Source organism: Amblyraja radiata, chromosome 8, assembly GCF_010909765.2.
Source record: "Amblyraja radiata isolate CabotCenter1 chromosome 8, sAmbRad1.1.pri, whole genome shotgun sequence".
Lineage (NCBI taxonomy): Eukaryota > Metazoa > Chordata > Chondrichthyes > Rajiformes > Rajidae > Amblyraja > Amblyraja radiata.
Window position 1 is genome coordinate 40,831,181 of NC_045963.1, and position 114,647 is coordinate 40,945,827.

The following is a 114,647-nucleotide window of genomic DNA, read 5'->3' on the forward strand; positions in this document are numbered from 1 at the left end:
TCTGAGGCAAAGAATTCCACAAATTCACGACTCTCTGTGTGAAAAAGGTTTTCCTCATCTCAGTTCTAAATGGCCCGCCCCTTATTCTTCTGGACTCCTCCAACATCGGGAACATGTTTCCTGCATCTAGCGTGTCCAATCCCTTAATAATTTTATATGTTTCAATAAGATACCCTATCATCCTTTTAAATTCCACTGAATACAAGCCCAGTCGCTCCATTCTTTCATCATATAACAGTCCCGCCATCCCGGGAATTAACCTTGTGAACCTACGCTGCACTCCCTCACTAGCAAGAATGTCCTTCCTCAAATTAGGAGACCAAAACTGCACACAATATTCCAGGTGTTGTCTCACCAGGGCTCTGTACAACTGCAAAAGGATCTCTTTGCTCCTATACTCCTCTCGTTATGAAGGCCAACATGCCATTAGCTTTCTTCACTGCCTGTTGTATCTGCATGCTTACTTTCAGTGACTATTGTACAAGGACACCCAGGTCTCGATGTATTTCCCCTTTTCCTAACCTGACACCATTCAGTAATAATCTGCCTTCCCGTTCTTGCCACCAAAGTGGATAACCTCACATTTATCCACATTATACTGCATCTGCCGTGCATCTGCCCACTCACCCAACCTGTCCAAATCACCCTGCATTCTGATAGCATCCTCCTCACAGTTCACACTGCCACCCAGCTTTGTGTCATCTGCAAATTTGCTAATGTTACTTTGAATCCCTTCATCTAAATCATTAATGTATATTGTACATATCTGCGGTTCCAGCACCGAGCCTTGCGCCATCCCCACTGCCTGCCATTCTGAAAGGGACCCGTTAATCCCTACTCTTTGTTTCCTGTCTCCCAACCAATTTTCTATCCATGTCAATACCCTACCCCCCAATACCATGTGCACTAATTTTGCCCACTAATCTCCTGTGTGGGACCTTATCAAAAGCTTTCTGAAAGTCCAGATAGACTACATACACTGGCTCCCCCTTGTCCATTTTACTTGTTACATCCTCAAAAAATCCAGAAGATTAGTCAAGCATGATTTCCCCTTCATAAATCCATGCTGACTTGGACCGATCCTGTTACTGCTATCCAAATGCGCCGCTATTACATCTTTGATAATCGACTCAAGCAACTTCCCCACCATCGATGACAGGCTAACTGGTCTATAATTCCCTGCTTTCTCTCTCCCTCCTTTCTTGAAAAGTGGGATATAAAGCCACCCTCCAATCCACGGGAACTAATCCAGAATCTATAGAACATTGGAAAATGATCACCAACATTTCAAATGATAGACATAGGGAACGGCTTTAAATCTCCTCGCACTGGAACCAGGGTCGATGAGCTTGGGGAGGGGGTGGGGGTAGAAGGGGTTTGGTTGGTGGGGGGGGGGGGGGGGGGGGGGGTGGTTGTGTGGGGGGGGGGGGGGGGGGGGGGGGGGATAGAGGGGTCATAAGTTCACAAGTTCTAGGAGAAGATTTAGGTCATTCGGCCCATCGTCTATTCCGCCATTCAATCCTGGCTGATCTATCTATCCCTCTCAACCCCATTCTGCCGCCTTCTCCCATAACTCCTGACACCCACACAAATCAAGAATCTGTCGATCTCTACCTTAAAAATATCCAATTGACTTGGCCTCCACAGCCATCCGTGGCAATGAATTCCACAGATTCACCACCTTTGACTAAGGAAAATCCTCCTCATCTCCTTTCTAAATGTACGTCCTTTTATTCTGAGGCTATCTCTGGTCCTAGACTCTCCCACTAGTGGAAACATCGTCTCCACATTCACACTATTCAAACCTTTCACTATTCAGTAAGTTTCAATGAGGTCCCCCCCTTCTAAACTCCAGCAAGTACAAACCCAGTGCCTTCAAATGCTCATCAAATGTTCTCACTCATCCCTGGGATCATTCTTGGCTCATGTGGAGGTAGTTGGTCGATGGAAGTGCTTGGGGTGGAGGGGGATGTTAGGGGAGGGGGTTGGGGAGGTAGGGTGGGAGGGGTTGGGGAGGAGGTGGGAAGAGTCAGGTTGGTGATGGGCAGATGTAAAATGGTTTGGGGTCAGGAGAGGGGATCGCTGTAGTCGTTCATTCGGGATTCCTTGAGATTCATCCTGCTGCAAGAACAGGGAGGTTGCACGGCAGTCGAGGTCACGACTCAAACGCAACGCCTTCTGGAGTACAAGCGGTGAACGTCAGGTAAGCACTTACTATGACTGCCAGTGCAGCGGGCCCGTCTTCTGTCCCAGCATCCGGACTCCATGCTGACTGGTTCCACACTCGCGGACCGCGGGCCGTCTGTCCCCCCGTGTGGGGATCGGGGGGGGGGGGGTGAATCATCCCGTGTGGTGGTGGGGGGGGGGGGGGGGGGTGTAGGGGGGTATAGGGGGGTAGGGTAGGTGAATCATCCCGTGTCATGTGTGGACAGCGCTGACCCCAGGGGGAGAGTGGGGGCTGTCCCGAGGGATGCGCTCCTTCGGCCGCTTGCACCTTGGTGCTCGGGTTCAGAGCGCTCAGTCACCCTCCAGCCCTGGGCTCTCGTGGGCCGGGACTTGCCCTCAATCCGCCGGCATGCTGCTCTTTTCACAAGTCAGTGAGCAGCAGTGATTTTGGCGGTTTTCTCTCATGGTCACCCCTATTTCCACAATTTGTTACAGCACAAAATTTAACAATTTTGGCGTTTTTTAACAGGTAAGAACGTACGTGTTTCGAGTGTTACTAGTGTATGCTGGAAGCTGACTTGTACTCCAGAAGGATTGAGCTACTCCGTGTGTCACGCCCTTTGACTTTACGTGCAACCCCCCTATATCCAACGTTGTTCCTTAGTGTACAAATTTGGGGAATACTTATATTCTCTCACAGAACAAGGTGAGAGGGGAAATTTTTAATAGGAACCAGTGGGTGTATGGAACAAGCTGCCATTCGATGCTGCTGCACCCGCTGAGTTTCTCCAGCATTTTTGTGTACCTTCGATGTTCCAGCATCTGCAGTTCCTTCTTAAACAAGCTGCCAGAGGAGGTAGTTGAGGCAGGTACTGTAACACCATTTAAAAGACATTTGGACAGGTACATGGATAGGATAGGGGGAAATGGGCCAAACGCAGGCAGGTGGGACCAACGTAGACAATGCAACCTGGTCGGCATGGGCAAGTCGGAACGAAGGGCCTGTTTCCATGCAATATCGCTCTATACAATGAGAATGAACCATGGGCTCCATCTGAAGGGTTCCGACCAGAAACGTGACCCGTTCCTTTTCTTCAGAGATGCTGCCTGACCCGCTGAGTTGCTGCAGCACTTTGTGTCTATCATGGGCCCCAGTAATTATTCCCTCGCCCTGTCTCCTTGCAACCAGCAGAATCCCATGAGGATGCGTGCACAGTTATTCCCAAACACCTTCTCCAGGGATAGTGCTGCTGGGAACAGTGCGGCTAGTTTTGGGATTGGTTTATCATTGGAAGATTCCAGCGTCTGGAGTTCCTTCTGTCTCTAGATCTTTGCATGAGTACAAAGATCCTATAGCGGATCCTATAAGATCCTTTGCATGAGTACATGTACATTCACTTACAGAGTGCACACGTCAGGACCCGGCGTCTCTCCGCAGCGCGCGTCGCTCTCTGTGACGTCACGCCAGGCGCCACTATATAAAGCGGGGAGGACGAGCGGCGCGCTCTTTTCGGGATGTCGGCGGGAGGAGCAGCGGATCCTCTCTGGCAGCAGGGGGAGCGGAGCGGAGCCCGGGGCCTCGCTGGCAGCAGGGGGGAGCGGAGCCCAGGGCCTCGCTGGCAGCAGGGGGGAGCGGAGCGGAGCCCGGGGCCTCGCTGGCAGCAGGGGGGAGCGGAGCCCAGGGCCTCGCCGGCAGCAGGGGGGGGCGGAGCCGAGCCCGGGGCCTCGCCGGCCGGAGGTGGGAGCGGAGCCTGGGGGCTCGACCTGTTGCACTCGCCCAGCTCCGGTAAGTGCATCAGCCGCCGGCCCCGTGGGTTTTGTGCGCCTGGGAACAGCGGCGTCGGGCCGAGGGTGGGCAGTGGTGGCCGGTTTAATGATGTTTTTATTGTCACATGGTGCAAAGTGCAAACGCACAGTTCATGAGTTGTAGGAGCAGAATCAGGCCATTCGGCCCATCAAGTTTTCAATCATGGCCGATCTATTTTTCCCGCTCAACCCCATTCTCCTGGCACGCACCCGTACTAATTAAGAATCTGTCAATCTCCGCCTTAATAATGCCCAAGGACTTGACCTCCACAGTCGTCTGGCAAAGAATTCCGCAGATTCACCACCGTCTGACTAGAGTTCCATCTCCTCTCCTTTCTGAAGGTACGCCTCTGGTCCTAGACTCTCCCGCTAGTGGAAACATCCTCTCCCCATCCATTCTATCTAGACCTATCTATTAATTGTTCATTCAATCCTAAAAGAGACGAGTTTCTAATTTGCATTCATCGTTATTTGTAGAGGTAATTGCTTGGTGTTCACTGCAGCACAGTTAATTATTTTACTTATAAACAGTCGAATAGAGTATTTCCATTCCATTCCAACCCCGATTAACAAAGTGTACAAAAATGTACAGTCACCGAGCCCGCATGCATGAGGCATCATGTTTTGGCGCAATTTTTAAAGTCCAGTCTGCGCTAGTTCTTAAGAGTTCCAGATCCAGGAGAGCCCCAGGCTACTTCGGCTTCCAGCTGTCGTCTATTCCCTGGGGCACCTCCTGCAGGACCTGCAGGATGTGGTAGGCCAGATCTAACACCTTTACTCCTTGTTAATTGTGTGCTTCTCACTTGGCGCCATATGAATGTTCATGCAACCTTGCTTTCGTTAATTGAAGAGTAGTGACCTGTGTCTGCCTAAATTGGAAGACCACAGATCAATCCCATATCTAATACTTTTCTGATAGCTCGTTCAGTGCCAGAGAACTGGTTCGATCCTGACCTCGGGTGTATGTTCTCCCTATGATCGTGTGGGATTCCTCTGGGTGTTTCCTCCCGAAGACGTGTGGGTTTGTAGGTTAGCCTCTGTAAATTGCCCTGTGTGTCGGGAATGGGACACTGGGATAACACAAAACTAGTGTAATGCATGGTCGGCGTGGACTCAATAGGCTGAAGGGCCTGTTTTTCTGCTGTATTTCTAAACTAAACTAAAAGATCTCAAAATAATTCAGCACTCGGGAAATGCCGGTAGCTTTGAACAACTAGTTAAGGAGGTTGAGGTATGCCCGTTATTTGTTATCTTCGGATGGTATGCTTGCATTGATGCTGGCTTGTTTGATTTTCACTGGATTTCTTGGTCTTATCAATGACGACAAATATCCCGAACCTGAAGGTCTGATGAAAAAAACACACAGGTCTGACTGCTGCGATTTGACCAGGTGTCTCATGTGTTTTCTCATTGTTGTGAAATTATCTAACAGCTTTCTGCTTCTCTTAGGCACCGGTGAACCTGATTCCAAACGTAGGTGACTCGGATGTCTGTTTTTTTTTTAAAATAATGGGTGCAGGTAACTATATTACATCTCTATAATATTAAAAGTCTTTGTCTTATTTATGTCTGTGTGTTTGTGTGTCAATCTGGTTAATTCCTATTTTCTTCCAAACGCTAGGCCACTGCCTTCCTATTTTCATACATCCTACACACATTTTTACCGTGGAGGCGATAAACATCTTCCCGTCGCATTTCCACCTATATGGTTCCCAAGTTCTTAATTGTTTAAAGTCTTAATAGCTTAAAACTCGCCCATTTCGGGGGGAAAACCCGAGTGACGTCACAATGCACTTGCAAGGCAGGACAGGACACTCCGGGAGGGAGGGGCACTCCAGCGCTCACGGTGAACGAAGATTGGCAGCGGCTGCCGTAATCTGGTGAGGAGGATGGAGTTGGAGTGAGGGCCAAGCCCGGGGCTTGGGGAGAAGATCCAACGGGTCTGGACTTGCTCTAGTAGAATATAAAATGCTGGAAATATAGCAGCAGAAATAGGCCATTCGTCCCATCTTGTCTACTCTGCCATTCAATCAATACTGATCTATCCCTCTCAACTGCATTCTGTCTTCTCCCCATAAACTTTGACACCCTTACTAACCAAGAACCTGTCAATCTCTGCTTTAAAAATACCCAATGATCTGTCTGGCAATGAATTCCACAGATTCACTACCCTTCTTTAGGAACAAAATAAATTCCTCCTTCGCTCCTTTATAAAGGTACGTCCTTTTATTCTGGGGCTATACCCAAATTCTTCCCCAGTTTGCAGTAAATTCTTGCCCATGTCACATCCCTTTCTGAAGAAGGGTCATGACCTGAAATGTGTAGGAAGGAACTGCAGATTCTGGTTCAAACCAAAGGTAGGCACAAAATACTGGAGTAACTCAACGGGACAGGCAACATCTCTGGAGAGAAGGAGTGGCTGACGTTTCGGGTTGAGACCCTTCCTCAGACTGGACTTCTTCAGTCTGAAGAATATCTTGACTGGAAACATCACCCATTCCTTCTGTCCAGAGATGCTGCCTGTCCCACTGAGTTACTTGAGCATTTTGTGTTTTATCTTCATGACCTGAAACATTGCCTGCGTCCTCCATACATGGTGCCTGACCTGCTGAAATACTCCAACACTGTTTTAATCATGTTTCCAGTGTCTACGTCTCCTGTGTCCACCTCCTTTTCCTAGTTTAGCTCTTCTGCGATGAAGTTGGAGCCCTTGAGTGCCAGAGAAATGTGTGTTGTTTGGGATAATGCAGTGTGGAGGTTGTAATGAGTTTGTTGGTTGTCGTTGGAGTGTGTGCTTGTATCAATTGCTCTTCTCTCTGTTCTTGGTCTTATCAATGACGACAAATATTCCGAACCTGACTGTTTGATGAAAAACCACACGGATCTGACTACTGAGATTTGACCAAGTGCCTGATGTAGTGTGGTCTGGCCTTAAACTGATCTAACAACACTCTGCTTCTCCTAGGTGTCGGTGAACCTGATTTCCCCGTCCTCTGCGATGGATAGCTGTGAAATTTGGTGATTTTTAATGTGTGCAGGTAATTGTTTTACACAAACTAGAAAATGTCTGTATTACTCGGCAAGGGTTTTACAATGTCTGACAGGAGAGGAATGGTTGACGTTTCAATTGGTGATGATTTGTTTGAGCTAGGAATAATTAGGAATCAAACGTTTTGAACTGTGAAGGGACATTGTTGCAGTGATTCCGCAGGTCAGACAGAATTCCTGGCGGAGGCAGCATCTGTGGAGGGCATGGATAGGTGACATTTCTTCAGTTATTTCCCCCCCTACTACAATCAGTCTGCAGAAGGGACCCAACCCAAAATATCATCTCAGCAGATGTGAATGTCACCTATCCATGTCCTCTACAGATGCTGCCTGACCTGCCGAGTTACTCTGGCACTTTGTCTTTTATTATAATTCAGCATCTGCAGTTCCGTTGTAGCAATGTTTTAAACTGGATCGCTGGAAGAAAAAAAAGATCAATGGGATTGGGATTTTTGGACTCTTGTTAATCACAACTAAACTATCTGGAAGTGTAAATCTGAAGTGAGAAAAACAAGAGAAAGCGATGCTAGAACTGCCTTTCTGGAGTAAAATGCTGGGGAAGACCAGACCAGACCAGGACTGGAGGAAATAAAACCTGACCTTTTCATTAGGTGGCATTTTGGGCCAGAACTCTTTAGTCTGATTGTAGTAGGAGGGAGCTTACCTATCCTTGTTCTCCAGAGGTGCTGCTTGACCCGCCCTTTTGTAAACCAACATCTGCCGTTTTTGTTTCCAGGTTTCTTTTATTAAACTGGCCATTTCAGCAAGCTCTGAAGGTTGAATTTACAAGTCCAGTGTCAGGAGATGAGATGGGATCTGTTGTGCTGGGATTTGTTGAAACATTAAATGTCTCTGCTTGGGATGGTGAATTATTCTGAAGGTGGCTGAAAGCATGGAGGTGTTTTCCTAATATGGGAACTCTTCCAACGTAGTGGCCACATCATGAGTTCCAATGAAATGTGTTAAATTAGAAGACCATAGATCAATCTATACCTGCTGCTTTTCCAATAGAAACCCAGGGGCACATCTCTGCTCCAAACAAACGTAGGTATCTTTGATGTGAGGAGGTTGGAGTGAACTCTTTAGTGAACGAAGGATGTGCTTGTATGGACGCTGGCTTGTGTGCTCTGTTCTTGGTCTTATCAATGATGACAAATATTCCGAACCTGACTGTCTGATGAAAAACCACACGGATCTGACTACTGAGATTTGACCAAGTGCCTGATGTAGTGTGGTCTGGCCTTGAACTGATCTAACAACACTCTGCTTCTCCTAGGTGTCGGTGAACCTGATTTCCCTGTCCTCTGCGATGGATAGCTGTGAAATTTGGTGATTTTTAATGTGTGCAGGTAATTGTTTTACACAAACTAGAAAATGTCTGAATTACTCGGCAAGGGTTTTACAATGTCTGACGGGAGTGGAATGGTTGACGTTTCAATTGGTGATGATTTGTTTGAGCAAGGAATAATTAGGAATCAAACGTTTTGAACTGTGAAGGGACATTGTTGCAGTGATTCCGCAGGTCAGACAGCATTCCTGGCGGAGGCAGCATCTGTGGAGGGCATGGATAGGTGACATTTCTTCAGTTAGTTCCCCCCCTACTACAATCAGTCTGCAGAAGGGACCCAACCCAAAATATCATCTCAGCAGATTTGAATGTCACCTATCCATGTCCTCTACAGATGCTGCCTGACCTGCCGAGTTACTCTGGCACTTTGTCTTTTATTATAATCCAGCATCTGCAGTTCCGTTGTAGCAATGTTTTAAACTGGATCGCTGGGGAAAAAAAGATCAATGGGATTGGAATTGTTGGACTCTTGTTAATCACAACTAAACTATCTGGAAGTGTAAATCTGAAGTGAGAAAAACAAGAGAAGGCGATGCTAGAACTGCCTTTCTGGAGTAAAATGCTGGGGAAGACCAGACCAGACCAGGACTGGAGGAAATAAAACCTGACCTTTTCATTAGGTGGCATTTTGGGCCAGGACTCTTCAGTCTGGTTGTAGTAGGAGGGAGCTTACCTATCCCTGTTCTCCAGAGGTGGTGCTTGACTCGCCCTTTTGCAAACCAACATCTGCCGTTTATTGTGTAAAGATTTTTTTAATTAAACTGCCCATTTCAGCAAGCTCTGAAGGTTGAATTTACGAGTTCTGTGTCAGGAGATGAGATGGGATCTGTTGTGCTGGGTTTTGTTGAAACATTAAATGTCTGCTTGGGATGGTGAATTATTCTGAAGGTGGCTGGAAGCTGATACTCATGGAGGTGTTTTCCCAATATGGGACCTCTTCCAACGTAGTGGCCACATCATGAGCTCCAATGAAATGTGTTAAATTAGAAGACCATAGATCAATCCATACCTGCTGCTTTTCCAATAGAAACCAAGGAGCACATCTCTGCTCCAAGCAAACGTAGGTATCTTTGATGTGAGGAGGTTGGTGTGAGCTCATAGTTAACGGAAGATGTGCTTGTATGAACGCTGGCTTGTGTGCTCTGTTCTTGGTCTTATCAATGATGACAAATATTCCGAACCTGACAGTCTGATGAAAACCCACACGGATCTGACTTCTGAGATTTGACCAGGTGCCTGATGTAATGTGGTCTCGCTGTGAACTGATCTAACAACACTCTGCTTCTCCTAGGTGTTGGTGACCTTTTGTCACCGTGTGTGTTGGAGATGTGAGGGACTGGAGGGAATAGTCCTTTCAGAATGCCTGTGGGTGTTGCCAGTTCTTGGAAGGTGGCATGGATTGTTGAATCATCAGTTGAATACAGAGACATGCAGGCAGATGGGAGTGACTTCTGGGTGGGGGGGGGGGGGGGTTGGGTGTAGAGATAGAGACGTCCAGTATGTAATGAAAGATAGATCTACTTCTGGGACCAGCGCGCAAAGGGTCGCCTAGCTTTGCCGCCATCTAGTTGGCGGAAAAAGTGTAGGGTTCACTTCTGCAAGGTGCTGCAACTACTGCACTAATTTAGGCCATTTTTTGTTGTTGCAATTTTACAATTTTGTGTGCTAGCGAGGGTCATGATTTAATTTAAGACAGTTCATTTATTGGACTGGTTACTTGGGTGACCATTCCGAATTCCATCTGCATGCTTAAATGACTGACCCTGTTTCATAATCTATTCTTAAATTGTGTCCTAACTTTTTCAGGCCATTGCAAGGTTGAAGCTCTTACCAGAAGCTAGAATGTTGGTGTCCCTACTGGGGTGAGATAGCTGAGGTCGTCAGCGAGATGCCCGTCCTCCAGAAGTGATTACTTCCCCAACACGACGCACTGTCAGCCGCACCTGAAGGTAAGAAGAAATAAATATTAAAACCTGGCCTCCAGTTGATGCGCAGTGTGTGAAGTTGCTTGTGCTTAATTGCTTATAGCTACTTATCATTACCTCTAAAATTACTTGTTTTTTGGCTTTCAGCAGTGTAGCTGGATTGAATGGACGACTTCTGCTACAGCCACGAATAAGTCCGAAGAAGGGTGCTGACATCATCTATCCACGTTCTCCAGAGCTGCTGCCTGACCCGCTGAGTTACTCCAGCACTTTGTGTCTTTTGATACTGTTTTACTAGACAGGTGGAGGAAATAATATCCCGATGTGGCCACTGCATCAGTGACATTACCTCAAATCTTGTGAAGACTGCAGATCTAAATCGATCTTTGTCTTGCTGGTTAGGCTTATTTTCACTCTAGGCCCCTGTCCATTGGGGTGGATTAAGGCTGCACTGTATTGGAGAGGGTGTTGATTCCCACCCTAGATGGCTTTTACCTGATCCAGTTACCTGTAATCCAAAGCGCATTCATGCTACCATGGTAGAAGCCAGCCTTGCAGTGTCAAGAGCCATGGAAATGGGTCCTTAGACCCAATCTGCCCATACCGACCAAGATGTCCCATCTAAGCTACTCATAAATGTATTTTTAAATGTTATAGTACTTTCCTCAACTACCTCCCCTGAGAGCTTGTTCCATATACCCGCCATCCGCTGTGGAAAAGTTACCCCTTGGATTCCTATTAAATCTTTCCCCACTCAACTTAAACTTATGCCCTATAGTTCTTGACTCTGGGTAAAAGACTGCGCATCTACTCTGTCCTGTCTTATCTGCGGGTGCTGATACAAATTCCAGTGGCTTGGTGCAAATTATGTGTAATAGCAAAGGCAGGTTGGCAACTGGGCTGTGGGAGCACTGGGTCTGTGCATGGCAGCTGACATTACCAATTGGTAGGCTAAATTGATGCTACTTTAAACTGATGCAAGTTGGCATACGCCAGCTATTCAAGGCTGTGCAACTTGAATTGTACCAAAGCTGTGCCTTTGTGCTTTCTTTTTCAGATGTGACAATAAAATATGAAATTACAGACATGTTGCTTTCTATGATCTGAAGAGGTTTAAATAAACTGTAAATGATGATAAATATTAAATTACAATTAAAATAGCTGAAATAAAGCTGTTTGTGGTCTTTAAGTTGTCTTAAGAGCAAGATTAAATGGGATACATGAACCTTGTTTTCATTATTTGAAAATGGACCATGGGAATACTTTTAATATGAAGGGTCCTTTATTTCTTGGAGTGCTGGAGGGTGAGGGCTGATCGTATACATACAACCAAGCCTAGTTCAAATACATTAAGTATAGTGACGGGAAATATATAGAATCTGAAGATAGAGTCGGGTTTGAAGAAGATTCATGATCTGAAATGGCAGTGCTGTTTTTAACTATCCGATATTTTCTTGGGATCACAAGCTCTGCTCAGTCAGCTAGGTTGGCACAGTGTGCAGTGGGAAGAGCTGCTGCCTCGCAGGTCCAGCGACCCAGATTCAATTCCGACCTCTGGACCTGTTTTAGGGTTCAGAGTATTGCGTGGTTAACTCTGGTGATGATCTGACCGTGATTAGTTTTTGTTTAGAGATACAACGTGAAACAGGCCCTTTGGCCCACCGAGTCTACGCTGACCTATGGTCATCTGTAAACCTATATTAGACACAGTTTTACATCCTACACACTAGAAGTAATTTACAGAAGCTCAATTAATGTACAGAAGCCTGAGATAAACAAAATGCTGGAGTAACTCAGACTGAAGAAGGGTCTTGACCTGAAACGTCACCCATTCCTTCTATCCAGATACGCTGCCTGTTCCGCTGAGTTACTTCAGCATTTTATATCTATCTTTGGTTTAAACCAGCATCTGCAGTTCCTTCCTGCAACATAATCCACAAACCTGGATGTTTTTGAAATATGGGAGTAAACCGGAGAAAACTCATGCCATCACAGATAGAAAAGTACAGTCGCCACCCGTAGTCAGGATTGAACCCCGGACTCTGGCACTGTGAGGCAACAACTATTGTGCAGACTTTTTTCAGTACCTACAGGAAGCCAACCAGAGGCAAAAGCCCAAGATGAGTGAATGACATTAAGTTTGAAAGAGTGCAGTGTTCATTATAATAATAATAATAATAATAATGTCTTTATTTATATAGCACATTTTTAGTCAACTTGAATTGACCCCAAAGTGCTTCACACAATTACTTCCATACAGACAGGCAAAGGTGGGTGAAGTGTCTTGCCCAAGGACACACACAGGCAAAGGTGGGTGAAGTGTCTTGCCCAAGGACACAACGACAGTATGCACTCCAAGCGGGATTCGAACCAGCTACCTTCCGGTTGCCAGCCGAACACTTAGCCTATTGTGCCATCTGTCGTTCATTGGAGCGCCTGATGCTAAATGGGTCCTGTTACAAAAGATTCAGTGGAGATCTTAGAAGATGTGGAAGGTAGACAAAAATGCTGGAGAAACTCAGCGGGTGAGGCAGCATCTATGGAGTAAGAATAGGTGACGTTTCGGGTCGAGACCCTCTGATGTGGGGGCGCGGGAAGAAGAAGGGAAGAGGGAGACAGGCTGTGGGAGAGCTGGGAAGGAGGGAGAGAAAGCAAGGACTGCCTGAAATTGGAGAAGTCAATGTTCATACTGCTGGGGTGTAAACTACCCAAGCGAAATATGAGGTGCTCCTCCAATTTGCGGTGGGACTCACTCTGGCCATGGAGGCCCAGGACAGAAAGGTCGGATTCGGAATGGGAGGGGGAGTTGAAGTGCTGAGCCACAGGGAGATCATGGTTAATGCGAACTGTGCGGAGATGTTAGGCAAAGCGATCGCCAAGCCTGCGCTTGGTCTCACTGATGTACAGCAGTTGACACCAAGAGCAGCGGATGCAATAGATAAGGTTGGAGGAGGTGCAGGTGAACCTCTGCCTCACCTGGAAAGACTGCTTGGGTCCTTGCATGGAGTCGAGGGGGGAGGTAAAGCAACAAGTATAGCATTTCCTGCGGTTGCAAGGGAAAGTACCGGGGAGGGGGTGTTTTGGGTGGAAAGGAAAGAATTGACCAGGTAGTTACGGAGGGAGCGGTCTCTGCGGAAAGCCGTTGGAGGTGGCGAGGGAGGACCTGCAAATGCTAGACAGACACAAAGGCAGCTGTAGTAATATGGCGGGTCAGGCAGCATCTTTGGAAAAAACGAGATATATGAAATGTAAAATAAATATGTGAAGATCATGAGGGGAATAGAGAGGGTAATTGCAGTCTTTTACCGATAGTAGGGGACTACAGGTTGCTGTTAACGTTGCTGTTGCCCATGTCCCGGGAGGATGCAGATGTGCGACTGGCTGAGGTGGGACAGTTTACAGCTGGTAGGAAGCTCCTGTCAATCATCGCCCGCAATCGGCGTGGGCGGGAACAGAGTAGAGCCCGGAGAGCTGGAGATGATTGGCATGAGGCCCGAGCCTCCACCAATCACCTCACGCAGAGCAGTGTGGGAGCGGGACCACTCGGGGGCGGGGCAGTATCTGATTCAGCCAATCAGCTCACGCAGAGTAGGATGGGGCGTGACCACGCATGCGGCGTAGCCAATCGGATCGTTGGGATGAGGATGGGTCAGGAGCAGGCTGCTGTCGCTGACCAATGGCGAGGCGGGATGATGTCCGTGCGGGCCAGTCCTGGAGACCCCGCGAGGCGAGGCGGGGCGAAGGAGCGCGTGCGGGGCTAAGGCGGAGCGCTGGGGCTGCGGGAGCCGCGTACTGCAGCCGCCATTTTGTGGAGCTCAGCGCCAGCGGAGGGGGGCCGAGTGGGCAGCGCGGCCGCAAGCCCGGAGCCAGGTCAGCGTCTCTACCGGCGTCCCGCTCATGCCCGGAGCCGCGGCGCCGCGGGCCGGGCTGAGAGAGGAAGAAGAGGGGAGGAATGGCTTAGGGGTTGGGTTAGGTTGCGTGGGGGGGGGGGGGGGGGTAACAGCGCGAAACTCGAGGCATGTCAGGGCGCAGTGCTAGGCCGCGGGCCCGGCCTGCAGCCCCGGGCCACTGTCCGGATGATTGCAGCGTGGTCCGGCCTCTAGGCCAGGCGAGTCCCGGCGCTGGAGGAGGGGTCGGGCTGCGCCTGGACCCGGAGCCCTGGCCGGTATCCTGTCACCTGGTCGGACCTGGCGTGGGCCCGGGGCCGCAGCACCATGTAACGTAGGGCGGGAAGGTCCGGCTTCCTTCCCGGCCGGGTCAAGGGGCTGCGGACAGGGCCGGCCGGTTGGGGTTAGGGGGGGGGGGACCTCGGGGCGGGGTGTTGCGGGCCAGGGTGGGCCGGGCTGGAGGGAGGGGTAGGGGATGTTGGTGGGAGGCCGGTGAGCGCCGTCAGACCGGTATGGTGTAGCTGGCAGCCCGCTGCGGCGCCCCCACGTGTTCTGACTCGCCTCTTCTATGTCTGTGTGTGTACACGTGTACAGATGACTACTGAAGCAATGGCTACCGAGCAAATGAATGGCAATGGAATAGAGGAATCCATAGAAACGTCCACTGCCCTCGTTCGGTCTGAACACTACCAGACACTACTCACCGCCGGCTTACCGCGAAAGGTAGCGGATAAACTAGATGACATTTATTTAGCAGGTATGGATTGCAGACTATCAAAGGTATTTCATGTATTACCAGGTAACGTGTCCTCTTGATGATTACCTCTGCTCTCAGTGTTTTACCATTGAGCTGAGGGTGATTTGCAATTGCACTCTGTTCTTCATTAATTTTAATACTGTCCTCAATCTTAGTGTAGTTGGAACATCTCACACAAGAAATTTTAAAAATCATGTCCATATTGCTGCTTTTTCATCAGGAGTAAGGAAAGTCATGCCCCCAACATGAGAAATATGTGTCTAGTTATAGACAGATCTGTATTAAATACTAATCTGAGCCAGATAAATTGTTCTAGTATGTCCAGTCTTGTACGCACCTGGTCTACGCCTGAAGCACAAACGGTTTAGTTAGATGAAAAGTTGAAAATTCACCACGTGGCCTGATAATGCAGCTTTTAAATTACAGTGCAAAGCAATGTAAACCATATTTTGGTTCCTCATTTTGTCAGCTGAATAGTCAGGGCCAGGGATATAGCTGAGTCATGATCACAATCCTCAGTTGGGGAAAAAAGGCAGGGGGGGATGATCATGTCTGCTGTGATCCCTGTCTGTGTTCTGTGCCTGCTGTTAAAAGCTTAATCTCACAACGTGATCACTGGCCAGAATTGCGGCAAAAATAATTGTGAATGTCATTCCAGTAGAAAGAAAAGCTGAGCATTAATTTTATATTAACTGGTAGCTATTTTTTGCAATGCCACTCCTATTTGAGTAATTTTTAGTGCTCTTACGCTCAGTGCCAAAAAGTCACCAATATATTCAGTGCCACAGATTGATGTGGAGGCCAAGTCATTGGTGACGGGTTATGGGGAGAAGGCAGGAAAATGGGGTTGAGTGGGAAAGATAGATTGGCCATGATTGAATGACAGAGTAGATTCGGTTGGCTGAATGGTTTAATTCTGCCTGCATGGCTTATGAACATATCACCCAGAGAACTCCTTACTGCTACTGGTGATCTGAGCTTTTAAATCTTTACTTTTCCGGCACATCTTAAGTTTTTAAATGTCAGAATCGACAAGAGTATTTAAGTAATACAAGGTTTAAAAGATCCAAAACACAGCGTTAGTGATTTTCTGTGGGGGTGGAGTGCTGATTGTTCTTGCAACACCATATAATGCTCACATATGTCCTGCCTCAGATTCCTGTCAGTATTCTGTGACCACTTGAAAAAGATTAATTTCACAAAATGAGTGTTGGCTGATGAGACAGCAATCCCTAACAGCAGTCTTAATTCAAGTGATTTTTCTCAAAGTTGACCTATCCCTATCCTCATCTGCCTCACCTGAAGCCCACCGAACTAGAGCCCATACAAAAACCATTTGAAGCAATTTTGTCCTTTGGTCAAATAGGGCTACAGTCTCCTGATTCTCATTAAAGATAGACACAAAACGCTGAAGTTACTCAGCAGGTCAGCTGAGCATCTCTGGAGAAAAGGAATAGGTGACGTTTAGGGTTGAGACCATCTTCAGATGATTCTCATGTTTTGCGTTTCCAACTTCATGTCTCAGTAAGTTCGTTAGACTCCTCCCATTCTGGGGTTTTGGAAACGCCTTGCTACTTATTTTTCTGCATTTAAGATTATTGTTCTGACTTCCATGACAAAATTGGTTGTGCATGAATAGTGCCTTGTGTTGCTCTTTGTCTAATTATGCTTGGTGTAATGATATGCAGCACATTGGAGCACAAGGTTTGTTTCTACTGCAATATTTGCATTCTTGTGCCTTGGCCCGTGTAAATATCTTGCTTTGGGCTGCGATTCAGAATCAGGCCTTTAGTACATTTGATCCAGTTGCTACGGTCACTCGGTGCAAGCAACTGGATTTGTTAATGGAGCAAACATTTAAGCTAGGTGAATTCCGGTGGCAGAGAGAGCTCAGTAGCTTTTTGACTGTTACTAGGGATGTTGGATTTGGGAGCTTACTATGTCTTTTATTCCAACACGATTAGCATTGTTTTACTGTGGGTAGTATCTGTGAAGAAAGGCTAAATACCGTCACAGCAAATGATCAGTAAATGTCAGTTTTCATTTGAAACTGGAATATAGCAGGGCTAGGTCATTCGGCCCTTAAATAATACTTTGCCAATCTGTATAATCAAGGATGATCCTGTATTTCAATACCATATTCCCACTATTCTTAAATACTTAGTCTTCATAGCTTTCAGTGGAAGAGAATTCCAGAGCTTACTATGAAGTAATTTCTCCTAAACGTAGAGTTGAAGGTGTCATTTTGCATACCGAGATTGCCACCCCTCCACCCAGAGGAATCAAGTTGGATACTAGCCTGTCCAGTCGTCAGACTTTTTAATGTTTTGTCAAGATTTTCTCATTCTGAAGCCTGAGTGAATACAGGCCTATTTCACCCAATCACTCAACGGCAATTGTCATCCCAGGAATCAGTTTGATGACATTTTACACTACCCCAAGTACATAATTTATATGTTTGGAGACCCACATTGGACATAGTAATAATAATAATGGATGGGATTTGTATAACGCCTTTCTAATACTCAAGGCGCTTTACATCGCATTATTCATTCACTCCTCAGTCACACTCGGTGGTGGTAAACTACTACTGTAGCCACAGCTGCCCTGGGGCAGATTGACGGAAGCGTGGCTGCCAATCTGCGCCTACGGCCCCTCCGACCACCACCAATCACTCACACACATTCACACACAGGCAAAGGTGGGTGAAGTGTCTTGCCCAAGGACACAACGACAGTATGCACTCCAAGCGGGATTCGAACCGGCTACCTTCCGGTTGCCAGCCGAGCACTTAGCCCATTGTGCCATCAAAGTGGTCCTATATAATTGTAACAAGGCATTCTTGCTCCTGTAGTTATATCCTCCTGCAATGATGGTCAGTGTATCCTTTGCCTTACAATACACCACAAGAAACTGATCAGTGTATTCTTCATTATAGGTCTTGTGGCGATAAAAATATTTTTAGCGAGTATATATTTCAAACACAGCTGACAATCTCAGAATATGCAGCAATATCTACTTAAGGTGAACAAAGTTGAACTGTGATTATAAGAGGATATTACTAAACTACATCTCTTTTCTGTAGGCTTAGTGTCTCATAGTGATTTAGATGAAAGAGCACTTGATGCTTTGAGGGAGTTCAATGAAGACGGTGCATTGTCGGTGCTACAGCAATTTAAGGAAAGTGATCTTTCGCACGTTCAGGTAATTTAATCGCCAACAAATCTGGATGATGGTGAAATTAAAATTGTATAGATGTTAATGCAATTGTACATTTTCTAGGGAGGTTTTTGGAGATGCAATATGGAAACAGCCACCAAGACCACGCTGACCATTGATTATGTGTTCAAACTAGTTCTATATTATCCAACTTTTGCACCCACTCCCTACACACTAGGAACAATTTACAGAGACCAATTAACCTACCAACACGCACGTCTTTGGAATGTAGGAGGGAGCCCACGTGGTCACAGGGAGAATGTGCAGACACCACACGGTCAGAATTGAACTTGGGTCTCTGGCATTATGATGCAACAGCTCTACCACCATGCTGCCCTGTTGTGTAAAATAATCTGATCTTTTTAGGGGGTAAAACAGTATTGCATTCAACTTTGTTTATCTCGGATGATGGCTCACATTTTCAGAGGCAATAATGCTTTGTAGCCACAAAACTGTTTCTCAAAAGTAATTTATTCATTTTTGAAACGATAGTTTTTTTTTGTTCAATGTAAAAAAAATGGCAGCCAATATTATCAAAGACCCACATCACGGCCATGACTTTATTTCGCACCTACCATTGGGAAGGTACAGGAGCATGAAAACTAACTTCCAGGTTCAGGAATAGAAATGTAGAAAATAGCTGCAGGAGTAGGCCATTCGACCCCTCGAGCCAGTCAATATGATCATGGCTGATCATCCAAAATCAGTACCCCATTCCTGCTTTTTCTCCCCCATATCCCTTGATTCCGTTAGCCCTAAGAGATAAATCTAACTTTTGAAAACATCCAGTGAATTGGCCTCCACTGCCTTCTGTGGCAGAGAATTCCACAGATTCACAACTCTCTGGGTGAAAATGTTATTCCTCATCTCAGTCCTAAATGGCCTACCCCTTATTCCTAAAGTGTGACCCCTGGTTCTGGACTCTCCCAACATGGAGAACATTTTTCCTGCATCTTGCCTGTCCAATCCCTTAAGATTCCCTCATAGAATATGTTTCTATAAGATTCCATCTCATCCTCCTAAATTCCAGTGAATTCAAGCAGTCTTTCATCATATGTCCATAACCTATGCTGCACTACGATAATAGCAAGAATGTACTTCCTCAATATTAGGAGACCAAAACTGCACACAATACTGTGGGTGTGGTCTCACCAGAGCCCTGTACACTGCAGTAGGACATCCTTGCTCCTAAACTCAAACTCCCTCGCAGTGATGGCCAACATTAGCTTTCTTCACTGCCTGCTGTACCTGCATGCTTACTTTCAGTGACTGATGTGCAAGGAATAGCTTCTTAGCAACCATCAGTCTTTTGAACTCCATGTAACACTAACCTCAACTTCTTTGGACTGTACTTGGTTATACGACGAGCCTCTTTTTGTAGCGTTATGGTTATAATTTATTGAATAAAATTATATATATATATAATCTATTTGCGCTCATGGGGCCCGTTCATGTGAGTAAGAATTTATTGTACTGTTGCCAGTACATATGACGATTAAACACTTTTGATCTGGTTGTTCGGCATTATTTCAGTTTCACAGCAAGATCGTAGATTGTTTCAATATTATTTATTACTAGTCATTGAGTGCCAGCAACTCTTTATTGACCAAAAATAACATTTCTGAGAGGACATCTGGATGATCCTTTATTGTTAGTTGTTGATGTATTATAATGAATAATTTCAAATTCCATGAGTTGAAAAATGACTGTTTTTAGTTTTTGGAAGGTAAATCTTGCATGCGAGTTTGAGAAAAAATATCTTAAGGGCTTTGGTTTAATTTATTGATTTTTTTTCCCCCCTGAAGAATAAAAGTGCCTTTCTATGTGGTGTAATGAAGACCTACAGACAGAGAGAAAAGCAAGGATCTAAGGTGACAGATGCTAATAAAGGACCTGACGAGACAAAAATAAAGGTAAGGATCCAACATTAACAATGGGCATAGTATTTGTTCGCTCAATTATTTTTAATATTTTTGCATTTCCCTGTTTAGAAAGTGCTGCTTTTAGCGCTATTATGGTTTTGGGGGGGGAGACAGCCATCTTTGTTTTGGAGACTGCTGATTTTCAGAGGTGCTGAAAATTATCCACTACCTTTGGTGCCTCAGTAGACTCATCTCATTATACAAAGACATTTTGACGTTTGCAAAAAAAGATTGTTGGGAGACAGTGAGGCTAAAAAGATTTTCTTGGCTATGAGCGCTGTCGGGCATTGCTATGGTCAGACTGTTGGATTAAGTTGGCTAATGTAGATCGGGACATTTTAGTGAAAAACATTGCTTGTCTGGTCCTTTCAAATGTAAAGCAGGATGATCAATTGTTAAGAAGCATTTTGACTGCCTTTATTCATGACGATCCAAAGTCTTCGTAAGTAGATAAATGCTGCTAGATACTTGGAGCAAATGGTTTGTCTCAATTGCCCATTCGGGGGATTGTACCAAATTATTCCTTCCAAATCAACAGCCTGTTAAAGATTAGCCTCATTTTTGTTGTCTTTAATGGGGTGTAAAAGGTTTCTGCAACTATCATTAAGTTTCTTAATTGCAATTGATGAGTTACGATGGCTATGCTTGTTTGTGTTTACTTAGGCTCTCTTAGAAAGGACAGGCTATACGCTTGATGTTACCACAGGGCAGCGGAAGTACGGTGGTCCCCCGCCTGATGCTGTGCATTCGGGTCCTCAACCTAACAGTGGTACTGAGGTGAGTTTGTGTTTATTGTTAGTGATAATGTTCCTGTCATAGGAGGAGAAATACACCATTCGGCCCATTGAGTCTACTCCGCCATTCAATCATGACTGATCTATCTTTCCCTCTCAAGCCCATTCTCCTGCCTTCTCCCCATAACTCTTACCAATCTTCTCTGTCAATCTCTGCCTTAAAAATGCCCAATAACTTGGCCTCTATAGCCGTCTGTAGCAATAAATTCCAAAGATTCATCACCCTCTGACTAGAGAAATTCCTCATCTCCTTTCTAACGGTATGTCCTTTTATTCTGAGGCTATATCCTCTGGGTCCCAGACCCTTCCACTAGTGGAAACATCCTCTCCACACCCACTCTATAACGCATGGGGTTTGAAGAAATTAATAATAAATGTAATTTAGGATGAGTTCTTAAATGTGGCTGGTTGGGCGAATTTGAATTGGCCCATTGGTTATTTCAGTCATTAGTAGAAGTTAAAATGCTAATTTTTGTTTTAGAACATCCCACTGATAGTTGATGTAGAGAAACATTTCTACCAATTCCTTGACCATGAAAGTTCATGTCGTTTCATATTTGATTTTTTTTAATCAGTCCAATTTTGTCGTAGATATTTGTAGGAAAAATACCAAGGGATCTTTTTGAAGATGAACTTGTTCCCCTTTTTGAAAAAGCTGGGCCAATTTGGGATTTGCGTCTGATGATGGATCCTTTAACTGGCTTAAATCGAGGGTATGCTTTCGTCACATTTTGCTCCAAGGATTCAGCGCAGGAGGCTGTCAAATTGGTAAGATTTTGCAATTGTTACATATACTATAATCTATTCCTTTAATTGGGATTCATAAACTGACTCAGTTGTCCAATTTTCAGTGCGATAACCATGAAATTCGGCCCGGTAAACACATTGGTGTTTGCATTTCTGTGGCAAACAACAGACTTTTCGTGGGATCCATTCCAAAAAGCAAGACAAAAGAACAAATAATGGAAGAATTTGGAAAAGTTACAGGTAAAATTGCCCTGTCTTCATTCTGTTGGTCTAGTTTACGCATACTGTTAATTATGTACTCGTGTGTGGTAGTGACAATGGTACAGTTTTCACTGTGGTTTGAAGTTGGAAGGAGCAGGTCAACAGGTTGTTGAGTTCATTTGATAGTTCCACTGCAAATAACTTAATTTCCGAAGCTCTTAATTTGCATTTTAGACTGAAGAAGTTTAGTAAGTTCCCATGTCTTCTGCTGTTTTGACAGTTTGTAAAATTTTGGGATTGCAAATGAAGCTACGTTTTATGGAATTACCAGTCGTTTGGGTTGCCTGTTTGTTCCTGTTAACCACTTGTATTCATTCTGTCAAGGAAGATGCAATTCAAGATGTAGCTAGATTTGGGATTGACATAAGTTTTTGAAATATGGTACTATAGATACGCATGCTTAGTATGTCCCATTTTCACTGATAACTATAAGATAAGCTTGCTCATTCTATCCGTTAATAGTGCTAGTCAATTATTGTCTTATCCAGAATTGTAAAATGTTGGCTTTGCTCCCCTCAATCTCCAGCATTCCAGAGAAAACAATCCCAAGTCAGTCCAAACTCTCCCTACATCTAATGCCGCCATCATTCTGGTAAACCTCCTCCCAAAGCCGCCATGTCCTGTAATGCACACGATACTCCAAATGCAGATTTACTAAAGTCCTATGAAGCTACGTCATCACTTCCTGACTCTTCATTGTCCCGACCTATGAGCCTTTGCCGCCTTTACCACTTTATCTACTTGTGTTGCCACTTTCAGGGAGCTGTGGACTTGGATTCCCTCTGTTCATCGATGCTGTTGAGGGTTTTGCTATTAACTATATACTTTCCCATTACATTTAGTCTCCCACAACACCTCACACTTGCTTGGATTGAACTCCATCTGCCGTTTCTCCACCCATACACTTAGCTGATCTACATCCTGCTGTATACTTTGACAGCCATATCTGTATAAATTGTGCGCAATTCCACCAAACTTACTAACCAACTAATCTACATTTACATCCAAGTCATTTATATCTATCTCTCGGGCAAGAGGTCTCAGTACATCCATGAGGAACACCACAGACAAATAGCCAGAAATACTGTCTTCCACCACAACCCATTGTCTTCTGTGGGTCGGCCAGTTCCGGCAACATCCTCATAAATCTTCTCTGTGACCAAAACTACACAATACTCCAAATGTGGCCTCGCATCTGATCTTTCCTTTGTTTCAAAATTATCCAAATAATCTGCTTCCTTACTCTCTTGAGCAAGAGTTCCAAAGGCTCACAAATCGAGAGAGAGGAAAAGAAAAGAATTGCCTCATCTGGTGTGAGTGGCCCCAAGATTCATCTGTACATCAATACCGTTGGTCATGTCATTGATTCACTTAAGTTGTGAAAACTCTTTCACCCAGAGAGCTGTGAATCTGTGGAATTCTCTGCCTCAGAAGGCAGTGGAGGCCAATTCTCTGGATGCTTTCAAGAGAGTTAGATAGAGCTCTTAAAGATAGCGGAGTCAGGGGATATGGCGAGAAGGCTATGATCATATTGAATGGAGGTGCTGGCTCGAAGGGCCGAATGTCCTACTCCTGCACATATTGTCTATTGATTGTATAAGGATGTACATACCCTGGTTAATGTGTAAGAAAGAACTGCAGATGCTGGTTTAAATCGAAGGTGGACACAAATTGCTGGATTAGCCCAGCGGGTCAGGCAGCATCTCTGGAGAGAAGGAATGGGCAACGTTTCGGGTCAAGACCCGTAACATCTGAAGAAGGGTTTTGACTCGAAATGTCGCCCATTCCTTCTCCCCAGAGATGCTGCCTCGCCCGCTGAGTTACTTCAGCATTTTGTGTCTACCCTGGTTTATGCAATTTCCTGGCTGGGCGCTCAAGCTCCAGTCTACATAAGTTGTATGCTTCCTGAACGCTGGTGTCTTCCTTTCACTCTACATAGATCTGCCCTACATCACCTTGGGGCAAACCTTCCACTGACATCTAGATCATCTGTGTGGTCTTTCATTGAGGAGAACAGCTTCCTGCTGATCATAGATCTCTTCCCAGCACGTGACCGGTTGCACTCCCTGAAGTTGAATGTTTTCATAAGTCATAGACATTAGTCATAGGAGCAGAGTTAAGCCATTCGGCTCATCGAATCTACTCTGCCATTCAATCATGGCTCACCTATCTTTCCCTCTCAAACTCATTCTCCTACCTTCTCCCCATAACCCCTGACACACTAATTGACAGGTGCGCAGTGGAGTGGTAACGGTAACAGGAAAGAAGTAACTCAGAACAAAATATTGTTTTCGCAGCACAATGTCACGTTTAGCAATCCCTTCTGTGAACTATTGTCCTGATCAAGTTGTAGGATAATCAGCTTCTTTCTATTGCCTTGAGTCAGGGGAAACTTTGGGAATGTTGCTGTTATTGCACTTTTATTTCATGTATCTCAAAAAATGTTTAAGCTTTACATAACCTCTGAGAGGATCTGCGTTATCATTTAGGTAAATGTAGAGAGAGCAGTGGAATTTTTTTTTTAAATTTGCATTTTATTTTGCCAGAGGGGCTCACAGACGTGATATTGTATCATCAACCCGACGACAAGAAGAAGAATAGGGGTTTCTGCTTCTTGGAGTTTGAGGATCATAAATCTGCAGCCCAGGCAAGACGCAGGCTTATGAGTGGGAAAGTGAAGGTGTGGGGTAACGTTGTAACGGTGGAATGGGCAGACCCCATCGAGGATCCTGATCCAGAGGTCATGTCAAAGGTACTAATCGTTGAGAATTGTTTTAATTGTGACGTAGACTCAGTGGTGTTGTCTAATTTAAAATCCTTGCATTTGTTCACGCTATGAAAGTTGATAATTGTTGTAATCACTTCTGCCTCTAAATGGTGATTATAATAATAAAACTTTATTTCAGACACAGGTCCATATAACACATCATACAGTATAAGGAGATACAAAAAATACATTAAAAATTGCATATTAGCCTATAAGATATACAAGCTATTGCACCAATGCCATCTTAGCCTAGAAGTGAATCTGTAGCAGCTTTTCAGAGGGCTGACTAGGGCTTCAATTATGTGGTTCTCTGACTTGTCCAGGCGACACATAAAACTAAACATCAGCTGTCTTAAGAGTGCCTCACAGGTTGGCACTCTAGTGGACACAAACAATTGACTGGCACTATGCATTGTTCATGATTAATTCTATCAAATGTCTTGGACGCATCAATAAAACATAGGAATACAGATGAATTCAGGCTTGTGTACCTGAACACAATCTCTTTAAGAGCATAGATACACTGGTCAGTTCCACGTTTTCTTTTGAACCCAAACTGATTATCAGTAGTAAGGACATACATTTCTAGCTTTGTTAACAGTATTCTCTCCAGTACTTTAGACAAGATACTGGCTAATGCATTAGGTCGATAATTGTCAATACTGTTGAGCTTACCAGCCTTGTCTTTAAGCACAGGCACTAACATTACAGACATAATAGCATTTGGCAGGACACCATGAACCAGACAACCATTAAAGCACATGGAAAGCAAAGGGCAGAGCTTATAGCTGGCATATTTTAGATGTTCTGCAGTAATGCAGTCCATACCGCAGGCTTTGTTGTTATCCAACATGTTAATGGCATCATAGACATCTGCTGCCCTAACTATCATATCTGCTGAGAGATCAATATGTTCATGATTGATTCTAACTGGGTTACTTTTAACACAATTAAAAAGGTTACGGTAGTGCTCACGCCAAATCTCAGCTATTTTTTCTGGGCTACTAACACCTTCAATGTCAGACGGTAGGGGTGTTTTATTGTTATTCATTACTTTGACCTCTTTCCAGAAGTTAGTACGGTTGTTCTGTAGCTTTCTGGCAAGCGAGTCTGCTCTCATTGTGTTTTCATTTTTCTTAATAAAACGAAGTGCATACTTAACTCTAGCATTTGTGCATATTTTCTTATTGGGAACCCTGAATACACTTTCCTTCCCTTGATCCGGGACATTTTCTCAGACTGAATTCCATCGTGAAATCCCATTTAGATCCATGAGTCTCGGTCTTGTTCCAATTTGCTTTGCACTTGCCATGTATATGTAGTCGCTTCATTCAGTGGTGAGTGGCTCTTCAGTATCTTCAGCCAAGAGTGCCGTTACATAATCTCCTTTGGGTGTAACTTCAACAGTTGAAAAATGTGATGCTTTCAGGATAAAACTACCTATTTAAGTAGCATTCCCCATATTTGCCTAAATAACAAATTATCCCAATTCCCCCTTTATTTTACCAGCTCTCTAGCATGCACCATATAAAGATTGCATTTATGCAACCCTTTTAAAGGTACAAAATAGGTGACGTTTCTGGTCGGAACCCTTCTTCAGACCCCTTTGGTGGTAAACACTGCCCAGTCCATCATCGGCTCTGACCTCCCTACCATCGAGGCGATCTATCGCAGTTGCTGCCTCAAAAAGGCTGGCAGCATCATCATCCTGGCCACACACTCATCTCCCCGCTACCTTCAGGTAGAAGGTACAGGAGTCTGAAGACTGCAACGTCCAGGTTCAGGAATAGCTACTTCCCTACAGCCATCAGGCTATTACACTCAACTCGAACAAAACTCTGAACATTAATAGCCCATTAGCTGTTTATTTGCATTTTATTCATGTGTGTATATATTTATATAATGGTATATGGACACACTGATCTGTTCTGTATTCATGCCTACTATATTGTGTTGTGCTGAAGCAAAGCAAGAATTTCATTGTCCTATCTGGGACATATGACAATTAACTCTTGAATCTTTGGTGAGCCAGAATTATGATTAATTGGTTGAAATATACCGCATGGAAACTGGCCCACTGGGTCCATGCCATCCATCACCTGTTCGCACTAGTTCTGTTATCTCACGCATCCACTCCCCGCACATTCAGGACAATTTAGTCAGGCCAATTAATTTACAAAGCAAATATGCAAACTCCACACAGGCAGCACCCAAGGTCAGCGTTGAGCCTGGGTATCTGGCACTGAGATGCAGCACCTAAAAGATTATAAGTAAATTCACAGATAATGTCTGAAATTGCACGAATCAAGTCCTTGATAATGTTTACTTTTGGGCTGATGAGCTTTCATTTGCACCAATATACCACATATAGCATTTAATTGGCAATGTTCGCCCCAAAGTATCCACTATCAACATGAGGTTTGTCTCTTCCTCAAATGGTCATCACCTCATGCTGATCGGAGACTGGATATTTTGAGAACATTTCCTCTTGACAGCCCAAACCCCACGCAAGAGTGTGATGGACTGCGTGACAGTGTATTCTGACAGTATCCAGGACAAAGTGGCATTACATGGATTGCCTTAAACATGCACACACCATAACAGGGTGGAACTGTGGCACAGCGGTAGAGTTGCTGCCTTACAGCTCTGGAGAACCGGTTTCAATCCTGATCATGGGTGTTGTCTGTACGGGGTCTATACGTTCTCCCTGTGACCTCGTGGGGTTTCCCCGGATGCTACGGTTTGCTCCTACACCAAAGACATACAGGTTTGTAGGTTGATTGGCTTCAGTAAAAATAGTAAATTGTCTCTAGAGTGTAGGATAGCGCTAGTGTAAGGACCTGTTCCCGTTCTATATCTCTAAACTAAACTTTAAGGCGAACAATGTCAACCTGCCTCAGATTCTGAAACAGTGCTTCTGGTCTCAAGTAAGGTGTGCCTATGAATATCATCCTCATGTACTCACCCCATCTTAGATTTGAAACACATTGCCAGCACTTCATAGTTGCTTCAGATTCATGCGCTCTTTGCTGATTAGCACTGTGGGAATACCCACCCTCGCCTTTTGGACAATGGTTCAAGAATTCTGCTCATCTATCCCAAAGGCAACTAGCGATATTGGCCTTCCAAGCAGTGACCACATGATCGGAATAAACTATACAGCAGAAAATAAAAGTTGCATCCTAAAAGTGCCACGACATTTTTTTATGTGCCTCATGACTAACTTCCATCTTAGAGCATGTACTTGGCTACTGCAGTGTTGCTAGTTACTTGTTACTGTGTTTTTTTTACTGTTACTAATGCTGATCAATAGAATATTTTTCTTTGGATATAATTCATCTAAACATCTCATTTGCAGGTGAAGGTGCTGTTTGTTCGTAATTTGGCCAGTACAGTAACGGAAGAATTACTAGAAAAAACCTTCAGTCACTTTGGCAAACTGGAACGGGTGAAGAAACTCAAAGATTATGCTTTTGTTCACTTTGATGAAAGAGACGGCGCTGTAAAGGTAAAGATTCAGTAGAAAGCAGCATCGTGAAAGGTTGGACTGCTATATTCCATGCAGCTGTTTGACTGAGCTTGTTAATCTTTTTTAATTGCTTATTTCTGATAGTATATACATCTGTAAAGCAGTTTCATCCAATTGCACATTGCAGGCAATGAATGAAATGAATGGGAAGGACCTAGAAGGTGAAAATATTGAAATTGTTCTTGCTAAGCCACCGGACAAGAAGAAGAAGGAACGCCAGGCTCAGAGGCAAGCTGCTAGATCTCAGCTGTAAGTACATCTGATGGATCGGCTGTTCAATTGTAGCAGACAGTTTTTTGAAGAATTGTTTCAGTTAAAATGTAGTGGCTGTGGTAATGCCTGTAGTCTGCCTCAGATGGTCCAACGGTAAATCCTGTTGCCAGGTCAGAGGTTGGTTGGTGGTAGATCAGGAGCTGTTTTTAATGATTTACTTGCCAGCTTGTTGCAAGTGTGAATCCTTTCTGCACAAACCTGCACTTCAGCTGCTGGTTTTGCCTTTTGAAAATTGAAACACTAATTTTGCTCAGTCTAGCAAATACTTGTGGCCAGCAAGTGGAAGTACTCTGGTTATGAACTGGTATGATTTTTTAGCTTCAGTACAAAATGAAATTGTTATAAATTTACAGTTGAACTCCTCTGTCCTATTGAAGTTCGGGTGCACAAAAGAACACAAAGCTGAATTATTCTTCTATTGTGCTCTCAGTTAACTGTAGGAAAATGGAACCTTTCGCCTGTTTCATATTTACTGACTTTCCTTGTGCTAGATTTGATGTGCTTTAAATTGGCATTAATTTCAAATTAGGGGGAGGGGGTGTCATTCATACTCTCGAGACTTGTGCCATTTAGTTGGATCCTGGCTGATTCTGCCAATTCATTTGGCCCAGCTTTTCCCATGTGCCTTGCTGCATGGTAAACTGATGTGCAATAGCTAATCCATTAACCTGCCCTGTTGGCTGGAGCTTAGCGAGTAGAGAATCATCCTAAAACTATAATCCGTGGTGATAACACCCCCCCCCCCCCCCCCCCCCCCCCCCCCCAACTCTGCAATTATGGTAAATCTGCTATCAAGGCCCATTGCCATTACTAGAGATGCTGAATCCAAAGCTGAAAGTAGTTTTCACAACTGCAAGGCTATGTTTTATCTGAAGTGTCCCGTTCTCACTTCTATACCCTAACCCTCCTGAAATGATTACGCTTTGAGTTTTTTTTGTAAAGCATCATCGTGCCAAAGATTGATTACTACAGGAGATGTGTGGTTATCAATGTTACGCATTATGGTAGCTCTTGAATCCATGCTGGTAGTACTTGAAGGATAGTGAGAAATACAACTAAGTACATTTTGTCCCAACGGTGCCCTTAACCTTTTTGTCCAAGAAAAATAATTGAACTCCATCTGCCAGTTTCACCTGCTTGTTTAGTGTATCTTGTACATGTGAAACTGCCCTTATAAAGACATTTGATTTTCTTGATAGCAATTTATTATATTTGCGTAGTTAGATTTCCATACCTGCTGCATACCAGCTTAAGTACCATTCACTATCTGTATGAAATTTATGGTTATAATTTAGGAAGATATGAAGTTATGCCCTGTGCTTTTAATTTAAAATTTCTTGCCTTTTAATCATGCTTTCTACAAATCAAGTATCTTTTTAACTCCAGGTATGAGGATTACTATTACTACCCTCCACCCCGTATGCCCCCTCCAACACGAAACAGAAATCGTGGAGCCAGAGGAGGTTACAGTTATCCACTAGATTACTATAGTTATGAAGATTATTATGATTATTATGGCTACGATTACCATGATTATCGTGGAGGATATGAAGATCCATATTATGGTTATGATGATTATCAAACAACTGCTATAGGAAGAAGTGGCAGAAGTGGAAGAGGTGCAACTCCCATTCGAGGTCGTGGAGTTTCCCAACCACGAAGATCTGGATTCTCACAACGTGGTCAAATGGCAGGGAGAGGTGCTCGTGGTGCAAGAGGGGGTTCCCAGGCACAGCAGAGAGCCCGCGGGGTACGTGGTGTGAGGGGTGGCCGCGGTGGAAATTTAGGAGGCAAACGAAAATCTGATGGGTACAACCAGCCAGATTCGAAGCGGCACCAGACCAATAATCAAAACTGGGGCTCACAACCTATTGCTCAGCAACCGCTCCAAGGTGGTGATTATTCTGGTAACTATGGTTACAAATCTGAGAACGACCAGAAGTTTTATCAGGATACTTATGGGCAACAGTGGAAATAGACCACCAGGGTTCAGTAAAATGACTGACAGATTGTCTGTACTGACTTTAAAACACAGATTAGCTTTAAATCTGATTGGCTGCCGCTTGTTAATTGGTAACATCTGGCAAGAGACCCCAATGTGCAGATGCTTGAGAAAGAACTGCAGGTGCCGGAAAAATCGAAGGTAGACAAAAATGCTGGAGGAACTTAGCGGGTAAGGCAGCATCTATGGAGAGAAGGAATAGGCAACGTTTCGGGTCAAGTCCCTTCTTCAGCCCGAAGAAGGGTCTCGACCCAAAACGTTGCCTATTCCTTCTCCCCATTGATGCTGCATCACCTGCTGAGTTCCTTCAGCATTTTTGTCCAATGTGCAGATGTGTATACTTTAATTTTAAAAATCACTTGGACTTGACGGCACAATCTGCAATTGTTGCACTTGTCTGGGAATTTGGCTTTTTAATGCATTCCAGCTAGTTTAGCTGAAGTCAGACATAATTCACCATGATTTTGCCAAAAAAAAATATTTTGAAATCTGGCTTGCTACTGAACATATATTAAGCTTCAGTGTATATAAAACTGGTAGCTCTGGTATATGTGGCTTTAAAGTGCAACATTTTCAAATAGCTTGTTGCTTTTTTCCCCTCTAAATTTCTTGTATTTGAAGTACTGACAAAACTGTATGTTACTAATTTGCATTCCCAGAAGCAGGCAAGGCGACCTAAATATATATTTTTTATGTTGAAGCATTTCAAATTACTACCAGTTCTTGTTTTGGCTATTCCAGAAATGAGTTTGCCAAGTTTATTCTACTATTCTCCATCTACTGTTCATGTGTATGTCAATAAAATTTCAAAATTCTCAAACAACATGAATTTAACTAAATTCCGTTTTGTTCCATAAATTTTCCTTTGACAAATTATTCACTTTTACCAAAATTGATCCAAATTCTCCAATGAATTTCTAATGGAAAACCTTGGACAGGGTGGTATTAGAAGGAAGTACTAGAAATGTGTTGACATTTGCACAGATTATTTCATTATTGATATTGTGTATGTGAATGATATGTAACATTGAGACAAATCTTTAAGGCAGCATGTGATTCATCAATGGCTGTGTCTTGCAAAATAATTTGGGGTAATTAACAAAGACACATATCAATGAATGCATATGGGAATTAAGTTATCTTTGAGTTGCTGCCTTGCTGTTTTGACTTTAATCTGAATCTAACAAGCACTGATCTTTTATGCCACGAAAGTACTCTGCAGATGACACCAAATGGCACCTTAAACGTACTTGTTCTTTGTGGTTTGTTTCTTTTTTTTTGCAATTTTTAAAGATAAAATTAATTATTCCTCAGGATACATTTTTTAACTGTTCTCAAAATATTTCTAGAATACAAATCACAAAAAACAGCTGCTATTAATTTTCAGCACTAAATGCTTAGTGTATTCCTTGCCTAACCTCTAAATATGCTTTTTATATGTGCATTGTGAAATAACTGAAGTTTGTATAACCAATCTCAAATTTGTTCTCAAAATATAAAGTGACATATTTTGATAGAATTCTCTTTGGAAACGGGTGTGTACCATTTCTTACACGTATACTAAGAATAATGTTCTGAAATTTAAATTAACTTCAAACACAATTTATGCACAAATTTACGGAACCTATCCAAACAATTTTGTTTTACACTGGAAACTTAAATTGAATAATGTGTACATTTTTGGTGTGTATGTACATTAATATAAATAAGCATTGAAATTTGTTATTGAGGTTTTAAAATCTTGCAGCATGTATAAATGAAATGGTACGCTCAGTTTTTAAGAAGAACTCACCTGGGCTGTTCCAGTAGCTCAGTTTATTGTCTCTCAGAATTTAATATAAAATGCTGAAATGTTAAATTCTGGATTATTGGACCAGTAACATTAAAACCAGTAATATTTTCTCATCTAATTCAATTTTAGATGTTAATTTAATGGCTTCCTTTTGTTGCCTGGCTAGCAGGAAAACGAGGTCGAGGCCGGTCCTGACCTGTTTTGATGACGACTGACTTGCAGAGGTTACACTGGAAGCTGCTAAAGGAGATGATGGTAAGACTCCAGACCAGGACGCCAAATGGAGACCAGGAACGCCAAGGAAAAGAGCTTCAGATGTCAACATATATGGACTGTAATTTTTAAATTTTGTATAGCAAATTTACCTTTTTTTGTAATATACAGGGGTAGTGGTGGGTGATGACCATTGTTTTGTGTCAGATGGTTTCATAATGCAATATTCATACAATACCAGACTTGCGCAGAAAACTTAAAAACCATGTCCAAGCCATTGCATTCACGTCCAGCTGATTGTGGTTCTCGTGTTATTGCTCATCACTACCTCACTGCAGTTCGATAACTCATTATTCCTGAAGAGGACTGCTTGCAGATGGAAGTGTAATCACCAATATTTCAGGTAGTTGAGCATTCCAGATTGGTTCTTTTCTGAACCTAACTTTAAAAAAAGAGGGTTGTTATACACATCTCACTAACGGAGGAGTGAATTACCCTTTATGTACTGTATATATAGAGAACTGAACAAGAGCAAGGCTTGTTTTCCTATATTTGCCACAAAGAAAATCTGTTATATTTTATTGCTGGCTTAGTTTTTTGTTTTATTCAGCACCCTTATTATTTCTGGCCAAATTAGGGTGTTGGAAAATCATTAGTGGTACCCTATCTTTATTACAAATGACTGTAAACAAACCTTGCTCTTGTCTCTGAAACTGCTATCTTGCTTTTTCAGATACTATAGTTAACCTTAGGCTGTATGATAGTTGAAGGAGTTGTTACTCTAAGTACTGAAATGTTGGAAATTGGAAATTCGATGCGACAAAAAAATGTACAATTTAAAATAAAGTACAATATCCCTTTTGATAGTTTTGTATGGGCTAGTCTTACAATTTATGAAATTGCACATATCTTTGTGTTCTAATGAAGTTGATACAAATCAGGTTCACTAATCCACTTTGTTTGGATTTGATGTGTATACTCGTAAGTGAGCACACTTTTTGTTACAGTGCCCTGCTGACTCAGTGGCAATTTATTTTTGTAAAAGCCTTTCACGAATGTAATCTTTTGACCTAGAGGTTTTTCCAATTTATTTTCTCTGGTTCCTAAAGTCAGATAGTGTAGCCTCACAAATGCCAGTTATAAACAGGATAGGATGCTGATCTACAACTATAGAATGAATATAATTACACTTTTATTCCCCCAGGAAGTTTATCTGGTATAACATTAGAATATGGACTCTTGGTTGGTTAGATACTTTGAATAATGTGGAATAATGCTTTAGAAAAGGCTAAATGGTTTTTGAACATGAGTTAATAGCCAGCTTAAATTGGCGAAGATGCATAATTCATACAAAATTATCTTTGGGTAAATATCCTTGAGTTACTTTGTTTGTACCATCCTTTTGGGATGGGATGCTTGTGCTAACACTGCATTGATGCATTGTGGTTGATGAGTCAGACTTAGAAAAAGTGGCTATGGTTTTCAGCACCTGAGGATTAACCTAGTGCTATGGTGACTTGTTTTTGTTCCGAATTGAACATTGTTTGAGAGGATATTATATTCTAAACCTTAGACCATTTTAAAAACTGAGTATCGTAGTCGTTGAACCATGCAGAAATTTGTGCTTCATCTTTGTGCCATGGTGGTTTCATTTGGGGTTGATTGCAGCTGTGCATCAGGAATGGAAAATCAATAGGGCTCCTCTGGCATTCAAGTTCAAGTTCGGTTTATTGTCACTTAACCAATTAAGGTACAGTGAAATTCCCCTCTGAAATAGTTCTATAGTCAATTTCTGCCTTCACTGAGGTTTGTGAATATTTGTCATGTAGTGTACATGCTAAAGGATATGAGTAACTGTGCCTTGACCAGCAATTCATAGTTTCTGGAGAAATGGGGGAAAAGTTGGTTCGGATATTTAAGAAACATTTTTTTGTAGAAATGACGATATGAATGCTGAGGCATCAGATTTTAAAGTGAAAGATGGCTGTGTTTGCATCAGTGCTATTAAGATCTGCAAGGTTTCATGGTCTTTTGTGCCGATGCATTTTTATCCAGTACTCGTTCTGTGTTGGGATGTGAATGCTGCATTTCTGTCAATTGCTATAATCATGTAACACTGACACAGTAAATAAGAATAGCCTTGTAGTTTATTTTGCATTTGTAAATGTGCAAGGGACATGAGGATGAGTTACTACCTATACAATGGCATGGATGTGTTGTTCCGACCAGGGTTTGTGGAAAATTGTGGATCAGGGCCACGTAGATGAATGGGGCCAAGAAAATGGAACAAAGGTCTAGATTCTAGGTAAAATTCTGAACAGAAGACTAAGATACGTGAGAGGTTTTTTTTTCCTTTATTTTATTACAATTCAGATCTGCCTGTTAAAAAAGGGATATTGTAGTTTAAAGTCTACCCCAAAGTTTGCAAATAGATGATGAAAGGTTAAAATCTGGATGTGAATCAATAACACTCAAGGAGAAAACTACCTGATCAATCATTGCTTTCGTCCGTCTATGGAACTGGAGATGTTACTTGTCCTGAAAGGACCTTGCTGCCAAGTACAGCAAGAATTCATTGGCATTGACCATCATTGTTTCATTCCTGCAGATAAACATTGTTTTATACTGTAAGCTGGAGGTGAGTGTAACTTATTTTTGTAATAAAGATTTTGATTTTTAAATATGTTTTTCCAAATTGAGGTTTTCTTTGGTTGTCCCTGCGGTCATTTTATCTTTTAACAGAACAGGCATACTATTGGGGAAGAAAACTGTGGTCGAGTAACTCAGCGGGTCAGTCAGCATCTCTGGAGAATGTGGATAGGTGACGCTTCAGGTTGTGGCCCTTCAGACTGATTCCGCAGAGTTTGGGGCGGCGCAGTGGTAGAGTTGCTGCCTTAAAGCGCTAGAGACCTGGGTTCAAACCTGACTGGGTGCTGGCTGTGCAGTGTTTGTACATTCTGTTACCTTGTGGGTTTTCTCCGGGTTTTCCGGTTTCGTCCCACACTTCAAAAACGTGCAGGTTTGTAGGTTAACTGGCTTAGGTAACATTGTAAATTGTCCCTAGTGTGTAGGATAGTGCTAGTGTACGGGGTAATCAATGATCGGTGTAGTCTCGGTGAGAAGGGCCTGTTTCTGCGCTGTATCTCGAAGGTCTACTTCAACACTGATCCACCGAGTTACTCTCAACACATTTCTTTTTGTGAACCGCCATCTGCAGTTCCTTGTGTCTCCAAGCTAACAATACTCAGTGGCCTCTATCCATACAGTATCAAGTGGCATTGGTATTCATGGATGGTGTCAGTTTCTTATAGAAAGAAGACTTCTTTCATGGTCAGTGAATACTTTTTTCTTGCCCAAAGGACCTGTTAACCAGAATTCTTACGTGTGGTAATTTTAAAAAAAGGTTGTAAAATTGGTGCCATTGTAATGTTAGATATTTTGCTGACCAGATACCCTGTACATCCTTTCATTAGCAATCTGCTGGAGAGATTTGGTATCTATTTTTTCCCATTTTAAACTTGCACAATATTTCCATCACCCTAAATGTAAAAGTTATTGAATGTGGAAACAGACCCTTTGGCCCAACTTGCCCATGCCGACCTACATGTCCCATCTGCACTAGTCACGCCTGCTTGAGTTTGGCCCATATCCCTCTAAACCTACCCTATCTGTGTACCTGTCTAAACGTTTTTTAAACATTACGATAGTACCTGCCTCATCTACCTCCTCCGGCAGTACCTTCCATACTCCCACAGCCCTTTGTGTCTTAAAAAAAGGTTACCCCTCGGGTTCCCATTAAAACTTCCCTCCTCACCTTAAACGTATCCCCTCTTGTTCTCAATATCCCATACTCTGGGCAAAAGACTGCATTCCTTTCTATTCTTCTCACGATTTTTATACACCTCTATAAGATCACTTCTTATCCAAGGAATAAACTCCTAACGTGCTCAACCTGTCCTTGTGCCCAGGCTCTTGTCCTGGCAACATCTTTGTAGATCTCTGCATCCTTTCCAGCTTGACAACGTCTTTCCTTTAACATGGTGACCAAAAGTGAGCACAATACTTTAAATGTGGCCTCACCAACATCTTGAATAAATGCAACATGACTACCCCAACTTCTATACTATGACTGATGAACTTACCTGGTCTGTGATTCAGCTCATTGGATAATAAATGGGCTGCCAGATTTTATGAAACCTTTGGTAAGTCGACTTGTGATATTCCCAATGCCATTTAACTACACAGTTTGTGTACTGTGATGTTTTCTCTGAATTTCATTGATTCCAATTGTGGATTCTTTGTGAAATGGTAGACTTACTGTTCTAATAATTTAGAAAATTAGTGCCACCCTGCTGCCTGAATTCTCTTGAAGATTCTGGAACCCACTATGGTGGTACCAAAGAGGTTCAATGTGTATGCATTGGATATTTAATCAAGCTTTACTCATAATAATAGTTGACAAAAGCTGATGGTTGCATTGTCCGAATGGAAGGAAGAATGAATCAAAGGAAATAAAAGTGGGAGGAAATGTGGTAAATGGTAATGAGAATCAAAACCTCTAGTTACTTGAGCATTTTATACCTATCTTTGGTATAAACAGCACCTTTTTATTCCATTAGTTTTTACAGCATTGAACCTCTCATTTTTCATATAATCTTAAAGTAAAATCGATTTTTCTATCTACAAACTGGCCTGCTGGAAACACTCAGCAGGCCCGGCAACATATATGGAGAAACACAGTTAACCTTTCGGGTTAATCACAGAACGGTTTCTCATAATCATCTCTGGGTAATCTACAATCCAAATGCAAGAACATTGAGTTTGAGTTTAGTTTATCGTCACATGTACCGAGGTACAGTGAAAAGCTTTTGTGTGCTAACCATCAGCAGAAAGACTATACATGGCTACAATCGAGCTATCCAGTTTACAAATACATGATAAAGGAAATAACATGAAACCGAAGACCTCGATGAAAATCATCGTGGTCACGGTGAGAGCGTGTAAACTCTGACAGCCCTGCTCGATTGATGCAGTGGACTGCGGCCTGGAAGGAGGAGGCCACCAAGTCAGAAGTACCGGTGAAGACAATGGAAGCAATGGGCGAGGAGTAAGGACAGTAGGAGAGGGAACCCGTATCTGGCCTTTATGTTCAGCTGCGGGAGGCGGCCCTGGGATACAAAGTCGGATGAGAGAGGAAAGGCGACGGCTGGAGTCCCGCAACAGCATGGGCTTGTTTTGATCAGGCACCGCTCAAGAATTGGAGCGGGGGACTGGACTTGGCAAATGGTGCATCTTGCATGCGGGCTCAGTATACTAATTTCTGTATAGGGGGGTTGCACATAAGGTCACCGGGTCATAGGGCTTGACGCACGGAGCCGCAGACTCCATCTGGAGGACATCGCAGCTTCCGGTATATGTTAATACACAAAATGCGTACTTTCTACCTGTTAAAAACCGCCAAAATGGTGATTTTTTGCACTGTAAAAAATTGTGGAGCTCAGGGTAAACGTGAGAGACATGTACCCAACTTCAGAATTCCAAAAGTGAAGCTAAATGAAGGTAAAGAGAAGCGAGAGCTGAAGGGACAACAACAGCTAAAGCAAAGATCCTATAGCAAGAAAGTGCTTGGCAGACATTGGCCTTGCAGATATCGAAATAGAAAATATTGGGAATTATTGCGTTTGCTCACTGCATTTCATCAACAGCAAGGCATTACTTGTATTTTTTCTTGATTCCTTTGGTATCTAAAAAATCTGGCTGTAAAAGTTTTAAATCGCCCATGGTTCAGAAGTGGGTTTTTACATGCAAAAAGAAAACGCTTCTGAAGCTAAATTTATCATTTAAAAATATCTCCAGACTTATGAGTGGTGCGTGGAAAAGTAAGTCTTCTATCATTATGCTATTGAGATGTATATTTTGGCAAATAATAAAATGTCCTGACAGCTTAAATACCCACTCCCTTTCAATAGGATATTGTCAATTTGCTGAGGTTGATTATGTCCAATTAACAGCTATCAATTATGCCATTCATTGGCTTGCATCTGAGTTAATTGTAATTCAAAACCCACATATGGTTTGCGATTTTTTTTTTTAATGATAAATTTTGCTTCAGGGGCGTTTTCCTTTTGTATGTAAAAACCCACTTGAGAACCATGGGCAATTTAAAAATTTTACAGACAGATTTATCACTACTGAAACTCTTTAGATGCCAAAGGAATCAAGAAAAAACACAAATAATGCCTTACTGTTGATGAAATGCAGTGAGCACACGGCCAATGTTCACCAAGCACTTTGGCTCTTGTCCCTTCAGCTCTCGCTTCTATCTATCGTCATTTCTCCTCATTTTTGGAATTCTGAAGTAAGATAAATGTCTCATGCTTATCCCGATTTTCATAATTATTTACAGCGCAAAAAATGACAATTTTGGCGGGTTTTAATGGGCCCGCTATGCTGGAAACAATGGTCAGTGCTTACCTGCAGTTCATCGCGTGTACTCCTGTTGGCGTAGCTTAGCAACAGTACGTAGATATGTTACAAAACTTACCTTCAGCGGCGCTGCAGTTCTGTCACTGCCCGTGTGCGCGACGTTGGCGTCTTTGAGAGGGGGACGGGTTTAAAATGCCGTTTTATCCAGCCTGTTCAAATCGATCTTTGTCAGGCTGTTTAGTTGCTGAAGAAAAATTGCTCCGACATATGTTCTCTGAAGTTTTTTTAAAACTACGCTGGATAATTTAATAGCAGGAGTAAATTAAAAAGCGTCTTCTAAAGCCGTCAACGCTGACAACGGGACGGATTTCACGTACGGGACAAAGCAATGTACGCCGTTTATTTTTACATATAAACGTGCTTCTTAGGATGTCTTTAATCAAAATTTCACGTTGCGAAAAGGTGACGGGCCCCATACGAACCGGCAGTATTCCTGCCAATATGGGGTTTAAATTCACCGAAAACGCAACGTTCCACAGAATACCACTTGCAAGATGATTTAAATGGCCATTAATTTGCGGGAATTAAACACTAAATTCCTTCCATTTGGCCTATAAATTCATGACAATGAGATTTAAAAATCATGTTATATTGTGAATTCTTGTGTGAATGTTATTTGGACACATAGGCTATTTAAAAATGTTAACATTTTCTTAAGAAATGGATAGATGTTTAGATCTAGTAATTGAGTTTTGTAATTAGCTACAATTAGGTAACTAACTAATTATGTTTTAATTCCAGGTCATCCAAGTAAGATTGTTTCATATTTGTTTCAGAATGCTTCAATCTATAACAACTGAAACATTTATTCAATTCTCTTAATTTTTAAGAAAGTTATGGGCTTTTGACTGTCCTCGATCGCAGCTTTTGTGTTAAATCAATGGAAAAGCAATAGGGAACAATATGCTAATTTCAGAGTATGAAAATGGCCATAACTTTTTTAATACTGAAGATATGAAAGTGAATTAGGTGTCAAATTAAACTTATTTTTGTGCTTTATCTGATGGGATAAATTGCAGACTTGATTTTTTAAATCTAAAATTTTTGTAACCCGACTGCCGTGCAACCTCCCTATAGTTGCTTATCGGGTGTGTGGCAATACTCTACAGGACTGTAAGATGAAAAAATCACTGTGTGTTAGCACTTTGCACATGTGACCATAAAAGCACCTTTATTTCAATTGCAGTGCGATTTTAATGAACCTAGATCTGCTCTAAGATCTTTGACCAGGACTGGACGCTCGTTGGTTCCGTTTCCGCCTGGGCCGGGCGGCGGAAGTGACGGTGGGCGGAGGTGGGCCGCGGCACCGACATGGCGGCCGTGCGCCGGGCGCTGCGGCAGCTGGGTCTCAGGCTGCGGCTTCACCTGCTCCGCGACGTCGGTCGCCAGTACCCGGTCTTCTGCTGCATCCTCTTGCTGCTCGCCTCCTGCACCCTGCTGTTCAACCGGTGAGAGGACCAGGGCCTTGGTCACCGAGATCAGTTCTCCCCACCTCCTCTCGCTTCCTTCCTCCCCCCTCCAGTCCACTCTCTCCCCCCCCCCCCCCCCCCCCCCCCCCACCTCCTCCCCTTCAGGGAGTGACAGGGGACTGTGGTGGGGTAGTGGGTGAGAATGTGCAAACGTTCTCCAAATGAGTTTGGATTGAACCTGGGCCATTGGCGTGATGAGGCTGTACAAGCTGCGCCACTTTGTCACCTGCAAAGTTACCGTGTAGATTTCAGCACTTGGTGTAATGCTGCAATATACCTGGGAGAAAACGAGGTTGCTGTTGAAGGGTTTCGGCCCGAAACGTCGCATATTTCCTTCGCTCCATAGATGCTGCTGCACCCGCTGAGTTTCCCCAGCAATTTTGTGTACCTTTGCTGTTTTTTAAGGTAGTGTTATATTAGTGCCGATAGGTTAGGGAGAGATGAAGGTTTGATTTATCCCATCAGGCAAGAGGTACAGAAGTGTGAAAACACACCTCCAGATTCAGGGACAGTTCCTTCCCAGCTGTTATCAGGCAACTGAACCATCCTACCAACAACTGGAGAGCGGTACTAATCTACCATCTACCTCATTGGAGACATTTGGACTATCTTTAATTGGACTCAACTGGACTTTATCTTGCACTGAACATTATTTCCTTTAAAAAATGGCAGAGTAGTTTAATAACGTTTTGCATCAGTCTTCACAGTGGAAGACACCAGCAACGTTCCTGAAATTCAAGAGAGGGGTTGGAAGTTAGTGGAATGGCTATTATTATGGAGAAGGTGCTTGGAAAGCTAAAGGGCTGATGTGGATAAGTCACCTGGACAGGATGGGCCGCACCCTAAGTTTCTGAAAGAGGTGGCTTTAGAGATTGTGGAGGCATTGGCAGTGCTATTTCAAGAATCACTAGAGGCAGGAGAGGTCCTAGATGATTGGAAATTTGCCAATATTACACCGCTGCACAAGGTCGGTTAGTCTGACTTTAGAGGTATGATTTTAGAGTGCATTATAAAGGATGAGGTTACAGAGTACTTAGATGTTCACGATAAAATAGGCAGGTCAGCGTGCCTTTGTGAAGAGGAGGTTTGCTTGACAAATTTGCCGGAATTAATGATTTGGATGCGGGAATTGAAGGCTTTGAGGCCAAGTTTGGGGTTGATACGAAAATAAGTGGAAGGACAGGTATATTTTTTAAATTGAGAGATAATCCAGAAATTGGAGGCGCAAAGAGAATTGGCAGTGCTGGTGCAGGATTCCCAAAAGTTAATCTGCATGTCAAATTAGTGGTAAAGAAAGCAAACTCAATTTCAAGAGGGCTTTTATACAAAAACAGGGATGTAATGCTGAGGCTCTATAAGGCGCTGGTTAGACTGCATTTGGAATATTGTGAGCAATTTTGGGCACCATACCTAAGGAAGGATGTGCTGGCTCTGGAGAGGGTCCAGAGGAGGTTTACAAGAATGATCCCAGGAATGAGTAGATTAACCTATGATGAGTGTCGGCACTGGGCCTGTACTCGCTGGAGTTTAGAAGAATGAGGGGGGACCTTATTGAAACATACAGAATAGTGAAAGGATTGGATAGAGTGGATGTGGAGAGGATGTTTCCTCTAGTGGGAGAACCTAGGAGTAGAGGTCATAGTCTCATAATTAAAGGACTTAGGAAGGAGATGAGAAATTTCTTTAGTCAGAGGGTGGTGAATCTGTGGAATTCTTTGCCACAGTAGGCTGTAGAAGCCAAGTCAGTGGATATTTTTACGGCAGAGATAGATAGATTCTTGATTAGTACAGGTGTCACAGGTTATGGGGAGAAGGCAGGAGAATGGGGTTAGGAGGGAGAGATAGATCCGCCATGCCCAAATTGTACTATCACTTCTGACTTATGATCCTGTATCTGTAAACTGTGGACGGCTCGATTGTAATCATGTATAGTCTTTCCGCTGACTGGTTAACATGCAACAAAAGCTTTTCACTGTACCTTATGATAATAAACTAAACCCAACTAAATTCAGGTGCTAGGTAACTGGATGATCACTGAGCCTCCTGTGAATTGATCACAATCACACAGCAAAACAATCGGCTAAGATGCATTTGGCTTCTCCTGCATTGGGAAGATACATTGTGAACATCAGGTGCAGTAATCTAGGTTCGAAGAAATGCAGGCGTATCACTGCTTCACCTGGATGGAGAGATTAGTAGCATTTAAGAGGCTTTTGGATTTGCTGAAAATGGAGGGATATGGATCAAGTGCAGGCAAATGAGATTAGTTTAACTGGGCATCACATCTGCCACAGGAAATTTGAGCTGAAGGGCCTGTTCCTGTGCTGTACTGTTCTATGCTCTGGCATATGTCACAAGCCGAAAGACTGAAAGGACAGAAGGTGCTGGAGTAACACCGCGTCTGGCAGCATCTCTGGAGAAAAGAATAAGTGACACTTCGGGTTGGAACCCTTCTTCAGACTGGGGAAAAAGGTTATGACTGTCTACCCTGTCTGTGCCTCTTGTGTGTTGAAAACTAAATTGCAGTTTGAGTAAAAAACAGTGATTCCTATAATAACTGTTTTCGGTCTATAGGTACTTGCATATTCTTATGATCTTCTGGTCATTCCTTGCTGGAGTTGTCACCTTCTACTGCTCACTCGGACCAGCATCACTCCTGCCCAATATTCTCTTCACTGTTGAGCGAAAGCCAAAGGTAAATACAATTTTTAACATTTTTATTTTTTGGCATGTTCCGTGATTTGAGCTTTGCTGGCAAGGTCAGCCATCTTATTGAAAAGCTCCTGTCTTGGTGTCCCGTGGCGAAGATCTTCCCGAGATACCGTGGCCGCGGAACCACGGAACCTGCCTGTGTAAATATGCAAAACGAATTTCACTGCAGTTGCACATGGGACAAATAAAGCGCCATTGACCTTCCACAATTTAAGGACTTAGCCAGAGACAGTGAGGAACTGGTGATGGATAGTGCATGGTGTGGGTTGATTCGGCGGTGCCTCAGCAAACTTGGGGTTTATGCGGGAAGACACTATCCTGAAGAATTATTGCAGTGATGTTCAGGGACTGGGACATGCACCCCATGGCTCCTCTGAACCAGTCTGAATTTGTGTGCCATTGATCCTTCAAATTACCTATAACCTCATGGGCTGGAATGTTTCAAGAAACTGTTCATTGCATGTGCCATTAGAAATCACGATCTCAATACAATCACAATAATATTTTATTAGCCAAGTATGTTTTGCAACATACGAGGAATTTCACATTTTAACATAATCATCCACCACAGTGACTCCTCTACATTCCTCACTGTGATGGAAGGCGAAAAAAAGTTCAAATCTCTTCCTTTCTTTGTTCTCCCGCGGTCGGGGGCCTCGAGCCCTCCGTTGACTGAACGATCTTGACTCCCGTAGCCTGCATGTTTGGGCCCTCCGCTTTGGGGTGATCAGCTCCTGCATCGGGGGGGGGGGGGGGGGGGGGGGGGGGGGGGATGTCAGCTTCCCCCGCGCCGGGCGATCGAATCCCCCGTCGAACCTTTGCGTCATTGGAGCTTCTTGACTCGGCCTCACGATGGTAAAGTCCACAGACCGCAGCCTCCAGCTCCTTCGATGTTAGGCCGCAGAGCGACTGGAGATGCGACCCGGAAAATAATCGCATCTCCGGCAAGGTGAGGAACTGAAGTATTCAGACTAGAGTATTTTGTAAACACCATAAAAGTGCAAAGACAACGCCAATGCACCCCAGTCTATGTGGTTCTGAGGTTATTTGGAGGTTGTAGTGTTTAATGGCCTGATGGTTGTAGGGAAGAAGTTGCTCCTGAACGTGAATATTACGGTTTTCAGGCTGCTATACGTTCTTCCTGATAACAGGAGTGAAATGAGTGTGGTGCAGGTCTCTTGACGATGTTGGTTGCCTTTTTGAGTTTTGACTATCCAAGTACATTGGATGTTATGTTTTAAGCTTCTGCTAATTGTTCTTTATTCACAACAGGTGGAACAGCAAGAACTCTTTCCTCAAGGCCATAGCTGTGCTGTCTGTGGAAAAGTCAAATGTAAACGACACAAGTAAGTTCATTGGTACCGAAAGAACGTTTAACCCCCTTAAAGGGAAATGTGAATCTGTACAGGCCAGTGAGTGCAGAGGAGAAAGCCACTATTTAAAGGCTAAAGGGTCAATTGCGTAAACTCTCTGTATTCCCTTTTTTTGCAGAAACTGCAAAGTCTAATAGTTATGTTAGGAAGATCCAAATGGATATAAATCATTGCAGTGGAAACAACTGCAGGTGCTGATTTACAACAAAAGACACAAAGTGCTGGACTAGCTCAGTGGGTCAGGCAGCAGCTCTGGAGAACATGGATAGATTATGTTTTGGGTCAGGGCCCTTCTTCAGTAGTTCTTTCAATGGCTTTTACTGGGTCCTGCCTTCTATAAAGTTCATCCAGTTGGTGTGCATGAATGAAAATTGTAAGATTGCTCTGCTCTTTTTTATACCAAACTGTCCTCTGCTAAGACTGAACACAGTGAGGCAGACAGATGGCGGCTAGGGTAACTTGGCAATAAAAGAAAATGCTTCAGTAGGTGTGGTTTTTTTCTATGCTCTCCGAATTTTGTCACCACGTGAATGAAGGGAAGATGTGCGGCACAGTGGCGCAACTGGTAAAGCCTCTGCCTCACAGCACCAGAGACCCGGGATGATTTGACCTCGGGTGCTGTCTGTACGGAGTTAGACAAAAATGCTGGACAAACTCAGCGGGTGAGGCAGCATCTATGGAGCGAAGGAATAGGTGACGTTTCGGGTCAAGACCCTTCTTCAGACTGATGTGGGGGGGCGGCGGGAAGAAGAAAGGAAGATGCGGAGACAGTAGGCTGTGGGAGAGCTGGGAATGGGAGGGGAAGGAGGGAGAAAGCAAAGACTACCTGAAATTGGAAAAGTCAATGTTCATACCGCTGGGGTGTAAACTACCCAAACGAAATATGAGGTGCTACTCCTCCAATTTGCGGTGGGACTCACTCTGGCCATGGAGGAGGCCACGGAGGATTATCTGTTATATGTGACGGCTGGTAGGGTGGAAGGTGAGGACAAGTGGGACTCTGTCCTTGTTACGAGTGGGGGGTATGGGGAGTGAGAACGGAGCTACGGGATATAGAGGAGACCCTGATGAGAGCCTCAGCTATAGTCGAAGAGGGGAACCCACGTTCCCAAAAGAATGAGGACCCAGGATCTCATCCTGGGTGCAGATGCGGCGTAGACGGAGGAATTGGGAGTAGGGGATGGAGTCCTTACAGGAAGCAGGGTGGGAAGAAGTGTAGTCAAGATAGCCATGGTTTGTAGTAGATGTCGGTCAGTAGTATGTTAACTGCGAGCGTGATAGTGAAGTCTTGAAACGGTAGGGAGATGTCGGAAAGTTCCCCTTATGACCACGTTAGTTTCCTCCTGATGCTCCGGGTTTTCTCCGGATGCTCCTGCTTCCTCCCACATTCTAAAGATGTTCAGGTTTATAGAATCATTGGCTTTAGACTTGAGAGATACAACGCGGAAGCAGGCCCTTCGGCCCACAGTCCACGTCGACCAGCGATCACCCTGTATTGTACACTAGCACTATCCTACACACAAGGGACAATTTACAATTTTACCTGCAAACTGTACGTCTTTGGTGTGTGGGAGGAAACTAGAGCACCTGGAGAAAACCCACAAGGATCGAACACAGGTTTCTGGCACTGCAAGGAAACAACTCTACCTCTGTGCCGCCCAAGCCTCGGGCTTCTGTAAATTGCCTTCAGTGTGTTGGATGCGAAGGTGGGAAACAGAAGTAGTGTGAACGGGTGATTGATGGTTAGCGTAGACTTGGTGGGCCAAAGGGCCTGTTTCCATGCTGCATCTCTAAACTAAAGTGCCCAGATCTGCAGTTTAATTATCAAGCTTAATTCATAATGCTGAAAATGATTCTTCTTGACACCAAAATTGTCTTAGATGGAGCAATAAGTAGGGGCTATTCAGTTTTACATTCCGCATTCCCTGCATACCTTCTGCATACACGAAATGTTAAAAAGAATTGTGGTTAAAATAATTTTTCCTAACATGTATTTTATCTGTTGTCAGGGCTACATTGTTGCTGGAAAACTACCAACCTTGGCTGGGTTTGACAATTAGTTCAAAGGTGGATGCATCTTTGTCCGAAGTAAGTTGTTCCATCTTTGCTTATGTTCCTTAGAAATGGTCTGGGCTTCTTCCGTAACTTTTTTCTCAGACTCGACCTCAGACTTGGAGATTAGCACGGAAACAGGCCCTTCAGCCAACTGAGTCTGCGTTTAACCAGCAATCACCCCATACACTAGCACTATCCTACACGCAAGGTACAATTTACAATTTTACAGAAGCCAATTTTCTGACAAACAGCTCTTCTGTGCCACAAATGATGCCAAATTAAATAAATCTCACCTGCCTGCACATGATCTATATCCCTCCATTCTCAGCATATCCATGTCCCTATCTGAAACAGCACTATCGTACTTGCTTCCCTGGCAATGCAATCCAGGCATCCTCAGTGTAGAAAAAACCTTGCGCAAAGAGTTGTGGACGCAGCCCAGACCATCATGCGAACAAACCTCCCTTCCGTTGACTTAATCTGCACTTTACCCTGCCTCTGGCAAGGCCACCAACATAATTAAGGACGAGTCTCACCCATCAGGCAAGAGGTACAGAAGTGTGAAAACGCACATCTCCAGATTTATGGGGAGTTTTTTTTTACAGCTGTTATCAGGCAACTGAACCAACCTGTCAACAACAATCTACCTCAATGGAGATCCTCGGATTATCTTTAATTGGACTGTACTGAACCTTATCTTGCACAAAACGTCATTCCCCTTATCCTGTATCTGTACACTGTGGATAGCTTGATTATAATCTGTCCACGGACTGGATATCACGCAACAAAAAAGCTTTTAACTGTACCTTTGTATACGTGACAATAAACTAAACTAAACTGTGCCCCTCTTATCTTAAAGCTATGCCATCTAGTCTTTGACATTTCCACTCTGTGGGGAAAAATGTTCTGACTGTCTACCTTATATCTATGCCTCTCATTTTATATACTTGTATCGGGTCTCCCCTCAACCTCAGGTGCTCCAGAGAAAACAATTCCAAGTCTGCCGAACCTCTCCTTAAGTCCTCCCTGGGCTTATAACTATCCTCAGGAGCACAGCCAGACTTTGCTCTTTTCCTGGGTTTTCTCAGCAAAAACAAGCACGCAGGGGATGTTTTCATCCAGGGCTCTTTTTATGCACATCTGATTGTAGTTGAAGGAAGGATCTGATTGTAGTTGAAGGAAGGACAACATTGATTATCCTGTGTTACCGAGCCCTGGGTGTACATCAGATGTGAAATTAATCAACGTGTAAGAAAAGGCACAGCCTCAAACTGTTTTTCCATTCCTTTTGCAGTATGAAATTGCAGTTGAATCATTTTGTAGTTTCCACTAAATATTGTTTGATAACCCCACTCATGTACTACTATCTACACGTTTGTATGTTTGTTAGCATGTAGGTAGCTTATTACGGAATATGAGGTTAGTTATATGTAGACGCAAGATGCTGTAGTAACTCTGTGGGACAGGCAGCATCTCTGGAGTGAAGGAATGGTGATGTTTCGGTTTGAGACCCTTCTTCAGACTATGGTCCTTTAGCATAAGTGTGTATAGGTAGTTTAGATACTCTTTGGCATTGTGCTTGGTTTTCTTGGTTGAGCACTTATCCTGGTGTCGTAGCACAAGTACTTTGTGTTTTTAACAGTAAATGTTGTGTATGTATAGAAACATAGAAAATAGGTGCAGGAGTAGGCCATTCGGCCCTTCGAGCCTGCACCGCCATTCAATATGATCATGGCTGATCATCCAACTCAGTATCCTGTACCTGCCTTCTCTCCATACCCCCTGATCCCTTTAGCCACAAGGGCCACATCTAACTCCCTCTTAAATATAGCCAATGAACTGGCCTCAACTACCTCTGTGGCAGAGAGTTCCAGAGATTCACCACTCTCTGTGTGAAAAATGTTTTTCTCATCTCAGTCCTAAAGGATTTCCCCTTGATCCTTAAACTGTGACCCCTTGTTCTGGACTTCCCCAACATCGAGAACAATCTTCCTGCATCTAGCCTGTCCAACCCCTTAAGAATTTTGTAAGTTTCCGTAAGATCCCCCCTCAATCTTCTAAATTCTAGCGAGTACAAGCCGAGTCTATCCAGTCTTTCTTCATAGGAAAGCCCTGACATCCAAGGAATCAGTCTGGTGAACCTTCTCTGTACTCCCTCTATGGCAAGAATGTCTTTCCTCAGATTTGGAGACCAAAACTGTACACAATACTCCAGGTGTGGTCTCACCAAGACCCTGTACAACTGCAGTAGAATCTCCCTGCTCCTATACTCAAATCCTTTTGCTAGGAATGCTAACATACCATTCGCTTTCTTCACTGCCTGCTGCACCTGCATGCCTACTTTCAATGACTGGTGTACCATGACACCCAGGTCTCGTTGCATCTCCCCTTTTCCTAATCGGCCACCATTTAGATAATAGTCTACTTTCCTGTTTTTGCCACCAAAGTGGATAACCTCACATTTATCCACATTATACTGCATCTGTCATGCATTTGCCCACTCACCCAGCCTATCCAAGTCACCTTGCAGCCTCCTAGCATCCTCCACACAGCTAACACTGCCCACCCTACTTTGTGTCATCCGCAAACTCGTATAAATGTATGCAATTAAATGTAAAGCATTGAACAGTGAATAGTAGTTCAGTTATTATTTTAATAAAGTGGGCGTCATCTGTTTTGTACTTACCAAAGAATATTTCCTTTTGCAGATCCTGGAGTTAGTGATTGAAAACTTTGTGCACCCTTGGTACAGGTGAGATATGGGCTCACTTTCAATATCTAAATGTGAAATATTGCAAGTGACGGAAATTGATATAAAAGTGGAAAATGCCAGAAATATTTGGCAAGTCAGGCTGCATCTGCATTGTATTGATTTTTATTTTACTAGATTTTTGAGAATGAAACTGTTCTGATGATTTCAGAATACCATTTTATATTCTATAAACCATATTATTTAAACTTTCATGACCCTAATACACACACACACACGCACGCACGCACACACACACACACACGCACATACATACAAATTAACACATCTGTAGTATATGTACTGTTAGACGTTAACTTTGTAGGAGCTTGATATATGCTAGGACTATTTTGGTGATGGCCAAGAATTGAAGTCTGATTGTTGCAGAAAAGGGAATGGAATAATTGGCTGAGGTACATGTAGTGGCTTGCATTTCTGCTACAGATTGTTCTAAATGCGAGGAGGGAGAAGTACATGCTATTGCCATCTGAAAGTTGAATGTGTTGTTTGAGTAAGAAAATTCAGCATGTACAATATACATACTGTGTTTTTCGGCACAGTGGTAGAGCTGCTGCCTTACAGTGCCAGAGACCCAGGTTCGATCCTGATTTCGGGTGTTGTCTGTTCCGAGTTTGTATGTTCTCCCTGTGACTGCGTGCGTTCTCTCCGAGTGCTCCAGTTTCCTCCCACACTCCAAAGACGTGCAGGTTTGTAGGTTAATTGGCTTTGGTAAGTTGTAAGTTGTAAAATTGTCCCTGGTATGTGTAGGTCCGCGATTGCTGATCAGCACAGACTCGATAGGCCAAAGAGCCTGTTTCTGCACTGTATCTCTGAAGTCTAAAGGCTGTCCCCTCCCTCATTACCCCTTTTGTGCACTTGGTCTCTTGTGAACATCAACTCACTGCACCGACCAACAATCACCCTATACGCTAGTTCTATCCTACACACTTGGTATAATTTACAGAAGTCAATTAACTTACAAGTCAGTACGTCTTTGGAGTGTGGGAGGAAACTGAAACACCAGGAGGAAACCCACTCGGTCACAGGAGGAATGTGCACACACTGTACAGATAGTTAGGATTGAACCCAGGTCTCTGGCGCTGTGAGGCAGCGACTCTACCGCTGCACCACTGTATGGCCGTGCAGATCGTCTCCTCTAAATGAGCAGAATTGTATCCAGATCACCGGCCTTCCATGCATCCAACAAGCATTCGCTCTTCTGATCAATGTTTAATTTAAACCTTCCATTGCATTTGAATATTTGTGTTGAGTGCATGCTTTATTGATTTTTCCAGGGACATAACTGATGACGAAGCCTTCGTTGATGAACTCAGAGCGACTTTACACTTTTTTGCAGCTGTTTTAGTCCGGAGAGCTCAGAAGGTAAGAAGGAAAAAGTCATAGCCTCACACAGAAACATGCCCAACTTATCCATGCTGACCAAGATGCTTACCTGTCACACCTACCTGTGCTTGGCCCTCGGGCGTCTCTGGCAATAAATTCCACAGATTCATCACCCTTTGACTAACAAAATTCCTTCATCTTCTTTCTAAAGGTACTTCCTTTTATTCTGAGGCTGTGACCTCTGGTTCTGGACTCTCCCACGTGGAAACATCCTCTCCACATTCTATCCAGGCCTTTCACTGTTTGCTACCTCCTGTTTTTCACTGTACGCCGCCCTCAATGGCAGTTTGTATTTTCATGTTTGCGCTGATCACGTCCAGTCTGCCATCATCCCTATCTCCGTTACTGCTGCCCATTTGTTAGGCCCCTTCCCTGACCCGCAGAACTCGACGAGCATGCATTTCATTCCTGTGTACGCCAGGAACACCAATGGCACTTTCTGTGATAGTTGTCGCAAACTCGCTGTTCGACACACAAAGTGCAAGAGGAACTCTGTGGGTCAGGCAGCATCTGTGGAAGGAATTGGACAGGCAATGTTTCGCGCCGGGACCTTTCTTCATACTGATGTGTCTGAATCTTTAGTAAGAAGCAAACTGCCAGAGGAGTTCAGCAGGGCAGGCAGCATCTACTGAAGGAATGGACAGACAAGGCAAGGTGAGTTGCTGCCTCAAACCGCCAGGGTTGCGATTTTGATCCTGACTACGGGTGCTGTCTGTACGGAATTTGTACGTTCTCCCCATGCCCTGCGTGGGTTTTATCCGGGATATCCAGTTTACTCCCACGCCCAAGGCCTACAGGTTGGCTAATTAGTGATCGGGAATCGCTGTTGGGCGTGGAGTTGGTGGGCCAAAGGGCCCATTTCCATGCAGTATCTCTATACTAAACTAAATATTATTAAGCTTTTAACATGCACGGTCCAGTTTGGATGTTCCTGCAGCAACCAGCTGGGCTTTTACAGCTGCCTGTCATCTGACAACATCATTCAGTTTGTAAAATGATTAATGATTGGGTGAACCTAACTGGTTCCATCAGTCTGAAGAAGATATAACGGGTTGATGCACAGACACTTTTTCTGGAGGAACTCAACGCGTCAGGCGGCATTTCAGATACATCAGTCGGAAGAAGTGTCCCAAACCAAATGTAGGTTAGTTAGTTTACAGCTCGGAAATAGGCCCTTCGACCCACCGAGTCCGCACCGACCAGTGATTCCCGCACACCAACGCTATCCTACACACACTAGGTACAATTTACAATTATACCAAGCCAATTAACCTACAAACCTGTATGTCTTTGGAGCGTGGGAGGAAATCCCGGAGAAAACCCACGCAGGTCACGGGGAAACATGTGCAGACTCCGTATAGACAGGTACTCGTAGGTAGACACAAAATGCTGGAGTAACTCAACGGGACAGGCAGCATCTCTGGAGATAAGGAATGGTTGACGTTACGGGTCGAGACCCTTCTTCAGACTGATGTCAGGGGAGTGGGTGGTACAGAGATAGAATGCAGTCGAAGACAGTAAGACTGGTGGGAGAACTGCGAAGGGGGAGGGGATGGAGAGAGTGGGAAAGCAAGTTAAATAAGTCAATGTTCATACCGCTGGGGTGTAAGCTACCCAAGCAAAATATGTGATGCTGTTCCTCCAATGTGCGCTGGGCCTCACTCTGACAATGGGGAGGCCCACGGCAGGAAGGTCAGATTGGGAATGGGAGGGGGAGTTGAAGTGCTGGGCAACCGGGAGATCAGGTAGGTTAAGGCGGATTGAGCGGAGGTGTTCAGCGAAACTCAGCACCTTCCTGTCCTGGGCCTCCTCCATTGTCAGAGTGAGGCCCAGCACAAATTGGAGGAACAGTACCTCATATTTCGCTTAGGTAGCGAACACCCCAACATTGACTTCTCTAACTTCAAGTAGCCCTTGCTTTCCCTCTATCTCCATCCCCTTCCCAGTTCTGCCACCAGTCTTACTGTATCCGTCTACATTTTATCTCTGTACTGCCAATTCCCCTGACATCAGTTTGAAGGGTCTTGACCAGAAAAGTCACCCATTCCTACTCTCCAGAGATGCAGCCTGGAGATGCAGCCTGTCCTGCTGAGTTATTCCAGCATTTTGTGTTTACTTTTGATTTAAACCAACATCTGCAGTTCTTTCCTAGACAAGTACCCGTCGTCAGGATTGAACCCTGGTCTCTGGAACTGAAACGCAGCAACTCTACCGCTGGGCCGCTCATGGTGCATTAATTAAGATTAATATTTGCTAAATCCAAGTTGCTTCAACATCAGTTATCTTTCTATTTTTGTTAGATTGATGTTCCAGTCATGGTAAACCGGAAATTGTTAAATGCAGCAGTGAAGCATATAGAGGTCATATCAAAAGCGAGGCAAAAAGGTATGGGGGAAAAAAGTGTGTGTGAATGGGGGGGAAAAAAGAAATGCAGATTGATAAGTGCATGCAATAATTTAGATTAGTTTATTATTGTCACTTGTACAGTGAAAAGCTTTTGTCTGCATGCTATCCAATCAACAAAGATTATACCTCGTGGGTATTACCCTCCCCACCGTTGAAGCGATCTACAAGAGTCGCTGCCTCAAATAGGCAGCCCGCATCGTCAGACCCACGCCACTCTGGCCACACTCTTATTACACTCCTGCCATTGGGAAAGTGGTATAGGAGCCTGAAAACTACATGGGGGGGGGGACATTATTTCTGTGTTTAAAATACATGGAGAAACATTATGCATTGGAATAGAAACATGGTTTATGCCAAGCTGATTATTAGCTATTACTTTTCATGGTGAAATTAGTTGGTTTTTAATTGTAAAAGAATAACTGAAAGGTCTTCACAGACACACTAGACCGAAAATGCTGGAATCTTTAATAAGAAGCAAACTGCCGGAGAAGTTCAGCAGGTCAGGTGCCATCTATCGAGGGAATGGACAGATGACGTTTTGGTTCGGGACCCTTCTTCAGACTGACGTGTCTGAAATGTTTTTCTGTCCATCAACCTCTGCAGATTCCGCCTGACATCCTGAGTTCCTCCAGAGCGGTCTTTGTATCAAACCGTTACATATGTGCTCCTTTGCACATTGTGATGGTATTCTTGAGGTGGGCTGTAATCTTAGTGCAAAGTTGGAGACAATACTGTTTAGCCATTTTACATACATTTTAGGTATTTCAGTTTATTACTTGTGAGCATGCCTGTCAATGGGGGTGAAAGATAGCAGCATCGAAAGGTGGAGTGTTGTTTATCACGGGCAGCCGATGCTAGTGTCGAAACTCTGAAAGGTTTTAAGTAGTTCGTGCTTGCACTGGTATAACCAAAGCAGTTTGGAGATAATAAAAAGGAATTACAGATGCTGGTTTATACCAAAGATAATAATTTGGAGTTTAGTTGGAATTCATAGCAATGACTCAGCAGAGCGGAATCATACAAGACAAAAGCATAGCCAGCTTTAACCAACACATCATCCTTTTGTTGCACGGCAGCAAATTAGGTCCGGAAAATATTTATATATATATATATATTGCTTTGAAAGGTGTAAACATAATAGCAGCATTAAGTCAACAGTGTAGTCACTATTGCAGTTGCAGGAAATGGGCACACAAGCTCCCACATACATCATGATGACAGAACAGTTTTTTTATTTATCCATTGTTTTAAAGTTGTGGTCACTGCAGCCAAGGCTAAAATTCCTCTTCTCCCCTCGCCCATTAGGCAAGAGGCACGAAGTGTGAAAACACACACCTCTTGATTCAGGGACAGTTTCGTCCCAACTATTATCAGGAAACGGAACCATCCTATTAACAACTAGAGAGCGTTCCTGAGCAGCCATCTACCTCATTGGAGACCCTCAGACTATCTTTTGTCGGACTTTACCAGACTTTATCTTGCACTAAATGTTATTCCATTTATCTTGTGTCTGTACACTGTGGACGGCTTAATTGTAACCATGTATAGCATTTCCCCTGACTGGATGGCACGCAGCAAAAAACATTTCACTGTATTTCGGTACATGTGACAATAAACTAAACTAATAAACAAAACCTTTTAAGAGACTTTGAAAGATGCTGTTTATAATATTTATATTATATATATATATATGTGTGTGTGTGCATTTATAATTGTTTTAGTCTCCAGCTGGGAACATCCCTCGTGTGTGTAGAATAGTCTTAGTGTGCGGGGATCGCTTTGTCGGCGTGGACTCGGTGGTCCGAAGGGCCTGTGTCCGCGCTGTATCTCTAAACTAAATTAAAGTGTAGTATTCCTGGATTGTTTTATCTGGTCCAGCTTTAGCATTGGAATAATCTGGACGTGTATTTGAGTGACCGACGTAAGCTGTTTCTTTTCTCTCCAGTAAAGCACAGTGAATATTTACAGCAGGCTGCATTGGAAGAGTATGGGCCGGATCTACACCTGGCTGTGAAAAGCCGCAGAGATGAGCTGCAGTATCTCAGGAAGTTAACCGAGCTGCTCTTCCCATATATATCACCCCCAAAGGCCACAGAGTGCAGGTAATGCATAATTTTCTATTGCATGCATTACAAAAGATAGCATGACCTTGACAGGTAGCCTTTTCTTGTTCAAATACACTGTCAACAGTTTACCTTTAGAAAGGAGATGAGGAATTTCTTTCATCAGAGGGTGAATCTGTGGAATTCATTACCACAGATGGCTGTGGAGGCCAAGTCAAGGGATATTACGGTGGAGATTGACAGATTCTTAGTGTTGGAGGTTATGGGGAGATGACAGAAGAATGCGTTTGAGGGAAAGATAGATCAGGCATGATTGAATGGTGGAGTAGACTTGATGGGCCAAATGGCCTAATTCTGCTCCTAGAACTTATGAAAAGACTATGAAGCTGGTATTTGTTTTACTTGTGATGATTATGCGATGATTTTTGCAGCATGTCAGTTTTCTCTTTAAATTATGATTAAACATTTATATTGCTGTGATAAGCTTTTCCTTTTGGTCATTCCCCAGTGTAATAAATTGTTCCGAAAGATGGATAGATATGATAACCAGTCAGAGCCTTTTTCCCAGGATGAAAAAATCGAATGTTTTATGCATTCGTATGATTTAGGTTTCATATGGTTTAGGTTTATGTTTAATGGAGATGTGTCGGGCAAGTTTTTTTACACAAAGGGTGGTGGGTGCCTGGAAGGCGCATGGTAGTGGAGGCAGATATTTAGGAGACTTTTGGATAAATACCAGTTTAATGCTGACCAAGCGGCCATACCAGATTACGTTTGCCAACATCATTTCCTTTTTTAATATTCTCTTGTGATCTGTGCTATTGCGGTAAATGCAATGTAATGATCTGTGATAATGTATTTGTAACTCTGATAGCTTTATGGTCCCTGAGTCTTACCCCTCATGATGGATGTAGTGGCTATGGAAATGAGGTTACCAGAATGATGCTTGGATTAGTGCGTATCAGCTGCAGGGAGACGTTGGACACTTAGATTGCTTTCTCTGGAATACCGGTAGTTGAGGGAGACCCGATAGAAGTATATAAAATTATGAAAGACATGGACTGTTACTGGGACACTTACATAGAAACATAGAAAATCGGTGCAGGAGTAGGCCATTTGGCCCTTCGAGCCAATATGATCATGGCTGATCGTCCAGAATCAGTACACTATTCCTGCTTTCTTCCCATATCCCTTGATTCCGTTAGCCCTAAGAGCTATATCTAACTCTCTTGAATACATCCAGTGAATTGGCCTCCACTGCATTCTGTGGCAGAGAATTCCACAGATTTACAACTCTCTGGCTGAAAAAGTTTTTCCTCATCTCAGTCATAAATGGCCTACCCCTTATTCTTAAACTGTGACCCCTGGTTCTGGACTCCCCCAGCATGGGGAACATTTTTCCTGCATCTAGCCGGTCCAATCAATCCCTTAAGAATTTTATATGTTTCTATAAGATCATCCTACTAAATTCCAGTGAATATAAGCCCAGTTGATCCATTCTTTCATCATATGTCACATATGAATGAAACACTTGAATTTATGTGACATCCTTATTGCTGAAAAACGCCCTAGGGTGGTTCCCAAAGACATTATCTTACATCAGATATGGAGCTGATGAAGTTGCATTTATAAAAATTCTGTCGTCAATATTTAGTACATCACCAAACTAGCTATACATTTGAAATGGAATTACACACTTACTATATTGACCAGCCTTGCTATCCAGAGCTTTCAATCTTCAGTTGATACACAAACAAACTTGTTTACTTGCATTTCCCAAATTTCCTTAACTAAGTGCACATGTGAAATAAAATATACTCAGCAAAACACACTCAGTTCTACATTTCCAGTCAACATCTGATTCACTGACTCAATTGCTAAGCTACTACAAATTAAATCTCAGTGGGCCGAAGAGCCTGTTTCCGCGCTGTATCTCTAAGGTAAACTAATTTTTATTTGTCTGTGCGTAATGCATTTATTGGCCCGTTAAGCTGCTGCAAGTAAGATTTTCATTGTGCTGGTACCTATGACAATTAAACACACTTAACATAATTCCACCACATTTTTAAATCCGGGGGAAAAAATTTCAGCCTTGCTAACATTCTCCGCATTAAATTCCTGTGGTGCGTTTCCCTCCGGTTCATGAACCTGCAAATATAGCAAGTTTCCCAGCATACTTTCCTGAGGAACAGGTGACCATCATCGCTGATTTTAAGGTGAGATAGCAGCATGTGCAGATTTAACCAGACATGGGAATCGCTATCTCAGAAACTGGATGCAATTATGAAGCAAATTACATCTTTACACTGATATTAGCAACACACTCATACTGTGCTCTTTTGAACTCGCGAGTGAAGTTACTGATTGGACTCATTAAATGTTCTACCACACTTTATCATGAAACTCTGTCAGCTTGGACTCCAGGACGTAGAATTCAAAATATCTCCGGTAAACAGAGCGACGTTCACTTTCACGTCCCTTTGAAAAGAAAAGAAAACTTAGACCATCTCTGACATCTCCCTATTCTTGATCTCACCATCTCCACCACAGGAGGCAGACTATCAACTGACATCTATTATAAACCAACTGACTCCCACAACTATCTAGACTACACGTCTTCGCACCCTGCTGCCTGTAAAGACTATCCCATACTACAAATTCCTCCCGTCTACGCTGCATCTGCACCCAAGATGAGGTTTTCCATACTGGGATATCGGAGATGTCCTCATTCTTTAGGGGACGGGGGTTCCCCTCTTCCATCATAGATGAAGCCTACACTAGGGTCTCCTTGATATCCCGCAGCTCCCAGGAAGGAAATTGATTTGCCAACACAAGATACATGAAACATGAAATTAAAGTGACGAGTGGAAAGGATTGGGAATGTGCAAAGATTTGGGGAGGGGCGTCAGTCTGGGAAGAAGGATCACCCGTGCCATCCTGTACTGCATCTTGTTGGAACCAATCTGTTGCTGAATGTACTCCTCAAACTGCGGAGCATCCAATCCTCTAAGACTACCTCCCATGAATCCAACTCTGCCCCCAGGACGGAGCCAACCACCAATTTCTCAAAACGTACAGCCTGCTCTGTCCCTTCTTGTACAGGGCCTCGGTGTTCCTGGACCAATGCAGTTTACTGTCCAGGTGCACTCCAAAACAGCACATCCACACCATTGATGGAGACTGGGGACAGGGGTGTTCCTCCCCTACTAAAGTCCACCACTAATTCTTTAGTCTTGTCGGTGTTGAGCTACAGAACTGTCCGAGACACAGTTCTGTAGCCTGACATATTGTGGTCGTCCAGTCAGGTGATCCAGATCCACCTGCATCTTCATCAGTCTGAAGAAGGGTCTCGACCCGAAACGTCAGCCATTCCTTTTCTCCAGAGCTGCGGTTTGTCCCGCTGAGTTACTGCAGCATTTCGTGTCTATAGACTGTTTTTCTCCCAGGATGGAAAAATCAAATATTATATGGCTTAGCTTTATGGTGTGCGGGGCAATGTTTAAAGGAAATATGTGGGGCAATTTTTTACACAGAGGGTGGCGGGTACCTGGGACGTACTATCGTTATGGTGGAGGCAGATACGCTAGCGGCATTTAAGAGACTTTTGGATAGACATATGGATATGGAGGGATACTGGTTATGTGCAGTCAGATGGGAGTTGGTTTTGGCATCATGTTCGGCACAGACATTGTGGACCGAAATGCCTGTTCTTGTCCTGTACTGTTCTATGTAATTCTCTGGAATATTTTCCTAAATCTCCTCCCCCCCCCCCCCCCCCCCCCCAAATCCCCTTTGACCTCACCACCACCTTTAAGAATCTCATTTTGCTCACATCCTGTATTTGCTAATGATTAGTAAAGATGCAGTATAAATTGCTGGAAGAAGGATTCTTGAATGGCTTGCCTTGGATCACGGTGCTGGTTGCGGGTACTGCAATAATCAGTTTTATCATGCGCTTCATTGTTATAATTACACCTTTGGGCTTGCTCTGGCGAGAATGTGATGATGAGTACTGGTAACAACCTAACATTTTAAAATAAATCATCTATTCTCTTTTCATTTAATCCCCTTTGCTGGAATATTGGACCATGTTGCTATTAACAAAAAATTCAACTAATGAGCTAATAGCTGAATACTTTTTAAGTTCTCGTATATATTGGGTAAATAAATAGCATATTATGCATGTACTTTGGCAGTAATTTTTCAGATCTAGATGCCACATAGTCTAAGTGAATCTACACAGAATGTTCTACAAGTGCATTGCCATCTCTTTTGTGTTATCTAGATCATTAACTCTGTTGATTCAAGAAATTATGGCTGGTTCTGTGTTCCTTCCCTCCCTTGACTTCTTGGCTGATCCAGTAAGTACCATATTTGCCTTAAAATTGTTTACTCTCATTTTTAAATGGCGCATGCAAGTTATTTAAACAGTTGAATGGATATCAGGTTGAGTTTTATCAAATAAGTTGGAGCAAATCTTGCAGGCGTGCTTTACCCCAGTTTCTCAGATTCATTACCCGTACATAAGTTTAGTTTAGGGATACAGCAGGCCATTTGGCCCACTGAGTCCACGCAGACCAGCGATCCCCGTACACTAGCACCCCTACCCACACTTGGGACATTTTACAATTTTTTCCAAGCCAATTTAGCCGTCAAACCTGTGCGAGGAAACTAGAGCACCTGGAAAAAACCCATGCAGGTCACAGGGAGAACGTACAAACTCCGTACAGACAGCACCCATGGTCAGGATTGAACCTAGGTCTCTGGCATTGTAAGGCACCAATCTATCGCTGCGCCACCGTGCCACTCTCAACATGTGAATTAGTTCTCTTTCTGACTGAAGCATCGTGAACCCCAGCGGTGTGGTCTGGTGGGCAACGGGATCTGTGGAGGCACAGTGAGCAAACCCCATTCCAAAACTGTCCCTGTAACCTCATTGGCCTCGCATCAGCCTCAGAGAAAGGTTAACTTATGATGAGCGTTTGGCGGCACTGGGCCTGTACTCATTGGAGGTTAGAATGATGTGAGGAGGGACACACGACTCATCGATAGATGCTGAATAGTGAAAGGCCTGATAGAGTGGATGCAGAGAGGCTGTTTCCACTAGTGTGAGTATCTAGGGGCTGAGGACATAGCCTCAGAATAACAGGATGCACATTTAGAAAAGAGATCAGCATCTGCAGTTCCTTTTTATTCCATTTAATTAGTTTAGTTTAATCTATATCCAGGGATACAGTGAAATCCTTGTTCTGCATGCTAGACAGTTAAATCGCACCATATGTGAGAACAATAGATCCTCTTCTGGAACAGCATGTGGAGGGTTGCCATATATTTACCAGCACTTTGTGTCTTTTTTTTTAACGTATAACATTTGTGTTTTCCATTTTAATAGGATACTGTGAACCGTTTGTTGCTGATTTTCATAGACAACAGTCCAGTGAGTATTGCTGATTTAGAAAGATAATTTTTCCAGAAAAAGTCTGACTCAAAATCATTAATTAGGATTTAGTATTCCAACTATTTTCAAGTGCTATCAGCCGTCCATGTGGCTGTGAGCCTGTGCTTACAGCAGGTAGCATATTTAAAGTGCTGCAGGACGGCACAATGGCACCGTGGTAGAGATGCTGCCTTACAGTGCCAGAGACCCAGGTTCGATCCTGATTCAGGTGCTGTCTGTACGGAGTTTGTACATTCTCCATGTGACCGCGTGGGTTTCCTCCTGGAGCTCCGGTTTCCTCCCACACTCCAAAGACATACAAGTTAATTGGTTTTGGTAAAAAAATTAAATTGTCCGTAGTGTGTAGGATAGTGCTAGTATATGGGTGATCAATGGTCTGCGAGGACTCAGTGGGCCAAAGGGCCTGTTTCCACGCTGTGTCTCTAAAGGAAACTAAACTAAAGCTGCTGTTACTATTATTTTACACATATAATGTTGTATATCTGGTCACTCAGTGTTTCAGGGTGATAGTGTTATCTTGCTGTATGTACTGTGTCTGGAAAAGGCACCGACTGATCTGTACTGTCCTATTGACGAGAATGAATATGATATTTAAAATTGGTAATATGGAACACATAACTTCAAACTCAAGTCTTGTATTTAAGCTGAAAAGAGTGCAGTGAAGATTTAGGAGGATGTTGTCAGGACTTGAGGGATGTTGCCAGGGTAGGGAGTCAGAGCTGCACTGCATGGAAACAGGTCCGTTGGGCCTGAGCTATAGGAAGTGGTTGGGCTGGTTAAGACATTCATACCCACTTGAGTCTTTCAAAAGCTACAATCGATCACAATGTCAATGATGACATTTAAACAAATAAGACTTTCGCATCCACCAATACATCCAATTTATTCAAATGGTTATTGTAACCGCATCAGACAGCTTTAAGAAATTCTCCGTGAATAACTTCAGTAATACTTGAAGGTCAAAACACAATTGGTGACACATCGTGTTAATACGATGTTAATGGAGACATTTAACAAGCGCTTAACAGTGACACCCCCACGGTCTCGCGGAAAGTGGAGATTATAATAATTTTTTTTCCCACCAAATTTCAAAATCCGTATTACAAAACATGGGGCGGGGGGGGGGGGGGGGGGTTATCCCCCACCTCTGAAAGCATAGGAGTGATGTGACCCGTCCCCCCAGGATTTCCGCCCATGGTCAGGGGCGATCTTATCGAGGTGTATAAAATCATGGGGGGAATAGAAAAAGGAAATGCACAGAGTGTTTTACCCAGGGTAGGGGAATTCATTCCATCATGTCTACCCACCATTGAATCAGGTCAGGGTTTGTACTTGACAGATCAGACCAGCATATCGATGAGAGAAGTGTCTTTCTAGATTGGATGATAAGAATGTTAAAAATTAAGAACTGTACGTTCTGGTAATTCTGATTCATTTCTGTTTTTAGCCAGAGCCAGCAACTGAACCCCCCTCTCCGCAAGTTCCCTTCTTGCAGAGATATGCTGTTCCAAGAAATAAAACTCAGTCGGTGAGAATGTATAATCTTTGTTTTAATACGTGTTTTGTGGCTTGTATCGATTGCATTTTGCACTGTCTTATCATTTGCTTTTCTACTGGTGTACAGTTTGTGCACTTGTCACACTTCAATCAATCAATCAATCAATCAATCAATCAACCTTTATTGTCATCTTGCAAGCAACAGTTGTACAGTGCAAAATGAAAAGACGTTTCCCAGGGAATAGCGGAGCATCGCACATGAAATTTAAAACATTTCACACATAATAACACTAAAAACAATCCAGTCCCTGATGGAACAGTATAAATAGTTAAAAGCAGGTAAAACACAATGTTAAAATACAATAACCCAATCATAAAAATGTCCGGGGCAGCTGATTTGAGTGGCCAGTGCCAGTTATTAAAGTGGCCAGTGCCAGTTATTAAAGTGTCCGTGCCAGCCGCAGAATCAAGTGACTGTGAGTACAGAGTGACTGTTTAGCAGCCTCACAGCCTGTGGTAGGAAACTGTTTAGCAGTCTTGTGGTCCGGGCTTTGATGCTTCGATATCTCTTGCCTGATGGCAGGAGATCCAGGTGTATGTGGAGGGGGTGCAGTTTGTCCTTAGCAATTCTCTGAGCTTTTTTCAGACAGCGGCTCTGGAACAGTTCTTGTACCGAGGGTAGGGAGACGCCAATGATCCTCTCTGCTCCCCTCACTACCCTCTGCAGAGCCTTCCTGTCCGAGCAGTTGCAGGTGCAGTACCACGTATTTATGCAGTGCGTGAGTACAGACTCCACCGTACCCCTGTAGAAAGTCCTGAGGATGTTGGTGGGGAGTGAGGCCTGTTTTAGTTTCCTCAGGAAGTGCAGTCGCTGATGGGCCCGTTTGACGGTCCCAGTGGTGTTCCTGGACCAGGTGAGGCTGTCTGTACTTTGCACACCGAGGAACTTTATGCTCTCCACTCTCTCCACTGTAGTGCCACTGATGTTGAGGGGTGTATGCTTTGGCTGCGCCCTCCTGAAGTCGACAACCATCTCCTTCGTTTTGTCGACATTTAATTCGAGATTATTTTTGCCGCACCAGTCCACTAGTTGTTTTACTTCCTCCCTGTACATTGATTCGTCATCTCCGCTGATGAGTCCCACCACTGTTGTGTCATCCGCGAATTTTATGATCTTATTGTCCCTGAATCTGGCCGCACAGTCATGTGTGAGCAATGTGAACAACAGCGGGCTGAGCACACAGCCTTGAGGGGAGCCGGTGCTCAGCGTGATCGAGCCTGAAGTGTTCTTGCCAACACGGACTGACTGCGGTCTCTCTGTCAGAAAGTCCAAGATCCAGTGACACAGGGTGGTGTTGAGGCCCAGCAGGGTTAGTTTCTCCACAAGTCTCTGTGGGATGATGGTGTTAAACGCTGAGCTGAAGTCAATGTACAGGATTCTGGCGTATGTGTTTTTGTTTTCCAGATGCGTGAGTACTGTGTGCAGCGTGGTAGAGATGGCATCCTCTGTAGAACGGTTGGGGCGATAGGCAAACTGGAGGGGGTCTAACGATGAGGGGAGGCTGGCAGTAATGTGGGGTTTCACCAGGCGTTCAAAACACTTCATTATTATTGGGGTCAGGGCGACAGGGCGGTAGTCATTTAGGCAGGTAACCACTGGTTTCTTCGCTATGGGATTATCGTGGAAGTTTTGAGGCATGTGGGGACAATGGCTTGACTAAGGGAGATGTTAAAGATGTCTGTTAGCACATCTGCTAACTCCTCAGCACATTCCTTGAGCACACGTCCTGGGATGTTGTCGGGTCCGACTGCTTTCCACGGGTTGACCTTAGACAGGATTCTCCGGGTGTCCATTGAGTCTATGGTCAGGACTGGCTGGTCGGTTTGTAAGCAGGGGCTTGCTCTCCCCTTGGGTGTGGTGTTTGCTGCATCAAAACGTGCAAAGAAGTTGTTCAGTTCATCTGGGAGAGAAGTGTCCGTGTCAGTTACCTGCTGCCTTGCCTTGTACCCCGTCAGTGTTTGGATTCCCTTCCACATCCTCCTGGTGTCTCCTGTGTCACAGAGGTGTCCCTGGATTTTCCCCGCGAAGGCACGTTTCGCTGCCCTGATTCCTTTTTCCAGTGCAGTCCTGGTAGATCGAAGAGCGGCTGTGTTACCGGCTCTGTAGGCTGCATCACGAGCCCTCAGCAGCGAGCGCACCTCTGCTGTCATCCATGGCTTTTCGTTTCCGCGTGCAGTGAATGTTTTCATGATAGTGACATCCTCGGTGCACTTGGCAATGTAGCTGGTTACAGTCTCTGCGTACTCCTCGATGTTGATGAGGTCATCATAGGATGCTGCTGTCCTTGAACACATCCCAGTCAGTGTGCAGGAAGCAATCCTGCAGTGCTGAGGCTGCTCCCTCTGGCCAGACCCTGGTGTGTTTTCTCTCCGCTCTTGTTTTTGCAGAGGTCTGTAGGCTGGTGTTAAAAACACTGAAATGTGGTCCGAGTGGCCCAGGTGAGGGCGTGGGGCTGCCTTGTAAGCCTCTGGGGTGTTGGTGTAAACCAAGTCCAAGATGTTCTCTCCCCTGGTCTCAAAGTCCACATATTGCTTGAATTTTGGGAGCACAGTCTTAAGGCTGGTGTGATTAAAATCCCCAGCCACCACAATGAAGCTATCAGAATAATAATAAACTTGAATAATGTTTGAACCGCTTTACATTTTAATTGAAGCCCAGATCAAATTCTTAAGCAACTCGAACAAGCAGGAATATAGGAGATTACAAAAAAGTGGTGGACACTACCCAGTCCATCACGGGGACTGACCACCATATCATTGAAGGGATCTATAGGAGATGCTGTCTCAACAAGGCAGCCACTATCATCAAGGACCCACACTACCCTGACCACGCTCTCATACACCACTGCCATCGGGAAGAAGGCATCATAGTCTGAAAACTGTGATCACCAGGTTCAGGAACAGCTTCATCCTAACAACGGGATGGCACAGTGGTAGAGTTGCTGTCTTACAGTGCTAGAGACCCGGGTTTGATCATGATTACGGGTACTGTCAGTAAGGAATTTGTACGTTCTCCCTGTGACCCTGTGGGTTTTCTCCGGTTTCCTCCCATATTCCAAAGACGTACTGGTTTATAGTTTAATCAGCTTCTCTGAATTATAAATTGTCCCTAGTGTGTAGGATAGTGCTGGTGTATGGTGTGCTCGCTAGTCGTCGAGGACTCAGTAAGTTGAAGGGCCTGTTTCCGCGCTGTGTCTAAAGTAGTAAAGTTAATCATTAAGCTGTTGAACATTACAAAAATGAACTAAACTTCCAACGATGAATGGAATTGGTTGCACTAGTGGTCTGATCGTAGGATTTCCCTCGTGTGAGTGCTTTGATTGTAAGGATCCGCATCACCTAACAATGTTCTCCAGAGATCACGTTCCCGCTGATCCGCTGAGTTACTCCAGCACTTTGTGTCCCTTTGTGTAAGTCTGCAACTGCAGTTTATTGTTCCTACATTATCTTGCACACGTCTTCCATCTTCCACTAATCAGCTCAACTTCTCAGATCTAGGTCCCTCTCTGTCCTAAAGTTGATTCAGTGTATATCTTCAGACTGATCCAGATCAGGGATTGTTTGTGAAGGATGCAAAATACTACTCAGAAGAAGGGTCTCAACCCGAAACGTTACCCATTCCATCTCTCCATAGATGTGTGCCTGTCCCGCTGAGTTACTCCAGCATTTTGTGTCTACCTTCAATATACTTAGCCGATTGGCTAGCAGGACTGAAAATATGATCACTTCCAATTATTCCATATCTTGCATTTTGAATAGTGCTGATAAACAATATGATTTCCACAACGTATTTAGGTATATTAAATATATTTAATTACCCTGCAGATGAAGCTATTCCCATCCGTGTCAAAAGTGTTTAAAACCAAACTTCTCTTGTATCTGTTTAAGTGCTTAGTTAATGAAATACTGGGTGCACGCTTTTTATCTGCTAGGCCCTCAAACTTGAGCTGAAGGAAATCAGAAGCCAGCAGGACCTGCTCTTCGGGTTCATGAACTTACTGAAGCAGGAGAGTGCCGTGCACGTACTGCAGTTCTGTCTCGCCGTAGGTAAGGTTGAGAAGTTTTGGCAATGTTTATGGTAGTTTTATACAGAATTATTCCAAGAATGATTGGATTAAAGAGCGATGAGCATTTGACATCACTGGGCCTGCTAAACAAAAATAGTGCCTGTTCTGATGAAAGATCAATTGATGTGTAATGTTAAGATAGTGTTATTCTTCACAGCTTCTGTACAAAACACTCTTGAGGCACTTTACTGTATTATAGATGCAGAATAAATGCAATTTGCTCCACATTCTGACAGCTGAAACCGGCAAAATGAATTGGGTTCCCTCAGTTTGTACAAAACAATTTTCTGACAACATAAATGTACCATTAGATACAGTACATACATTGAAGGTACAGCTTCCTGTGATTGTAATTTTTGAAGGGATTCTGCATGTTCTTACAGCTGCAAAACTTTGTACCAACAGAGGAATTAAATGACAAGATCCTTCGGCCTGAGCTGACTGATGACGAGAAGCAGTTTCTTCACAAGGAAGTGAAGGAAATCTATGAGACGTATTGTCTTGACGAGAGTGTCGACAAAATCAAATTTGATCCCTTCATTGTGGAAGAAATACAACAGGGTAGGTTTGCCACGATAGATAATATATTTAAAAGATTGCGATGGTCATTTCATTTAACAATCTTTCACGGTGTGTGGTGCTGATATCTTTGAATATTTTGGGTTTCAAAATATCTCTTTATTGAAGGATGTAATTGCTTTTAAAAACTCACTGTAAGTCCGTGTTTCTTATGGGCCTGTCCCACTTAGGCGGTTTTTCAGACGACTGCTGTCGTCTGAAAAACCTGCAACTGGAACGGCGACTGTTAGAGGCACACGCTCACACGCGCCTCGGCGGACATTTAACATTACTGGTCGGTTATTCTTGGTTCTGAAAACCACTGCTGACCTTGTTTCCCCCCCCCCCCCCCCCCCCCCCCCCCCAATGAGCCAATGAAATTCACCAGTCAGCACCAGCTACAACCTACGAGAACCTTCGGCCCAAGTGGGACAGGCCCATTACTGATTGATTAAATTGATAGGTACAGCATGGAAACTGGCCCTTTGGCCCACTGAGTCTATGCCGACCATCGATCAGCCGTTCACACTAGTTCTATGTTATTCGCTACACACTAGAAGCAACTTAGAGCAATTAACCTACAAACCTGCCGTCTTTGGGATGTGGGAGGTAACTGGATCACCAGGAGGAAACTCACAATCCCAGGGAGAACGTGCAAACTCCACACAGACAGCATGCAAGATCGGAATGGACCCCGGCTGTCTGGCACTGTGAGTCAGCGGCTCCACCACTGTGCCTCCCTTACTATCAATGAACATCCAACAGTGTTTCATATCTCTGCCAAATTATTTCAGTAACATCTTTGCACTTTCTTTGTGCTTTAGAATTAGTGCATGTGTCAATTTGGTTTTGCCGTTTGGATATTGGTATTCAATGTGGAATCAGTGCAGGCCAATGAACAAAGTTGTGATGAGTTCAAGATACAAGTTAGGATATCGAGTTATGGAGTCATCGAGTCATACAACACGGAAACCGTGTCCATCTTACCCATACCGACCAACATGCCCCATCTACACTCGTCCCACCTGCCCGCACTTGCTCCATAACTCTCTGGACCTAGCCTATCCCTGTACCTGTCCAAATGTCTCTTTAACATTATAATAGTACCTACATTAACTACCTCCTGGCAGCTCATTCCATATACCTACCACCCTTTGTGTAAAAAAAATAGTTACCCCTCAGGTTCTGATGAAAACCTTCCCCCTTCTCTGGGCAAGAAACTCCATGCTTCTACCCGATCTATTCCCCTCAGTGTTTTATACGCCTCTATAAGATCACCCCCCATCCTCCTGCGCTCCAAGGAATAAAGTCCCAGCCTGCTCAACCTATCCCTATAACTCAGACCCTTGAGTCCTGGCAACATCCTCGTAAATCTTCTCTTCGCCCATTCCAACTTGACATCATCTTTCCTTTAGCATGATCCCGAGAATTGAGCACAATACTCTAAATGTGGCCTCACCAACATCTTCACTGCAACATGATCTCCCAACTTCTATACTCATGTACCTGATCTATTCCCCTCATGATCTGATACATCTTGATAAGATCACCCCTCTACTAGAGATGCTCTGGTAGAGAGCCAGGGCAGACATAGTGGGCACCTCCACATAATGGCTGCCTCCTGTGCTGTAATCTTTCTATGATTCTATTTTTTTTTAAATAATAATAATAATAATAATGGATGGGATTTATATAGCGCCTTTCTAATACTCAAGGCGCTTTACATCGCATTATTCCTTCACTCCTCAGTCACACTCGGTGGTGGTAAGCTACTTCTGTAGCCACAGCTGCCCTGGGGCAGACTGACGGAAGCGTGGCTGCCAATCTGCGCCTACGGCCCCTCCGACCACCACCAATCACTCACGCACATTCACACACAGGCAAAGGTGGGTGAAGTGTCTTGCCCAAGGACACAACGACAGTATGCACTCCAAGCGGGATTCGAACCGGCTACCTTCCGGTTGCCAGCCGAACACTTAGCCCATTATGCCATCTGTCGGCCCTAATGCATATGTTTGTATATTTGCTCTGAAGTATTGTCATTGAAGAATGCAAACAGTGTTTCAAACTAACAGGCACAAGGAACTGCAGATAAAATAAAATAAAGACACAACGTGCTGGAGTAACTCAGCGGGCCAGACAGTATCTCTGGAGAACATGAATCGGTGATATTTTGGGTCTGGACCCTGCCTCCCTGTTGGAAGGGTGGGGGGGGGGGGTGAGGAGAAAAAGCCGGAAGAGAGGTGAGGGCATGGACAAAACCTGGCAAGTGATAGGTAGATACAGGTGAGCTACCCAAGCGGAATATAAGGTGCTGTTCTAGTTTTGCGTGTAGCATCATTCTGGCAATGGAGGAGGCCCAGGATAGAAAGGTCAGAATGGGAATGGGAAGGGGAGTTAGCATCCGGGAGATCCAGCAGACTTTGGCTGACCAAGCAAAAATGGTCTCGCCAACTGAAGAAACGCCTCGTATTCCGTTTAGGTGGCTTACAACCTATCGGTATGACCATTGAACTGTCGAATTTTAAATAAATAACTGACAAACATCCTCTCCCTTATGAAGAGAGACTGAAAAAGGGTCACGACCCGAAATGTCACCTATCCATTTCCACAGAGATGCTGTATGATCTTTGGTTTAGCTTAAAGATATAGCGGGGAAACAGGCCCTTCGGGCCACCGAGCCCTTCGGCCCACTGAGTCCAGCAATCACCCAGCCCACTAACACAATCCTACACACTGGGGACAATTTGCAATTTACAGTGCTCCAGCACTTTATGTCTTTCCTATTGTGACTGTACTAATCCTTGGCAGATTGCTACATCAGTTGTAATCTGTACGTGTAAAGAATGAGGCTGCACTCTGGTAGGGTATTATATTTAGTGGGCTCTGGTTTGACTTTGCAGTTGCAGAAGGCCCCTACAAGGATGTGGTGAAGCTTCAGACCATGCGATGCTTGTTCGAAGCATATGAACACGTAATGTATCTGCTGGAGACGGTGTTTACACCCATGTTTTGCCATAGCGATCAGGTATGTAGACTCTGAGCAGCTGCCCTACATTTACTTTGCATCATGTCTACTCATTTCCACTCGAATGCCGGATTATATGTCAGGGGACTTGAATGGGAAACCACCTCAACATTGAATTTTACATTTTCAGGTAACTGACCTACCAACAACTACTCTTGCACTTTTTTTCTTCATCTCTGGTCTTTGTCCAAACACCTGCCCATCCCACGCCCCCCCCCCCCCCTCACCCCTCACATGTATCCACCTATCAGTCTAAAGAAGGATCCTGACCTGAAACGTAACCTATCGATGTTCTCCAGAGCTTCTGCCTCCAGCACTGTCTTTTTTATAAACAAGCTTCGGTTTCCATGTATCACTTGCCAGGCTTTTGTCCTGCCCCACCTCTCTTCCAACTTTCCCCACTACTATCAATCTAAACTAGGGTCCTGACGCGAAACATCACCTAAGCATCTCTCCAGAGATGCTGCCTGACTAGCTGAGTTACTCCAACACTTTGTCTTGTTTTGTAAACCAGCATCTGCACTTCCTTGTGTCTTTGTTTAAAATGTACTTAATTCACTGTGCAGTATTTGTGGGTGCCTCGGCAAGGCCAGCAGCATAGTCTCACCGTGGTCACTCCCTCTTCTCCCCTCTCCCACCATGCAAGAGATACAGAAATTTGAAAGCACATCGCCCCTGAATGTATAAGACTTGTTGCCTTCGAATAGGTGTTACTCTGTTATAGTCATTTCTTGGCTCCTTAGGTCCTGCCTGGCCGAGATGACAGCTTGGTAATCTGTCTACTTGAAGCAAAGTGTTTCACTGACAGTCCTGTTCATATGTGAAGCAAGTGTGCAGTGCATCAAGTGTCATACAGCATGGATACAGAAGTTAAGAGGGAAAAATAAATCGGATCAGCCATGATCGAATGGGGAAGTAGACTCGATGGGCCGAATGACCTAATTCTACTCCTAGGTTTTATGGTCTCAGACCTCCAGATAAAGGCACAAAGTGATGGAATAACTCAGCGGGTCAGGCAGCATCCCTGGTGAACATGGATAGGTGATGTTTCGGATCAGGACCCTTCTTCAGATTGATGTGCGTTCGCCAGAGATACCTGACCTGCAGAGTTACTCATATCGGGTAGGTTTCAATGAGACCCTCCACCTCTCATCCTTCTAAACTCCATCACGTACATGCCCAGAGCCATTAAATGCTTTTCCTATGTTAACCCCAAAAAAGCTTTTCACTCTACCCCAGTACACATTGCCTGAGCTGAAATGTGGGTTATCAGTTCATGTGCTCCACAATTGATATGTTCACTTTTTCCTTCTCCACAGTACTTCAGATATCTATTGACGGGGGCAGAGTCACCCACCCGCAACTCCAAGTCCAATAGGTGAGACTAGCTGAGTTAATGCTAAACACAACAAACAGCATGTGGTTTTGATTTCACTCTGCAGTTACTATTGTCTGTGACTTGCTTTGCTGAGGACTATTTCTGTTCTTCATAAATTTATAATTCATGACCGTTTGCAAACAAACACTGCAAATAAATCTAACCTTCAGGGCATCTTAAACAAAGTTAATGGAATTCAGCACTCAAAATCCAGTGCATATTCAGAGACCTCAATCAACAAATTGTAACTGATTTGCTCTTTAAAATTTTTTTTAAAAAGACACAAATTGCTGGTGTAACACAGCGGGTCAGGAAATTATAATATTTTCAAATCTGCTATCTTTTATATGGCACTCTTCACAAACAATTCTAGATATGGATCAGCCTGGATCAACTTTAGGACAGAGAGGGACCTAGATCATCTGGGAAGTTGGGCCGATTAGTGGAAGATGGAACTTAATCCTGAAAAGTGCGAGATAATGTAGAAACACGGAACTACAGATGCTAGTTTACACAAAAGGACACAAAGCACTAGAAAACTCAATGGATCAGACGCATCCCTAGAGAACATGAATAGGTGATGTTTCTGGTTGGGACCCTTCTTCAGTTTGATTCTGTGTGTATGTGTGGGGAAGAAAGCTGGAAGATGGGTGGGGCAGGACAAAGTGTGACACAGGCGAGGGGGGGAGGGGTGCTTGATAGGTAAATGGTTGGACAAAGGCCTGAGATGAAAAAAGGAGCAGGTGTGAGACAAAAAGATTAAAGAGTTTCAAATTGTGACGCCTGAGGAAGGAATGTAGGTGAAAAGGAAGGGGGTGGGGGAGATGTAGGTGCAGGTCCAGGTGGACTGGGGGGGGGGGGGGGGGGGGGGGCAGGGGGTGTATGTAGGAGAAAGGGTCTGGGGAGGGCGCATTGTCACGTGCACATAGATCCACTAAGAAGCAAGATCTGCTGGAGGAGCGTAGTGGGTCAAGCAGAATCTGTGGAAATATTGTTGCTCTAGATTCCAGCATCTGCATTCTCTTGTGTCTCCAGATCAATTCAGACCTTTCACACGTCCACACACAGGTTATGTTTTTCCTTTTTGTTTCCTTTTCTCTTACTCTTTATGATCTAACAAAATATTTTTGTTCTTTTGATTTGATTTTCATATCCTCTTTGTTTCTCTAACTTCCCTTCTAATTTCACCCCCAGATTTTCCGCACTCTCCCAACTTTCTGTGTACTGATCTGCGTCTGTCACAAGCTTCCCTCATTTTTGTCTTGCCCTGTTCTATCTGCAACTTATCATCCAACTTAGCCCAATGAATTGAGGTTTCAAAGTTTACGGAAAGCCAAAATTACTCTGTATTGCTCCGAATAAGACTTAAAAAAAGTATAAGAAATGGTATAAACCTTAAATGTCCATTTGTTTTGCTCATTAATTGTACCTTTTTTTTCATTTGTGTGTGTGCGTGCGTGGGAGGGTGTGCATGCACATTGGTGGGTGGGAGCGGACGTGGGTGCGCGTTCTTGTGCATGTGGGGGTGGGGGTATGTGTGCGTGGGTGGGTGTGCATGCATGCACGGGTGAGTGTGCGCGTGAGCGTGCATACGTTGGTGTGGGCAATTGTGGGTGTGCGCACGCGTTGCTGTGAGTGGGTGCGTGTGGGCGTGTGTGCGTGGGTGGATGTGCGTGCATGGGTAGGTGTATGTTGGTGTGCGTGGGTGGGTGGGTATGTGCTGTCGTCTTGTCTTGGTGTTTGTCTTGTGCTGCGTGAGGCGTAACTCCTTGTACCTGTTGCAGAAGTAGCCTCAATTTGGATGATTTTCGGTGAGTATACGTACAGCATGTTGAGAATATATATTCTGGAATGTCACTTGATCACAGCACCCACACAATTCACATCACATGCCATTTTTGCAGAGCATCATCGTAACGCTTGCTACAGCTTCTGCCTTTATAACAAGCTGAATATATTTTTGCAGATCAATTTTAATATGTACACTTTCAACTAAAATGTTAAAAATATTTTCCCTCTGGATTTGTTCTATGTAACAATTTGAAGAAATAATGATAAAATGTAACGAGCAAGAAACTATGTAATTATCTGTTTTTGCAAAATTCAATAGACCATTAACTTAATTTAGAAGTTCAATAAGTAATATCGTTAGAAAAATGGAGGTTATTGCACCTCTATCCTTGGATACCATGGAGTGTTTGAAGGCTCAGGGCCTATACTTGCTGGTGCTTCGAAGGGTAAGGGGAGATCTCATTAAAACTTACCGAATAATGATAGTCCTGGATAGTATGGATGTGGAGAGGATGTTTCCAGTAGTGGGAGAATCTTGGACCAGAGGGCACAGCCTCAGAATAAACTTACCTTTTAATATGGAGGTGAGGAGGAATTTCTTTAGCCAGAGGGTGGTGAATCTGTGGAATTCATTGCCACAGCCAGCTGTGGAGGCCAAGTCAGTGGGTATTTTTAAAGCTGTGATTGACATGTTCTTGATCAGTGTGGGAGGCAAAGGTTACAACGAGAGTGGGGTTGAGGGGAAGGCGAATGGGGTTGAGGGGAAAATACATCGGCCATGATCGAATGGCGGAGCAGACTGAATGGGCCAAATGGCCTAGTTCTGTTCCTGAACCACTCATTCAGTAACAATGTCACTTTATAAATGTATCGGCAATCAGAACCACAGGGGTGAATTTTTTTGTGAAATAGTCCAGCAACTCGGGACTTAATAAAAAAACATGAAACCAGAGAAGAGTAACTGGAATGATGTCATTTCAGATGCACATTTGTTCAGCTCAGCTGAAGTGCACTGCTTGTTATGGTTTGCAGACACATGGGGCTAGATCGTGTGTGGAGCACCCGCGGTCAGGATCGAACCTGGGTCTCTGCCACTGTGATGCAGCGGCTCTACCAGCTGTGCTACTTACCTCCTTTTTTCTGTACCAGTTTTGATTTTTTTTAAATTAAAGAAAAGGGAAGTGTATTGATAAGTTTACTGGTAAAACATTATAGTCTGTTATAAAGGCAGAGCGCTTTGCAGCTTGAATGTCTATCCCCAGAATGTACATGAATGTGGAAGCAAGTACAGTGCCCTCCATAATGTTTGGGACAAAGACCGATCATTTATTTATTTGCCTCTGTACTCCACAATTTGAGATCTGTAATAGAAAAAATCACATGTGGTTAAAGTGCACATTGTCAGATTTTATTAAAGACAATTTTTATACATTTTGGTTTCACCATGTAGAAATTACAGCTGTGTTTATACATAGTCCCCCCCCCCCCCCCCCCCCCCCGTCCCCCCCCCATTTCAGGGCACCATAATGTTTGGGACACATGGCTTCACAGGTATTTGTAATTGCTCAGGTGTGTTTAATTGCCTTCTTAATGCAGGTATAAGAGAGCTCTCAGCACCTAGTCTTTCCTCCAGTCTTTCCATCACATTTGGAAACTTTAATTGCTGTTTATCAACATGAGGACCAAAGTTGTGCCAATTAAAGTCAAAGAAGCCATTATGAGATGGTGAAAAAAGAATAAAATTATTAGAGACATCAGCCAAACCTTAGGCTTACCAAAATCAACTGTTTGGAACATCATTAAGAAGAAAGAGAGCACTGGTGAGCTTACTAATCGTAAAGGGACTGGCAGGCCAAGGAGGACTTCCACAGCTGATGACAGAAGAATTCTCTCTATAATAAAGAAAACCCCCCAAACATCTGTCCGGCCATTCAGAAACACTCTTCAGGAGTCAGGTGTGGATTTGTCAAAGAGCACTGTCCACAGAAGACTTCATGAACTGAAATGCAGAGGCTGCACTGCAAGATGCAAACCACTGGTTAGCTGCAAAAATAGGATGGCCAGGTTACAGTACTTAAAAGAGCAACCACAGTTCTGGAAAATGGTCATACCACATCATCTGTGAAATACGATGGTGGGGGTGGTATGGCCTGGGCATGTATGGCTGCTGAAGGTACTGGCTCACATATTTTCATTGATGATACAACTGCTGATGGTAGTAGCATAATGAATTCTGAAGTGTATAGACACATCCTACCTGCTCAAGTTCAACCAAATGCCTCGAAACCCATTGGCCGGTGGTTCATTCTACAGCAAAACAATGATTCCAAACATACTGCTAAAGCAACCAAAGAGGTTTTCTAAGCTAAGAAATTGGCAATTTTGAGTGGCCAGGTGAATCATCCGATCTGAACCCAATTGAGCATGCCTTTTATATGCTGAAGAGAAAACTGAAGGGGACTAGCTCCCAAAACAAGCATAAGCTATAGATGGCTGCAATACAGGCCTGGCAGAGCATCACCAGAGAAGACACCCAGCAACTGGTGATGTCCATGAATCGCAGACTTCAAGCAGTCATCACTAGCAAAGGATATGCAACAAAATACTAAACATGACTACTTTCATTTCCATGACATTGCTGTGTCGCAAACATTATGGTGCCCTGAAATGGGGGGACTATGTATAAACACTGGTGATTTCTACATGGTGAAACCAAAATGTACAAAAATGGCCTTTATTAAAATCTGACAATGTGCACTTTAACCACATGTGATTTTTTTCTATTACAAATCTCAAATTGTGGAGTACAGAGGCAAATAAATAAATGATGGGTCTTTGTCCCAAACATTATGGAGGGCACTGCAGCTGGCCTGAGACCACTCTCAATAATGAATGCTAGTGCTGACGCTAACATGTATCTGTTTCTTTCCTACTGATTAATGCTGCCTGTTGGATTCTATATTTAAAAAATTGTGGGTTAGCCCCGAACAAGAATTTAAGCAGTGCACTGAGTATGCATCTGTAAGGCAAGCTGCCTCCATAAATCAAGGGCCTTCATCTGCATCTGTTTTCCCTCATGTCCAGTCAATTCTAACACTTCCATCTGGCATTTTACCTTCTCTCCCTGCTGCTATAATGTAAGTCAGGGTCCATTCATCCCTCCTGCATTAGTCGAGAATGTCTCACTCCAAACATTAAAATGTTATATGTTGAGGGTGTCATTGTGTGTGGTAAATGGCTTGGTTAAAGCTGAAGGTTTAGTTTATAATATGTACTTTTCTTTATTATTAAAGTGTAAGAAAGCAAAATGATTGGAATTGCGGTTGAGGGTTCCACTGGGTCATTTTGTAGAATGATAATTGATGGCTACTTTCTCATTTGGGAGATGGTCTTGAGATTCGGGGTCTTATTTGGGCCCGAACAACATTAACCAGCCCTGTGGAGCTCTCACAGCAAACAAAACGTTCTCAGAATCATTTAGCACAAGAAATAAGGAAATGCAGAAACTGGTTTACAAAAAAAATGACAGAAAATGCTCGAGTAACTCAGCAGGACAGGCAGCATCACTGGGTTGCCCCCCCCCCCCCCCCCCTCTCTCTGGAACCCCCTTCTCACCTGAATCTACCTGTTACTTGTCAGGCTTTGTCCTGCCCCATCTCTCTTCCAGCTTTCTTTTCACACAAAGTGCTGGAGTAACTCTGCAGGTCAGGCAGCATCTCTGGAGAAATAGGATGGGTGCCGTTTCTTCAGACTTATAGCAGTGGTGAGTGGAACTAGAGGTAGAAAAAGGCTTCAACAAAGCAGGGCCGACAACAGATGACCAAGGACGGATGGAGTCCGTAATGGTTCATTGTTGGCTGGGGAAGAGGTGATAATGAAGGGATACAGGGATGCGAACAGTGGAACTAGTAGGATGTCTAACGTGGCGAGGGGGTGAAAAAAGGGAATGCAGGGGTTACTTGAAATTAGAGAAATCTACGTTCATGCCATTGGGTTGTAAACTGCCCAAGTGAAATATGAGGTGCTGTTTGTTCGTGGCCACACTCTGACAGTGGAGGAGGCCCAGGACACAAAGGTTAGAATGGGAAGGGGAGTTAAAATGTTTGGCAACTAGGAGTTGCGTCTATTTGTATATAAAAAAAACTCGTAAATAAGTGGAGCAGACTCGATGGGCCAAGCAGCCTAATTCTGCTCCTATGTCATATGGTCTTTTGAGCTGTAGCCTCTTGCTGGAAATTCTTCTGCTTGCTTGTTGAGGTGGTTTCTAATGGATACCAACCAGCAGATTATAAATCTGCAAATTTGCAGATGACACAAAACTGGGTGGCAGTGTGAACTGTGAGGAGGATGCTATGAGAATGCAGGGTGACTTGGACAGGTTGGGGGAGTGGGCAGATGCATGGCAGATGAAGTTTAATGCGGATAAATGTGAGGTTATCCACTTTGGTAGCAAAAAGAGGAAGGCAGATTACTATCTAAATGGCGTCAAGTTGGGAAAAGAGGAAGTACAACGGGATCTGGGGGTCCTTGTACATCAGTTGATGAAAGTAAGCATGCAGGTACAGCAGGCAGTGAAGAAAGTGAATGGCATGTTGGCCTTTATAACAAGAGGAATCGAATATCAGAGCAAAGAGGTCCTTCTGCAGTTGTACAGAGCCCTAGTGAGACCACACCTGGAGTATTGTGTGCAGTTTTGGTCCCCTAATTTGAGGAAGGACATTCTTGCTATTGAGGGAGTGCAGCGTAGGTTTACAAGGTTAATTCCCGGGATGGCGGGACTGTCATATGCTGAGAGAATGGAGCAGCTGGGCTTGTACACTCTGGAGTTTAGAAGGATGAGAGGGTATCTCATTGAAACATATAAGTTTGTTACGGGCTTGGACACACTAGAGGCAGGAAACATGTTCCCGATGTTGGGGGAGTCCAGAACCGGGGCCACAGTTTAAGAATAAGGAGTAAGCCATTTAGAACGGAGACGAGGAAACACTTTTGCTCACAGATAGTGGTGAGTCTGTGGAATTCTCTGCCTCAGAGGGCGGTGGAGGCAGGTTCTCTGGATGCTTTCAAGAGAGAACTGGATTGGGCTCTTAAAAATAGCGGAGTCAGGGGATATGGGGAGAAGGCAGGAACGGGGTACTGATTGTGGATTATCACATTGAATGGCGGTGCTGGCTTGAAGGGCCAAATGGCCTACTCCTGCACCTATTGTCTATTGTCTAAATCGTTGCCTGTGTGCCAAGAATTAGAAAAGTTGTTTATACTTTTAATTCAGCATTAAAGTGTGACATGTGAATGAAGACATCAGCTGAATTCTTTGAAGATAGTTATGCTTCAAGGATTGGAATAGTGCCGTCTACTCGCTCAAGATATGGGGTTGCAAATCACTTGAACCAGCTGAAGGTTTTAATTGAAGATAGACACAAAATGCCGGGGTATCTCAGCAGGTCAGGCAGCATCTCTGGAGAACATGGATAAGGGACGTTTCGGGTTGAGACCCTTCTTCAGACATTTATTCTTCAGACATTAATAAGGTTTAACTGTTTGTGCGGCCAAGTAAATACATTGCTGTACAAATTGAGCAAATAAAGGACAAATTGAATATTATTTCTCGAATTACCCTTGGACGATGGCCAAGAATAAAACTTTTTTCAGTTTAGTTTATTGTTATGTGTACCGGTACAGTGAAAAGCTTTTGTTGTGTGCTATCCAGTCAGCGGAAAGACAATACATGATTACAATCAAGCCTTCCACAGTGTACAGACAGGATAAAGGGAATAACGTTTAGTGCAAAATAAGTCTAGTAAAGTCCAATTAAAGATAGTCCACGTGTCTCCAATGAGGTAGATGAGAGGTCAGGGCCAATCTCTAGTTGGTGATAGGATGTTTCAGTTGCCTGATAACAGCTGGGAAGAAACTGTCCCTGAGTCTGGATGTGTGCGTTTTCACACTTCCATACCTCTTGCCTGATGGGAGTTGGGATAAGAGGGAATGACTGGAGTGAGACAGGGTGAATTGCATGAACCTGGTTTCCAATAGATGTGTTTTGGCAAAGTACCTAAAAGGAAATAATAGGTATGAAGTAAAAAAAATAGACAAAGTGCTGGAGTAATTCAGCAGTCGGGTAGCATCTCGAGAACAGGTGACATTTCGGGTCAGGACACTTCTTTAAATGTCACCTATCTGCTGCCTGACCTGCTGAGTTACTCCAGTACGTTGTGTCCTTTTGTGTAAACCAGCAACTGCAGATCCTTATTTCTACATAAATGTGAAGTTATTTAGTTTCAAATCCCACTTGAGAAAAGTTTACGGAAATACGTTCTGTATATTAACGCAATCCACTATTTATCTTGAAGTAATATTGTGGCTCTGGATGGCTTAGAAAATATTCTTGTCCATTTGATAACTTGTTAAATTGTGATTTTATTTAAAAAAAATTATTCTGGAGATACCGAGTAAAAAATGTATTTAGAAGTGGTTTATCAGATGCATGCAGTTGTAGCAACTGCAAAACGTGTACTCGAATGACCTAGTTGGTAAATTAATTTGTGTGTTTAACCAGCTGTTGATAATGTGTGCATGCAGATGGATGGAAACTTCAGACACCAGCACGGGCACGGGCTGAAGTTCATTGCATTACATGTTCCACAGTGACCCATGACTGTACTATCTTCAGCTAAAGAACGTACTGATCGATTTTTATCTGCTGTCACCCAGGGGTTCCAATAAGCGAGGTGAGACTTTTGGAATAAGTCGAATCGGTAGCAAGATTAAAGGAGTATTTAAAAGCACGACGATGGAAGGAGCCATGTTGCCTAATTACGGAGTGCGGGAAGACGATGATGATTCTGTGAGTAATGCTGTGTCGTTGGCATCTGATGCTGAAACTGTTTCGGAGATACAGCGTGGAAACCAGCCCTTCGACCCACCGAGTCCGCGCCATCCAGCGATCACCCGTTCACTAGTTCTATCCACGAGGGACAATTTGCAAAAGACAATTGGAATGTGGGATGAACCCACATAGTCACGGAGAAAAACCCACATAATCACGAGGAGAACGCACAAACTATGTACAGGCAGCACCCATGGTCAGGATTGATCCTGGGTCTTTGGTAAAGCAGCAACTCTACCGCTGCACCATTGTGCTGCTCATTTTTCAGGTTTTATTTGTGCATTTTGGTATTTCTAAACTAAACAAAGGGAAGAAAAACTTTATAGTAAATACACACATGCTTTATAGTAAATACCCACACGATATTGTCAAATAGACACTTACAGCGGCTTCCCACGTTCAACAGATAATGATATCATATGCTATCAAAATGGATTTGATTCCCGAATGGATCTGACGCCATGTGCAAATGTATAGTCATTGATACTGTAATTTGTATTGAAGTTGTAGTGTTAGTGTTCAACTGTTATTGGAAATCCAAATATTCTCCGATCTAAAAAGTAGAAGTTGTCAACCCTCTCTCCTCTAGAGGGCTCTCCCGCACAAGTGTTCCTCCTTGGTGTTCCTCTGCCATGATAAGCTTTCTTTAACAATGCTTGTGTGATAAGATTGTTTTCTTTATCGCAGCAAAGGGTTTATGCCTCTTACTGACGCCACCAGGGGCCGCCGCACGATGGCAGCCTCGCTAACGGTCTGTCTGTCTTTTCGTCTTTTTATTGTTTTTAGTGTGTTTTAAAAGATTGTGTTATTGTTCTTGGGTTTGTTTTATGTGGGGCGTGGGGGAGGAGGTCGGGGGAAACATTTTTTCAATCTCTTACCTTGCCGGAGATGCGATTGTTTTCCGGATCGTATCTCCGCTCGCTCTGCAGCCTAACATCAAGGAGCTGGGGGCCTTGCTCTGGACTGACTTTGAGCCCCACCACGGGGTCGTGGACTTGCCATCGGAGCCAATCCCTTAACTGGGATGGACACTCCAACCGCGGCCTGCGGATTTCACCATCGAGGGACTCGCAGTCTCGGGTAGAGACCGATGTCGGGAAGCTCCAAACGACGCAGAAGGTTTCGACCAGCCCTGAACCGGGGTCAGATCGCCGGGAGCGGGGGAGCTGAGATTCCCTCCCGATGCAGGAGCTTGATTGCCCCGACACAAGGGCCCAAATGCCGCCGGCTACGGGAGCCAAGATCGCCCCAGCAACGGAAGGCTCAAGGCCCCCCCGAGACCAAAGAAAGGGAGAGATTTAACTTTTTTTGCCATCCATCGCAGTGAGGAATGTGTTGGAGTCATTGTGGTGGGTGTTTATGTTAAAATGTATTTTGTGTGTTCTGTTGCTTTTTATTGGTATGACTGTATAGCAAATCAAATTCCTCGTATGTTGCAAAACATACTTAGCTGATAAAGTGTGATTATGATGATGATTTGCTTCTCTAATTTCCTTCTGTAGGTGTGGACTCCATGGATAAGATTACACTGACCTGTAGAACCCTCCCTGGTTCCACGGGTGTGCTAAAACAGGGATGGATGGCTGTATATTACACAGGAGTGAGAGTAACAGAGCCTGCCCTGAAACGTACTGGTCACTTCCCAGAAATGCCATGAATAGCCATATTAAGCTTGAACTTGTGCTGACCTTTCTTTCCTTTCAAGACCCGGTACCTTTGATGTCACCTGTATAACTCAGACATCCATTCATTCTTGCTTGGAAAATCCTCTTCCACAGCATATGATATCATAACCTGTTGAACCAGTGCGAAGCCGCAGTACATTTCTATTCAGCAATATTATGTATATTTGAATGTGGTTATTTGCCATGAATCATTTCATCTTTGTTTATTTTTAGTTTTGGAGATACAATGTGGAAATAGGCCCTTCAGCCCACGGAGTCCGTGGCGACCAACGATCACCCACACGCCAGTTCTATCCTACACACTGGGGACAATTCACAGAAGCCAATTTACCCACAAACCTGTGTGTATTTGGAATATGGGAGGAAACGGGGGCACCCAGAGAAAACCCATGTGGTCACAGGGCAAATCTACAAACTGTACAGACAGCACCCGAGGTCGGGATCGAACCTGTGTCTCTGGCATTGTAAGGCAGCAACTTGACTGCTGCAGCACCATGCCATTACAATTGATACAATTTGGAAACAGGCCCTTTGGCTCACCAAGTCCACGCTGACCATCAATCACCCATTCACACTAGTTCTATGTTATCTAGAAAGACTGGATAGACTCGGTTTGTACTCGCTATAATTTAGAAGTTTGAGGGGGGATCTTATAGAAACTTACAAAATTCTTAAGGGGTTGGACAGGCTAGATGCAGGAAGATTGTTCCCGATGTTGGGGAGGTCCAGAACAAGGGGTCACAGTTTAAGGATAAGGGGGAAATCTTTTAGGACTGAGATGAGGAAAACATTTTTCACACAGAGAGTGGTGAATCTCTGGAATTCTCTGCCACAGAAGGTAGTTGAGGCCAGTTCATTGGCTATATTTAAGAGGGAGTTAGATGTGGCCCTTGTGGCTAAAGGGATCAGGGGGTATGGAGAGAAGGCAGGTACAGGATACTGAGTTGGATGATCAGCCATGATCATATTGAATGGCGGTGCAGGCTCGAAGGGCCGAATGGCCTACTCCTGCACCTATTTTCTATGTTTCTATCCCACTTTCTCATCCATTCACTCCACATTAGGGGCAATTTTTATGGAAACCAATTAACCATCTTTTGGATGTGGGAGGAAATGGGAGCACCAGGTAAAATCCAAAATTACAGGGAGAACATGCAAACTCCACAAAGACGTCACCCAACATTGGGATCAAACCTACATCTCTGGTGGCAGCTGTGCCACACTTTTATAATTTCCTAACTTCTGCCATGATATCACAATGTTCGTATTTTCTAGGAGCTAAATTGACCATTTGTCCCATCACGTCAATCATGACTGCTCTATCTTTCCCAGTCAACCCCGTTCTCCGGATATTTACCCGGCATGTTTTTGATGTGGACGTTGATATTTGATGACGATTGTGCCCCAGTGAATGATTGACACTTGCTTCATCCCTCACTGTTGCAGGTGGAAGAGGCAACAGTGGTGTCAGAGGACGATTTACTGGAAGAACTGGCAATAACTCCCAACGCTCACCGCAACCTCTCTGAATGGAAAATAACCATTCCATATGTAGACTTTTTCTTTGACAACAAAAAAGAGAAAGTTCCAGTCTTCTGTATCGATGTTGAACGGAATGATGAAGGGTCGGGTAAGTTTAGACTTTTTAAACTTTAGAGATACTGCGGAGATACTTCAGCCCACTGACCAGCGATTATCCGGTACACCAGCACTACGCTACACAGGGGTGGTGGGTCTGTACTGGCAAATTGGAAATGATCAGAACAGCCTCACCACCTTACAATGTAAAACCAGTGAGAACAAATCTTCCGGAGTAGCTCAGCGGGTCAGCTAGCATCTCCAGAGAACATGGATAGGTGATGTTTTGGGTCTTTCCATGTTCTCCACAGATGGTGTCTGACCCGCTGAGTTACTCTGGCACTTGCAGTCTTTTTTTGTAAACCAACATTTGCAGTTCCTTGCATCTACAACAAATTTTCAGACTTTCAATTGTACATAAAACCTTTTGACACAAACTTAATTTAATAGGATAGAGGATTTGGAATGGAGTGAATTTGCTGACCGCACTGTTGCAATTATTGTAACCGAACTGCGGCCCTGATCATAAACCAGTCTTGGGGGAGCAACCAGAATTAGGCCCTTCGTCCACAATATCTGTGCCAAGACTTTAGATGTGAGAGACACAGCGTGGAAACAGTTCCCCTAGCCCAACAAGTCTGCACCAACCAGCGATCACCGCGTACACTAGCTCTATCCTACACACTAGGGACAATTTTACTGAAGCCAATTAACCTATAAACTTGTATTAGGAGTGTGGGAGAAAACCCTCACTGTCACAGGGAGAACATACAAACTCCGTACAGACAGCACCCATAGTCAGGATCGAACCTGGGTCTCTAGCGCAGTAAGGCAGCAACTCTTCCGCGGCACCACCGTGCCTGAAGACCAAATGCTGGCTTACACAAAAGAACAAAATGCTAGGCTAACTCACTGTGTCAGGCAGCACCTGTAGAGACAATAGGCGTAGGAGTAGGCCCTTCGAGCCAGCACAGCGATCATGGTTGATCATCCACAATCAGTACTTCGTTCCTGCCTTCTCCCCATATCCCTTGGCTCTGCTATCTTTAAGAACTTCATCTAACTCTCTTGAAAGCATCCAGAGAATCGGCCTCCACTGCCTTCTGAGGCAGATAATTCCACAGATTCACAACTCTCTGGATGAAAATGTTTTCCCTGATCTCCGTTCTAAATAGCCTGTCCCTTATTCTTAAACTGTAGCCACTGGTTCTGCACTCCCCCAACATCGGGAACATGTTTCTTGCCTCTAGCGAGTCCAATCCCTTAATAATCTTATATGTTTCAGTAAGATACCCTCTCATCCTTCTAGATTCCAGTGTATACAAGCCCAGTCGCTCCTTTCTTTCGACATATGACAGTCCAGCCATCCCGGGAATTAACCTCGTGAGCCTGCGCTGCATTCCCTCAATAGCAAGAATGTCCTTCCTCAAATTTGGAGACCAAAACTGCACACAATACTCCAGGTGTAGTTTCACCAGGGCCCTGTACAACTGCAGAAGGACCTCTTTGCTCCTATACTCAACTCCTTTTACAAAGGCCAACATGCCATTAGCTTTCTTCACTGCATGCTTACTTTCAGTGACTGATGTACAAGGACACCCAGGTCCCGTTGTACTTCCCCTTTTCCTAACTTGACACCATTCAGATAATCTGCCCTCCTGTTGATGCCGTAGATTAACGTAGATGGGTGACGTATTGGGTCGAGACCCTTCTTCAGACAGGAAGTGATGAAGCTGTACATCCGTGACCTTTTCGCTCGATCTCCGGTGTCAATGAAGCAGCTTTAATTATATCCACAAGAATTTGAATGAACGTATTGGTGGACACTGCCTTTCTCAGTAGATTTCTTTTTTATTTTCAGAGGGACGTGAAAGTGAACGTTGCTCTGTTTACCGGAGATATTTTGAATTCTACGTCCTGGAGTCCAAGCTGACAGAGTTTCATGGTAAAGTGTGGTAGAACTTTTAATGAGTCCAATCAGTAACTTCACTCGCGAGTTCAAAAGAGCACAGTATGAGTGTGTTGCTAATATCAGTGTAAAGATGTAATCTGCTTCATAATTGCATCCAGTTTCTGAGATAGCGATTCCCATGTCTGGTTAAATCTGCACATGCTGCTATCTCACCTTAAAATCAGCGATGATGGTCGCCTGTTCCTCAAGAAAGTATGTTGGGAAACTTGCTATATTTGCAGGTTCATGAATCGGAGGAAAAGGCACCACAGGAATTTAACGCCGAGAATGTTAGCAAGGCTGCAATTTATTTCCCCCGGATTTAAATGTGGTGGAGTTATGTTAAGTGCGCTTAATTGTCATAGGTACCAGCACAATGAAAATCTTACTTGCAGCAGCTTAACGGGCCTGTAAATGCATTATGCACAGACAAATAAAATGTGTTTAGTTTGGAGATACAGCACGGAAAAAGGGCCTTCAGCCCACCAAGATTTAATTTGTAGCAGCTTAGAAACTGACTCTGAATCAGATGTTGACTGAAAATGTAGAACTGAGTATGTTTTGCTTAGTATATTTTATTTCACATGTGCACTTAGTTGATGTGCTTAAAGATTTGTCTCTGATGGGTTCATTTCTAATGGGCAACGCACAAATTCTTCCATTCTACTAACGTTTCAGGTTGAAAGCTATAAAGATGCACAAGTGTTTATGCCTCATTTATTTTGTTTGTCTGTTATTAGGATCTTTCCCAGATGCACAGCTTCCTTCAAAGAGACTCATTGGACCCAAGAACTATGAATTTTTGAAATCCAAGCGAGAGGAGTTCCAAGAATATCTGCAGGTATGGCCAGAATAACTTGCACGTACCTTACAAAGTGCTAATAGGTGCTCCAGTTTCCTCCCACACCCCAAAGACATGCAGGGTTGTAGATTAGTTGACCTCTGTAAAATTCCCCCTAATGTGTAGGGAGTGGATAACATAGAACTAATGTGAATCAATGGGTAGTGTGCATCTCTAAGCTGAAGAGTCTGCTCCGCCATTTGATCATGGTTGATCTATTTTTCCCTCTCAAATCCATTCTACTGCCTTTTCCCCATAACCTTTGACATCCTTACTGATCAAGAACCTTTCAATCTCTGCTTTAAAAATATCCATTGACTCGGCCTCCACCACAGTCTGTGGCAATGAATTCCACAGATTCACCATCCTCTGGCTAAAAATAATCCTTCCCTTCTCCACTGTGAAGGTACGTCCTTTTATTCTGAGGCTGTGCCCTCTGATCCTAGACTCTCCCACTACTGGAAACATCCTCTCCACATCTACTTTATCTCGGACTTGTGGTGGAACATCCCTCTCTGAAGTTGTTGAATAATCTGCTACCGTAGATGAATTTGCACCTCAGTGGACACTGAAGAGTGTGACCCCATTACAGGAAGGATGTGCAGGCTTTGGAAAGGGTGCAGTGGAGATTTACCAGCTACCAGGAGCCCACCCCAGCTCTACTGCTGTGCCACCCATACACTTGGAATATTCAACTCTGCCTCGGGCATCATCTGTTCGCTCTGCTTATGCTTTCAGAAATTCTGTTATTCTCTCGACCCTTCTTGCCTTGTCATCTCTCTCTTCCAAAAAGGCATTCCCTTGAATACATGTGCATTGTTTAATGGACTTGTCACTTATCTTTGTCCCCCCCATGGCTCCATATCTGATGTCTGATAATGTTCTTGGGAACCACCCTAGGGCGTTTTTCGGCACTAAGGATCTCATATAAATGATGTGTTTTATTAATTACCACAAAACAAGCTGATTGCTTATTTTTATTTGGGCTTTGGACATTGCTCCCTATCTCAAGAGTGCAGCAAGATAACCAACGGCCAATTCCCCTTCCTAGAGCTCCCTGATAGTGCAATGAATAGCTCCGTGTGTAACTATTCTGGGCCATTCTTTCTATCTGTCACGCACATGGAACTATAAGGTGGGCTCCAAGTGCAGTTTGATGGCTGGACATGCTTCAGTCTTATTCTAAACCCAGTGCAAACCATGGGAGTATTGGAAACAAAGCAGGACTCCAGAGGATCTGTAGATGCTGGTTTATATCAAAGATAGACACAAAATGCTGGAGTAACTCAGCGAGTCAGGCAGCATCCCTGGAGAAAATGGATAGGTGACGTTTCAGTCGAGATCCTTTGGAGGATATTGTAAGCTGGAAAGAGTGCAGAGAAATTTCATGAGGGGAAATAGGATAGGATGAATGCATAGTCTTTTATCCAGAGTAGGGGAATCACAAACCAAAGGACGTAGGTTTAAGGTGAGGGGAGAAAGATTTAATAGGAACCTGAGGGGTAACTTTTTCCAGGCAAAGCTGCCACAGAGAGGTAGTTGAGGCAGGCATTATAACAGCATTTAAAATACATTTGGACACATAGGTGGATAAGAAAGGTTTACAGGGATCTGGACCGAACACAGGCAGGTGGGACGTGTAAATGGGGCAGATTGGTCGGCATGGGTAAGTTGGGCCGAAGGGCTTGTTTCTGTGCTCTGTGACTCAGTGGGCCGTGCAACCTCTTGCACCTTTGTGTAGACTTTGATGATTAGCCAGGGTGTAAATCTCAACACAATGCAGAGTAACTGCATCTACCAAACCTTAGTCTACAATCCTTGATGCCTATCTGAAATTCAGACATTTGGCTGACATGGCGAAGAGAGTTTGACATTTCCAGCAGACATGTGACGAATGCTACTTGACAACATTTTACCGTTGTTAATCTTGTTAATCATGGTGGTGCAGCTGGTAGAGCGCATGCCTCACAGCGCTAGAGACCCGAGCACGGTCCTGACCTCGGGCGCTGTCTGTGTGGAGATTGCACGTTCTCCCTGTGACCATGTGGGGTTTTTCTGGGTACTCTGGTTTTATCCCACATCCCAAAGATGTGCAGGTTCGCAGGTTAATTGGCTTCAGTAAAAATGGTAAATTGTCCCTAGTGTGTAGGATAGTGCTAATGTATGGGTGATCTCTGGTTGGCGTGGACCCAGTGGGCCGAAGGGCCTATTGTCGCGCTGTATTTCTAGAGTAAAGTGAGACATAGAACTAGTGGGTAAAGGTAATCAATGGTCAGTCTGGACTCGGTGTGCCGAAAGGCCTGTGTTCGCGTTGTATCTCTAAAGTAAAGTGTAGGATGCGAGAGTGAGATAACATAGAACTAGTATACAGGTGATCAATGGTCGGCCTGGACTCTGTTTCTATGCTGTATCTCTAAAAAAACTAAACAAACCTGAATGCTGAATTGAACCTGTAATGTTGATTTTCTTTTGAATATCTATTACTAGAATCTGCTGAAGCACCCAGAGTTAAGCAACAGCCAACTTCTAGCAGATTTCCTCTCTCCAGATGGCTGCCAGTCCCAGTTTCTGGAGAAAATCCTGCCGGACGTAAATCTGGGTGTGTAAAACGTTGAATGTTTTGTGACTGCCTCTGTAACCGGTGATATATGTCGGAAGGAACTACAGACGCTGGATTATACCCACGCTAAACAACACTAAATGCTGGAGTAACTCTGCAGGTCAGGCAGCATTTCTGGAGAAAAGGGACAGGTAACGTTTCAGGTGAAGAAGAGTTCCGAGCCGAACGCCTATCCATGTTCTCCAGAGATGCTGCCTGACCCACTGGGTTATCCCAGCACTTTGTGGCTATTTCCAGTATCTCCCCCATTATAACCAATAGTTTATCCCAAAATGCTCTAGCCACTGGTTTCATTGTTCCTCTTTGCCTTCCTAAACATTTGACCTTTCTAATCAATATTCTTATTCTGCACTCCTCACTCTCTTTGCCCTCACTATATTCATCCATGACCCCAAGTATTAGTCTGCTTTAACGTTTCCTGTATTTCTGCAACTAGTTTTTACAAAAGATAGACAAGATGCTGGGGTAACTCAGAAGGTCAAGCAGCATCTCTGGAGAAAATGGATAGGTGATGTTTTGGGTTGGGACTGAGTCCGAGAATAGTCCCATCCCAAAACGTCACTTATCCATGTTTTCCAGATATGCTGCCTGACCCGTTGAGTTACTCCAGCATTTTATGTCCCTATCTCCCGTAACCGGTGGTATTTGTGATACGGCCTTGGGCCAATATCAGACCAGCAGTGTTGCTTGAACTTGACTCGCCAGCTTGCACAGCGGCAAACTCCTCAAGCTGTCATGTGGCCATTTATTTTAATCCTTGTCTTGGTTATCTACACATTACCTAGAAAGTTTATGTTCACTCACCATTCAATCATTGCTGATCTATCTTTCCCTCTCAACGCCATTGGCTTGCCTTCTCCCCATAACCCCTTACTAATCAAGAACCCGTCAATCTCCACCTTAGAAATATCCAATCACGGCCTCCACAGCCTTCTGTGGCAACAAATTCCACAGATTCACCACCCTCTGACTAAAGTATCTGGTTACACTGTGGTCGTTTCAATTGTAATCATGTATAGTCTTTCCGTTGACTGGATAGCGCGCAACAAATAAACTTTTCACTGTACCTCAGTACACATGACAATAAACTAAACTAAACCTAATTTATAGAGATATCAAGTTCCTTACAAGTAAGGTTGTTAGGGAGTTGGAATACAGTTCACTTTGATGGATTGAATTGAAAGATACCGCATGGAAACAGGCCCTTCGGCCCACCGAGTCCATCCTGACCCGTTTGCACAAGTTCTATGTTATCCCACTTTCGCATCCGCTCCCTGCACACTAGGGGTAACCTACGGAGGTCAATTATCCTACAAACCTGTACGTCTTTGAGATGTGGGAGGAAACCGGGGGCACCCAGAGGAATCCATGCAGACCCAGGGGTAATGTGCAGACTCCACACAGACAGCACCTGAGGTCAGGATCAAACCCGGGTCTCTGGCGCTGTAATACAGCAGCCTTTCATAACAGGTTGTCGCCAATTGTACACTAAACATAGTGTTTATTATTAGTCAAGTAAATTGGCACCCTTCAAATGTAGTTACGTTCTCTTTCTATCATAGGGAAAATTATCAAGTCTGTCCCTGGAAAGTTGATAAAGGAGGTAAGTTCCAACCATTTTTCATAGACATCGTGCAGCCAAGCTTGAGTAGATAACTGTTATCGGGCTTTCCTTCTGATGGGCTGCAAGAGAAACCTAGAAAGGAATTTATCCCATTGAACCCCTAGAATTATTTATTCCCACCACTCAGTTCATCCTGTTTCTCCCACTGGATATGATCGGAATGCAATTGAAATCCCCATTGGAATCTGATTGGAGGCAATAATACTTTCTTCCTAAAAATTGGGAAGGAAGTCTCGAGCTGGTCACTTTGTCCACTTTTGGACTTTAGACTTTAAACGTACAGCGTGGAAACAGGCCCTTTGGCCCTCCAAGTATGCACCAACCAGCGATCACCCATACACTAGCACTATCCTGCACATTAGGGGCAATTTACAATTTTATCGAAGCCAAACCCGAACGACTTTGGAGTGTGGGAGGAAACCGGAGCACCCGGAGAAAACCCACGCAGTCAGAGGGAGAACGTACAAACTATGTACAAACAACACCCTTAGTCAAGATCGAACCCTGGTCTCTGGCGCTGTAAGGCAGAACTCTACCACTGTAAGATCACCCCTCATCCTCCTTGCCTGCTCAACCTCTCCCTTTCACTCAGGCCCTCAAGTCCAAGCAACATCCTCGTAAACCTCCCTGTACAAAGTACTGGAGTAACTCAGCAGGTCCAGCAGCATCTCTGGAGAACACGGATGGTTGACCTTCTCCAGATAGTTATAAATGGGGTTGGTGCCTGTGTAAGTTTGGAACAAGGACTGTTCGACATAACCAACAAAAAAGGCAGGCATGTAGAAACAATAAACTGCAGTACTGGTTTACAAAAAAAAAAGACAAAATGCTGGAGTAACTCAGCGGGTCAGATAGCATGTCTGTTGAACATTTTGAATTGGGACCCATAGCTGGGCCCATGGTTACACCCTTGACTTGAACGAAATGGGAGACGTCAAAAGAGAAGTTGTTGAGGGTGAGGACGTTCCGCCAGGTGGAGGAGAGTGTCGGTAGAGGCGGACTGATTGGTCTCTGCTCAAGGAAGAACCGGAGAGCCTGAGACCTTCATGGCGGGGAATGGGAGTGTAAAAGGACTCAGATGCCCAGATGAGGGCTTTGAGTGGGGGAGGATTGTGTCTATTTGGAATCATTGCGGTACCAAGAGAGAAATCTTATATAGAAAAGCAAGCAATAAGTTTCTTTAAAAATTGTAAGAATCTCAATAAATTCCAGTTTGGGTTTTTCTGTTCTGCTGCAGTCTTCATTAAACATCGTCTACAGTTCGCATTCACTGTGTAACCTATGTATTGTTCTGTTATCGTCGTGTAGAAGGGTCAGCATTTGGAATCGTTCCTGACGGCATTCATCATCTCCTGTGAAGCTCCCAAACCCAAACCGAGCCGCCCAGAGCTCACTATTGTCAGCCCCACCTCCGAAAACAAGAAGAAGGTGAGTCAAGGTGCAGTGAATCCTGACAGGAGTCTGTCGAGGGAATTGGTCAATGATATACTGCAGGGTGTCGCTACACTGATACACTAAAATCATTCACACACTACAATGCTTTCTTCATAATAAGTGTGACAGCACACACCTCCAAATTAAGGGACTGTTTCTCTTCCCAGCTGGGGTATCAGGCAACTCAACCATCCTATCACCAACTAGAGAGCGCCCCTGACCTACCATCTTCCCCATTGGAGACCCTCGGACAATCTTTAATCTTTAAACTTTATCTTGCACTAAACGTTATTCCCTTTATCCTGTATCTGTACACTGTGGACAGCTTGATTGTAAACATGTATTGGCATTCTGTTGACTGATTAGCACCCAACAAAAAGCATTTTGCTGTACCTCGGTACATGTGACAATAATCTAAACTAAATACTAGTTTGGAATAATTTCTGATTTTAATTAGCGACGAATTTAGGATTTTATATTCCTAAATAAAATTTTGAAAGGAAAAAGTATAAATTTAATGTGTCTTAATTCCTTTACTTGCACCAGCACTGCAGTGGAAAACCGGTTCACTGATCCCTGAGCAGGCGGCATGGTGGCTGGTAGAGCAGCTGCCTTGCACAGCCAGATAGCCGGGTTCCATCCGGACCTCGGGTGCTGTCTGTGTGGAGGTTGCACGTTCTCCCTGTGAACGCATGGCTTTCCTCCGGGGTGCTCCGGTTTCCACCCACATCCCAAAGACGTGCAGGTTTGTAGGTTTAATTGTCCTCTGTAAATTGCCCCTAGTGTGTAGGGAATGGATGAGAAAGTGGGATAACTTAGAACTAGTGTGAACGGATAATTGATAGTCGGATGGACTCAGTGGGCCAAATGGCCTGTTTCCATGCTGTATCACTAAACTAAACTAAGAACCAGACAACGGGGGCTGCCTGTGTGGATATTACCCCAATGACCACGTGGGTTTCCTCTGGGTGCTCTGGTTTCCACCCACATGCCAAAGGCGTGTGGGTTTGTAGGTTAATTGGCTTCTGTAAATTGTCCCTAGTGTGTAGAATGGAACTAGTGTACGGGTGATCGTTGGTCAGCATGGACTGGTTGGGTCGAAGGTCTTGTTTCCATTCTGTACCTTTAAACTAAACTAAATTGAGAACCAAGGTCTGAGAGGAACAACGGTTTAAATGGTTCATGTTAGAACTAGCTGATTTTTAAAGAGTTAATACCAACAGAAATTAAATATGTTTCTGGATGTAAATTGGTGTTTATATTACGGGTAAATGCCAGTAAGTACAGGATGTGCATGTAGATGTCTAAATAGTGGATATTTTTGGAAAAGGGAGTGTCCCAACTGGTGAACCTGAGGTTTGGCATGATGGGAGTTGGTTACACACAGGAATATCTGAGGTGGGTGGTGGAGGAGGATTGTTGAACGTTGGGATGTAAGAAAGAGAAGAGAGAGGAGGCTGTTCAGTGTCTTGCTCCTGCTCTGCCATCCATTATGATCACGGCTGATCCTTTACCTCAGCACCTCTTCCCAACACTAACCCCTTGATATAAATCTTTCACTCCCTGTCATAGAGTCATACAGCACGGAAACAGGTCCTTCAGCCCAATTGGCCCTTACCGAACAAGATAGATAAGATAAGATAAGATAAGATAAGATAACCTTTAATGTCATTCAGACCGAAGTCTGAACGAAATTGAAGCAGTCATACATACAATACAATACAATAAAAAACAACAATAAACACATATTAACATCCACCGCAGTGAGTCCACCCAACATCTCCTCACTGTGATGGAGGCAAGGTTGAGACGTGAGTACTGCCACAGTCTCAACCTCGCGCCAGGCCGCCCCGACCGGGCACCACTCCTCCCTCGGGCTGGGCCGCCCCGACCGGGCGCCGCCCCTCCCTCGGGCTGGGCCGCCCCGACCGGGCGCCGCTCCTCCCTCGGGCTGGGAAAGCCGTACCTCCCCGAGCTCGGCCACTCCGACGGGAGCACCGTTCCTTCCTCGGGCCGGCCGTCCTCACGGGAGCGTCACAGTCCCTCACGAAAGCACTGTTCCAGCCCCGAGCCGGGCCGTCCTCACGGGAGCGAGCCCAGTGGAGTCCTGGCGGGCTCTGCCTCCTGAGCCTCGAGGTCGCCAGCTCCGCCATTAGGCCTCAGCGCAGACGGAGGCAGAGAAGGGGAATACGACAAAAAGTCGCATTCCCCCGCAGGGAGAGACAGCAAGCCCCGTTTCAACCCCCCCCCCCCCCCCAAAACAGAAACTAAAAACCAAAACTAGACTAACCAAAACGAAAATAAACAACACAAAAAACACAAAACAAACAGGACTGCCGGAGAGCCGCTGCAGCCAGAGCCGCGCCGCCACTGAGTACCTCATTTCCAGAGTTTCACATATATGTCTACAGTGACCGTCAGTTCCAGGCATTCCAGTTGGGAACAGCATCAACCCTGCAACCCTCAACGCTCCTGCCCTCCCCGCAACTTTACCCCTGGCCTGACTCCCCACACGCTGTGAAAGGAATTCTCCCCCCCAATTGGTCCCTTGAACTAGTATTGTCATTCAATAAGATCACAACTGATTCAACTTGTCCCGATGTGCTCCTGTTTTTCCCACCTTCTCTCCACCTGCCGTCACCCTCCACCCCACACCCATTCAGTAATTCAGAATGAAGGAGATTTGGAAGCCTTGGGCAAATTGAATTGTTACTTTTTTTTTTGAGCGTGAGAAATTCTATGTCCCGCCAGCTGTCTTTCAAAATTTAGCAACTCAAATTGGGGGTGCGTCTTCGTGCAGGTGCGTCTTCAATGTCGGGAAATACGGTACTTTATTAAGAGATATGGCTTTTGAAGACTTTATAAAAGTCGACTGACAGCTTACGGAGAGGAGATCAATCTGCGCATATGCGGTTTAAGATTGTTTAAAAGCTGACTGACGGCCTACCCTGAGTAAGTACTCACGGCATGTGCCTGGTACAGCTGATAAATGTACACATGATAAAGAAATAACATTTAGTTCAAGATAAAGTCTAGTAGTCCAATTAAAGATGGTCCGAGGATCTCCAGTGAATAAATAGTAGCTCAGGACTGCTCTCTAGTTGTTGACAGGATCTTTTAGTTGCCTAATAACAGCTGGGAAGAAACTGTCCCTGATTCTGGAGTTGTGCGTTTTCACATTTCTGTACATCTTGCCTGATGGGAGAGGGGAGAAGATGGGGTGACCGGGTTGACACTTGTCCTTGATTATGCCTCTGAAAGGGATGTATATTTGCTGTATACAATGTGTTAATCCCTTAAATGTTCTCAATCAGCTGTCATATTTCTTAATATCGTTTCCCAATGAACTGTTGCTTAGTTTAGATGCAAGATCCTATGTTAAGGGCACTGGACAGGCAATGTGCTCCAGTACAGTCTTTCATTGCCAGAGTTTTGCTTGATATTGCACCTGACTCGCTGTCTTAAGAGTCATAATTATACCGCACGGAATCAGGCCCTTTGGCTCAACTCACCCATGCCGACCAAGATGCCCCGTCTAAGCTGTTGCCATTTGCCCGCACTTGGCCCATATCCCTCTAAACCTTTCCTCTCCATGTACCTGTCCCAATGTCTTTTAAATGTTCTTATTTTTCCATGCCTCAACTACCTCTGGTAGCTCATTCCATATACCCACTAACCTCTGAGTGGGAAAAGGTCGCCCCTCAGGTCCATATTAAATCTTGCCATCTCGCCTTAAACCTATGTTCTCTGGAACGTGATTCCCTTACTCTGGATAAAAGATTGTGTACTCACCCTAATTCCCCTCGATTTTATACACCTCTATAAGCACGTACCTCTGTAAGATCAAAGCAGCTGCATAAGATCGATGTACCTTGATACGTCTTACTGAAAGAATCATAAGAAATATGTCACTGGTTTCTGTTGTACAAAGGATCATATACCTGTGAAAGTAAAAGGCACGGTGTGTCTGTGTGTGTGAATTAACGTGACACTGTTGTGGAAGAAAGGATCAAATGTTTGGTATTTTTGATGGGTTCCTATCTTCCAGCTCTTTACCGACTTATACAAAAACAATGCAAATCGCTCCGAAAGCACAGAGAAAAAGTACAATCAGAACTACTTCATGGAAATGATGACATTGGATGGCATTTACGATTACATGATGTACGTGGGTAAGTAGGTATTCGGACTTGGCAAAAAAAATAGTGACTAGCAAAGTGTACAAAACATGAGAGGAATAGATCGGGTGAATGCACAGAGTCTCTTTCCCAGCGCAAGGGAATCGAGATCCAGAGGACCCAGGTTTAAGGTGAGGGGCGATAATCCTAATAGGAACCTGGGGGTAACTTTTTTTACATAAAGGGTGGTGGGTGTATGGAACGATCTGCCGGAGGAGATAGTTGAGGCAGGGACTATAGTAACATTTAAGAAACATTAAAACAGGTACATGGATTGGATAGATTTAGAGGGATATGGGCCAAATGCAGGCAGATGGGACTAGTGTAGAAGGGCGATGTTAGTCAATGTGGGCAAGTTGGGACGAAGGGCCTGTTTCCATGCTGTATGATTCTATACTTCCAACAAACCGCCCCAAGTTCCCCAGTCTTCATGTTTTTCTCCGCAGTAAAAACACAGGAGAATTACTCGTTGAGGACCTTGCTCATCTCCTGCAACTCCACACGTTAGATGACCGCATTGGTTTCTGAGGGGGCTTATTCCCTGTCCAGTTACCCAGTGGATGGCATCAGATTTGAGCTTGTGGCTGCTAATTCTCAAAGAGGAGAACCAGCCATTGCTAAATTATACTATGAATGGCATCTGGTTGAGCCTGTGGCTACGACTTCTCCCAGAAAGGCTGTGGAGGACAGCTAGAAAGGCTGTGGAGGACAAATTCTGCTCCTACAACTTATGAACTTATGAGGGCATGAATGCAGCTCCCTAGGACTTTGGTTAGGCCGCATTTGGAATATCGTGTGCAGTTCTGCTTGCCCCATTACAGGAAAGATGTGGAGGGAGCAACAAGCAAGGAAAGAACCGGGGTGAGTGAGCTGTGGGTGACAACTATGTTTACCATGCTGACGGTGGGACTTTGCTCTGATTCACAGCCCGGGTTGTTTTCCACGTCCCGGACTGGTTACATCATTTGCTGATGGGTGGCCGGATTCTGCTGAAGAACACGCTAGAGGCGTACGCTGACAACTACCTCCAGCGTAAGCTGGATCACCTGCTCCAGGAGCATCGAGTGGTCTCCCTCATAACTCTGCTGCGAGGTGAGTCAAGGCCATGTGTGCAGGGCATACGTTGGATCACAGAGCCCACCTCAGAGATCACTACTGCCTGGTTAACTCCACCTCAGCCACTGCACTTCTATCCAGTTACAGTTTAGTTTATTGTTACGTGTACCGAGGTACCGTGATAAGCTTTTGTTGCGTGCTAACCAGTCAGCAGAAAGCCAAAATATGATTACAATCGAGCTATGATTGCAATGATGCGTGGTTACAATGTGTTTACACCAAAGATAGACAGGTGACGGGGGGGCTGATTGGTAGATGGTTGAACAAAGGCCAGAGATGAAGAGCCGAGAAGTGTGAGGTAAGGAGAGAAGAAGTGCAAAATGTGAATCCAGAGGAGGGAAGGAAGAGGATAAATGGGTTCAAACCCAAGGGGGACACAGGGAAGCGGGGTGGGGAGAAGAAAAGAGGAGGGGGAGTTGTTAGTAAGTTGAAATCGGAGAATTTGTTGTTCGTACCACTGGGTTGTAAGCTACCCAAGCGGAATATGAGGTGCTGTTCCTCCAATTTACGTGTGGCCTCATCCAGGACTGAATCGTCAGTGTGGGAATGGGAAGGGGAGTTAAAATTGTTAGAAACAGGGAGATCCAGCAGGTCTTGGTGGACTCTGCAAATCATACCTCCTGTCTTTAAAACATCAGATGTTCCAAGTAAAAGCAGTTCTAGGTATTTCCCCAGCGGCCACCATATGAATCTGCTGATCCCTCTATCTTAGATATGGTTTCATGCTTTGCACGTGTACCATGCTCCATCGTTTCATTGAATTCACTGTTTGTATTACAGTGTAGAGTTTGTTATGTTCATGGTGATCAGGTGAAGATTGGGGGCTGGTGTTTGATGCTGTTTATAGATTCCTCCTGCTGTAAATTATAGCTGTGAACTACATCAATGCTTGAACTGCATTTTAGCAAGATCAACTTACCACAGTGGTGCAGCTGGTAGAGCTGCTGTCTCACAGCGACCCGGGTTCGATTCTGACCTCGGATGCTGCCTGTGTGGAGTTTGCATGTTCCCCCTGTGACCGCATAGGTTTCCTCCGGGTGCCCCAGTTTTCTCCTACATCCCAAAGACATGTAGGTTAATTGGCCTCTGTAAATTGCCCCTAGTTTAGAGCTACAGCGTGGTAACAGGCCCGTCGTCCTACCGACCAGCGATCCCTGTACACTAGCACTTTCCTACACACTCGAGACAATTTACAATTTTACCGAAGCCAATTAGCCTACAAACCTGTACGTCTTTGGAGTGTGGGAGGACAGTGGAGCATCCTTGTGAAAACCCACGCGGTCACGGGGAGAACGTACAAACTCACCCGTAGTCAGTATTGAACCCAGGTCTCGAGCTGTAAGGCTGCAACTTTACCTCTGAGCCACGGTGCCGCCCCAAGTCTGTAGGGAGTGGATGTGACAGTGAGATAACAGAACTAATGTTTAGGGAGTGAATTCAGTGGCCCCTTTCTGAACCATCTTATTTCCTCCTGATTGTGAAACTTCCTGACCACCAACCTCAACCGGGTTTCTGTAGGAGACTAAAACATGGTTTATTGTTTTACAGATGCAGTCTTCTGTGAGAATACTGATGCTCGCTCCACTGAAGACAGACAGAAGAGAGCAAAGCAAACATTTGATGAAATGATGAATTACATTCCAGGTAGGAAGTTAGAGTGGTTCAGGGCTGGCAAGCCAACAGTGACAAACGCTGTTACTTCAGGAGCAGAGGGAACTGCTGTCATGAAGTTGGCCATGGTTTGCAATAAAAGCTGATTCAATTTTATTGTCTTTAAAACATCAGATGTTCCAAGTAAAAGCAGTTCTAGGTATTTCCCCAGCGGCCACTATATGATGTGTGGCAGAGCCTCTATGTTCATGTCATAGAGTCACACAGCATGGAAATAGGCCCGTTGGCCCAATACTTCCATGCCGACCAAGATGCTCCATCTAAACTATCCCATTTGGCTCATGTCCTTCTAAACCTTTCCCTATCCATGTACCTATCTAAATGTCTTTTAGGAGAAAAAGGATAGGTGACTCTTTAGACTTCTTCAGTCTGAAAAAGGGTCACGACCTCGGGTGCTATCTGTGAGGAGTTTGCATGTTCTCCCTGTGACCACGTGGGTTTCTTCCGGGTGCTCCAGTTTCCTTCGACATCCTAAAGACGTGCGGGTTTGTAGGTTAATTGACCTCTGTAAATGTCCCTAGTGTGTAGGAAGTGGATGAGAATGTGGGATAACATAGAACATTGGGACCAGATGTGTCCTACTTGTAGCGCCGAAGATCTGTGCTCCAGAAATATGCCCAAGTCACAGCGTTATACACCATAGAAACAGGCCCTTTGGCCCAACTTGCCACTGCTGACCAAGATGTCCCACCTGTCTGCGTTTAGCCCATATCCCTCTAAACCTTTCCTATGCTTGTCCCTGTCAAAGTGCTTTTCAATGCTTTTGTGCCTGCCTCAATTTCTTCCTCTGGAAGAAACTATAGGTGCTGGTTTATACTGGATAGACACAAATCCCCAGGGCCTGATGGTCTGCATCCCAGGGTATTTAAGGAAGTGGCTCTAGAAATCGTGGATGCATTGGTGATAATTTTCCAATGTTCTATAGACTCAGGATCAGTTCCTGTGGATTGAAGGGTAGCTAATGTTATCCCACTTTTTAAGAAAGGCGGGAGAGAGAAAACAGGGAATTATAGACCAGTTAGCCTGACATCGGTGGTGGGGAAGATGCTGGAGTGAATTATAAACATAGAAACATAGAAATTAGGTGCAGGAGTAGGCCATTCGGCCCTTCGAGCCTGCACCGCCATTCAATATGATCATGGCTGATCATCCAACTCAGTATCCCGTACCTGCCTTCTCTCCATACCCTCTGATCCCCTTAGCCACAAGGGCCACATCTAACTCCCTCTTAAATATAGCCAATGAACTGGCCTCGACTACCCTCTGTGGCAGGGAGTTCCAGAGATTCACCACTCTCTGTGTGAAAAAAGTTCTTCTCATCTCGGTTTTAAAGGATTTCCCCCTTATCCTTAAGCTGTGACCCCTTGCCCTGGACTTCCCCAACATCGGGAGCAATCTTCCTGCATCTAGCCTGTCCAACCCCTTAAGAATTTTGTAAGTTTCTATAAGATCCCCTCTCAATCTCCTAAATTCTAGAGAGTATATAAGATATACAGGCATAAAAGATGAGATAGCCGCACATTTGGATAGCAGTAACAGGATCGGTATGAGTCAGCATGGATTTACGAAGGGGAAATCATGCTTGACAAATCTTCTGGAATTTTTTGAAGATGTAACTAGGAAAATGGACAAGGGAGAGCCAGTGGATGTAGTGTATCTGGACTTTCAGAAAGCATTTGATAATTCAATTCAATTCAATTCAATTTATTGTCATTGTATAAGGTCCCACATAGGAGATTAGTGGGCAAAATTAGGGCACATGGTATTGGGGGTAGAATGCTGACATGGATAGAGAAGTGGTTGGCAGACAGGAAACAAAGAGCAGGGATTAATGGGTCCCTTTCAGAATGGCAGGCAGTGACTAGTAGGGTACCGCAAGGCTCGATGCTGGGACCGCAGTTATTTACAATATACATCAATGATTTGGATGAAGGGATTTAAAGTAACATTAGCAAATTTGCAGATGACACAAAGCTGGGTGGCAGTGAGAACAGTGAGGAGAATGCTGTGAGAATGCAGGGTGACTTGGACAGGTTGGGGGAGTGGGCAGATGCATGGCAGATGAAGTTTAATGCGGATAAATGTGAGGTTATCCACTTTGGTAGCAAAAAGAGGAAGGCAGATTACTATCTAAATGGCGTCAAGTTGGGAAAAGAGGAAGTACAACGGGATCTGGGGGTCCTTGTACATCAGTCTATGAAAGTAAGCGTGCAGGTACGGCAGGCAGTGAAGAAAGCGAATGGAATGTTGGCCTTTATAACAAGAGGAATTGAATATAGGAGCAAAGAGGTCCTTCTGCAGTTGTACAGAGCCCTAGTGAGACCACACCTGGAATATTGTGTGCAGTTTTGGTCCCTTAATTTGAGGAAGGACGTTCTTGCTATTGAGGGAGTGCAGCGTAGGTTTACAAGGTTAATTCGCAGGATGGCGGCACTGTCGTTTGCTGAGAGAATGGAGCAGCTGGGCTTGTACACTCTGGAGTTTAGAAGGATGAGAGGGAATCTCATTGAAACATATAAATTTGTTTAGGGTTTGGACATGCTAGAGGCAGGAAACATGTTCCCGATGTTGGGGGAGTCCAGAACCAGGGGCCACAATTTAAGAATAAGGAGTAAGCCATTTAGAATGGAGACGAGGAAACACTTTTTCTCACAGAGAGTGGTGAGTCTGTGGATTTCTCTGCCTCTGAGGGCGGTGGAGGCAGCTTTTCTGGATGCTTTCAAGAGAGAGCTAGGTAGGGCTCTTAAAAATAGCGGAGTCGGGGGATATGGGGAGAAGGCAGGAACGGGGTACTGATTGGGGATGATCAGCCATGATCACATTGAATGGCGGTGCTGGCTTGAAGGGCCGAATGACCTACTCCTGCACCTATTGTCTAAATTGCTGGTGTAACTCTGCGGATCAGGCAGCATCTCTGGAGAAAAAGAATAGGTGACATTTTGAGTCAGAACCCTTCCTTAGAGTGGCTCAGAATGAGTCTTAAGGAGGTTTCAGACCCAAAATGTCACCTATTCCTTTTCTCCAGAGACGCTGCCTGACCCACTGAGTTACTCCAGCATCTTGTGTCTAGGTCATTTTGTAAACCCACCTTCCTTTATCTGGAAAAAGTTGCCCCTCGAGTTCCTATTAAATTTAGCCCCTCATACCTTAAACCTATGTCGTCTGGTTTTTGATTCCTCTTCCTCGGGTAAAAGACTCTCAGCTGTTACAAGGCAAAGGGAATTGCAGTCTTCAAGTTTCTGCTTTCAACGAGCATGGTGAGTGAGAGGTCATGCTCAGCTTATCCGTACCACCTTTCATCACTGCGATAACCTAGAACACCTCATTGTGGTTTAGTTTGTTGTCACGTGTACACTGTACATGTACAGTGAAAAGCTTTTTTGCTGCATGATGTCCAGTCAGCGGATTGGATAGCACACAATTTGGTAATCCACTTTTTGCCATGATGCCGTTGGATGGTAAATATATAAAATGGATGCATGCAAGGAAGCAACTTTTGGACATTTGCATTAAAACTTTATATAATTTGGATCTACAGAACTATAAGACTGTCACTATGCACTAGCACTACTTACATGCCATGTCCTGAGACAAATCAGACATAGAATGCTGTACTGTTCTCTGTTCTCATCTTTAGACTTTAGAGATACAGCGCTGAAATAGGCCCTTCGGCTCACCGAGTCTGCGCTGAGCGACGATCACCCTGTACACTAGAACTATCTTACACATTAGGGACATTTTAACAGCTTACCAAAGCTAATTAACCTATAGAGTGCCCTCCATAATGTTTGGGACAAAGACCCACAATTTATTTATTTGTCTCTGTACTCCACAATTTGAGATTTGTAATAAAAAAAAAGATCACATGTGGTTAAAGTGCACATTGTCAGATTTTAATAAGGGCCATTTTTATATATTTTAGTTTCACCATGTAGAAATTGCAGCAGTGTTTATACATAGTCCCCCCCCCCCCCCCCCCCCCCCCCCATTTCAGGGCACCATAATGTTTAGGACACAGCAATGTCATGTAAATGAAAGTCATCATGTTTAGTATTTTGTTGCATATCCTTTGCATGCAATGACTGCTAGGTCTGTAATTCATGGACATCACCAGTTGCTGGGTGTCTTCTATGGTGATGCTCTGCCAGGCCTGTATTACAGTCATCTATAGCTTATGCTTGTTTTGAGGGCTAGTCTTCTCTTTTTCTCTTCAGCATATAAAAGGCATGCTCAATTGTGCTCAGATCGGGTGATTGACTTGGCCACTCAAGAATTTACCATTTTTTAGCTTTGAAAATCTCCTTTGTTGCTTTAGCAGTATGTTTGGGGTCATTGTCTTGCTGTAGAATGAACTGCTGGCCAGATAGGATGTACCTTCAGCAGCCATACATGCCCAGGCCATAACACCCCCACCACTGTGTTTCACAGAGGAGGTGATATGCTTTGGATCTTGGGCAGTTCCTTCTCTCCTCCATACTTTGCTCTTGCCATCACTCATATATATGTTAATCTTTGTCTCATCTGTCCACAAGACCTTTCTCCAGAAATGTGGTTGCCCCATTAAGTACTTCTTGGCAAACTGTAACCTGGCCTTCCTATTTTTGCGGCTAACCAATGGTTTGCATCTTGCAGTGTAGCCTCTGTATTTCTGTTCATGAAGTCTTCTGCGGACAGTAGTCATTGACAAATCCACACCTGACTCCTGTGGAGTGTTTCTGATCTGTCGGACAGGTGTTTGGGTTTTTTTCTTTATTATAGAGAGAATTATTCTGTGATCAGCTGTGGTCCTCCTTGGCCTGCCAGTCCCTTTACGATTAGTAAGCTCACCAGTGATCTCTTTCTTCTTAATGATGATCAAAACAGTTGATTTTGGTAAACCTAAGGTTTGGCTGATGTCTCGAATATTGTTATTCTTGTTTCTCAGTCTCATAATGGCTTATTTGACTTTCATTGGCACAACTTTGGTCCTTGTGTTGATAAACAGCAATAAAAGTTTCCAACGGTGATGGAAAGACTGGAGGAAACCTGAGCAATTACAAACATTGTGAAGCCATGTGTCCCAAACATTGTGGTATATATGTATAAACACAGCTGTAATTTCTACACGGTGAAACCAAAATGTATAAAAATGGCCTTTATTAAAATCTGACAATGTGCACTTTAACCACATGTGATTTTTTTCTATTACAAATCTCAAATTGTGGAGTTCAGAGGCAAATAAATAAATGATGGGCCTTTGACCAAACATTATGGAGGGCACTGTAAATCTGCACGTCTTTGGGATGTGGGAGGAAACCGGAGCACCCGGAGGAAAAACACCTATCATAAGGAGAATGTTCAAACTCCATGCACACAGCAGCCGTAGTCAGGATTGAACTCGAGTCTCTGGCGCTGTAAGGCAGCAACTCTACCGCTGTGCCTATTGACTGAAAATAGTTTCTTCTGCATTCTCGTTTTGTTTGCTGCCCGCATTATTCAAAGATTGGGATATAACATTTTTAGCAGAAAAATAACTTTGAGTTGGCTACAGTTGAATGTACTTGATTTCTGAAAATCTCCTCTTGTAAATAGTGTTCATTGTGAGTACATTGTCTCTTTAACCAGCAGCGAGGTGGTGGGGCATGGGGATGTGGTGAGGATGTGGGGACAGTGCTGGATTATGTAACCAATCTCGTAACACTGAGACTGAGAGGGGAAGACATGGACTATCACAGAAGCCAATCTTCAGTCAATTTGATTCAATCCCTGTGTTATTGGAAGTGTCTGAGTGCACTGGATACAGCAGAGGCTTTGGGACTAAACGTATCCCGGTTATAGTTCTAACGATCTGTGCTCCAAAAATATGCATTTTCCCAAGTTATAGTCATCGCGTCATATAGCACAGAAACGGGCCCTCTGGCCTAACTTGCCAACGCCGACCAAGATGCCCCATCTATGCAAATCCCACCTGCCCACGTTTGGCCCATATCCCTGTAGATCTTTTCTATCCATGAACCCATCCAGTGTCTTTTAGATTCATTTATTGAACCCTGAGTCCAAGTTTCACATCAGAGAGATTAGAACATTGTCAATTACTGAATAAAAAGACACTCTGTAGATGTCCTACACCCAAACTAGGACATCTACAGATTTCTGGCAGAGTCTTGTGTGTTGCTTCCTCTCTCCACAGAACCGCTGTCCAGCATTCTTTCAATGCCAGCAAAACTATGCTCAGACAAAATTCCTAACATTTAATCAGATGTGATTAAACAGAATCATGAACTTGTACATACAATTTTTTCTGTCACGTGCTCTGCACAAAGTAGTACTTTAGAGATACAGTGCAGAAACGTGTCCTTCAGCCCACCGACTCTATCCCGTCCAGCGAACCTGGTCTCTGGTGATAAAAGGCAGCAACTCTACCACTGTGACACCCAATTAGTATAATGAATGTTGTGCTCCTGAGGGCCTTTACTGTTGGATTGCGAGAGTTTTTGAAAAAAATGTATTTCTTCATATCTTTGCAACAGGTTATCGGTGGGCGGCGCGACTCTTGTCAGCAGCGGCCTCTGCAGTCCGTCTGCGTTTTTATTATTTTATGTCTATGTTTTTATGTAGTTTTTGTTATTTTTTGTTGGGGTATGTGTGGGGGGGGGGGGGGGGGTAACTTTTAAATCTCTCCCTGCACGGGAGACCCGACCTTTTCTTTGTCGTGATTCCCTTTATTCTGTATCTTTATACTGTGGATGGCTCAATTGTAATCATGTATTGTCTTTCCGCTGACTGGTTAGCACGCAACAAAAGCTTTTCACTGTACCTCGATACACGTGACAATAAACTAAACTAAATGAGGGTATTAACTAGAAGGAGATGTTGGGCAAATTTGAATTGTTTTCTCTGGAGCGTTGGAGGCTGAGGGGAGACCTGACAGGATTATAAAGATATGGGAGACCTAGATAGGGTAAACACATAAGCATTTTCCCCAGGGTGGAAATATCAAAGACTAGAAGGCATAGGTTTAAAGTGAGATAGCTAAAGCTTAAAGGAAATGCACAGACAAATGTTTTCCACAGAGATATGGTGGGTGCCTGGAATGTGCTGCCAGGGATGGTGGTGGAGGCAGGTACGATAGTGTTGTTTATGAGGCTTTTAGATAGGCACATGGAAATGCAGGGCATGGGGGAATGTGGGTCATGTGCCGGCAGAGGAGATTAGTTTATCTTGGCGGCATGTTCGGCACAGCCTGTTCCTGTGCCTCTATGTACTCACCATATGCATGCGCACTGATGCCCGGCTTGAATTTTGCCAAGGACATTCAGCTCCAGACATGATTACGACCTTGGTTCCAGAACTGAGGTTAGAGCCAATGCCCATGACAGCAGGTAGTATTTGTCCAAGCGCAGATTGAAGGAAGCCGAATAAATGCAATGGTGCTTTTAGTGTCACATGTGCGAAGTGCAAACGCACAGTTCAATTATTTTCTTATAAACAGTCTAGTAGAGAATTGCCAAACCTATTGCCAAAACTCAGCACAATCCCCAATTAGCAAATGGTAAAGAAATTGTCTACGGATCCTGCACGCAATAGGAGCCATGTTTTGGCACCATTTTCAGTCCAGTCTCCCTCTGGCTGTTGTGAGCGGTGCCTGTTCCAGGCCAGTCCCAGGCTGCTGCGGGCCTTCAGCGATCGCTATCCTTGGATGCGACGTCCCTCTCTTCGCCCGTCCACCTTTGTTCCTCAGGGGTGCCTCCCGCAGCCGACCTCAAGGGGCGCAGCAGGCTAGACCCTGGTTCCCTCTCCTCCCCTATCGTCCTTGCTCCTCGCCCATTGTCGTCACCACCTCCCTCGTCGCTGGTCTTGGGGAACGAGCAGAGGTCGACTGGGCAACTTCTCCCTGCAGGTGGCGGTCCGCCGGGTCTTGCGTTCGGCCGAGCGCGGCCCTCTTGGAGCTTAATTGTGAAATTAAGAGGAAAATACTCCTGACATCAAAATTATAAGTGTGCAAATTTGAGAATGATGATTAGTTGTACATTCATTGTGTGAGAAGGAGGGCTCGAGATCAGAAGAAAGGATTTTGTTTCAGAAAACTACCAACTGAAAACGACCTGCGTTTGTACTGAACAAATTCCACCTCATAAGTTATAGGAGCAGAATTAGGCCATCAAGTCAACTCTGCCATTCAATCATGACTGATCTATCTTTCCCTCTCAGCCCCATTCACCTCCCCATAACCCCTGACACCTGTACTAATCAAGAGTCTCTCAATCTCCGCCTTAAAAATATCCATTGACTTGGCCTCCACAGTCGTCTGTGGCAATGAATTCCACAGATTCACCACCCTCTAACTAAATCAATTCCTCCTCATCCACATAAAAGGTAGTCCTTTTATTCTGAGGCTATGGCCTCGTGTCCTAGACTCTCACTCCCACCATTCACTCTATCCAGGCCTTTCACTGTTGGGTAAGTCACAGTGAGGTACCCCCTCATCCTTCTAAACTCTTGGCCGAGACTTTGGCTTATTGGCATTAATAAGTTCACACCAACGCCTCCACGTCCTTAAAAGACTGAGGTATGTCTCCAGTAACTCTCACAAACGCCTACAGATGCATCATACGAAGCACACTGTTGAGTTGCATCACAATTTGGTTTGGGAATAGCTCTGCCCAAGACCACAAGAAACCAGAGTTGTATAAGTAGCCCAGTCCATCACACAGACCAGTCCACCAATGACTTCATCAGAAAAGCATAATCAAAGACTGATCCCATCGTGGTTATTGATCCCTCTCCCTCGATCTCCTTATTGTACTTAAGTTTGACATCATTGTATTTAATGTATAATATCTGAATCTGGATGCATGTGACAATAATAAACCTAGACATGGTATGGGTTGATTGTACTTTTTATTTTATCGGCTGCTAAACCAGTTTCTTTACTTGGCAGATTACTTTGTGAAGTGCATTGGGGAAGAAGCGAAGTATGAGGGGGTTAGACAGCTGTTTGAGGGACTGCAGCAGCCTGTCCTGAACAAACAGGTCAGTGCATCGCGGTCGATCGTTAAAGTCTTATCTCATTGCACACAGACTCTGATCAGCCACAAACCACAGTGTTTGGACTAAGCAGGGGAATGCATGTCCCACGCATGTACTGTCTAACAGCTATGTCTCCTTTCGTCAGACTAATTCATCGATGTTTGTGAAAGCTCAAAAGCTGGGTTGGTCCATTTTCCAAAGACTCGTTTTAAGGTGGATTCAGGATGGCTTTGTATTGAACCAGTCAAGAATGTTTTATTGTCATATGTCCCAGATAGAACAATGAAATTCTTACTTGCTGCAGCACAACAGAATATGTAAACATAGTACACTGTAAACAATATGGTAAACGAGAGAGAAAAAAGTTCTGTGTGTGTGTATATATACATACTCACAAGTGTACACACACACACACTCAAAAACAAACAATAATAGTGTAATAATAATAGTCTATTGTAGTTCAGAGCTTATTTGAGGTTGTAGTGTTTAATAGCCTAATGGCTGTAGGGAAGAAGCTGTTCCTGAACCTGGACGTTACAGTTTTCAGGCTCCTGTACCTTCTTCCCGATGGCAGGGGTGAAATGAGCGTGTGGCCAGGATGGTGTGGGTCTCTGATGATGCTGGCAGCCTTTTTGATAGTGGGGAGGTCAGATGGGCTGGTCACAACTTATTGCAATCTTTCTGCTCCTGGACGTTCAAGTTGCTGAACCAGGCCATGATGCAACCAGTCAACATGCTCTCTACTGCACACCTGTAGAAGTTCAAGAGAATCCTCTCTGACATACCAAATCTCCTTAATCTTCTCAGGAGGTAGAGGCATTGATGTGCTTTATTTATAATTGCATCAGTGTGCTTGGTCCAGGAAAGATCTTCGGAAATATGCATGCCCAGGAATTTGAAGCTTTTGACTCCATGTTGATATAAACAGGATTGTGAGTGCTCATCCTCCCTCTTCCAAAGTCCACAATCAGTTCATTGGTTTTACTGATATGTGGAGGTTGGGAACCTCAGACCTCAGTAGTGAGAGGTTGAAAATATCCACAAAACCCCAGCCAGTTGGTCTGCATAGTTTTTGAGAACTCGACCGGGTATACCATCAGATCCAGGCGCTTTCTGAGGGTTCATCCCCGAAGGATCTTCTGACGTCGGCCTCTGTGACTATAATACCATCAGGGCGTATGGGGGCTCGGGAAGGCACATCAGTGTTCTCCCTATCAAAGCGTGTGTATAACGCATTGAGCTCGTCAGGGAGTGATTCTTCGCTGTCGCTTGAGCTGCCTCCTGATGTTGCCTTGTAGGAGGTGATGGCATTCATGCCCTGCCACAGTTGCTGAACATCCGCCCTAGCTTTGAACGGAAGTCCCTTTTGGCCTTTTTGATGGCCTTGTCAAGGTCATATCTGGACTTCTTATAGACCTCTATGTCACCACACCTGATTGCCCGGGATCTGATCCTCAAAAGAATGCGGATATCCTGGTTCATCCAAGGCTTCTGGTTAGGAAACACTCGGAAGGTTTTTGTTTGAACACAGTCCTCTGATAGGCTCGGCCCAACACCACAAGAAACTGCAGAAAACTGGATGGTGCACAAGCAATCAGACAATATGGGCTAGGGAACGGTTGAGGCAGCTGGTGGAGAGAAGGTCCTGGCGCCATCGGTGTGCATGCAGCAAAGTTGTGAAATTGGACATTAATTTGCAAAATTATTGATGCAGCTTTCAAACCTAGCTTGGAAGTGCAATAAGGATAAAGAAGGCATTATCACAGTGAGACAAATATACTGCACAATGCTGATGATGTGAAGTTTTAGAACATGAATTGTCCCTTAATAATAACTAAGACAATATATGATATAATAAATAAGACTATATAATAATATATTTAGTTTTTAGTTTTAGAGGTACAGCGCGGAAACAGGCCATTCAGCCCACGGGTCCGTGCCGACCATCGATCCCCACACATTAACACTATCCTACACCCACTAGGGACAATCTTTACATTTCCCAAGCCAATTAACCAACAAACCTGTATGTCTTTGGAGTAAATAATAATAATTAGGATTAATAATAATAATCCCTTAAGAATAAAGTGGCTGATAGATATTTACAAGTTTGTAAATGGAGATTTATTCAACACCACAGGCTGAATGGAGACCTGATAGAAGTTCGTGAAGTTATGAGTGGCATAGATAGGGTAGACATTCCAAACCTTTTTCTCTCAGGGTGGAAATGTCAAAGACTAGAGGGCATAGCTTTGAAGTAAGAGGGGCAAAGTTAAAAGGAGAAGTGCGGGGGGGCAGGTTTTTTACACAGAGGATGGTGGGTGCCTGGAACACACAGACTCGGGGATGGTAGAGGCAGATATGATAGTGGCCTTTAAGTTGCCTTTCAATAGGCACATGGACATGCAGCAAATGGAGGGATATGGGACTCGTGTAGGCAGAGGAGATTAGTTGATCTTTGGCATGGACATTGTGACAAAAGGCCCGTTCCTGTGCAGAACTGTTCCATGTTCTGGAGAGAAAGAAGGCGCTGTCTTGTACTGTATAGCGATGTGAAGTTTTAGAACAAGGCAAATTAGTTTAGTTTATCATCATGTGTATCAAGGTACAGTGAAGAGCGCTTTTGTTACATGCTATCCAGTCAGCGGAAAGACGATACATGATTACAATCAAGCCATCCAGTGTACAGATACCAGATAAAGGGAATAATGTTCAGTGCAAGGTAAAGTCTAATTAAAGACAGTTTGAGGGTCTCTAAGACCAAGTTCTGAAAGATGTTCAAGAAATTGTAAATGGAGATTTATTTACCATCGGTTAGATGCAGCCACAATACCTAATACAGTTTGCCACGCTAAACAAAATATATTGTGCCTGTGTTTGCGTGGGATGGGCATAAATAATGTCAGGCTGCTGGCTGATAGGGTATTAAAAGTCATCTTCACTAAATCTTACAAGTGGTTGCAAAACAAGGTGCAGGAATGTTTAAAAAGGTTCTTTGTTTACCCAAGTTAGGATTAGAGATGGACATTTACTCAGTTACCTTTTCTTTCAGCTAACGTATGTGCTGCTGGATATCGTACTCCAGGAAATGTTTCCTGAACTCAGTAAGGTAAGGAGGCACAGTACGTCGAGTTTTTACGTGTCGAGTCGTGACAGTATTATTGGGAACAACTTTTAGCAGCACGGTGGAACAGCGGTAGAGTTGCAGCCTTACAGCACCAGAGTCCCTGGTTCGATCCTGACTGCGGGTGCTGTCTGTAGTGAGTTTGTATGTTCTTCCCGTGAACTGCGTGGGTTTTCCCCGAGATCTTCAGTTTCCTACGACACTCCAGGTTGCAGGTTTGTAGGCTAATTGGCTTGATATAAATGTAAAGTGTCCCTAGTGTGTGTAGGATAGCGTTAATGTGCGGGATCGCTGGTAGGTACAGACTCGGTGGGCCGAAGGGCCTGTTTCAGCGCTGTATCTCTAAACTAAACTAAACACTGCACAGCACAGTGGAGCAGCAGTCGAGTTGCTGCCTTACAACGCCAGAGACCCAGGTTCGATCCTGACCACGAGCGCTGTCTGTACGGAGTTTGTACGTTCTCACTTTGACTGTAGGTTTCCTCCTACATTCCAAAGACATACAGGTTTGGTGGTTAAATTGCTTCTGTAAGCTATACATTTGTCCCCAGTGTGTGTAGGTTAGTGTACAGGGTGATCGCTGATCCGTGCGGACTTGGTGGGCCGAAGGGTCTGTTTCCTCGCTATATCTCTAAGTTTAAAGCATGGGGTTGGAACTTGGAGCTCAGAGTCTGTAGTTGTGGTGGAGATTCCTTTAGGGACTTCAAGAGGTAACTAGACAAAGGAGGAGAGTTTGTCAGGCTGCAGGGAAAGGACTGATGGTGAACCTAGTACTTCCCTGGCAGAGGGCCAGCACAGACATGATGGGCTGAATGACCTCCCTTACTATACTGTATCCATTCAAAGATCTGAACTTTTGGGTTGCGTGACCACATGTCAAAAGTGCCTCAACTGTTCCCAATGCATATGGAAAATTTATTAGGATATTTTATTAAATTATAGAACTTTTCAGTAGTGAACTGGAAAGGACAGTTTCCCCTTCGAAAAGTCATAGTCATACAGTGTGGAAACGGGCCCTTCGGCCCACACCAACCAACATGTCCCATCTACACTAGTCCCACCTGCATATGTTTAGCCCATATCCCTCGATACCTGTCCTATCCATGTACCTGTCTAAATGTTTCTTAAACATTGCATAGTACCTGCCTCAACTACCTCATCTGGCAGATTGTTTCATACACCAATCACCCTTGGTGTAAAAAAGGTACCCCTCGGGCTCCTATTAAATCTCTCTCGCCCTCTCTTTAAACCTCTGGTTCTCTATTCTCCCTCACTGGGCAAGAGACACTATGTGTCTACCCAATCTATTCCTCTCATGATCTTGTACACCTCTAGAAGATCATCCCTCAGCCTCTTGCGCTCCAGGGAATAGATTCCCAGCCTGCTCAACCTCTCCCTATAGCTCAAGCTCTCGAGTTCTGGCAACATCCTCGTAATCTTCTTTACAGGTGCCTCGACTATTCTCAATGCACATGGAAAATTTATTTGGGTATTTTATTATATTGTAGAACGTTTCAGTGGTGAACTGGCAAGGACTGTTTTTTCTATACCTTTTCCACACAAAGGGTGTTGGGTGTATGGAACAAGCTGCCTGGGGAAGTAGTTGAAGCGGGTACTATCGCATCGTTTAAGAAACATTTGGAGAGGTACATGTATAGAACATGTTTAGAGGGATATGGGCCAAAAGCAGGCAGGTGGGACTAGTGTAGATGAGACATGTTGGCCGTTGTGGGCAAGTTGCCGAAGGGCCTGTTTTCATGCTCTATGATTCTAATGTAGGAGGAGGAGAAGGGGAAGAAATAGATGTGAGGCCAGGTGGGCACATGTGAGATGGAGGGGGGTGGATGGGAGAGTAAGCAGGGGAGGGAGTCCCCAAAGAAGCTGCCTGACCCGCTAAGTCACTCCAGCACTTTGCGTTCCATGTTATGAATCCGTTTGTGGGCTGTGTTTTTGTAAGTAATCTTCTGTGTGTTCCAGGTGCAGAAGGAGACAGGCTCTGCATCCACGTGGAAGTGAAGAGTATTGAGAACCATTTCCTGTTACTCTAGGAGCTGGAGTACAATAGAGCCAAGCTGTGTATTTACCGCGGGGAATTTAATTATGTGCACGGATTACCAAGTGATTTTAGTGGGACTGGTGTGAACATGGACATAGGTTTTCCTTGAATGAAAACGCTGATCTTATTTCTGAACCTGTGTGTGTTGCTCTGGGCAGCAACAATAAACAATATGCATCATTGCACCACAGAAGCTTGGGTGCTTAAATGACTTTTATCATTAGGTAGACCAAGATTGATTGCTCGGAGAGCGCGGGTTTTGCAAACCGTTTCCTAACATGCCCAGTGCAGACCCTTGTTGCTGTGTGGACATTGTGCTTTGCGCAAAAAAGAATGACCTTGCAAGCACTGGATTAAGTGATCAATCCAAAGGGCACTAGAGTGGTCTCAGTAGATTTTGGCCTGATCAGCACTCCCGGTATTAGCCGCAGGTGGACAATCTACTTTATGTTCAACTGGATGAATGTGCATTTGCAGTAATGTGGTGATGTGATTACAGTAATAACCTCAACTGTAAATAGCAACCCCCACACCACTGGATTCTCAATCGCAATAAAGACACTTCTGACCAAATGGAGGGATGGTATTACAGCTGCAGTCCTAGAGTTACACAGCATGGAAATTGCTGCCCAACCTGGCCGTGCCTACCAACATTCCCCATCTGCACTGATCCCACCTGCCCGCATTTGGTCCATCTATCTATATATTACTAAAACTCTCATCTTGTTTGTTTCTCTCTGTGTGTGTGTGTGTGTGTATGTGATCCCGGAAAAATACGCCAAAACGATACACGATAGCGCTGCAATTTTTGGACCACCTTATTCACAATTGTCTTGTGTCTTTTTATCAAGTTTCGTTCACATTGAGGTCATATTTTACAAGTTATTCACATTTTCAACTTTACAAAATCCCACTTTGAGAAAAATTACGTGAACACTGCAGTGGCAGTTACAGCTATGACATCACATTGGGATTGTAGCCATGCCCTCTACAATGTTACAAATCCCAGGACACTGAGTCCTGGCAGCAAGTGCAATTGGATTTTTTTTAAAGTCTAATGAAGGAGGGTAAATAAGAGGAAATGAGCCGCCCCAGCGCAATTGGGGGCTATGGGTGAGTGCTGGAATATTGCGTTGGGGGAACGGGTGAGTGGTAGAATATTGCGTTGGGGAATGGGTTACGTTGGGGGACCAGGCCTCCCGAGTGACAGGGACCCAATCGGTCCCACTTGATCTAGTATCTCTCTAAACCTTTCCTATCCATGTACCTGTCTATGTGCTGTTTAGATAGTCATACTGCATGGAATCAGGCCCTTCAGGACAACTTGCCCACACCGACCAAGATGCCCCATCAACACCAGTCCTACCTGCCTGCATTTTGCTCATATCTCTAAATCTTACCTATCCATGAACCAGTCAAAATTATCTTTTGAACACATATAGTACCTACCACCTCTGGCAGCTCGTTCCATATACCCGCAACCCTCTAAGTGAAATGTCTTTGAACTATGTTTGTCTGAAAGCATTTCTCACCTAGCGTATCTATTACCATTCTTCATAGGAGTCATTCGGCCCATTGAGTCTACTCTGCCATTCAATCATGGCTGATCTATCTTTCCCTCTCAATCCCATTATCCTGTCTTCTCCCCATAACCTCTGACACCCATACTAATCAAGAATGTCAATCTCCGCCTTAAAAATATCCACTGACTTGGCCATAGCCGTCTGTGGCAATAAATTACACAGATTTGCCGCCCTCTGACTAAAGAAATTCCTCCTCAACTCCTTTCCAAAGGTATGTCCTTTTATTCTGAGGCTATGGCCTCTAGTCCTAGACACACCCACTAGTGGAAACATCCTCT

At 44.2% G+C, this 114,647-nt stretch overlaps 2 protein-coding genes, 1 long non-coding RNA gene and 4 other non-coding genes across 13 annotated transcripts; all 7 read left to right on the top strand.

The window, feature by feature from the left end:
• The first annotated feature begins 3,782 nt into the window (after positions 1-3,782).
• Positions 3,783-11,464, top strand: LOC116976101. 2 transcript variants are annotated; one of them, XR_004412874.1, is made up of 6 exons: positions 3,783-3,952; positions 5,422-5,491; positions 6,938-7,010; positions 8,297-8,369; positions 10,175-10,317; positions 10,441-11,464. It is a non-coding gene; the product is annotated as an uncharacterized LOC116976101 (long non-coding RNA). The 2 variants fall into 2 exon arrangements; XR_004412875.1 differs by lacking the exon at positions 8,297-8,369.
• On the top strand, positions 5,285-5,354 carry LOC116976586. The gene has a single exon (XR_004412992.1). It is a non-coding gene; the product is annotated as a small nucleolar RNA SNORD50 (small nucleolar RNA).
• LOC116976585 lies at positions 6,802-6,870 on the top strand. Its single transcript, XR_004412991.1, has one exon. It is a non-coding gene; the product is annotated as a small nucleolar RNA SNORD50 (small nucleolar RNA).
• On the top strand, positions 8,161-8,229 carry LOC116976583. The gene has a single exon (XR_004412989.1). It is a non-coding gene; the product is annotated as a small nucleolar RNA SNORD50 (small nucleolar RNA).
• LOC116976584 lies at positions 9,524-9,592 on the top strand. Its single transcript, XR_004412990.1, has one exon. It is a non-coding gene; the product is annotated as a small nucleolar RNA SNORD50 (small nucleolar RNA).
• Positions 11,465-14,015: 2,551 nt separating the features above from the next.
• On the top strand, positions 14,016-35,137 carry LOC116976100 (synaptotagmin binding cytoplasmic RNA interacting protein). Of its 3 annotated transcripts, none has more exons than XM_033025655.1 (12): positions 14,016-14,163; positions 14,775-14,937; positions 18,023-18,141; positions 19,962-20,069; positions 20,742-20,855; positions 21,464-21,640; positions 21,724-21,859; positions 24,427-24,632; positions 28,006-28,155; positions 28,304-28,425; positions 29,836-30,199; positions 32,410-35,137. In XM_033025655.1, the coding sequence occupies exons 2-12, from the start codon at positions 14,775-14,777 to the stop codon at positions 32,446-32,448; spliced, it is 1,698 nt and encodes a 565-aa protein (XP_032881546.1). In that variant the 5' UTR covers positions 14,016-14,163; the 3' UTR covers positions 32,449-35,137. The 3 variants fall into 3 exon arrangements, with proteins under 3 accessions (XP_032881546.1, XP_032881547.1, XP_032881544.1); XM_033025656.1 differs by having other exon boundaries at positions 32,413-35,137; XM_033025653.1 differs by lacking the exon at positions 32,410-35,137 and having other exon boundaries at positions 29,836-30,634.
• A 5,083-nt stretch (positions 35,138-40,220) lies between these two features.
• On the top strand, positions 40,221-113,363 carry snx14 (sorting nexin 14). 4 transcript variants are annotated; one of them, XM_033025657.1, is made up of 29 exons: positions 40,228-40,390; positions 42,986-43,106; positions 44,396-44,469; positions 46,506-46,584; positions 49,260-49,303; positions 50,596-50,683; positions 53,005-53,089; positions 55,056-55,212; positions 59,459-59,534; positions 60,566-60,610; positions 62,079-62,159; positions 66,121-66,235; positions 66,661-66,816; positions 69,717-69,841; positions 71,161-71,219; positions 73,004-73,030; positions 79,725-79,857; positions 83,031-83,214; positions 85,024-85,107; positions 85,854-85,954; positions 88,442-88,553; positions 90,137-90,177; positions 91,507-91,626; positions 95,681-95,804; positions 96,738-96,902; positions 98,475-98,570; positions 107,518-107,609; positions 110,659-110,715; positions 112,708-113,363. In XM_033025657.1, the coding sequence occupies exons 1-29, from the start codon at positions 40,254-40,256 to the stop codon at positions 112,744-112,746; spliced, it is 2,817 nt and encodes a 938-aa protein (XP_032881548.1). In that variant the 5' UTR covers positions 40,228-40,253; the 3' UTR covers positions 112,747-113,363. The 4 variants fall into 4 exon arrangements, 3 of the variants coding, with proteins under 3 accessions (XP_032881550.1, XP_032881548.1, XP_032881549.1); XR_004412876.1 differs by lacking the exon at positions 112,708-113,363 and having other exon boundaries at positions 40,221-40,390; positions 95,681-95,796; XM_033025659.1 differs by lacking the exon at positions 60,566-60,610 and having other exon boundaries at positions 40,221-40,390.
• The last annotated feature ends 1,284 nt before the right edge of the window (positions 113,364-114,647 follow it).

Excerpts from the sequence above, each read along its gene's own strand:
- LOC116976100 (XM_033025653.1), top strand. The coding sequence starts at position 14,775 with ATGACTACTGAAGCAATGGCTACCGAGCAAATGAATGGCAATGGAATA. Across the intron at positions 21,641-21,723 it reads CGCAGGAGGCTGTCAAATTG|TGCGATAACCATGAAATTCG; the intron begins GTAAGATTTTGC and ends TCCAATTTTCAG. Across the intron at positions 21,860-24,426 it reads AGAATTTGGAAAAGTTACAG|AGGGGCTCACAGACGTGATA; the intron begins GTAAAATTGCCC and ends TTATTTTGCCAG.
- snx14 (XM_033025657.1), top strand. The coding sequence starts at position 40,254 with ATGGCGGCCGTGCGCCGGGCGCTGCGGCAGCTGGGTCTCAGGCTGCGG. Across the intron at positions 66,236-66,660 it reads GCAGTTCTGTCTCGCCGTAG|AGGAATTAAATGACAAGATC; the intron begins GTAAGGTTGAGA and ends TTGTACCAACAG. Across the intron at positions 88,554-90,136 it reads CCTGCCGGACGTAAATCTGG|GGAAAATTATCAAGTCTGTC; the intron begins GTGTGTAAAACG and ends TTTCTATCATAG.